A 144,179-nucleotide genomic window follows, 5' to 3' on the forward strand; every position below is an offset into this window, starting at 1 on the left:
ATGTAAGGGCTGGGCAAGGGAAGAGGAAACAAGGAAAGAGTTGGAGATAAAAGGTTATCAAAAATAATCTCAGTGGGCTGGGGAGATAGCTCAGTTGGTAGAGTGCCTGCCTTGGAAGCACAGGCCCTGGGTTCAATCCCCAGCACTGCAAAAAATAAATAAAAAATAATCTCAAATGCCATCCACAACAAAAGATGCTTGCCCAGGTTAAAATTATCCTTCTGGGTAACTCTAAAAGCAGAAAACAAATAAGGAGTGGTTCTAGGTCTACTCATTTCCAAGATTCACATTCTAAAATCTGCTATGCAGTCAATGCAGTCATAAAGGTACTGACTGCATAAGGAATGGCTATATACAATGCTGGGATCAAAACTTCTGGGTTCAGCTTATGGGTTCATATCAAGTTCCAACAATATAGATTTTTTTCATGTCAAATGTCCATAACACAAATCCCACAATATTTAGACTCTGCTCAAAAGCAATTACTTAGCTATTAACAAGAAACACAGACAAAACATTTCCTGATTTGTTTGAGCTTCCATTTTGAACACCAAGATCCCACATAACCCACAGAAACAATGCCCTAACTAGTCTACATAAGATTATGTAAGACTAACCATAACTGAGCAGTTTAGGTGTCTAGAGAACAATGCCAAAGAACCCTATATTGAAGAAAGAATTGGATTTTGTTAGTCAGCTGTTGCTCTAGTGAAATGCCTAAAATAATTAACTTACAAGGGAAGAGGTTTTTGGTGAACCTCCAGAGCCGGGCCCTGCTCTGCGCAGGATGCTGCCCGCCAAGCTGCAGCTCCCCATCTACTACCGGCTTTGTGACACCTCTGTCCCCATCTTGGATTATTCCTGATCTTTAGTTGGGGCAGCTTCCATTATGGGACACTGGCCAGAGACTAGAAGTTCATTATCAAGGTACCTACAGCTTAGCCATTGCTGCTGCCACCAACTAACATCCAGGGATATCAGCCAGGTCAGGAAAGATCATCACCAAGGGCCCTACAGGCTTGGTTGCTTCTGAGGTATCTCTGCTAGGTGTGCTAATAGCCACCAACTTGCTGCAAAGGGAGGAGAGAGACTTGCAAGGGTCAGTAGGTGGGAAAAAGGTGTGAGGGCATCTTTATCCCAGTTCATCCAGCCAACCAGCCCGGCACCCTCCAGGATCCCAGAGACAACTCGGGAACACTTGCTGGGACCCAACATCAGCCTGGTCCCACCAGTTTGGAGATCAACAAGGCCCTCCAGCTCCTCAATCCCTAGTCTCCCAACCACCTCTTGGCCAACAACCGGCCCAGTGCCTGCAGCTATGTGACTGACCCTCAGCTTTCAACGCCTGGTCCTGATTTGCCCAATACAGAACAATTTCCCCGGATAGGCACACAGGTCCTGGTGCTCAGTCCTCAGGACCTCCAGGGAGAGAGGCTCCCGATTGGGAAGGTGAAAAGCCAGGCACAGGAGAGATACAATTTAGAGACAAGGAATCATGGGAGGGGCTAAGACCAGGTTCCTATGTCACACGAGTGGACCCCAATGGGGAGTCCTGGGGTGCAGTCTTCCAGAGGGACTGGCAATTGCTACACCCTGCCCCCAGGACTCCTGCCTCCAAGTCTAATCCTCCCACCTTGGTAACTGTCACCGTCCTGAGGGTGGAGTCACCAGCCGACTCCAGACAACCCTGCCTATCAGAAGAGAAGGGAGGCAGAGAGGATATTGAACCCCAACAGAAACAGTTGTTAAAGTTTCCTTCCAGACTTTCTTTTTCTTTTCCCCACTTTTTTTTTCTCTTTCCTTCCTTCATTTCCCACTCTCCATTTCCATCATCTTTGAAATCAAGTACCTTTCATGCATCAGGTTACTGAAACCAGGAAGTTAGAATAGTATATTACAGTTTTGTTACAGATTTTTTTTTTTTATTTTTAAGTTTTATTTTTCCTTTTTAAAATTTTTCTCACTCTCTCTATTTTCCTCTTATTTATCTGCTTTCTTGGAGTCTCTTTCTCCCTTTTCTCATGCTAACAACCAACTTCCTTTGGTTCTGCTTTCACTCTGTCTATGATCTAGTACCTCTATATTCTCACTTCTTACCTCATTAGCATTACATCCTACACCCCTCCCCCATCCTCTCTGTCCACCACTTGAAATTGTAGACCTTATTGCAAACCTATTGTTCATGCTATAGATTAATAATCAAACTAATCATCTGTTTATTTTAACAATAAATTTAATGTATTAATAGGGGCTATTTGGTTTAAGGCTGCATATTGTTTGTATTGGGTAACCCCCTTAGAGGTGAGGCATCAGAAACCTGCAGGAACACTATAAACCTATAGGGGGAAACTGTAATAACTCAGATCTGCACTGCTATAAGGGAAGATACACAAACAACATGAAAAAAAAGGGGAAGAAAGTGCCCCAAACAAACCAAGATGCTATACTAATAGAATCCACTGACAGCATGATAGAAAAAAAGTCAGAAAAGGATTTCAGAATGAACATGATTAAAATGATCCACAAAGTAAAGGATGATATAAGAGAGCAACAAATGCAAGCAATGAATGATCACTCCAATAAACAGGTAAAAGAGCAACTGCAGGAAGCAAAAGATCATTTTAATAAAGAGATAGAGATTCTGAAAAAAACCAAACACAAATCTTTGAAATGAAGAAAACAATAAACCAAATAAAAAACTCAGTAGAAAGCATCACCAACAGACTAGATCACTTGGAAGACAGAACATCAGACAATGAAGATAAAATATTTAATCTCGAAAATATAGTTGACCAAACAGAGAAGATGGTAAGAAATCATGAAAAGAACCTCCAAGAATTATGGTATAATATGAAAAGACCAAATTGAAGAATTAATGGGATAGAGGAAGGCACAGAGTTACAAACCAAAGGGATGAAAATCTCTACAATGAAATAATTTCTCAAACCTGAAGAATGAAATGGAAAATCAAATATAAGAGACTTACAGGACACCAAATGTACAAAATTACAACAGATCCAGACCAAGGCACATTATAATGAAAATGCCCAGCATACAAAATAAAGATAGAATTTTAAAGACTTTAAGAGAAAAGGATCAGATTACACATAGGGGGAAACTAATATGGATATCAGCAGATTTCTCAACCCAGACCCTAAAAACTAGAAGGTCCTGGAACAATATATACCAAACTTTGAAAGAAAATGGATGCCAACCAAGAATCTTATATCCAGCAAAACTAACCTTCAGATTTGATGACAAAATAATATCCTTCCATGATAAAAAAAAAAAAAAAAAAAGTTAGAAGAACTTACAAATAGAAAGCCTAGGGCTGGGAAGATAACTCAATTGGTAGAGTGTTCACCTTACAATCACAGGCCCTGGGTTCAATCCCCAGCACCAGAAAAAAAAAAAAAAAAATTAAATAGAAAGCCTATACTATAGAACATTCTCAGCAAAATATTCCATGAGGAGGAAATAAAAAATGATAATGAAAGTCAGCAAAGGGAGGAACTAAAGGAAAATTCAATCAAAGGAAAAACCAAGTCAAGTTAAAGACCAAAAATAAGCCTAAATGACTGGGAATACAAATCATATCATGATAGTAACCCTGAACATTAATGGCCTAAACTTATTAATCAAAAAACATAGACAGATTAGATTTTAGAAAAAAGACCCAACAATATGCTGCCTACAAGAGATTCATCTCATAGGAAAAGACATCCATAGACTAAAAATGAAAAGATGTGAAAAAACATATCATGCACATAGACTCAGTAAAAAAGCAGGGGTTTCTATCCTGATATCAGATAAAGTGGACTTCAAGCCAAAGTTAGTCAGAAGGGATGAAGAGGGCCATTTCATATTGTTTGAGGGAATCATAAATCAATAAGACATAACAATCATAAATATTTATGCTACAAACAATGGAGAATCTATGTACGCCAAACAAACCCTTCTCAATTTCAGGAATCAAATGGACCACAACACAATAATATGGGGTGACTTTAACATACCTCTCTCACCATTGGATAGATCTTCCAAACAAAAACTGAACAAAGAAAACCAGAGAACTCAATAATACCATCAATAATTTAGATTTAACAGACACATATAGAATATTCCATCCATCAACAAGCAAATACACTGTTTCTCAGCAGCACATGGATCCTTCTCTAAAATAGACCATATGTTATGCCACAAAGCAGCCCTTAGCAAATACAAAAAAATAGAGATACTACCTTGTATTGTATCAGATCATAATGGAATGAAATTTGAAATCAATGATAATATAAAAAATAGAAACTACTCCAACACCTGGAGACTAAATAATACACTATTGAATGATAGACTAAATAATACACTATTGCATGGATAGCAGAAGACATCCAGGAGGAGATAAAAAAAATTCTTAGAGGTAAACAAGGACACTAACACAAAATATCAAAACCTCTGGTACACTATGAAAACAGTACTAAGAATAAAATTCATTACATTGAGCTCATTCAATAAAAGAATTTTAAAAATCAACAAATAAGTGACCTAACATTACATTTCAAAGCCCTAGGAAAAGAACAAATCAACACCAAAAGTAGTAGAAGACAGGAAATAACTAAAATCAGAGATGAAATCAATGAAATTGAAACAAAAGAAACAATTGAAAAATTTGACATAACAAAAAGTTGGTTCTTTGGAAAAATAAACAAAATTGATAAACCCTTAGACACACTAACAAAGAGGAGAGAGAAAACTCAAATCACTAAAATTTGTGATGAAAAAGGAAATATCATGACAGACACTATTGAAATACAAAACATAATTAGAAGCTATTTTGAAAATCTATACTCCAATACAATAGAAAATCTTGAAAAAATTGACAAATTTCTAGAAATATGATCCTCCCAAACAGAACCAGGACATACATTTAAACAGATCAGTTTCAAGCAATGAAATAGAAGAAGCCATCAAAAGCCTAACAACCAAGAAAAACCCAGGACCAGATGGATTCTCAGTCAAGTTCTGCAAGACCTTCAAAGAACTTATACCAATACTCCTCAAAGTATTCCATGAAATAGAAAAGGAGGGAACCCTTCCAAGTTCATTCTATGAAGCTAGCGTCACTCTGATACCAAAACCAGACAAAGACACATTAAGGAAAGAAATGTTCAGTCCAATATCCCTGATGAACAAAGATGCAAAAATTCTTAACAAAATTCTGCCAAATCCCATACAAAAACATATTTAAAAGATAGTGCAACATAATCAAATCGGAATGCAAAGTTGGTTCAACATCTGGAAGTCAATAAATGTAATTAATCACATAAATAAACTTAAAGTTAAGATCATATGATCATTTCAATAGACACAGAAAAAAAAAAGCATTTAATAAAATACAGCACCTCTTCGTGCTCAAAACACTAGAAAAATTAGGGATAGTAGGACCATACCTCAACATTATGAAGGCCATCTATGCTAAGCCCATGGCCAACATCTTTCTAAATGGAGAAAAACTAAAAGCATTCCCCCTAAAAACTGGAACAAGACAGGGACACCCTCTTTCACCACTTCTATTCAACATTGTCCTTGAAATTCTAGCCAGAGCAATCCAACAGACCAAAGAAATTAAAGGGATACAAATAGGAAAAGGAAAACTCAAACTATCACTATTTGCTAATGACATGATTCTATATTTAGAAGATCCAAATAATTCCACCAGAAAACTTCTAATATTAATAAATGAATTCAGTAAAGTAGCAGGATATAAAATCAACACTCATAAACCTAATGCATTTCTATTCATAACTGATGATTCCTCTGAAAGAGAAATTAGGAAAACTATGCCATTCACAATAGCCTCAAAAAAATAGAATAAAATAAAATACTTGGGAATCAATCTAACAAAAAGGTGAAAGACTTCTACAATGAAAACAGAACACTAAAGAAATAAATTAAAGAAAACTTAAGAAGATCAAAAGATCTCCCATGCTCTTGGGTAGGCAGAATTAATATTGTCAAAATGGCCATACTACCAAAAGTGCTATACAAATTTAATGCAATTCCTATTGAAATTCCAATGATGTAACTCATAGAAATACAGGAAGCAATCATGAACTTCATTTGGAAAAATAAGAGACTCAGAATAGTCAAAACAATCCTTAGCAAGAAGAGTGAGGTATTACAATAGCAGACCTTAAACTATACTACAGAGCAATAGTAACAAAAACAGCATGGTATTGGCACCAAAATAGACAGGTAGACCAATGGTACAGAATAGAAGACACAGAGATAAACCCACATAAATACATTATCTCATACTAGACAAAGGTGCTAAAAACATACAATGGAGAAAATGTAGTCTCTTCAACAAATGGTTCTGGGAAAACTGGAAATCCATATGCAGCAAAATGAAATTAATTAAACCCTTGTCTCTCACCCTGCACAAAACTCAGCTCAAAATGGATCAAGGACCTAGGAATTAGACCAGAGACCCTGTACCAAACAGAAGAAAAAGTAGGTCCAAATCCTCATCATGTCAGCTTAGGACCTGACTTAACAAGATTCCTAAAGCACAAGAAATAAAAGCAAGAATCAATAAATGGGATGGATTCAAACTTAAAAGCTTTTCCTCAGGAAAGGAAACAATCAGTAATATGAAGAGACCTTAACGGAATGGGAGAAAATCTTTACCACACACACTTCAGATAGAATGCTCTCTCCAAAATTTATAAAGAACGCAAAACACTGTACACCAAAAATACAAATAACCCAATTGATTAATGGGCTAAGGAACTGAGCAGACACTTTACGGAAGAAGATATGCAAGCAATCAACAAATATGTGAAAAAAATGTTCAACATGTCTAGTAATAAGAGAAATGCAAATCAAAACTACCCCAAGATTCCATCTCACTCCAATTAGAATGGCGATTATCAAGAATACAAGCAACAGTAGGTGTTGGCAAGGATGTGGGGAAAAAGGTATACTTCATGCATTGATGATGGGATTGCAAATTGGTTCAGCCACTCTGGAAAGTAGCATGGAGATTCCTCAAAAAACTTGGAATGGAACCACCATTTGACCCAACTATCCCACTTCTCGGTTTATACTCAAAGGACTTAAAATCAGCATACTACAGAGATACAGTCACATCAATGTTCATAGCTGCTCAATTGACAATAGATAGATTGTGGGACAAAACTAGATGCCCTTCAATAGATGAAAGGATAAAGAAACTGTGATATATATACACAATGGAATATTACTCAGCCATAAAGAATAAAATTATGGCTTTTGCAGGTAAATGAATGGAGTTAGAGAATATCATGCTAAGTGAAATAAGCCAATCCCAAAATATCAAAGGCCTATTGTTTTCTCTGATAAGTGGATACCGATACATAACCAAGGGGTTGGGGGCGGGTAAGAGAAGAATGGAGGAACGTTGGATTGTGTAGAGGGAAATGAGGGGAGGGGAGGGGGCAGGGGCAATGAAAGATTGTGAATGATACACATCATTATCCTATGCACATGTATGATTACATGAATGCTGTGACTCTACATCATGCACAACCAAAGAAATGAAAAGTTGTACTCCATTTATGTACAATGTATCAAACTGCATTCTGCGGTCATGTATAACTAAATAGAAGAAACAATTTAAAAAGGAGAGAGTGAAAGGTTGCTTTAGCTCACAGTCTTGGAGGTTTCAGTCAAGCCTGGACAGACCCAAAGAAGAGGAAGAAGGAGAAGAGTCCACAATCACTTTTAAAGAAAAGCCCTTCAGGGGATGGAACTATAGCTCGGTGTCAGAGCGCTTACTAGCACACTTGAGGCACTGGGTTCGATCCTTAGCACCACATAAAACTAAACACTTGAAGGCATTCTGTCCATCTGCAACTAAAAATAATTTTTTTTTTAAGAAAAACACCTTCAAAGATACAGAAATTGAAATTCCATACTGTCATTCTGTCTATCATCTTGCCATTTGCAGATTTCCTAAATGTGTTTGTGCACACACGTGTGCAAGTGTTCAGAGTGGAACTGGAGTCTCTAGCTTCTACACTCATTGGAGGTGCTTAAAATGCCTGATATGCTCACCAGTCACCTATTCTATTAGACTAGGGAATCAAAGTTCCTCCCAAAATATTAGCAATACATGGTTCCTTGGGGGGGGGGGGGGCCTGTGACTGAGATTGGGGGTCCCTGATTACTTCATGGCTGTGGCACACCCGCTGCCTGGGAATGTTCCTCTGTAAGGGTACAGGATGCCCAGATGCTATAGTGATAGCACGAGGCTCTGGGCAAGAGTCTTACCAGTCTGAACCTTGATCTCAGGCACCTAGCTCCCTGGAGAGAGGAATTTTGAGGCAATTGAATGTTTCACCCGCTCTGCTGCTTCTAACTCTTCCTGCTTAAAAGTAGCTTTAGACCATGGGTTTCCTGAAGTGCTTCAGGAAGCTCCAAGCATTGCAGCAGTGAAATAGCTACAAGTATGTTTCTTGCCTGTAACTTTCTAGTGTACAGTGTACAAAGATGTACAACCATAGAAATGAAAAGTTGTACCCATTTGTGTACAATGAATCAAAATGCAGTCTGTAAAAATAAAAATAAACAATTTCTTTAAAAAAGAACAAATGCCTCTATAGTCCTTTACTTCTTGATAAATAAACTTGTTGGACCAACGCTTTAAACACTGCTTCTCCAGCAGAGAGCAGCGCTCCACCTGATCCCAGCCTTTTATCTTAATGTGTGTGTGTGTGTGTGTGTGTGTGTGTGTTTCTTTTTTTTATTGTAAACAAATGGAATACATGTTGTTTCTCTGTTTGTACATGGATAAAGGCATACCATTTGTGTAATCACAAATTTACATAGGGTAATGTTGTTTGATTCATTCTGCTATTTTTTCCCTTCCCCCCACCCTTCCCACCCCTCTTTTCCCTCTATACAGTCCCTCCTTCCTCCATTCTTGCCCCCCTCCCACCCCCCATTATGTGTCATCATCCGCTTATCAGTGAGATCATTAGTCCTTTGGTTTTTTTGAGATTGGCTTATCTCACTTAGCATGATATTCTCTAATTTCATCCATTTGCCTTCAAATACTATAATTTTATTCTTCTTTATGGCTGAGTAATATTCCATTATATATATATATATATATATATATATATATATATATCACAGTTTCTTTATCCATTCATCAATTCAAGGACATCTAGGTTGGTTCCACAATCTGGCTATTGTGAATTGAGCAGCTATGAACATTGATGTGACTGTATCTCTATCGTATGCTGATTTTCAGTCCATTGGGTATAGGCCAAGGAGTGGGATAGCTGGTCAAATGGTAGTTCCATTCCAAGCTTTCTGAGGAATCTCCACACTGTTTTCCAGAGTGGCTGCACTAATTTGCAGCCCCACCAGCAATGTATGAGTATACCTTTCTCCCCACATCCTCGCCAACAACTATTGTTTCTTGTATTCTTGATAATTGCCATTCTAATTGGGGTGAGATGGAATCTTAGGGTAGTTTTGATTTGCATTTCTCTTATTACTAAAGATGGTGAACATTTTTTCATATATCTGTTGATTGCTTGTAGATCTTCTTCTGTGAAGTATCTGTTCATATCCTTAGCCCATTTGTTGATTGGGTTATTTGTATTATTGATATAGAGTTTTTTGAGTTCTTTATATATTTTGGAAATCAGTGCTCTATCTGAAGTATGAGTGGCAAAGATATTCTCCCACTCTGTAGGCTCTCTCTTCACATTGCTGATAGTTTTCTTTGCTGAGAGAAAGCTACTTAGTTTGAATCTATCCCAGTTATTGATTCTTGCTTTTATTTGGGAGTCCTGTTAAGGAAGTCTGATCCTAAGCCGACATGTTGAAGATTTGGACCTACTTTTCCTTCTCTAAGATGAAGGGTCTCTGGTCTGATTCTGAGGTCCTTGATCCATTTTGAGTTGATTTTTGTGCAGGGTGAGAGACAGGGGTTTAGTTTCATTTTGTTGCATATGGATTTCCAGTTTTCCCAGTGTGTGTGTGTTTCTTAATCCCTCATTGCCTTTTGCCGATTTCTGGGGTTCAACTATGTAGGTTGCTGCAGGTTCTCAGAGGCAAAATGAGGAATTTAATCTTGGTTACTGGATAGGGAGTTGGAGGATTGAATAAAAAACCTACATAGAGCAGCTAAAGGAGTCCAGAGAATGTAAAAACTGTGACGACTGGCTACTATTACATAATATAGTAGCACCAACACATGCTCATCTGGCAAACGTCAACTTTTTATGGACAACATTTATACAACACATTATTAATGAGCATCATTTATGGGCTTGTGTATGTGTTGGGGTGGGGACTGGGGATTTAACACAGGACACTCTACCACTGAAATGCATCCTCAGTCCTTTATAGGTTGGCCAGGCTGGCCTCCATCTTGCAATCCTATTGCCTCTGCCTCCTTAGTAGCTGATCTATAGGCATTTTTAGTATGGTCTACAAGGTCCAGCATGATCTGATAGCCTCCAGCATCTCTGGCCACATCCCGCCTGCAGCCCAGTTTTTTTTTTTTTTTTTTTTTTTTTTTTTTTTTTTTTCTTTTTTCCTACCTAATCCCTTGGCAGTTTGTACTGTGGTCACAACAACAACAGACATTCTACTCTGGGAGGAATGGACTGAACTCCTCCCTGGAGCACACATTCTTGCCTCTGCCTGGAACTAGATCACAAGTTCCTCTTCTTTGCCTCATATACACATTTTTTTTTTTTTTTTTTTTTTTTTTTTTTTTTTTTTTTTTTTTTTTTGGTACTGGGAATTGAACCACATCCTCAGGCCTTTTCATTCTTTATTTTAACACAGGGCCTCCTTAAGTTGTGGAAGCTGGACTTGACCTTGTGATCCTCCTGGAGTCTCTGGGATTACAGGTGTGCATCACTGTGCCCTTCTCCCATATATGAATCTTTAATGTTCTGCTTCATCATCCCTTCCAACCTTACACAGGGACCTTGACACCTCCATTTTAGCTCCAGTTAAGTAATAATTTTACATTTTTGAATGAATCTTGTATTCATGTTTGTTCTGTCTACTAGATTGAAAGCTCCACAAAAGAAAGGTCTCTTTTGGATTTTTGTCCATTTACTCCCAGGTCTATTTACGTTGTTTTGCATGTGGTAGGTTCTCACCACATATATTGATTCTGTAAATGAACTAACACATCCCAATATGAGGCTGTTGCTCCTGAGGAATGCGCATTTATTTTACTTTATTTCACAACTGTGGTTCCCCTCATCTCTGGCTTTACTCAACTATACTCTGAAGAAATATACATATTTCACAGGATAAAAATGGCTTGGGGAGGGAATGCAAATGTAATTGGCAGGGAGAGGGAGGAAAAGAGAAGTCAATCAAGTAAGCATAGTGAGAAATGGGGTAGTCCGTACTCTACAGAAACATGTATACAGAATTGTTAGAGTATTACTTTCATAGTTGGCAAGAGTTCCTGCACCTGCTTTCACCACCCTGTCATCACGTGTGCTTGGTGTTTAAAGACATATCTACAAAGACTGGTGAGCAGCCTGATCAATCCGGTTCTTTAGCCTGGGATGCTCGAAGTTCCAAGAAGGATTCTTGGTGCAAGGTGCACTACTTCTCCAGCTACCGAAGGGGCCAGAAGAATCCCAGCCGGCCGAGCCTTCCGCAGCCAAGGCCGGGTCCGTCCCGCGGGGCTGGAGACTTCCCGGGGATTGGTTGCTCGGGCCGCGGCCCCGCCCGCCGTGACACGCCCTCCCAGTCTTTCCGGGAATTGGCCGCTCGCACCACTCGCCCCGCCCCAGCCCCGCTTCCTGGCCACGCTCCACATTGCCTTCCTGGGCTCCGCGGCCTGAGTGGCTTGCGGGTCTCATTTTCACCTGCAGAACTGGCGGTGTCTCTGGCCTCCGGCTGGGAGTATGCCCTGTCGGTCCGCGGACCGGGTAGGGGCCGGGCTCGCCGCACGCCCCCTCGAGCTTTGCTCCGGCGGTCAGAATGGAGAGGAAGAGCATCTCTTGGCCCGGGGGGCGGGTGACCCTATCAGTCCCGGGACCGCGCGGGACACCGGCGCTGCGCCCAGCCACACGGAAGTTCCCCGGGAGGGCTGACACAGTAACGAGTTTGCGCTTTGCTTCCTCAAGAACCCTGACCCGGGATGACCCTGGACCCCTGGAGTTTGTGTCTAACATTTGGGGAGGTCAGCAACCTCAGTTCTAAGCGCAGCTATGTGCCTGTCCTTTGGTGAAATGAATTGACCCAGATTGCCAGCTCGTGGCCAAAGGCGGGGGAGAATTCCCTGGAGCTTGGTGCCGTGGCCCTAATCGGACATGCCCTTAAAAATTAGAAAACTCGCAAATCGCCTTTTCCTGTGTACTTTAAAGATTGAAGCAGACAGGTTAAAACCCAGAGAAGAGATTGCAGAACTCCTCTTTGGATTTCGACCGGTGTCACAGCTGAACCAGAAAAAAATTTCGTACAATTTAAGAAACTTTGTGATATTTTTACATAACTTAGAGCATAAGTGATAGATTCAAATTTATCCACTTTGTGGATCATAGTATCCACTCTGACCTTATCCATTAACAACTTTGGTATCTTTATGTTGCAATAAGGTACAAGAAGGGCTCCCACCAAATGGTCAGGGCAATGAGGACTTGGATAGCTGTTACTTTCCCAGAAGATATCCCACCTTCAATGCTAGCCAGGTTACAAATTTGGGATCCTTCGTGCATAAAGAAACACCACCATAGTTGCACCCAACAAGACATCATAAACAATCCACCCACTGATCACAAAGTCATTCAACAATATGGACACTTTTTCCAGGTTTGGAAACAATGATCCAGAGAAAATAATTGTAAACATTTACAAAGTAATGGAACGAGTGTTCCATGTCACTGTGCAAACTTTGGAAGTCTATCAATGTAAAGTTAACAGAGTAACCTCTGTATTCCAAAATTGTGACCTATATACACTAACCACATACACTAACACAGAAGAGCTTGTGCAATTATTGGCAAACGGTGACGCTTCTATGTAAATAAGGCAGAAGTAATGTCCATTCTACAGTGTATATTCTACATCAAACAAATGAGGCATATTTAGTTGGCTGTTTCAGGAACAGGAGACTGCTTCTGTGGAACACGGGTCTATGTGTTCCTGTTTGTTCTTTTCTGCTTATTCATCCTTGTTCTAATCTGTTCTTGTCTTTCATTGATGACTTAACTCTCAACCTTTAACCAGTCTTCTCTCCACAGCAATGGAACCAGCTCCTTCTCTATGAAACTTTGTGTCCATTTTCAGATGGGAGAGTAAAGGGCCTAACACTTGGGAATGGCCTAATGTCTACTTAGTCCATCGGAACAAACAGCAGCTGCAGGAAAAAAAAAAGAAGTTTTGTCTAAACTTCTCTTTGATGTGTATCTTAGCCTTTCTGAGAACTCAGCTGTTGTAGCCTCCTCAGAGGGAGCATCCTGTAAGGGAGGAAACTGAATGTGGGGACCTCTGGGGGAATTTAAATGTAAAAATAAGCCTTTTCTGACCCTTCCATACTTTCCCTCTGAAGCCTTAACACACATACCCCTCATTTCTGGCCATTCAGAAAAATACTCCATGTACAATGCTTTCACATGCATGTATACTAAATCTCTTTCTTATTAATCTGTTAATCTTTTTTTTATAACCCCAACCACTGGAACCTAAGTTAGTAGAAGTTTTCCTCCCAGCAACACTGTCTAGATTTTCTGGATAGACAAGAGTATGTTCAAATAGATAAGGTAATTTAGAATCCTCCATTTTGTTTGAAGGTGGGAAAATCCAATGCATACACACAAGGATTTCACCCTTTGGACATGTGTTGAAGAGTAAACTTTGGACAGTCATCCTATACATTTAAAAACTGATTGTAACTTTTTATTTCCCTTAGAGAGGAAGCTGCAAACCATTTAAAGCAGATGATCTGTGCTATCCTGACTTCCCATGAACAATGTAGTTTAGCCTTAACAGGGCATTTGATATGAGTGGAGCCAGCTTACCACCATGGGCAGCAGATGAGACTAGAATGGTAGGGACAATGTAGAGGAAGTATTTATTGTACCGAATACTTCATTCTATCTGGTTTTGTGGTAAGTTCATAAAAAAGGAGAAAGTAAGAAAAAATCTATATACATATCATTGGCATAGAAAACTGGAAGAGTAAGTTAGAAGCTAATGAATGTGATTATATAGAAGGAATGGCAGTGAGATGTCCACCTCCTTTTTAAAAGTTGAATATAAACAAACTAATAAACATTATAGCAAATTATAAATTTCATAACAATTATTTCAAGTTACATAAAAAATAGTATTCTGGGGACATTCTTAAAGGTAGGTTTATTCATTCTAATATTGATACTGTCAAAAAAATCCATTATGGGGAGAACCAAGACAATTATGCATGTATACACCATATATTTTTTATTTTATATATATATATGGTGTGTGTACATACATATATATATAATGTATATATATGCATGCAGACACACACATATTTGAGGCTTTAAAATGACATTTAAAAAATATTTTATTCTGAGCTTGGTACAATAGTACAAGCCTGTAATCCAAGGAAATCAAGAGATTGAAGCAGGAGGATCCCAAGTTTGAGACCCTAAGCAACTTAGTGAGATCTTCTCAAAACTAAAAATTAAAAAGGGCTGGGGATGTGGCTCAGTGGTAAAGTGCCCCTGAGTTCAAACCCCAAACCCAACCCCCCATGAAAAAAAAAAAAAAGAATTTTTATTCTGAATTAAGTTTCAAAGAAAGTTGCAAAAATCATAAATTCCACGTACTCTTCAGCCACATTCTCCCAGTGGAAGTGGAAAACTGACATTGAGATGTGCGGCAGTGTTCCATGGTTCTGTCATTTTGTCACATGTAGATTCATGTAAATACCACAATCCAGATATAGAAGGATAGAAGGTGGGTGGATTGATTTTTTTGTTATCTTGATTTTTAAAACTTCCAATTATCTTATGATGCTTTTGTTTTCCATTTTACAGATAATTAAAATTGCAGTTTTTTTTTTTTTTGTGTGTGTGTGTGTGTGCATATGTGTAATATTCAGATGTTCTGGTCTTTCTCTACTGAACTCTATAAAAGAAAGAAGTAGACTTTTCTTCCATTGCTATATCTTAAAAAATTCTTTCCTAATAGTTTCCTAATTAATTTAAGCTTTTATGTTTAATTTCTTATCTTTGGACTATTCTAATTTCTATCTGATTATTAAAATATATTTGTCAGTTTTCTTTATTCCTTTGATTTAAGAAACCTTGTACATTCATGTTTTCTGTTTTATTATTTTTAAAATTAGAGCCATGTTTCTGAATTCTTATTTATTGGAGTAAAAATTTTCAGTAGCACTATTTTTCTGTATTATGGCATAATAGACTATAAAAGCTAATAATAGCTCTTCTCTTTCCAGGTATTCTTTTATATTTAAATTCATTTATTTTTCCATGTGAATATTTATAAATATTTTCACTTAATATTACATTTACCATTCTTTATATTTAATCACAATTGTATTAATACAAAACTTTATATTCTTTCATGCAGTTATAAATTAAGTAGAGAAAAGAGTCATATAAAATATTTAGTCTCAAGCTTCAGAACTTACTTCTTATGCATTCAGCCATCCAAAGCTTGTTTCTTTTCTGTATTCCTTCATCCTTTAGGCCTTTACACTCACTCTATTCAAGAATATGCTATAGCTCTCTATATATTTAATTCCTTTCTCAAAAAACTCCCAGTAATAAACCTAAGAGCTAGCACTGAAATGTATTTGCTATGCACCAGAGACCGTTCTAAGCACTTTATACTTTTAACACATGTAAGCTTTCCAACACCATTAGGTAGGTACGATTACCTTCTTTAGCTTCCAGCTAAAGTAAAACAGACAGGTCAAGTAACTCTCTCAAGTTCTCACAGATGCCAAATGGTAGAAGTTGGCATGATTCCTGAAGCAGCCAGTTCTACAGGCCATTCTCTGAAGCACTGTCCAGTATGTTTTACAATTAAACAAATAAATGTAAGCAGCATTCTTTTTGTTCTTTCAAATAATTAAATTTTTGTGACTGTTATAAATTACAAGTGATTTTTTAGCTGGTCATATGAGGATTTTATTGACTTTTATCTGTTTTTTAACTTATTTTTGTACCTTCAGGAAAATGTTAGCTGATTTCTTTGGATTTTCTAAGTGTACCAATTATATCACTTTTCTTCTTTTTTGTATACAAGTACACTGGCATGAAATTTTCAAAGCAATATTAAATACTAATTGTGTTAGAATTAGTTATTAAAGAAAATACGATTACAGTTTCATGAGTTGAATAAAAACATCCCCCCCCCCCCCGCCCCCCGGTGGTGCTGGGATCAAACACAGGGCCTTGCACTTTCTAGGCAAGCACTCTGTCATTGAGCTACGCCTCCAGACTTACATGTACTCTCCCCTGACAGAAGCAAACTTTTCCTTAACAATGTAGGCAGACCTGAGATTTTTCTCCCTTATCTCAAATTATAAGTGTAAGTGCTTTAGCTGAAGATCTTGAAAATATGAAAATTAATTTGACTCAGGTCGGGTGTGGTGGCACACACCTGTAATTCCAGTGGCTGGGGAGGCTGAGGCAGGAGGATCGTAAGTTCAAAGCCAGCCTCAGCAACTTAGCAAGGCCCTAAGCAACTCAGTAAGACCCTGTCTCTAAGTAAAATACAAAATAGGGCTGGGAATGTGGCTCAGTGGTCGAGTGCCCCTGAGTTCAATCCCTGCTACCCTTAGTAATTCAGTAATTAAATTCAGTAATATGAATAAGTAATAAGATATGGGAAACTTAAGTGTGATTTAAAGAATATATGGAAAGGAAATGAGCCTTAGATGAAATGGTGTTTATCAGGCATTTATTTGGGGCACTAATTCTCAAACTTGACTGCACATTGGAAATTATCAGTAAGATTTACAAATGATACTGATGCTTGGGTCCCTCTCCCCGGTACTCTAACATAATTGGTCTGGGGTACAGCATGAATACAAGGAACTTTTTTTAAACCCCAGGTAATTCTAATGTTTGGCCAGATTTTATAACTACTATTTAGGAGAGACTTTAAACCTATTTTCCATATTGTGTAAATTCCGGTTTAGAGGTTTGTGTAGCCTACTAATAAAATATACCAGTGTGTATATTAATGTTCATTGCAGTATTATTCATTATAGGCAAAAGGAGGAAACCCAGATGTCCATCGACAAATGAATGGGTAAACAAAGTGTAATATATACATACAATAGACTATCATTTAACCTTAAAAAGGAGGGGGATTCTGACACATGCTATAACATGAATGAAAATGTTGTTGAAAAACATGTCGAGTAAAATAAGCGAGACACAAAAAAGACAATACTGTGTAATCCCCCTTATTTGAGTTAGCTAGAATAGTCAAATCCACAGAGACAAGAAGACAATGGAGGGCAGGGGACATAAGGAGTTTTGGTTCAGTGGGTACAGAGTTTCAGTTTGAGATGATGAAAAACTTCTAGAAATGAATCATGGTGGTAATTGCACAACATCATGTATGTATTTAGTTCCACAAAACTGTACTCTTAAAAATGGTTAAGACGATAAATTTTGTTATGTGTATTTTAACACAAAATATTTTTTAAAAGTATGCCAGTGGGCAGGCCCCAAGCCTCCTTTCCCAGCTAACTCTTAGAGCATTGATATAGGATGTTGTAGTAGTGACTATGGCAATGCCAGCAATTTGCGTAAGGGGCTGGAAGCGGGCAGTCCTCCTGCATTTTTGAGGAAGATAGCACTTGCACTTTGCTAACAACTGTTAGCTGCTATAAAACCCTTACACATGCAGACAAGTGGGCCTGGAGCAGGATAGGATCTACAGTGTGTTGCTCTGAAGGCCCTTGTGGTGGAGCCTTTGTTTGCTTGTTTGTTTTTCTGTGCTGGGAACTGAACTCAGGACCTTAAGCATTGTTGATAAGTGCCCTACCCCAGTCCCTGTGTGGGACCTTTTGAAGCAGATTAGAGGTGAGTCTTGTTCACCCTAGTATCTTTGGACCTCACATGTGCACACCAAACAAAGCTAGGACATTAGAGTCATTATTTCTTATTAATTGATGAATTTATCAAAGAAGTACGATTTACATTTGACTTGACAATGTTTTGGTGTTCCAAAGAATGAACTGAAATGAAACATCTCTTTTTGATTCCAGTTTTCATGAGAAAAATGATGCCATTTATTGGTCTCGACTGGTGAAAAGGGGTGCATTGTAGTGTCAAAGAATGGCCTTGCATTACTGTAGTCCTGAGGTTCTGTCTTAGCAGAAGATAGGTGAGCTCCCATGGCTTGTTATCCCATGCAAAACAGTTATATGACAAATTCAAGTTGGGTGAATGTAGCAAAATTTTTTTTCACAATGTCTAAATTCCTAAAGATGTAGAGTCCAAGAGATCTTGCCAAAGAACATATGGTGCTCTTTCAAGCAGAAGACTCTAGAACTGTACTGTCTGAAATTATATCCTTCAAATGCCGCTAGTGCTACTGAGTGCTTTAATTTCCTGTGGTACTACAGCAAATGAATACAAGGTGACTTAACCCATTATGTCCCATATTCCCAGATGTGGTCCACCTATAAAAACATAAATTGAATAAACAATGTACCACTTCCAGTAACTTTGAAATAATTCATTTTATTAAATTGATTAATTGAAAGCTTAGAACTTATCAAAGCAGTACATGTTTATTCTTTTCCAATTCTGGAGGCCAGAAATTCAAAACCAGTTTCACTGGGCCAACATCAGGTGTAAGCTGGGCCATTCTCCCTCTGGAGGCTAGGGGACATTCTGTTTCTTTGCCTTTCCCAGATACTAGAGCGGCATTCCATGCATTCCTGGGCTGGAGGTCCCTTCCTCCATCTTCAGAGCCAAGCAGCATGGCCACTGGCTTCAGTGATCACATTGCTGCCTTCCATTCTGCAGTCAAATCTCCTTCTGTCTCTTTTCTGTAAGGACACTATCAGTAACTTTTAAGGCCTACCCAAATAATCCAGGATAATCTCTCCATCTCAAGTCGCTTAGTTTAATTACATTTGCAAAGTCCTTTTTGCCACATAAGGTTCCAAGAATTAGGGTATGGACTTATTTAGAGACCACTATTTAGTCTACTGTTCCAAAAAGCTGAAAATTTAATTAGACCTATGACTGTTGGCTACTATATTACCTCAGGAATATTTTATTATTTTATTTTTTATTTTATTATTTTGGTACTGGGGAGTAAACCCAGAGGTGCTCTACACTGAGCTACATCCTCAGCCCTTTTTACTTTTTATTTTATTTTTATTTTTTATTTTAAGATAGGGTCTCACTAAACTGCTGAGACTGGTCTCAAACTCCTGCCTCAGCTTCCCAAGTCTGTGGAATTACAAGCATGTGCCACTAAGCCTGGCTTCCTCAGGAATCTTTTCCTATGATGTGGGGCTACATATTTCATCTTGTCTGATCAATAAAAAATGTTTTCCAAGTCACTACATTCTCCCACATGGGAAACAGTGTTTTCATTTCTAAGAGTTCAAGTTCAGTTCTAAAAGTTCAAGGTTGAAAGAACTGGGTGTCTTACCTATCTATGGGAAGCGTGTCCCAAATTCCTTTTAAAAAGAATTTACATAGATATTTTTGAAGAGCAGCCTAACATTAAACTCTGGTATTGGCTGCCACAGACCAATAGTTGTATTATCCAATAGAGCTTTCTATGAAAATGGAAATATTCTAAATCTATGCTGTCCAATCTGGTAGCTGATAGCCATATGGCTACTAAGATTTAAATTAAAAATTCAGTTCACTGATACACTATCAAGGCTTACAGTTAAGCCATAGAAATGGCGACAGTGTGGTATTGGTGTAAAGATATGCAAACCACCTGATGAAACAATTGAATTGAGAAATATGTCACATATTATCACTTGATTTATAACTATTGGCATCAGATCTACCATTTTGCTGCCACCATTATTCTGGCCCACCACCACACACACCATTTTACAATCCTGATCATCAGACTGCGAACATCCTAGCCAGCCATTGGTCTACTCGTCAACCTGCAAATATTCTCAGCAGCCATTGGTCCGATTGTTAATCCATGAACTTCCTCCTCAGCAATTGGCTCATGGTTGTTAGCCCGCAAAATTCCACTACTTAAGAGAAGCTTCTCTGCTATTTTCTCCCTCTCTCTCCCAGCCCTGAGAGCAGACGTTCTGGTCATCCACCTAATAAAAACTGGTGTGAGTTCCTGCATCCAGAGTGGTTTTCTGGATACATTCATTGGGGCCGGGACTCAGACTGGGCACTCCAGAGTGCTTGCTCCCCTGGATTCAAGGGTCTGAGCTGCCTTGGGACACAAACTGAGCTGCATTTTTCTTACAATAACAACAAGTGGGAAAGTGATCTTTTAAATTAAACTTGCTAGATCAATTGGCTATCTACATAGAAAAAAAAAAGTATCTGGACCCACCTCTATAAATAAGAAAGTTTTCCCTCAAAAGATAACATTAAAAGAATGAAGTGATACATTAGTATAATAATTTTACACACTAAAACTGACATGTCCATAATCATCATATTTATAACTTATCAAAATGTATCCTTGTATATTAGATTTGCTATCACTTTGACAAAATGTTTAGAATCTTCTAGAACTTGTATTCTTCTCTATGCTGATAAAAAGCTGTTAACCTAATAAAATATATTTTTGAATTAAAACGAAAGGATGAAATGGAACCCAGAGTAAGAGAGTATACACACATAAGAGAGTATATACTCATATGTGTGTACACATACATATGCACACATGGGGGCAGGAGGAAACTCTTGGAGATGATAGATATGTTTATGGCAGAGATTGTGCTGATAGTTTCAAGAGTGTATAATTATCTCCAAACTCATCAAGTTGTGTACATTGGGTATATACAATTTAGTGTAGTAATCATATCTCAATAAAGTGATTTTTTAAAAATGCACTTGTAGCAGATGGACAACCTGTGATATATGTCCAATGGAATACTCCTCAGAAATGAAAAGGAAGGCATTAATGACATATACAAAACGTGGATAAATCTCAACACAGTGTGCTGAGAGAAATGTTACGCAAAAGGATGTTCTGTATGACTCCAGTTGTATGAAATTTTGAAACAGGCAAAACTGACCTACAGTGGTGGAAAAGATCAGCATACAGTTGTCCTGAGAGAGCAGAAATAGGAGGCGGCATGAAAGACCTTCCAAGGTGATGGTATGGAATTTATTTAATAGAATTTGGGTTACACAAGTAAATACATTTGTTGAAACTCAGCAAATGTACGCTGAAGATTTGTATATTTATTTCATGTACATTTTACATGGAAAGAAACCTTAGCTACTGATTTCTAGTTAGTGTTAAAGATGCTGAAGTATTTAGAAAGCTAAATATATGTATATATATATATATATATACATATATATCACTATCTGCAATTTAATTTGAAACACAACATTAAGATGGATAGAGAAAAACAACTGTCATAAAGCAAGTTTTATAAAATATTAATGGTAGAATCTATGTGGTGTTTTTTGCTTTTGTTTTTTGTTTTGTTTTTGTACTGGGGATTGAATCCAAGGGTGCTTAACCACTGAGCTATATTCCCAGTCCCTTTTTATACTTTTGAGACAGGGTCTCACTAGGTTGCGTAGGGCCTTGCTAAATTGCTGAGGCTGACTTTGAATTCACGATCCTCCTTCCTCAGCCTCCTGAGTCACTGGGATTAGAGGTGTGCACCACCATGCCCAGTTATGTGATATGTTTTAGGGTGTTTACTGTGCAAAATTCTCTAAACTTCACTCAATATTTGAGTTTTTTTATAATCAAATGTTAGGAAAATACAAAAAAGACATTCTGAAAAATGGGCAAAGATTTTAACAGACACTTTATAAAGATTTTTCTAAATAGTCAACAAATAGATGAAAAGGTGCTCATCTTCATCAGTCATCAGGGAAAGACAAATTAAAATGACATGAGACTCAATTATCACCTACCAAAATGATCAAAATGGAAAGTCAACAGAAGTTCACTGGATTAGAAAAAGGGGAATGATGGGAAGAGAGGGAGGAGTGAAATAGGAAAGACAGTAGAATCAATCAGACATGACTTTCCTATGTTCATATATGAATGTGCAACCAGTGGTAACTCCACACCCTGTAGAACCACAAGAATGGGAAATTATACTCCATGTATGTATGATATGTCAAAATACATTCTACTCTCATGTATAACTAAAAAGAACAGATAAGAAAAATTTTTAAATGGAAAACCAAGTGGTGATGAAAAGAGTGAACAACTGAAACGTGCTGAAAGGAGCATAAATAGATATAAACACTTTGGAAAACTTTTAACATATCTACTAAATTTGAACATGGTATATAAACTCTGATCCAAGAATTCCATTTCTAGGTTTATACCCAACAGGAATACATCCATCATTCACCATGTTCATCAAAAGATATTCTAGTGTTTACTGCAATTTATTTGGTACTGGGGATTGCACCCAGGGGTACTTTTACAACTAAGCTACGTCCATAGCTCTTTTTATTTTCTTATTTTGAGATACAATCTTGCTAAGTTGTTTTAGGGACTCACTAAATTGCTGAGACTGGTCTTGAACTTGCCATCCTCCTGCCTTAGCCTGCCCAGTTGCTGGGATTATGGATGTGGACCACTGTGCCTGACAGCAATAGTTTTAATAGCTCCAAAATGTTGACTACTCCAAGGGAATCACTATCAAATTTGGCTAGATAAATAAATTGTATATTCACACAATGAAATCCAAGACAGCATTCACATGAACAGACTATACTCAAAAAAATGTAGGACAACCTCATGAACATAATAGTAAGTTAAAGAAACCAAGAACAAAAGAATATATGTTGAAATAGTTCCACTCACATAGTGTGCAAATGCAGGGATACTATCCTATGCTCTATGCTCTTAAAAAGTCCGGATAGTAGTCACCTTTTGGTGAAGGGGAGGGGCTAGTTCTGGAATGTAACTGTTTTCTGTTGCATGAGCTAGTTACTGGTTGCATACATGTGATCAGAGTATCAGCCGAGTGCATTCGTGATGGTGCACTTACCTGTAGGTGTGTTGTATTTTAATAAGAATTGGTCTCTGCCAGAATTTTTTTGGGGGGAGGTGGGGGGGGGAGGTGCTGGGGATCCAACCCAGGGCCTTGTGCTTATAAGGCAAGCACTCTACCAACTGAGCTATCTCCCCAGCCCCTCTGCCAGAATTTGTAAGCAAAAAGGGGCCACAGAAGGATTTCACATTTGAGAGACTTGAGAAGGATTTGAGAGATGGGATCAGATTTGCATTGGGAAGATTAATAGAGGATGGCCAGGAGAGGAGTAACCAAGCTGTTTATAGAAGTAATCCAAGCAAGCAATTATGAAGGCTTGAATTAAAGCAAGAGCGATAGGGATGAAAAGGACAGAGTACAGTGGATATTTACAGAACAAACAACAGGATTCGGATAGATAAATAAATTCCCCATCTCTGTTTTCTTGTTTGAGAAATGGGAATGATAGCAGTTCTATTTCATTGAGGTTATTTTGATGATTTATCGAGTTAAGGGAACTTAGTAGTGATCCTTGTCTCCCCAAATAATACTGTTTACTCTACATCGTAAAATATAAGGTATTGATAGAAAGCAAGAAGAGAACTACCTCGATTTGACAAAGTTCAGGCGATTCTGCCTTCCCCCCAAGCACAGGTAAAAACCACCTCCCTGATTAGGACTAGGTCAGCATAGAACACAGGATGGAAGGCAGGAGTTAGGAAGGAGACTGCACGTGTCAGAATCTGGGCGTGAATTAGGCTTAAGGCACCAGGAGTGAGGGACTCCACTAGGGGACTCCATTCCGGTGGCCAGGAGCATAAGGAACCAAAGGTACGTGTTGACACCTTCTACCCACCTTCTCCACTAACCGGTGGACTTGCCGAAAGGGCGGGGATTCAGGCCGAGGGGTGGAGTCGGAGCCGGAAAAGCGGCCAATGGAGCGCGAGCTTCCCCGTCCTTAACCAATTACGTGCACCGAGGACCGCTTCCGCCCGGTGATTGGTAGACGCGCTGCGCAGGATTCTCGCGACCTGCAGGGGGTGTGTCAAACTCTCGCGAGGGTGCACGTCTCAACCCGGGCCGCTTGGTCTTGTAGCCCCAGGTGTTTTCTGGTCTAAGGTGCCTCTAACACCTCTGCACTGGCTCCGGATCTTGAGCTGAGAGCCCTCGAGGGGAGGTAGGCGCGGCTAAGGACCGCGACGAGCCACCTCTCAAACCCTGGACCTGAGGCCAAGGTGAGGCGCGGCCCGAGCATGGTCTTTACCTGGCGCTCACCTGCCTTCTCCGCTGGGGCCATAGCGACTCTGCTGCCACTTGGCGGAAGGAACCTGTAGTGGTAGAGCAACCCGATTAGGCTGAGCCAGGTACTAAGCTCACTTCAGCTGTGAAAAGGAGCTGAAAGGGATATTTGGATGAAACGTTATGGTGAGCTTGCGGTCCTATTACTAGCACACTTTTTAGTACTTGAAGTACAGTATGTTACCATGCTAATGGGGATTCACTGCCTAAGTTATTTAATTGGTGGCCTTCTGTTTCCAACCTCTTTGTAGCTGTTGCTTTCTTTGCCAAAGTAAAGATGTTCAAGTGTGCTCCAATAACATGGTTTGAAGTGCTTTTCCAATGCAAAGTAGTCCTAATGCAGATTCCTCCAGTAAAGAAACTATGTAGTAAATTCATGCATTTGGCAAACAGCTCAAAATCATCTGTAAGTATCTTATAAGTAATACCCTAAGTATTAATGTAAGATTGTGAAGTTTCATAAGAAAATAACAGGTGCCATGAGGATGGAAAGAAATTGGAACCCTTGTGCATTGCTAGTGGAAAAGTAAAGAAGTGGAGGTGCTGTTAAAAAAAAAAAAAATGTTTGATGGTTCCCTGAAAAGTTAAAAGTAGAATTATGTAATCCAACAATTTCAATTCTTGGTACATACCCGAAGAATTGAAAGCAGAGATCCAAACAGATACTTGCACACTAATTACATAGTAACATTTACAGTAGCCAGGAGGAAATTATCCAAATGTCCATCAACAAATGAATGGATAAACAAAATATGGTATACACATACAATGGAACATTATTCGACTTTGAAAAGGAGGAAAATTCTGACATGTGACAACATGGGTGAACCTTACAACGTACTTAATAAAATAAACCAGACAAATACTATATGATTTCACTTACATGAGGTTCTTAGAGTAGTAAAATTTACAGAGACAGCAAAATAGTGGGGACTAGAGTTGGGGGAGGGAGAAATAAGGAGTTATTCCTTAATGATTAAAAATTTCTGTTCGGGATGATCAAAACTTCTAGAAATGAATCGTGGTAGTGGTTGCACAAAATTGTGTGTATACATAATACCAAAGAATCGTATCCTTAAATATGGTTAAAGGATACATTTTATGTTCTGTGTATTTCAACATGCACACCAAAAATAAAACAAAACAAAACCTTAGTAGATACAATCTAAAGTCACATCCAAACACTGGAAAACCTTGTTTTAACTAATTGTAGCATGTGTATTGTACAGTCTTAATTTCTGAAAATCTTTTCAAACTTTGAGAACTAAGTGAAATATCTATTTAAAATTTGAAAGATGCTATTTTTCAACATATGTGTGTTGTTTTCAACCCTACATACACTAAGCAGTATTTGCAGGATGAATTTGGGGAACAATATTTATGTTCCTAGGGACACAACCATACATATTATGTTATATTATACAGACCAGAGACATCAAGATCCATTTTCTTGTTATATATTTTGAAATAAATTATTTTGATATCTTTTCTTTGAGACTCCCTATCAACACCAATAGGAAAAAAAATCCTAATTTCATTCTAAATATATAGCCCAGACAAAGGAGAATTTATGTTTTTAGGATGTGTTTTTATCATCTTAGTTTCTCTTGGGGGTAGAGTATGTTGCCTACATATAATGAATGTGCTTCCTATTCATTTGATAAGTGAGAAAATGCCAATTTATCCTTTTGAAGGTGGGAAAACAGAAGACATTCAATCTGAAATAACATAGTGCTGAAGCCTTCATCAGCTCCAAAGATTAGTACTCTTTTGTTGAAGATTATTTGTGCTCTTCTGCTGAAACTTTTACTATTTTCATGTATACCTTGTGAAAATTTGTGGAGCAGCTGTTGCCAGGATAGATTATAACATTTCATCTGACCACAATAGTGCTTTGAAAGTTGCCAGCTAACTTTGTTAGTAGGTGTGAATAGAACTATCTTTTTTCACTATAAAAAATGAGCTCATAATTGAAAGCAAAAAATTCATATTAAATAGTGTAAAAGTTAAATAAATCTGCAATTGAGACACTTGAATTGTTAAATGTAGTCTGTGCTTACAAAAAGATGTCAAGAGCAGCCGGACATGGTGGCGCATGCCTGTAATCCTAGCAGCTCTGGAGGCTGAGGTAGGAGGATCATGAATTCAAAGTCAGTCTCAGCAAGACACTGTCTCTAATAAAATATAAAAAAAAAGGTCTGGGGATATGGCTCAGTGGTTAAGCACTCCTGGGTTCAATCCGTAATACCAAAAACAAACAAACAAACAAACAAACAAACAAAAAGACGTCAAGAACAAGTATTTTTGACTGGCACAAAAGGTTTAAAGAAGGTAAGGATAAGCCAGGCACAGTCCTAGGAGCTCAGGAGTCTTAAGGCAGGAAGATTACAAGTTCAAAGCCAGCCTGGGTGAGCTAGGGAGGACCTAGTCTCAAAATGAAAAATAAGAGTGCTGGCATCCTACTGTCATGAACAACTAATTAGAACAAATAAAATAATTTTTAAAAAATGATAAATATGTGAAGTGAAAAAAAAAAAAAAAAGAATGGCTGGGATATAACTTAGTGGCATAGAACCCCTGGGTTCAATCCCCATTTACACACACACACACACACACACACACACATACACACACACAAGGAGCAAGAATAATATCCATGATGACGCACAAAGTGGTCACCCAGTCACCCACAGAAACCATGAATACACAGGGTCATAAAATTTCCTGGGTCAGAAATTTGATTTGCTCAAATAGCCAACTAAATGAGAAAAATGACTGAAAAGTTAAACAAATAATTAAACTCATTCTAAAAGAAAACTTGCACATGAGTAATTTCTGGGAATATTATTTTTCATGCTGTTGTGGTTGATGATCTTGGGGAAGCTTAGCCAAAACAGCTTCACAGGAATCTGCCACTTGGGTATATGTTCAGGACACAGTCCAACTGTTGGTCTTGGAGCAGCAAGCTAGTGTCTTCAAATACTTTTCACTAGCTTTGTAGACATGTGATTTAAGCAACATGAAGCCTGTGGAACTGGTGTGACAAAGTGGAGCATGGGACTAGATGCTTATTTATTTACTGTGGCTCTAGGGATGCGAACCTAGGGCTTTGCACATGCCAGGTAAGCAAGCACTCTACCATTGCTACACCACAGCCCTCTCTGAGACAGGGTCTTCCTAAATTGTGCAGGTTTGTCTTGAACTTGAGACCCACCTGCCTTAGCCTCCTGCATAGCTGGGGTTACAGGGGTGTGCGAACATACCCCAGCTGGGCTAGATATCCTTTAGGAAGGGCCTAGCAAACTACCGCAGATATTGCTACTCTTTTTCAAGGTGAGCTCATGTGAATGACCCTAGGCTACCTGCAGACTGGGCACTTACACTATTTGGAAACATCTCAGGAGTACGAGTAGCCATGTTTAAGCAGAAATATTCAGATTTATAATGAAACTTCTTTTTGAGGTGGGAGGTAGTAGAAACAGGAATTCAATTCCATCAGCAACAACTAGACTGAACAGTAAGCAGTTTAAGTAAAAACATACTCTTCATTTGTACTCCCCACCCCTGAAAAAATCAGGACCTTATTTTAGTGAGTTTACAAAACTTTCTAATCTCTATATAATCTGAATATTTATTTTAATATATATTTTTTTAAATTCTTTCTCTAAATGGTACTGGGGATGGAAGTCATTGATGTTTTTGTTGTTGTTTCACAGGATCTCACCAAGTTGCTGAGGCTACCCTGGCATGTATAATCCTTCCTGAGCCTGGAGAGCAGCTGGGAATAAAGGCGTGCACCACTATGCCCAGCTCTAAATTTGTTTTAAGTAGATTTTTATATAAACTGTTCAGATATGAAATTTGGTATAAAAGGTAGGCAAATAAATAGAGGTCAGTGTATTGGATCCTACCTTCTTAAATTATGCAAATTTCATAGGTTGAGTTTTCATAAGGCGTTACTACAGTTCATATATAGTCTTCCACAAAAAGGGACTGCTTCAACCTTCACATTTTCTTTATTACTGAGTGTAGCTGGTCATACCCTAAGCTTCAGCTGTAAATGCACTCATTAAAGGGTAGCTTTCCTAAATAGGTGAAAAATGGTTTCAGATAGAAGGATTTCTGATAAGCGAAGAAAATAAGGCAAAAAGAATTTCAGAGGGCGGGGTTTGTATAGCTCAGCGGTAGAGTGCTTGCCTGGCACATGTGAGGCATTGAGTTCAGTCCTCAGCACCACATAAAAATAAAGGTACTGTGTCCATCTACAACTGAAAATCATTTTTTTAAAAGATAAAAAAAAAAATTCAGTACATTTGCCCCTTAATATTTAAGGAGCTCGTTCAATCATGGGCTGTTCCTTCCCATTAGAGTAAAATTTGAGTTCAACAAGTATGAACTTCTTTCAGAAATTTATATTCTTTGCCCCAATTTCCTTTTTGGTCTCTACTATCCTGGTGTTTAAGTGTGGTCTCCCATCATTAGTATTCTTGCAACCTACAGTATAAAGGAGTTAAGTCAGCCCTGTGATCAATGACCAGGTTAGTTTTATTAGTACACTACAAATTTGTTTTTAAACTTCCAAATCAGTTAGAGTTTATGAAAAAAATTTTAATGGTCTATGTCACCTTTGGGATACTGCTGACCAAACTATATGGCCCACAAAGAAAAAATTATATTGCCAATGTTTTTCCTATTATCTAGTTTCCATTACTAAAATCTTTAACTTAGTATTTTAAACTGTTTAAATTAGATTTATTAAAAGCATACATGAATGACATTCTAATAAACCAAGAATTGGTTTTTAATGTACTTCTTATTCTGCATTTTAGCCACGTTTATCTCATTAGTCTAAATTTTAAATTCTTCACTGCACATGGCTTTTCAAAAATTGGACAGTGAATAGATAAGCTCTATTTCCACCCTTTCACAAGGCACTACTACAAATAGTCTGGGAGGCACTCTGGTGTGGTTTTAATCCCAGCAATGTTTGCAATCTTAAGCTTTTGTTCTGTATTAAGTTATCTGTGGTTGCTATAACAAATTACCACAAACTTGGTGGCTTGAAACAGATTCCTTCACTCCCTTCTGAAGATCAAAACTGTGAAAGCAAGTGCATGCTGCCTCAGGAGGGTACAGTGGGGAATGGGGAATGTGTTCCTTGTATCTTCCAGCCTGATGGCTGCCTCACTCCAAGGCCAGCATCTTTATAAACCTCTGCTTTGTCTTCATGATTGCCCCCTATATGTATGATCTCCCTTATGAGGGACCCCCCCCCCACCAGCTCCTGTCATCCTGGAATATTCAGAGGTAAAATGAATAGATTGAGTTGGAACCTAATCAGTCCATCCTATTTGGAATGGGCTGACTGCGTATTATCCATAGGCAGGTATGGCATGGCTGGAGGTAGGTCACTGGGGGTATACCCTAGGAAGGTGCATTTTCCTTCCCTGCTTCCTGGCCATCACGACATTCTGCCTCACCCTGTGCCCATAGTGATGAAACTGGCTTATCATGAACTAAACTTCTGAAACCCCAAGTCCAAAGTAAACTCTTCTTCTTCTAAGCTGTAGGGTATTTTGGTCACAGTGATGAAAGCCAACACAGGCTTTGTGATTGCATTTAGGGCCCACTAGGATTATCCAGGATCATCTCCCCATCCAAAAACCTTTAATCTAATCCTGTCTACAAACCAGTTAACATTTTCAGGTTCCAGAGATTAGCATCTGGTATCTTTGGAAACTGTTAATTCAGCCTACCACACTTTCTAGGTTCTGATATTTTCTGAGAAGCAAGGTAGCTATGCTATGCAATCTCTACACTATATAATCTACCAGTTAAACTCTGCAGCAATGGAAATATACTTTATTGGTGTGTGTAGCCACATAGTTACAGGGAACTTGAAATGTAGGCAATGAGTTATATGGTCACAACCACTGTTACCTACTTTGTTTACTAATGTGCTCCTAAAACTCAGAACAGTACTTAGCTCCTAGCTAAACATTGATTTATTTGAAGACCAAAGCTATTCTAGTATTATATAAATACTAATACCAGCATTGTGACTTTCTCATTTAATGACCATACATTATAAAAATGATTACCAGTATAAAATTTACTGAGTACTTACTACTGACCAAGCAGTTATACACACTATGCATGATGACTCAATTTTCATACAAGGATTTACCAGGTTATACTGAGATCAAGAAATAACATACAAGATCACATGTAGGAATTTGAACCTAGGCTCTTAACACTGCTATTCCTATGAGCAGGTGGCTTTAAACCGCTCGCTTGAATGCCATATATAATTCAACACAGTGAATTAAGAATGTTGCTGCTCCTTGTATTTGTCACGATGGGCTCAGGAGCCAAGTTAAATTATTTGAATATGCCAGGCACTTAACTGGAACCTACACATATGGTAGGAATCTGGATAAACTTCACCTCTACTAGTCCAGGGCTATGAAGTAAGGGGCAGAGGCTAGTATAGATGTAACTATACCATATACAGTTCCAAATGCTGTAAGAGCATTATAGGCTGCTACAGAAATTCAGATCAGCAGCAATTATGTGGGAGGAGGAATGATTGGTCAGAGAAAGGTGAAAACATGACCTTCTCCCAATAAGGGCACTCCTCTACAGCTAAATTTTTCATACAAACTTTTAAACACATCCTTCCCCAGAGCCTTTGGACTTTCCCTCTAAATCTATATCCTGCTGGTACCTCCCTCATCCCTCCTCCTTCAGGTCTGCTACACAGCCCTTTACTGGCCAGCCCTATCTGAAATTATAAATGCCTTCCACTTGGTGCATGCATGTGTACTCACCACCCTTCCCAGCAATTATGTCCAGCAAACACGTTTGCTGAATAAATTCCTGAAGAACTTTTATGAGACCAGACTTTAGAGTATAATATGGAACGTAAAAATAAATCTTAGTAAAGCCCAGACGATGTTAGAAGCATTAATGACTCCAAAGTAAATATTAAATACCTTTATTTAAAGTTTCTGGAAAATGAGTTATTTGTAAACTGGCAAACAGGCTCATTAAAAAAAAAAAAAAAATCCATTGTTGGACAAGTAAACTGATTACTAGGAATGAGCTTGTTCTAGTGATAGAGTGGGCTCCATGCATCTTTGCAGATCATCACATGCGCTTCCCCATTGCCATCTAACATATATTTTAATCATCTAGGACCATCGTGTCCTTAAAACCCCCTTTTATATACCTCATCATGGTACATACATCAGAAACACCTAACAGGCTGACATATGCTCCCTTTGTGGGAAACTAGGTTTAATGTAATTAAATACTGTTAAAGAGTGTATATTTTTAACAGCTCTTTTGTGGCCCTCTCCTCCACAAACTGGCACGATCTCTTTAAATGTTTTTACTGTTATACAGGCACACCACATCTCAAGGGATCTCACTAGTTACACAGTCACAAGTTACAAATGTGAAGTTCTTTGTTCAGAGTTACTCAGGTGACAAGTCCCCACCTAACCCATTTTTTCATCTGTAAAATGGGAGAATAGTACCTACCTCAGTTGAGAAAATTAAGTGAAAGGGGTACATGAAGCACATGCCACATTGCCCTGTCACAGTCCTACTGCTCTTAACTCCTGTATCTGTGGCAGGGCACAGATACAGTTATCACATGTAAAAATATTTTACTTCCTTAGAGGCATTTTCCTAACTGTAGAGTAATCTGTGTTGCCAGTTACCAGCATTAGAGCATCCCAGCTTCAATGGCTTGACTTGTTTTTGACCTATAAAAAGAATGGAAACTTTTTAAATGACCTTTTAAACAAATGTCTTTTTTTTTTTTTTTTTCCACTTTTTTCCCAATGAATTTCTAGGACAAGCATTATGTATACTGTTCTACTCTTTTGGATTTTTTTTTCCACCTTCAAAGAAAATGTATCCAAATCACAATATCAATGGTCAGTCTTATTCAAACACAGGAACCACACCTGGAGATTAACCACTAGACACATTAATAACCACCATCAAGGCCTATTTCAGATGTAAAAGACCCTGAGACTCCTCAGTGGGAACACCTCCGGCCAATTCCTTTGTCCCAAAGGTGGAAAGGGGAAGGTGGGGGTGTTGTGTCCAGAGACCCCACAAAGACCACCAGAGACCTCGATCAATGCAAGCAACAAAGAGTCATTTATTAGCAAGCTGAGCCTGGTCCTCCTGGTCCTCCCCACACTTGGTAACCGGTGACGCTAAGAGGCCATGTTTAGCAGGGTTTTTACAATGAAAGGCAAGCAGTTTTACAGTACTCTTTTTGATTGGTTAATGTATAAAATTGCATACAAAGCATGTTATTTTAAGTTCTGGGTCACTCTGACCACCGAGAGGAGGGTGGTCGTTATTTTTAAGTTCACTTTCATATCAGCAAAGTTTGCTTTGGGGTCAGCCTGACCGCTAGGGGAAGGGTGGTCGGCCACCTGGCCTTTACAGACAAAATAAGGGACGAAAATACTTTGCGGCTTTTGAGGGGTTGAAGATGGTTTGGGGAAACCTCACACAAGTGCAGGCTTTTTCTATCTTTTCAGGGGTGAACCCAAATGGAAGTTACAGGAAGGAAGGTGGGGTAACCTGGATAGGAAGATACTTTGGTACTTTTTCAATGCCTATTTTACATACATTTTGCTCCAGGCTCTATCCAGAACCATAAACTCAAAAGCTGGCACACCAATTGGATTTTTCAGCTATCAGGCCACCTCCAGCATGGTGGCAGTTCTCTCTATGTTCTGTATGTTTAACAGTGATCCACTTTATGCTTTGAATATAACCCTTGCTGTTCTGCCACTGCAACTTACTTTTAGAATGGATATCTTTCTTTCTCTTCCTACCTACTCTCAGGGGAAACAGGATTACATTTCTTCCCCATTTTAGGTAGAGTTTTCTGTCCTTGAGCACACACCCACCATAGGAATGAAGTAATCCAGATTTTGGGGATGGTACCAGAAGATCTCAGAAATGACTATCTCCCAAATTAACAAGCGAATTATAACTCCATGCAGAGAGCTGGTGAAACATAGTCTTTCAATCACCTTTTTAAAAGCCCCCAGTTCCCACTGCTGGGCAGAATCACAGCTTCTGGGAGGGGAGTTGTTTCTCCTTTGCTAGCAATAAAATTTCTTTTCCTTTTTCTCAAAACCATGTCCTGGCTATTGGATTGGCATCCTGGACCAAGCTTTAGACAACAAATGTCTATGAATTTTATTCTTTAAAATTGGCCAAGTGAAGAATCTAGTCTCATCTCAAAACTGTGTCACCTCTACTTGACAATACTATCTAGTATCCCCAAGCATGCCTGAAGATATTAAAGTTTAGAAATATATTACTTGTTCTATTAATTGCACAAAGACATCATAAAGATATTTAAAACTGTAACGAAATTTCTTCTAGTTCATCTGTAACTCCAGACAGGATCCAAAGAAGAGTTTAGCAGTCTCTTCTCTGGGTTTTATGGAGCTTTCCTTTACCCTTCTGTGTTAGCCTCTTAAAGCACTTCATCAACCTTAAAAGGGCACAGGAAAGGGCGATTTGGGAGTTTTGTTTGTTTTGTTAGCTCTTCTCTGGGTACTGCCTCGTGGGTCTCAGTGGTTTAACGAGTCTGAATACCCAGTAGAGGCAGTTGTTGGACTGCGTGAGCACGTGAAAGAAAATTTCCTTTCTGTTAAGGGAATGCCAGTTTCCGGCCTCTGCACCAAAATCCAACGAGCCTGAGCACCCTGTTCGCCATTGGCCTCGTGCCTGTAGACTGGGTCTTTACATTTCACTCAAGCACACGGACGTACCTGCGCTTAAAACTGAGGTCGCTGCATCTTTGAGACGTCAGGGACAACGTCCCGGGGCCCAAGGTCAGCCCGGGTCGGGGTTCTTTCTGGAGCGGTAAAGGCCCTGCCCCGCGACCCGCTACAAAGTAGCGGCGGATCAGCCTGCGGAAGCAAAGCGCAAACTTGTTACGGTGTCGGGTCCTCCCGGGAACCTCCACGTGGCTGCGCGCGGCGCCTGTGTCTCGCGCGGCCCCGGGACGGACACGGCCGCCCGCCCCGCGGGCCGCCGAGAGCTGCTCTACCCCTGCATTGTGGCCGCCGGGAGCAGCGGAGCTCGGGGCGGGCAAAGCTTGAGGGGACGCGGGGCAAGCCCAGCCCCAACCCAGCCTGTGGACGGACAGAAGATTCTAGCAGCTGGAGGCCAGAGGCCACAGACACTCACCGACCAACTCCTTGGGACAGAAAGGCCGGGGCCCGCGCCAGGCGCAAAGACCAGGAGGGCGGCGGAGCAGGCAGCCAATCCCCAGGAAGGCTCTGGGCAGGGGCGGGCGGGGAGGAGGGCCGCGGGGTGGGCGGCCAATCCCCAGGAAGTCGCGGGCCGGGCGAGTCGGCGGGCCTGGCCATTGGCTGCCCAGAGCTTCAGCTGGCCGGGTCGGGGTGCTTTCTCTGGCTCTTGCAGAGGCTGTAGAAAGAGCAGACCTTGAGCTGAATAGCCTTCTTAGAGCCTCAGGCATCCCTGGGGAGGGGACCGTGCGCATCAGGTTCCCCACCAGTCCTGGGCAGTGGGGGCTCTGGTTCTCTCAGACCCACGTGTCTTCCCCGGATACTTGGCTGCGGAGGCCTCCGTTGTTACTTCAGTGCTGGGACACAGCCCTGCGCTCCCGCTCCTAGAACTACACCAGCCCAGAGTGTGTTCAGGGCTCAACTGTGTCTGGTTCAACAAGCTCACCCCTGACCTCTCCTAAACCCGGAGAGGCTTCGTGCTCCCTGCTCGTTCATTTACAATGCTCACCAAGTAGACTCATCAGCAGGGGGGTGAGGTGAGTAATACAAGCATTCTCAAGGTGGCAGACTCAAATTTGGCAAATAAAATTAGAGTATATGCTAAAATGAGAGCTACTGTCTACCATCTATTAAGAAATTTAATCTCCAAAATATCTTTTATCATCCCCAAATTGTATGGGCAGTAATGGATATATCAAGCAACTTACCCAAGTTCAGAGAGCAGCTAGCAATTGGTGTTTGTGGGATTTGAACCCAAGCAGTCTGAACACAGAGCTCTTCAAACACTATATTACACACACACACACACACACACACACACACACACACACACACGGGAGTTGGGGTAGGAAGGGAAACCAAAAACTGGCCGCCTTTTGATTGATCAAGATAGGCAGCTCTGGTGGGGTTGACTGTCTAATGGCAGAAAGAACAGCTTGCCCAGAGCTCTAAGGTAGAACAGAAAAATGCTTGATCTGTTTAAAAATTCCAAAATATTTAACTTAAGGAGAAGTGTGGACTGAGATAAGAGTGGCTAAAGCAATCCTTAGCAGGAAGAATGAAACAGGGGGTATCGCAATACCAGAACTTCAACTATACTACAAAGCAATAGTAACAAAACCCGCATGGTATTGGCACCAAAATAGACAGGTAGATCAATGGTACAGAATAGAGGACACGGACACAAACCCAAATAAATACAATTTTCTCATACTAGACAAAGGTACCAAAAATATGCAATGGAGAAAAGATAGGCTCTTCAACAAATGGTGCTGGGAAAACTGGAAATCCATATGCAACAGAATGAAACTAAACCCCTATCTCTCACCCTGCACAAAACTCAACTCACAATGGATCAAGGACCTGAGAATCAGACCAGAGACCCTGCATCTTAGAGAAGAAAAAGTAGGTCCAAATCTTCAACTTGTTGGCTTAGGATCAGACTTCCTTAACAGGACTCCCATAGCACAGGAAATAAAAGCAAGAATCAATAACTTGGACAGATTCAAAGTAAAAAGCTTTCTCTCAGCAAAGGAAACTATCAGTAATGTGAAGAGAGAGCCTACAGAGTGGGAGAATATCTTTGCCACTCAGACTTCAGATAGAGCGCTAATTTCCAGAATATATAAAGAACTCAAAATACTCTACACCAAGAATACAAATAATCCAATCAACAAGTGGGCTAAGGAAATGAACAGACACTTCACAGAAGAAGATGTACAAGCAATCAACAAACATATGAAAAAATGTTCACCATCTTTGGTAATAAGAGAAATGCAATCAAAACTACCCTAAGATTCCATCTCACCCCAATTAGAATGGCGATTATCAAGAATACAAGCAACAATAGATGTTGGAGAGGATGTGGGGAAAAAGGTACACTCATACATTGCTGGTGGGGCTGCAAATTAGTGCAGCCACTCTGGAAAGCAGTGTGGAGATTCCTTAGAAAACTTGGAATGGACCCACCATTTGACCAGCTATCCCACTCCTTGGCCTATCCCAAAGGACTTAAAATCAGCATACTATAGAGATACAACTAAATCAATGTTCATAGCTGCTCAGTTCACAATAGCCAGACTGTGGAACCAACCTAGATGTCCTTCAATTGATGAATGGATAAAGAAACTGTGATATATATACACACACACACACATACACACACACACAGTGGAATATTACTCAGCCATAAAGAATAAAATAATCATGGCATTTGAAGGCAAATGGATGAAATTGGAGAATATCATGCTAAGTGAGATAAGCCAATCTCAAAAAACCAAAGGATGAATGATCTCGCTGATAAGTGGATGATGACACATAATGGGGGGTGGGAGGGGGGCAAGAATGGAGGAAGGAAGGACTGTATAGAGGGAAAAGAGGGGTGGGAGAGGTGGGGGAAGGAAAAATTAACAGAATGAATCAAACAACATCACCCTATGTAAATGTATGATTATGCAAATGATATGCCGTTTTCCATGTACAAACAGAAACAACATGTATCCCATTTGTTTACAATAAAAATAAATTAAAAAAAAAAAAAAAAAAAAAAAAGAGTAGCTTGGGGCCAGACCTGCAAGAGGCCCTGGTAGTTTGTTAATTGTACCGAGAATGATGGCGCAAAATCCATGTAAGTGGCTTTTGAGTCAAGTTCAGGATAATCTGTATTTGGTATTAAAAGTGCTCATAGTACAGTTTAAAGGGAACCGATCAATTCAGTGTATGATTGGGCCTGATTATTCAAGAGAATTTAGTCTGTCCAAATTTAACCTGTCAGAAGTGAAACAAAGACCTAGAGGACTAGGATTCCAGACAGGGAAGCACGGGTAGAAAGGCACTGGCAGTCCTGCTGGGGATGCACCGACTTCATAGTCCCCCAAAGTCTTAGCTCAAAAACTAGGTACATTTCCCCTTGATGACTGTTATTCCCTACCCCTGAGCTCTGGGCTCCATCCCTGTCAACCCCCTCAGACTCCCCCGTGTTACTCATATTTGTCTCCTCTCTCACTTCTCTCTGGCTTCTAGCTCATCTGCGTGTATACATTCTGTCTTTGAAGCTGAATACCCCTTAGCACCATCACATGTCCCCAGTTGCCAGGTACCATACATGCTCTTCCTCTTCCTAACCAACCTTCAGAAAATACAGTGTCTACATGTTTCCATTACCTCAGCCCTGCTCACTCCTCAACCTTGCATAGTTCAACTTTCTTCCTGTCTCCCTGAAACTGTTAAGTTTACCTCCTAGTGACCAAATCCAATGGTCCTTTACTTACCCAGCTTTTCCCATATATGACCCAATAGTCCACTTCCTCTTTGACTTCTCTTGCCTCTGAGTTGTGGAGTCCATGTTCCCTGGTGTTCCTCTAACATCTATCTGTAGCCATCCTTTGTATTTTCTGTTCTTCCTCAGTTTCCTTCTTTTCACTCTGTATATTCTGACTGATCAACTTCCCAGGTGTGACAGTAATAAAAGTCATGTATTGAGTGCCAGACATTTTAGACACGTTATCTCTAATTCTTAAAGCAATTATGCAAGAGAGATAAGAATGGTAGCAATAAGGAATGAGCACTTAGGAGTTATTCATGGAATTTAGCTCTTTACATAAAAATACCATTATCATCATTTTAAGAGGACTTGAGTGATTTTCCCATGCCATACAATGGCAGTTCTGGAATTCCAATCCTGGGTCTCAGTCTACCTGCCTCCCGCCACCCCACACCAGCGTCCCATATACTCAGAAGCCCTTCAGGCATTGTCATCTGGATGTCTCAGAGACTCCACAAAGTAAGCTTGCCTCAAATGGAGTTCACTGCCTTCATTCAACCCTACATGTCCCTTTTGTGTCCTCTGTCTTCATAAATAACTTTGTTCCTTGAGACAAAAGGATCATTTGCTCCTGAAGGTTGAAGCCAGTCTGGGTGACAGAATGAGATGCTGTTTATAAATAAATAAATAAATAAATAAATAAATAAATAAATAAATAAATAAATAAATAAATCTGACAACAAAAATTCTTAGTCCCACACTCAGGCTCTTCCTCATCTCTTGGCCTCCTTTTTACTCATCCTCTTACAGTCAGTCAATTCTTTCTATTGCCCATTCATGGATCTTCCTCTTCTCTCCAAGCCCTGCCTGTTTTTTAGTTCTAACTCCATGATCTTTGTTCTGGCCACTGGAGTTAGTCTTCCCTCTCCTGGTAATTCTTCCACATTGTCATCATCTCCATTAGCAATTCTGACTGGTTCTTCACTGTCATCAGGAACAGGACCAACTCCCATGTCTTTCTGTCATCTCCCCCTTCCCACACACCTCTTTATGATGCAGCCACGCTGAGCTAATCGCAGCTTCCTGACTGCTCACCAGCGCTGTCCAGAACAACTGTCTGCGATGATGGGAATGTTCTGTCTGTGCTGTCCAATATGGTAGCCACAAGTGACAGTTGAGTACTTGAAATGTAACTAGCACAAGATAAGAACTGAATTTTTAATTTCATTTACACTTAACTAAATTTAAATAGTAGTATGTGACTGGTTGGTACTATATTGAACAGCACAGTAATTTACAATTTATATCCTTGCTTCACAAAGTGTAGTCCATCAGCATGGGTTTCACCTGGAGGCTTGCTGGAAATGCTGAATCATTGGCCTCATTCCCAGATCTGCAAATTCAGAATTTGCATTTCAACAAAATCCCTGGGTGGTCTGTAAACTCAAAAAAGTTTCAAGAAGCCCTGCTCTGAAGTTCTCATGCTTCCTTGCCTTCGCCAGTGCTGTTCTCTTTGAGCTGCCCTTCATCTCTCCTTTCCTCCTTAACTCCAGCATCTAATCATGTTTGTTTTTTTTGGTGTTGTTTTGTTTTGTTTTGTTTTTGGTATCAGGGATTGAATTCAGGGCACTTAACCACTGAGTCATCCCCAGCCCTTTTTTGTATTTTACCTAGAGACAGAATCTCATTGAGTTTCTTAGGTCCTTGCTGAGTTGCTGAGGCTGGCTTTGAACTCATGATCTTCCTGCCTCAGCCTCCCCAGCCGCTGGGATTACAGGTGTGCACCACCGTGCGTAGCAGCCCCAGGCCATGTTCTTTCTGTAGTTATCTAGAGGACAAGGAATGAAGCATGTTCAGGAAGGAGTGAGGCTGAGAAAACATCTATTATAAAACCACATGTATCTTGTAATTGTAATACATATATGTATTGATGTGTATCCATACATATGTACACTCACACACACTATGTAAATGTAATATACTAAATGCTGTGTAATATAAAAATATGTAATATACATACGTGTGTGTGTGTGTGTGAATAGGTGGTTGCTACAATGTCACTGGTAGTTTTTTTAAGGTGGTTTGATTTCATGTCTACTTTTCTTTATATCTTTGACACTGCACATATATTATTTATATAGCCACTTACATTACAGAAAACAAAATAAAGGCTATTTTAGCCTTTTGTAAGTACAGATGGTCCCCAACTTACAATGGTTAGACTTTGGATTTTCAATTTATGATGGTGAAGTAACATGCACACAGTACAAACCATTGCTTGGAGGACCCATGCATCCATTCAGTTTTTTCCTTTCAGCACAGTATTCAGTATATTTCATGAGCTCTTCAATACTTTAATATAAAATCAGCTTTGCATTAGATGATTTTGACTAATTGTAAGTTCATGCGAGTGTTCTGAGCATATTTACGACAGGCTAGGCTAAGGTAGAATGTTAGGCATACTAAATGCATTTTCGGCTTGAAGTATTTTCAGCTTAAGATGGGCTGATTGGGGACAGAACCCCATCGTAAGTCCGGGAGCATTTGTCATTGCAAGAATATGATATGAGGATAAAATACAGTATTTTTCAAGAAAGTAGAGCCCGTACCTCCCACAGTCAGAGATACAACCTTGTTCGTAACACTCATCTCATCAAGAGCCAGTGGCAGCTGTAGCATTGGCAATCACTGACCCTTTAAGAGCAGAAGGAAGCAGGATGATCAGCCTTGTGATGTTTTCACTGTTCTATAGTGTGTCCTCCCCATCACCCCCCACACAGGATCCTAACAGAATGACAATAACCTCCTCTTCATCCCCTGCCTGAGTTCCTAGCTATGGAACTGAAAGGGGACTGAAAGGGGGCATTAGGTGTACTGAGAAGGTTACCTGGAATCATTAGAGACACCAGCAGAGTTATCTGGATATGTTAGTGACTTGAGTGCATCTTATTTGGCCCTAAGTATCATGAAGTTGTTCCATTAATTACTCTACCGAGACCAATGTTTTTGTATATTGGATATTATAATTCTTCTTTTTCTAAGTTTTGGCAATTTTTTCTTCACTGGAAAAAAAAAAAAAAATACAATCACCTAGAGAGGTAACTTTAAATTCATGTCAAAATGTGTTTTGCTGATTTGTGGGATGGAAATTCCCCAGACCTTAGTAGGCTCAGTTGTGGAAACAGTAGGTTCTGATCATAGAATCAGGTCACAAAAAGCCACCAGCCAGTATGAACACAGAAGGCAACATAGCCAGGGGCCAAAACATGGTTTGTATCCTGCATAGCAACTAATCTACAAAATTGATAGGGTATTGTAAAATTTCATTGAGTAGCAAGGTAAAGGAAGCATTTTTTGTTCATTGTGCAAGCATTAATTCAATTCTAAAGGCAGACCAGAAGAAAATTGACATTCTTTATTTTAGAACAAAGGTGGCTCATCAGTGTTATAAGTGGGCCTTTTGTACAGGCAGAACCACATTTACAAGTTTGTGTCCATTTATCAATCTAATACTATTAGCTCACCATGCATTGGTCGCTCCAGAGATACAATGCGATTTGGATGACGGAGTGCACCCAGACCTGATAAGGCCAATTTGGTTGGTTCTTCTTAAGAACAACAATGCAAAACATCATACTTTTTTGTCTTTTACCAACATACACAATGATGTAGACATATTGGGGGATCCCCTTTCAGTCCCTCAGTAGGGCCCATGCAAATAAAGAAAGTGAAATTCAAATTTCACATCTGCTTAGATGCTTTAGAGGGAGAAAGTACTGGTTAGCCTGGACAACTTAATGAGACTCCATCTCAAAAATAAAAATAAAATAAAAAGGTGAGAAAGTTGAAGTGCAGGGAAAATAAGATGGAGCCCAGGGTCAGTACACACAATAAAACCCATGAGGTACGCTTGCTGGAAGAAGGCCACACATTTTCTCTGACCTGCCTGGCAGTCAATGCAAAATCAGAAACAAATCAGACACTCAAGAGAAACATATTCCTGAAAGACATTTCCTCCACGGATCTCATAAAGAGGGCATTGTAAAAATCAACCGCTTCAATATAAATAATCTAAAAAGGAATATTTTTGATCTCTCAAACTTCCACGTATCCAAGATTTTTGGTGCCTCATCAAGGTGATAGCTAGCAACATGCTTAAACTCAAATGAAACAAAATTTCTTTCCAAGTCCTAATTATCATGTGGCAAAAGGGTTCTCTGTCAGGTCAGGTAACATTTGGAAAGAGAATTAGATTCTGATTATGAAGCAGATAGGCCACACTCTACTGTGATCCTGAAATGAGTGACTGAAAACAAATGAGAAGATATTAGTATAAGGAAGATATTAGTATAGGGCCAGGGGTATAGTATAGGACCAGGGGTATAGCTCAGTGGTAAAGCCTAGCATGCATGAGGCCCAGAGCTCAATACAAAGCATTAAAAGAAAAAAAAAAAAGTGTAATTCAGATTAACTCCCTGGCCAAACATTCAGCATTGAATTATAGATGTATATAGACATACATGCAATATATTTTTAAGGCAGATTAATCAACCAAGAGTTAAGAGTAGGTTCTAGAAACAACATATCACCATAGAAAGCCCTCCATGGATAGAAGATTAAATCCAACACATCAAAATACAAACTTATTTTGATGATGAGAAAACAACTGGTTGCTCAGAGTATTAACTAACTATTTGGTTAACATAATTTCATGCTCATAGAATTTCAAGTGGCTTTCGAGGAGGGAATTCGAATAATCTTTCTCTTTTTAAAAGAAAACCAAGAGGGCTGGGGAGATAACTCAGCTGGTAGAGGGCTTGCCTTGCAAGCCCAAGGCTCTGCGTTCGATCCCCAGTACTGCAAAAGAAAAAAAAAAAAAGACCAAGTTCAGTGCCTTTCCAGTTTTGTCCATTAATTTTCCCCAGTTAATGGAGGAATTCAAAATTCTCTACTTGAGCTTTTTCCTACTGAAAACTCAAAACTAAAGATCTGCTTCTAATATTTGCCCTTCAACCTCATTGTTAGGCTACTGATGTTCAATGGTACAATTGAAATTCTTTGAATCAAAACAAATTAAGGTGGTCAGAAAACCCTGAGTTCCTTTATTCCTAACTTTTTATTGTGAAAATTTCTAAGCCTATACAAAAATAGAGTTCGACAAGTCCCTGCGTATTTATCTTCCAGCCAATAGTCATCAACCATGATTTATTTTTTATATTTGTTCATCTAACACTCTTTTTCATCAAAGTATTTTAAAACAAATCTCAAATGTCACGTCACTTCACCCTTAAATATTTTGATATCCATCTCAAAAGAAAAGACACAATTATACCTGGCAACAATGCCAGCATAATTACTAAGAAAATAAACAATAATTCCAAGTTTACATTCAGATTCTTCCATTGTCTTAAAATGTCATTTTTCAGTTTGTTTCAATTGGGATTCAAATAAGGACTACTCATAGACTTAACTATGTTGCTTAAGTTTCTTTTAAGCCTCTTTTAGTCCAGTAAAATGACCTTCTTTTCTTTTTTGGTACCAGGATTTGAAGCCAAGGGTACTTAACCACTGAGCCACATCCTCAGCCCTATTTTGTATTTTTCTTAGAGACAGGGTCTCACTGAGTTGCTTAGCGCCCCCCCATTGCTGAGGCTCACTTTGATCTCGGGATTCTCCTTCCTCAGCCTCCCAAGCCACTGGGATTACAAGTGTGCGCCACCGCACCTGACAAATGACTTTTTCTTTTTTTTGGTACTGGGTATTGAACCCAGGAGTGCTTTACCACTGACGACATCCACAGTCCTTTTTCTATTTTATTTTGAGACAGTGTCTTGCCAAGTTGCTGAGGTTGGCCTTGAACTTGGAACTCTCTTGTTTCAGCCCCTTGAGTCACTGGGACTACAGGCCTGCACTACCACACTTGGCCCTTTACTTTTTTTTAATAGCAATTTTTGAGATAAAATTCAGGTACTATATATTTTTGTTTGTTTTACAGTTTCTTTTATAAGCCAGGTACTGTAAAAGTCACCCTTTTAAGTGCACCCTTTTAATTGGCGGTTTTTATTAGTCATCAAGTTTTGCATAATCATCACCATTATCTAATTCCAAAATATTTTCACATTCAACATTTTACTCCAAAAAGAGACCCTAGCTTTTGGTATCCACATTTTCTGTCTCTATGAATTTGCCTATTCTGGGCTTTTCATGTCAATGGAATCACACAAGATACGGCATTTTGTATTTGACTTTTTTTCACTTGAGACTAATGTTTTTATGGGTTAACATTAGTGTAGTGTCATGCACTATACTCCAGTCCATTTTAAGATTGCATAACGCTGTATAGATATGCAGCATTTTGTTTAACCATTCATCAGTTGATGGACAAGACTTTCAGTCTTTGAAAAACCAGGTAAGTTATCCTAGAGTACACATGGAAGATTTGTCTGACTGCTCGTTCCTGATGCTGTTCTTATTTTCCTCTTCCCTATTTTTCTCATAGACTTGGGAGAAACTTCAAGGGTTTTTTTGCTGTTGTTGTTTTGTTTTGTTATTGTTTGTTTATGATTTTTTTTTTTTTTTTTTTTAATACAGGGTCTCCCTAAGTTGCTTAGGACCTCGCCGAAATGCTAAACTGCCTTAATGTGTGATCCTCCTGCCTCAGCTCCCAAGATGCTGGAATTACAGGTGTGCACCACCATGCCCAGCTGAAAATTCATGTTCTTGAAGACTTGATTGTCAAACTTCATTTTGCGCAATAAATCCTCTGGCATGCTTGCCAAAGGTGCAGAGTTTCAGGCCACATCACCAGAGCCTGATTTCATAGGCTTGAGAGCAGGCCCAGGAATCTGCATGTTTAACACACACCAGTGGATTCTGAACAGTTTAGAGAAACACACCAGAACACAATTTCAGAAACACTGCCTAGGTATCCTTAAATCTTTTTTTTTTTTTTTTTAGCTGTCAATGGACCTTTATTTTTCTTAGTTATATGTGGTGCTGCGAATCGAACCCAGTGCCTCACACATGTTCGGCAAGCGCTCTACCACTAAGCTACAACTTCAGCCCCTTACATCTTGATTTTAATGACACTTGGCATTTCATAGGAAATGTCATAAGAGCAACTGGTAGGTCACTGACGAAGACTTTTAAAAATAGGGTTTGGGATACTACTTTTAGAGATACTAAAAAGGGCCTAAGTTACTCCCCTGACTAGTATCTTGTGGGATGAAGATAGACATTTGAAGAAATGATGGCCAAGAAAATTTTTGTGTGTGGATGAATATCAGTCACCCTGCAGTGAGTGAGTAGCCAGATTTAGCTTTAAAGGAAATGAAAGTGGAATGGCCTCTAAGAATAGATTATGGCATATACAGCTTTAAGATATTGACCTCTAAATTTACACATGGACTAGATTAATGAGAATGCTTTTTGATAGGGAAATATGAATTCTGAACCTGAAGCCATTTTCTTTAAGGTAAGCAAGAACAAGGTGTAAGACAGCTTTTTCTTCTAAAAATACGTCATAACAAAGTACAATCATTCTTGCTTCAACACATTTTCATCATTTAAATAATGCATTTTGTCACCTGCTTTTCCCTAATTTCATGAAAAGCATCTGTGTTCACTTATTAGATGAGCAGTGCTTTCTAGGGTCTTTAAAAGTCTCCCAAAGCTGCAATTGGAGTTCCATTTACCAGATCCATGCACCTTATTAAGCAATTATAGAAAAAGGTAATGTGGCATAGGGAAAACTATTAATACTTTTTTGGACTTCAAGGGGAAAAAAATGGGTTTCAGAAAAAGAAAAGTGAATTTTGACTTTTCTGGAAGGGATTTACTTGGGAATCAATGAAAGGAAGTCATAACAGATTCCTAAGTCATAACAGATTCAGTCCTCTTGGAGCCCTGGAATCTGATTTTTTGTTTTGTTTGTTTGTTTGTTCCCAGGGATTGAACCCAGAGGCACTTAACAACTGAGCCACATCCCCAGCCCATTTTATTTTTGATTTTGAGACAGGGTCTCCCTAAGTTGCTTAGGATCTCACTAAGCTGCTGAGACTGGCTTTGAATTTAGGATCCTCCTGCCTCAGCCTCCTTGAGCTGTTGTGATTACAGGCATGGGCTATTACACCTGGCTGGAATCTGAATTTTTGACACTGCCTGGGATTTCTAAAATGGCTGTGGAATGGACAGCTTATGGGGCAACCTTATCAGAATTCAGGAATAAATGACTGAGAGGATGCACATTGAGTAGTTATTTCAAAATGACCTCAAAGATCAACCACTGATGATTCAGAGAAGGCAGGGTGGACAGTTTAGGTCCTGTAAGAAGGACCCAACAGATGAGAGTAATACCGTGCAGTGCTGGACTCCCTGAAGTGCTGCATGGTGATGGAGATGATTGGGTTCCGACTACCCACTGGACCTTGACCTCTCAGAAGCTTTTACCTGTAAATCCTGTACAATATGGGGATAAACTAATTTCCCCTGTGAGTTGCCAGAGAAAGTGTTGCTTATATCCACAGCCTCAGATTCTACACAGCTGCTGTCTGCCTGGCCCCTGAGACCTACCCTGCATGATCTGTATCATGTCATCAGGTAACACAGCTCCTCTACCATCGGGACATGAAGTGCCATCAGTATTTGAAATATCAATTATCGATGTTGTCATCCATTCTGTTTTTGCATTGCTCATCTTCCCTAGGGAACACACTTTCCATATTTTATTCCAGTTTCCTAATGCTTGACATTCAAACAAAACATTAGTTTAGTTGGTTTTCCATAAAGTGATGATTCATTTTTATAATTTCATTTGTCTTTAGTTATTGAATTTTAAATAACATTGTTGAATGCACTGACTCACAGGGGAAAAAATATAGATGTTTTTTAAAAAAGGATTCAAACTTGCAGATCTTGTCAATTGAATTTCTTGCAGATTAGAGAAAGCTAAACTACATCTCTCAGCATTTTTCTGCTGAGAAAACGTACTTGGGAAGGGGGGATGGGAATCAGGTTCATGGTACATAACAGAAGACACTGATCTCTCTGGATGAATGCAGCCCTGTTATATGCCAGTCAACTTTGTCTTATGCCAACATCCAGCTCATAGAAAGGGCATGGCAAAGGACAGCATTGGGCAATCCAGCAGGGCCTTGCAGGGGAGACAATTATATGCAGCTTCTTGTGAGATTCTTCAAGTTGTTGCCTCTGTCTTGGCTTTGTTGTCTCCAGTCAGAACCCTGACTTGAGACTATTGGATTAGGGCAGAGGTCGTAAACTGAAATGCCTATGGTGGCCAGAGAGGTAGCATAAAGGAATAAAGAGGCTGGTGAACTAGGGAGACACGTCCCCACTAAAGGAGGTCATTTCCCACTCAGATACTCCTGGTCATACCAGGAAGGTGGAACTTGAGTGGCTAAAGTTTTTGATGGTTAAGAGAATATGACAAATCTGAATTTTTATGTGACCTTTCTGGACATCAAATGTTGGCATTATTTCAAACATATTTTATAAACAGTGACAGTTAAATTAAACATGTCTGTGGGCCACTACTTTGGAGCTTTTGATGGCGGGGATGATATAGTACCTTAAATTAATACCACCATAAAATAGAAGAGGACTTACACTTGCCAAATCAAGATGAGAGATGAAAGTCAGAGTCATGGCTGGTTTGCAGAAGCTGTTAGTGGAGATTCAAACCATGAACGTTAGAGGGACAAATCAGCCTTATTCTGGTTAGTAGCCAGAGGCCAGGCTTCTGCAGTTGTGAGCCATTTGTCACCAGCAGCTCTGGGCAGATGTATATGGATCAGTGCAGAGCCATAGCTCAAATTCCATGCTATATTGATTATGGGCCAGTGGTGACATCTTCCTACAAGAAAATGATCGCATTACTGAGTGGTCCCCCCTCTTGAATCCTCAAGGGAAAGAGACCTGAGTATTTACACAGATCGCTCTATGAAACTCCAAGCCTTGACTTGCTGGCAAAGAAAGCAGAGGGGATTTAGTCAGATCACTCTGGTCTTTCTGAGGAGCAGTTGTCAGATAGCATGTCATGTTAGGATTGGGTTTCAGGGTCGAGTTGCCTCCTGATTAGTCAGGGAAAGGGAGCTGGGCTATATGACTACAACATATGGAGAGAATGGTCTTTTGTATGGTTAGCTAAGGGCATTTACAAAATTAATCTGAACTTTGCAAAGTTAAATTGAGTTTAAAGAGAAATTTTAGACTTCAGAAAAGTATGTGGAATAAAATTCTGGGATGCTATAAAAGGCTCTGGGTATTTAGACCAGACTTCGAGTTCTGGCTCTGTCTGTAACTGGTTAGGATCTTAATTAGTTGATTTCTTTGGGCTCTAAGTTGATTGAATTAGATAAATCTGACCAAACATTCAAACATTATAGTTTATATTTAATTTTTTAAAAGCTGGCTGTTTCTGTTATTGCTTGTAATTTCTAACTATTTCTTTGCCCATTATTATTTTTTCTTTCTTTTTTTTTTTTTTTTTTTTAACAGTGCTGAGGATCAAACCCAGAACCTCCAGCATGCTAAGCAAGCACTCTATCATTGAATCATACCCTGGGGCCCAGAACTGTAGCTTTTCTAAATAACCTGGCTGAATCTCAAAAACACGATCTTGAGAAACAGAAGACACACACAAGAGCACACACTGCAAGATTTCATTTATATAAAACCCCAGAGAGAGAGAGAGAGAAAAAAAAAAAAAGGACTATGAACTGGACATGGTGGCACTTGCCTATAATCCCAGGAATTTGGGAAACTGAGGCACAAGGATCGTAAGTTTGAGGTCAGATTCAGCAATGTAGCAAGACCCTGTTTCAAAATGAAAATTAAAAAGGGCTGAGGATGTAGCTCAGTGGTAAATTGTCCCTGGGTTAAATTCCCAGTACCAAAAACAAAACAAAACAAAACAAAACAAAACCAAACCTGGACCAGAGTGTTAGAAGTCAGGGTAGGGCTGCCCCTGGTGAAAGGGAGAGTGACTGAGAGAGCGTGTGGGGGCGAGGGGTTCCAGTGATGCTGGGCGTGTTCTGTGCCTTCACCAGGGTGGTGATTACACAGGTCTGTCTGCTTTAACATAATTCAATTAAGTTTTATGTATTTTTCAGTACTTACGTTTTAATTAAAAACGTTAAAACAGAAAAATTGAGATTTTCATACTTAGCCATAAGATAGCTTTAAAAGTCGTAGACCAAAGAGAATGACAGGTGCTGCTCCTCTGAGGGCAGAAGTTTCACAGCAGGTGCCACTTGAGGCCTTGCTCTCCCAGGTGGTCCTGGGTTATCCTTTTTTGGGGGGAGGGGGTCCTGGGGATTGAACTCAGGGGCACTCAACCACTGATCCACGGTCCTCAGCCCTATTTTCTATTTTATTTAGAGACAGGGTCTCACTGAGCTGCTCAGTGCCTTGCCTTTGCTGAGGCTGGCTTTGAACTCATGATCCTTCTGTCTCAGCCTCCTGAGTCTCTGGGATTACAGGTGTGCACCAGCAGGCCTGGCCCTAGGTTATCCTTAAAGCTTACACAAGGGCAGGGTAAAATCTGGCGAGAAGAAAGAAATTTTTTTTTTTTTTTTTAATTTTAAATAATGTTTGTGGACATGGAAGGAATGTAAATGCCCCCAAAGAAAGCCTGTTCTAAATCTGTCTAGAACAATTATTCCCCTTAACTATCCTATGGTCTATGCTTAGCCTTCTTCTGGTCGTACCCTCTTTTAATCATAGTCTCATTCAACAAACACCTCTTGAGCTCCTTCTATGTGCCTGCAGTTCCGAGGGCTCTAGCAGTGAACAGAAGAGTCAAATCCTTTGGGGGCTAATGGAGGAAATATATTCTCACCTGCTCTACTAAGAAGATGGAAGACCTCTCCTGTCAATTTCCACAACCTAACAGAAGAACCTTTACTCTTCTAAGTTCCTGAGCCCTTGCTCTGCCTGCCCCACTACCCACATCTAATAAGTGCCCCCATCGAGCTTCACTGCTACTTGCCCCTCACTTTTTAATGACAAACGCAGGGCCTCCCTACCTAATCATTTTGATAAAAGGAACATATAAATGGACAAACTCACTGATTTTCTCACCTCCTTCAAGCTTCTTTCTGGGATCTGTCCTTATTTTATGGCCAAACTTCTCTAGGAAATCTCATTGCTAGGGAAGCTCACTTGTTTCAATTTCCTCACTTGGTCTTACTTACGGAGCTCCACCCTGTCACACCCCTGAGGGCGCCAGTTCTATTTAATTCAGACCAGAACCTGGAGAGAGAAAACCACCAGGAAAGCAAGATGGTGAGTACGAGGGTTTTTATCAAGTGTTTCAGGTACAGTAATGACTTGCTGAGTATCTGGGACCATTCCAAGCAGGTGCCTTGCACTGTGCCAGGTTTTCAAGGTTTCTAAAGAATTATTAAAAAAAAAAAAAAAAAAACCACCTTTGACTAGAACTTGACTGGAGAAGATGAGGCTAGGAAGCCTTCCTGTGGAAGGGGGCTCTGAGGAATGAGTGGACTGAAGCAGAAGGGAGAGGTGGGGGCATTGTGAGCCTGCAGGCCTGGGGGTGCGAAGGAGAGTCAGGTTTAACTTCAAAGGTGAAGAGGTGGGCAGAAAGCCCTCACTGGAGGTTCTTTTGAGCTCTTCTATTGTCTACTCTCTCCCACTCCTTTCCTTCGGAGGCAAGCATCTTTGGGTCATCCTATCTCGTTTTCATTTACTCCCACAGCCATTCTATCGTAACACTTCCACCTAGACTGCCCGTAATGGGATTCAAAGTTCTCTTCAGAGATGATGTGCACATGACTCTGGGCAATTTACTTGAACTTTGAGTCTCCACTTTCTCTCCTTTCAAATGGGGAATTTAATATAACCTCTTTCATAGAACCGTCAAAAGGATTAAATGCATCTTAAAACTTTGTTCAAGAACTGACCATTGTTACTATTCTTATTTACCATCCTCAATTTTGTAGCTGCAAACATTTGACCACTTATTGTATCTTCAAATACTCTTTGGCTTTTACGATGCTATGTGTGTGGGGTTTTTTTGTTTGTTTGTTTGTTTTTTTTTTTTTTTGGTATGCTTGGGGTGGGGTTCGACTACTTTGGAAGCACTCTTAGTTTTTACTGGCTCTTCTTCCTGATCCTTGCATGGGGAGCCCTCCATGACCACTCCCTTGTCTATTCTCACTCTGTACACTCTCCCTGGGCAACTTCATCCACAATTGCCTGTCCTCCATTATCTTCTGTATACTAATTATGCTTAGATTCATTTGTTCAGTTCAGACTTTTCTTCGGAGCCTTAGATTTGTATGGTCAAGGGTTTAATCAATATAACTATTTCATGGTTATCTCAAAGTCAGCAACTTTAAAGCCAATCTCACTTCTCCCTAATCACATATGCCTGAGCCTCCTCTAGAAGCATTCCCTATTATACGAACAAAAAACAAAACAAACAGGCAAAAAAGACATTGTCTACATTCCAGTCAGAAACCTTGGACTTGTCCTTGTCCCTCATTCCAGTCAACAACAAATTCAACTGACTGTCTTCAAAAACCTGTGTTCAGTCTGTCCACTTGTCTTTTTTCCCACAGCCACCCCTGTAAATCCGGGCTGCCAACAGTTCTGGGAGTCTTAGATTTCTCAATGACCTAGAGGACTTCTGCTGTCCTTCAACCTTCTTTCCTATAGCGTGGCCAAGTAGAGTAAACTGTTCTTTCAGCTAATCGACATGTATTACCAAATAAAAATCTCATCATGTCCCAACCTAGTTTAAAAATGCTTCCGTGGCCTTTTCAATTAGTTCTTCAAAATAAACCAATTATTTCAAAGGCTTAGGGAATCTGGACTACCTACAAATACAACCATGCATCTACACCATGATTTCAGATTTAATTTCTCCATGGGAGAGATTCTAATGTGACAATCTACTCCAAAGTTATCCTTATTTAATACTAAGAGCATATAAAAATTAGCAAAAATGTTCATAAACAATGTGGAAGAAAACTGCATCAAAAACCCAGCAGTGTGGTGTTGGGAGTGCCTTGTTTTATCTGGGGATCTCCAATGCCTTTTGCAGGTTCTAGCTCAGAGCGTGTCTTTAATATCTATTGGATACCTGATGATTAAGGAAAAAGGCCGTCCGTTCTGTATAGAATTGAAATACAATTCACAGAAATCAGTTTGGTAACTAAGCTCAAGTCTACAGCCAGCAAAACCTTGTTTCCCTGTCAGAGAGCCACCATTTACTAACATTTGCATATCAAATGAGCTGCAATAGCCTATTTGGCAGTAAGGAGAAAGGAAAGAGCTTACTGTGCCAGGCATGGTGTTTGAGACTGCATGAGGTTTTAAAAAAATTAATAAGACCAGGTTCCGCCCCTCCAGGAGCTTCCAGACAACTAGGAAAGAGATGCTTGCCCAAATATTTAATATTCAGTTTATTGGCTGCTCCTATGGACAATGCCCTGGTTCTTTAGGTGTAGTATAGGGAGCAAAACCAGACCGGTTTCTTACTTCATGTCTGATGAGGAGTTGGAAACGAGCATTCATCAAATAACCCCATGCACGATATTAATGGCTCTCAGATAGTAGTTGTTAGTATATGCCATGCAAGTTCTTTGTACTTTGCAGAAAACAGTGAAATGAGACTCTGAGGGGTACTCTTAATTGTCTTCACTCTATAGAGAAGGAGACTGAGGCATAGAGCGGTTAAGAAACTTATCCAGTCACACAGGTGATCCTGACAGCCTGACACCATCGTCTCCTGCTTAGCCACCCTTGCCTCTCCATTCTGTGCTATGTGGCATAAGCATATTTACAAATGAGTTCCATTTGGGGAGGATGGACAGTACTATAAGAACATAACACAAAGGCATTTCATGCATCTTAGGGGACACCTGAAGACTGAGTGGGTGAGAGCAAAAAGGAAGGAGGCAGATGCAAAACTGTTGACAACAGGGAAGTATAACACCAGTGGCCATCCGGATGGACAGGTTCATTGGCAGGGCTAGGGAAAGCATGAGTGTTAGGGGCGCTCTGGGAAGGCCTAATGGAGGAGGCAAAACTTGAAAGTTTGGTTTAGAGGGTACAGAAGAGAGGAATGGGACCATCATGAGTTCAGAATGAATATCAGGGACAGGGAGGCACTGGTGAGTTAGGATTCTTTAAGTGGTGAGTAGCAGATGCCCAGTTGGAACTGGCCAAAGAAAACAAAGACTTTACTGGCTTGAGTTACTGAAAAGTCCAGGAGTTATATCTGGCAGCAACTGGGTAAATGATATTAGGATCTCTCTTCTGTCCCTTGGCTCCTTTTTCCTGTGCTGGCTTTATTTTCGGGCAATGGAAAGACATCAGCTCTAGATTTACATACGATCAGTTCAGTGAACTCAGGAAGGGGAGCAATTCTTTCCTCAAAAGTCCCAGGACTGACTCTCACTGGTTCAGCTTATTATTACATCCTCTTTACCAAACCAATCAGTACTGAGTCAAGGAGTACTCTCAATGGCTGAGCCTGGTCATGTGCCTTCCTCTGGAGCCAGGGACCAGGTCAGACACACCTAAACCCTAAGGTCCGAGAGCCAGGGAGGGAACATTCCCCAGAGTAGAATCCCAGAGCAGTTACTGGAAGAAGGATAATGATTGTTGGGCCTGCAGAAACAGAATTCCACCACAGATGCTTGGCTGAAGCAATACTCCTCACACTTTTTTTTTTTTTTTTTTTTTAAATATATATTTTTTTAGTAGTAGAGGGACATAATATCTTTATTTATTTTTATGTGGTGCTGAGGATCCAACCCAGTGCTTCACACGTGCTAGGCGAGCACCCTACCACTGAGCCACAACCCCAGCCTGCTCCTCACGCTTTTAAGCAGAAACTGGTGATTTAGGTCTGGGATGGGAACAGAGTCTGTGCATCGAAGAGCATTCCAGCTGATGCCAGGGTTGCTGGTTCAAGGACCACACTTTGTGTACTCAGGGGCACACCACCTGGAGAGAATGCCTCCCTCAAATTCAGGCTACTTAGTTTCAGCCCATAACCTGTCCTTCCATTTGCCTTCCTTTCCCAGTCCTTAATTCTATACCTTCATACAAGCTGCTCTCTGTATGTGGGACAGTTTTCCTCAAAGTTCTCTCATCAACTTGTCAACATTTTCAAGATGTTACCTCTCATCCCCTCTGAATAATGTTTCCTCACTGAGCCAAGCTAAGATTATAATTCTTCAACTTAAGCCCTTCTCTAGTTAAGACCCGTGAATACCAGCCCCGAGCAAGTGTAAAATGTATTTAATCATTCATGAGTTGGACAAGCTCAGCCATGTTCAATTGATTTGTTGTGTATGTAACTTACTACCCCAGTTTTAATCTGGTTGTGTATATCGAACACTTCGGTTTAGGCTGTAGGCTGTGAAAGGCATGCAGAAGGTCCCTTTAACTTGCTGAGGTAGCACTCAGTAATCAGATGCTATTCAATTTTCATTGTGTCAATGGTCTTTTCAATCCAGTGGACTTTGCAATCCATGTACGAATGTTGGGAGAAAACTGAAAATCTTATCCTGGTGTAAAATTTCCATTTCATTTAAAGCTTTGAATTAATGCCTTTACGGAGGACCTTCTGTGAAACTGAATCCAGAGGCCTGAGTGTTAGCCTTGAGGTTGCTCCTGAACTTATCATGTGACATTTATCAAATCTTCATATTTTTCTGGACCTCAGTACCCTGATTGATCATAGTTTGGGTGTTTTGCCATCTCCTCCTCAATCAATGGTGCCCAACCTAGGTTAGCACACTAACTTCATCTGTAATATTTGGGTAACACAGAAGTAGGCAGGATGCTTCATTCTTTAAACCTCTGTTAGAGATCTGCAACAGGAGGTAATAGTGTCTACCGCCTGATAGACTCATGGTGGCAAGTGAAGGAGATCATGAATGTAAAGCACAGCAAGACTGATGATGGTTAGAAATGAAAGATGGCTATTATTATCATCAGGATTTATTTAGAAATTACATTTAGGTTGGATGACTTAAGCAGGAATATTAATGCTTAATGATATTAATATCAATGCTATATCCATTGAAAAGAACTGTGCTGACATGGCCCCCCAAATCTCCAGTCTGCAGTGTTGTCTTCTATTTCCACTACAGGTCCTAGGGGTATTAGCAATTAACAACTCTTAAATCTTAAGTGTGTAACACCACTTCCCACCCAAAACATTACCCTTGGCTATACAGAAGCTGTCTTCAATTATATTAATTTCTCTTCTAACTCAATTTGTCATTAAATATATTGATTTGGGAATTTATCATTATCGCTCTTACAAACTTCCTTCATTGATAGCACTGAACTGCAACCTTGGGTGTAGCGTTGTTTCCCACGACTGGAAATGGTTTCTTTCAATTCACATAGACTTAGCTGCTAAGTGGTGTACAAATTTGCACTTGGAGCCTGCAGGCATGACTTTCTATGAGAGAAATGCGAATAATGGGAAACATCACCCATCTCAAAAACTAGAGATTATGTTTTCCTGGAGGATGCGTTCAAGTTTTGTTCTTCTTTCCGCTCGTCTTTGTACTTGGCCAGAACCACGACTTTTCCTTTATACCTACTAATGTCACAAACTGCCTGAATGCAGTGCTGCCTCTGCCCAGACTGGTCTCTGCCCAGGCTGGATTGCTTTCCTTTCTGGGCACCCTTTACCAGGCAGCTGCTGGCCGGCTGCTGGCCAGGGCTTTCTGGCCACTCCTATGTCCTGACCCCATTTTACTTCTTGGATTCTCGCGGGTGCCATCTGGCTGGAACCCTGAGGGAAAACTAAAAGTTGGACGTAATCACCCCTACTTCTCATGTTCACCCCGCACCCCAAAAAACAAAAACAAAACCAAAAAACAATACCCAGGGGATACTGGGCAAGGGTGGGGGATGCACAGAGATAAGGCAGAGAGACAGGGTTCAGGTTGAGAGCGGTGGGTGTCCCTGCTGGCCCTCTCCGTGGCGCGCGTGCCCTAGGCTGGGGTCCCCGTTTCCTCAGCCCGGGTCGATCAGTGGCCAACGTCTAGAGCGGTCACTGGCCTCCCGAGGACGCCACGGGAGGAAGGCAGAGGGCCACCGCTGTGTTGCGGCTGGGGGCCGCGGGGTGCGGCTGCGCGACCACTGGCCAGGCCCCGCGTTCCAGCCAGAGCGGAGCTGGGCATCCAAAGGAAAAGCTGAAGGCGGAGGCCGGGCGGGAGCGAGGCGCGGGCCGGCGGGGCGCGCGGCGGAGCGCTCGGAGCGGCCGGCGGACTCCCGCGGCGCTGCCGCCCCTCCTCCCGCGCGCCGGCCGCGGCCCAGGCTCCCTCGCTCCGCCACTCCCCGCCCCTCGGCCTGCCTCCCCGCCCTCCCCGCCCTCCCGCCGCCGCCTCCTCCCTCCCGGCCTCCCTCTCCCAGCCAAACTGAAAGCCGGACCCCAGGCCGCCTCGCCGCCGCCCGGCCTCCTGCGCGCTCCACCATGGACAGTCCTGTTTTCACCTTGTAAAGATGGCGGTGCGGGATCGCTGCAACCTTTAGACTAATGACTGTCCGAAACATCGCCTCCATCTGTAATATGGTGAGTGGCCGCCGCCTCGGGGGTCGCGCCCGAGGCGCGGCGAGGCAAAGAAAGGGAAAGCCGAGCCGCACACACGCCTGGCAGCGGCAGGGTGGGGACGAGGGGGCGGTGGGTCCGGTCGGCGCGGTCAGAAGTTCCCGGCCCCCGGGCTGGGCGGGCCGGCGGCGACACGAGCAGCGGGGGAGGCGCCCGAGCCCCCCGCCCCGTCACCAAGGGCCCGCCCGCGGAACCCAGGGCCCTCCGCTCTGCCCCCGCCCTCCCGTTGCGGTGGAAGCCGCTGGCGGGGAGGTGGCCGCGCTCGAGGTCCCCGGGGAGGGGAGTGGGGCTGAGCTGGGAGTAGGGGTCCCCCATCCTTTGCAGTAAATTAGCCCGTGTTGGACTCCCTGACTGCCCTCATCTCATTTTGAGTTTAGTCCTTCGATTGTATTCACAATTCATTTTGTAAGGACAGTTGGTGTATCTGGAGAAATTTGAAATGTAATAAGCTGTAAAAAAAAAAAAAAAAAAAAGTGCAAAATTGTGGTTAGAGAGCTGAACTTCAGCCTGGTTTAGGAAAGCATGGTCATTTGTTCTGGATACCTCAGTTTCCCTACCTGTGAACGAGGGGCAAAGTTCTTTGGCAGTAGCATTTGTGGGCCCCAAAGGTGGGGACGGTGGGTGTGGAGGAGGTCTCCATGGTGTCCCATTCACTGTAGATCCAGAGGAGGCTGGTGGGCATGGACACTGCGAAGGGATATCACTGGGCTCTAATGGGGTCTGGGTCTTTGATCTAGTGGTCACTTTAATTTGGGAATCTCCCATTGCTTTCCCTTCCGTTTCAGTTTCTGTAGGAACAACCTCCAGTTTAGGTACCCAGGGAGTACCCTGCTGGCACCCTATCTTGTCAGAACCTTGGGAAGCTCAGCTTGGGGTAAGGTCCCCGCCCCGCCCCCCTTGTGCAGGGTGTGAAGATTTTATTGGTTGGATTTTTTTTTTTTTTTTTTTTTTGGTGCTGAGAATGAAATCCAAGGCCTCCTGAACTCTAGGCAGACACACTGCCACTGAGCCAATCTCCAGCTCAGGGTGTGTGCTTTACTTGCACTCTCCAAAATTCTTCCCAGCCCTCTCCAAGTGGGAACACATGGTCTTTTAGTGCAGTTTGGGGGAAACCTCTCTTGAAACTAGTAATGTTGACCTCTGAAAGCATCCGAAGGAGGCTTGATTGAGAAGCCTTGGGGTAAGATGTCCTTCTTCCATCACGTATTTCAATCTTCTGCCCCAAATTCTGTTATACAAGATCGACACATGGCAGAGGATCATTAAGGAACCCTGTGTTAGCTCAGGGGTGCAACTGAGACCCCGCCGTTCTGGCTTCAGCTTTCAGCGCCATTGGGCAAGGCTATTGCCACAGCCAGCAGAGCAAAGGCTGGGGCTTCCCAAAGTGATAGCTGCCTTGGGTTGATGCAGGGCGAGTTAGATAATGTGGGTGGCTCCTGGAGGCTTTTTCCATTTCCTCTTTTTCCTTCCTTTCTCCACAAGGAGACAGGTTTCCTGCTTCTTCCTGTCGAGTGGCATTAACGTTGCTTGGTGCAGTGAGAAGGGATGCTTTTCTTCTCAGTGTCTCTCTGCTGCAACCAGCACCTGAGGAGACTGTGAAACCACAGCAGCTTGAATGCTGTCCTTTGTGCCTGCTGGGGTGGCCTCAGGCCTACAGGGTCCCTGCTCTTGGTAGTGTTCCTGTCCTGCTTGTTTGTGGTGACACCTTTCCATATTGAAGCAGGCTGGAAACTTTGAGAGCCAGCATGTCCCAAGAGGAAGCCAGCCTCCGTATTGTTTCCCTCCCTCAGTGCATCAGGGGCTCCTTGGCACACCTGGGCAGAATGTCACAACCTGTTTTCCTTGGAACTCAGCCAGTGAGACAAGCTGCCTGGGAGAACATGAGAGAAGCAGGCCAGTACTGTGGTCAGTGTTGACACCTCCTGTGGTCACTTAAAAAGCTACCAAGTTTAGGATCACTGGGTGAAGCTAGTGCCTGGTAATTCATAAACAGAACATTTTATCCTTCTGTTTGGATACTACATCTTGAGCAAGTGATGAAGAGTTTGGGCTCCAAAGTCAGACTTCTGGGTGCAAGTCCTGCTTCTAACCTGTGAAAGCTTTGTGTTCTTGAACAGGTTGCCCTCTGTCTTGTCCTTGAGCAGGTTGCTGCCGTCTTTTGTCCTTGAGCCAGTTGCTGCCTGTCTTGTCCTTGAGCTCGTTACTCCCTGTCTTTCCCTTGAGCAGGTTGCCCTCTGTTTTGCCTTCTTAATCTATACAAAAAAGTGTGGTGATGGTTATCTCACTGGACAGGTGCTTTAAGTTTGTTGCTGGGGTTCATGAGTGAGTACATAGCAAGTACTCAGAGGACTAGCTGTTATTGTCCAAATCTTTTGCATTGTGTTTTACCTTCAGTTGTGAAAGGGACTGTGGAGATTATGCTTCCTCCTACTGGATGGAAGCAACCACTAATATAAACAACCCACACATTCTCTTATGCAAGCTCTGTGGCAGTACACAAAGGCCCAGGTGGGAATTATTAGTCCCGCCCCTTACAAAAGGCTGCTCAGGTCACATCAGCCCCTCCCAGACTCATTTCCAGAGGAGAAGGCTTGGTGATGAGACTGCTGTCTTTTCACCCAAGCAGACATAAATGTTCACTGGACCTCTCTTTAGACTCTTCACTCAGAGATGAATTGTTTCCAGGTAGGTCTTTTCTGGGCCTTGCCTTACTGTTGGGCTGCTCACTGGGTGCTCTTCCTGATCCTTCCATGCCTAATGGTATTTAGTCCCTGCCAGTTTGAGTAGTTGTAGTAAGAACCAGTGGGGACTGCATTTTTTTTTTTTCTTTTTAAAGCAGGCCATTTGGCATATTTTAAACAGGTGGATGTGTGTCCCAAAAGGGTGTTGAGATACCATCCTTCTGGGTGAGACAAACAGACCAAGACGAAGCACTGAAAAGTGGACTTGTTTCTTCCACCAGAGAAGAGAGGACCCGCAGAGCAGAAACAAAACAAAGCAAATCCTCCTGTGACTGAGCTGAATACCACCTCTTCTCCCTATACTCTTGTGCCAGTTTAAGATATAGAGAACATGGAAAATATCCTCATTTCTGCTCTTGCCTCCCAGCCCATTGAAGCCTTATTGTCCTTTGGGAATTTAATGGTGGTTCCCTTTACTTCTTCCATATGAATTCCCACCATAGTAATTCTTGATCAACTTGCTTAGGGCAAGTCAGCATGGCCAAACAGCAGTGTCTGGTTTGGAGATAGTAAAGCTTGTTTGACTGGTGTGTTGTAATTTTGAAAATGTTCTAGCTGCTACCAAGCATGAGGAAATGTCCCCTGTTGATTATCCTCTGATTTTTTTGTCCAGACCAATGGATTTAACTTCCTATATATTTTTATGGCCCTAAATGGAAGTTTTGTTTTTTTTTTTTTTTTTTTTTTTTTTTGCTTTGTTTTGTTTTTATTTGAGTATTTGAGTGTTCTGTTTGAGGAATTTTCTAAAGAGAAAGCATTTGTTAGGAGAAATGAAATGTGACTTGTTCCAATGCAAATTGGCTTAATCGTCTCATCCTTATGTCATTCGTTATAGTGCTGTATGGTATGCTATGGAGGAAATGCCATGTATCAAATAGATTACAAGTTTTGTACCTATAAATGGCCATCTCTTGAGTACCTGCTGTGTTAATGTTGGCACATACTACATGAAAGAGCTTAATAATTGAATGAGAGGAGTCCCTGTCTCCAAGGAGCTCGGCTGATCCTTATCTCGTGGGGAGTCCCTTTCTCTAAGGGGCCCAGCTGATCCTTATCTCGTGGGCATAATATTGGTAAAGATAAAACAGTTCTAATACAGTGTGATATTCATACAGATAAAGCTGAACAAAATTCCCAAAGCAGGACAATAGAAAGACCAATTTATATAATGGGGCGTTTCTTTAATATTGATACACTTTCTACTTGTGGCTTTTGTAGGAAAACACTTTTATAGTCACTGTGAGTTAGAACTGGAAGCTGTACTGTTGAGTATCTTTCCAGTTAAACAAGAATCGAATACTGACATTGGGTAAATTGTATTTCTAGGGACCTTTTTTCTCATCTTGTAAAGCTGACACATACACTACACACACACGTACACGTTTTGGTCACAAAAATCTTAGTAGTATTTTTTCAAAAAGTCTTTATAAAAATTCACCTCTTAATTGGTTAGCAACATCATGAGTACCTACCATAATTAAAACCTGTTGAACTTATCAGCATTTTAGCATCCATGGAACAACCCCAGGATAATATTTGACACCAGTTTGAGTATTAGGTTTTTTTTTTTTTTTTTTTAAATAAAGTGACCTTAAAATTAGGAAAATTTTGAGCCAGGGGGGTGGTGCAAACCTGTCATCCCAGTGACTCCTGAGGCTGAGGCAGGAGTATGCCAAGTTCAAGGCCAGCTTCAGCAACCTAGCGAGACCCTGTCTCAAAATTAAAAATAAAAAAATGGCCAGGAACCCAGCTCAGTGATAAATTCAATCTGAATTCAATCCCTAGTAAAATAAAAATAAAAAAGTTAATAAGTAGCAAAAATTGAAACAAAAGTAGAGGATTTTTATAAATATAGTTTTTATCCTTATAAGTCAACTACTTACCTCAGGCAGGCATTCTGCATTTTTAGAGTGCCTTTAAAAGGCTTTTTTTTTTTTTTTTAATTAACCAAATAAAAAGTTGCATGATTTATTTCATGCCTGGTGTCATGTAAAGGCTCAAAGCTTGTTTTGTAATCAAATTACATTTCTCCCAAATACAGACATTCCTGATTTGGTTTAAATGTTATCCCCTATTCATTTGATACAAATTTCCTGGAAAAGTCTAATAAAATATGTGTCAATCTCATAGTTTGGAGAAAGGATAGCTTGCCTTTTGTTATTCATTTCCATTCTCAAGGGTAATTGGCAACCATGAATTTAGTCTAATGTATCAACTAGGAATCATTATATTGTTGAGTTTTTCAAAATGCAGCTTGAGGTGAGGTATGTTAATGTTTAAAGAAAAAAAATTCCGCTCTTCTGGCCCCACAGGACTAATCTGCTGGAGTTTGTTAGGTCAAGACCTGACAGTTAAGTCTGCACATTTTTCTTTGTTTTTCTTGGAATCCTAGGGAAAAAACAAAGTTGAATGCCTGCATTTAGGGAGAATTAAAGATTGTAATGCCTTTTGTGGATATTAACTTTGTGTTTCAGTTTACCCACACCATAAAACCTATTTATTTATTTTTCACCAATTTGGCATTTGGGTATGTTTGTGTTGTATTATTTTTCTCCCTTCCCAGCCTAGTCTTTCTAGTTATTAAAGCTGGTTGAGGTTTTGTGTTGGTATTAAGTTTGGTAGTATCGTCAGAAAGGTACTTCTTGGTGGTTTTATCTGTAGCCTACCCACAAAGCCAGCTCAAAGCAAACTGAATGAAAAGTTGTAAAAGTTGGTGAAGTTTAGTCTAGTTAACTTTTCTGATCTACATATTTTAATGCAACTTCTTGTAATAAACCTTCAGTTGTGGTGAAACCAAATGCTAGTCTATGAGTTTGAGAGGCCTTATTTGTCTTTTTGAAAGAAAGGGCCATCCAACAGTGAACCAGCAAAAACTTTGAAATAAAAAAAATTCTCTATCAACCTCCAGCGCTGGCACTAAAGGCTTTCTGGAATGTCTCTGTTGTGGGATTGTGGGTTAGAGTTTTGGGAATATATAACTCCTCTCATGGAATTTTACCACAGCTCAGAGAATGATTATTTGCTGTGGATAATCTTAAGATCATGAGGTGGGGTGGGGGGCATACCCTGTTGGTTCCGAAAGCTTACCTTCCCACATTGGTCCAATATAGTTCCTACCCATGGAGTCCTGATGCCACTTTCAGAACCTCTGAATGTTTTAAGGTAGCTCAGATGTGAGATTCCTTTTCTGGGTGGAGGTGAATTTTAGGCATCCAGAAAAGTATGTAGATTAACAGGGTGAACACATGTATATTCCCCACCCAGTGAAGGAATGAAATATTACAAATATAATTAAAACCTCCTGCCCTTCCCCATTTCATTGACTTTCTTCCAGAGTGACCACTATTATGAATTTGGTGTTTATCATGTGTTTTTACATTTTACTATTCAGGAGAATCACTGAACTAATCTTTTTTTATTGTTTATGATTTTGAGATTTATCCATTAAGATACACACGGTTATGGTTTATTTAACGGCTGTATAATGTTTCTTCATATGAATGTGCTACTGTATGTTCATTATATTGTTGATAGTCACTTAGGCATGTATGTTTTCATTTGTGCTGTTTTAGGGTCATGAATGGTTGTGAATTTATTCTCCCTGTCTGGATGTTTAAAATTTCTGTGTTGTATTCCTTGGAGGGAGTTACTGGGTCAAAGGAAGTGGACATCTTTCACTTTAATAGGTTACAAGATTGCTCTCCAAAGCAGTTGCACCAATTTGCACTCTAGCCAGCAGCGTTTGTAGGGTTCCAGTTGTTCCAGGTGCTCGCAGACACTTGATATTGTTAGACGTGGCATTTGGGTGTAAAATTGCATCTTTGGGGCTTAAACTTGCACTTTCCTGTTTTCTGGTGAGGTGGAACGTCTCTTCATGTGTTTGTTGTGCTGGGTTGTTTTTAGCCCAGGGGCTCGGAGCAGTCTTCAGGGCTAGGGAGTCAAGATTGCAGCGTTGTTTCTGTCTGAACACAGGTAATGGGACAATGACAAGGAAGAACATGGGACCAAAGCAAGAGTCAGGAAAGGAAGGGAGGAATAAGAAGGTAGAGTTTGAAGGAATAATGGATAACAGAAGGTCACCCTGGAGGGTTGAAAACTTGTAGCAGAAAGATGGCAGATGATGTCCTGAGTGTTGAGAGAGAACTTGGGATACATTTTTGCATTCAAGTCCCTTTGCTTTGATTGAAATTGGCTGTGGTGAAAATTGTGTCAGGGGCCTTTTCCGTTGAGCACAGCATCAAGGCTGGACTTGTGGAATCTTCCTGTTTACCCGGTTGCTTTTTGAAGTTCTTTTAGAAAGTCTACATATGCTCTTCTTCCCAAAATACAATTCGTGGCCCTTTAGGTTAAGTATACTATACAGGAAACCAGTTTTTATCAGGATTTGCTTGACTGTCCTGTTGGAATTACTGTCTTGAATATTTGGAAAATATTGTACTTTATTGTAATTGTCAGAGTATGGTGAATGTTACCTTATTGAATATAGAACTACATGGTTTTATTTTATTTATTTATTTATGTGCAATACTGAGGATCGAACCCAGGGCCTCACACATGCCAGGCAACCCTGGAACTACAGCCCTAGCACACATGGATTTAAAAGTATGGTTTACAGCAGCTTTAAAAATACTTTGTATTGACTGGGGATATAGCTCAGTTGGTAGAGTGCTTGCCTCGCATGCAAAAGGACCTGGGTTGGATCCCCACCCCTACACTGCCACAAAAAAAAAAAAAAAAAAAAAAAAAAAAGTAAAAGTTTAGTGGGCCTTGGATGTATCAAAGAATGATGTGCATTCTCTTATTAAAAATTCAGACTCTGGATTTCTCTCCCTAGAGATTTTGATTAAGTGGGTCTAAGGTAGAATCCTGGAATCAGGATTTTAAATAACTCTTCCTTCCTGCTTCGCATTCCTTCTTCCACACACTCTGTTACAGGAGACATGAGGACCACACTTTGAGAAATATTATTTTCCTTGCTTGCCTTGGCCTCTTAAAAAGCATTGCTTATCGAAACTACCTGCCATGCAAAAGTTTTCTTTATGTCAGTGTAAAATTACTTAAGGTAGTAATTTAACTTCCAAGAGCTATAGATTGAGGCCATTCTGTAGATTTTTTTCCAAATATTAAATAGCACAGTTTTAATTTATGCTTGTAGAACAGAGTCTGAGCTCTGGCTGTAGATCACATCACCTGTGAAGCTTCTAAAAGAAACTTAAAAAAGTAATTATATCATAAAACATCAACACTCAAAAAAGTATGGAAAAAATTATGTAATATATATTATATAGCCAAATACCCACCCTTCAGATTTAACAGATATTGAAATTTAGCCATAGCTTGTTGCTTTTTTAAAAACCTTTTAGATATCATACCTTGGAAAAGCCCCCCACTGCCCTGTTTCCTCACTGCTTCTCCCAGAACAGACCATTTTCATGAGGTTGGTATGGTGTCCACCATACATGTCTTAGGCTTTGTGAATCCATAAGCAGTGTATCAAAGCTTGTGAGTGTATGTGAAAATAAGTGATCTTGTGGCTTTTTCTTTTTCCCACAACTATGTTTGAGATTATATTGACACAGAGATCTAGTGTATTCATTCTAACTGCTTTATGACCATGGTTTACTTATTCCCTTGTTTAGGGATAATTTGTTAGCTACTTAAACATTCTCTTCTGGAAACAGTACTGCAGTGAGTGTTCTTGTTCCTGACATCTTTGCACATATGCCTTCCTTTCTCCAGGATATAGCTCTGGAAGTAGAAGTGCTGCTCTTAGGCTATACGCATCTACCGCTTTACTGGGCATTGTGGCCTTCGCCAGAGTCTGTGCCATGCTCTTTGGACTTTCATCTTCTACAACTGTGAGCTAAACAAACCTTTTTTCTATGTAAGTTACCCAACCCTGGGCGTTTTGTTATATCAATGGGAAGTGAACTAATACATTAGATATTTTCAAATTACTCTGCAAAGTGTTTCTATCAGTGGGGACTTATTTGATATACAGTATCTAAAGGGCCCCAGTCTCATAGTTTCTGACTATATGTAGGTGTAGGTAATTTGGAGTAGGTGTTAGAGACCTGAGTGCGTGTGTCTGTGTTTGTATGTTTTAGTGTCACAGTTGATTCTGATGAGCACATGAAGCTGAGAAGCCACCATATGTGACTGGCAACTCCATGAGGGCAGGAGCTATATTCGTCTTATTTGTTGTTGATTTTCCAGAGGGCAGCAGGGTGCCTAGCACATATGTGGTAGATGTTCATTCAATAAATCATTGCCGATAGGTGAATAAAGAGATGTGGTCTTGTATAATGAAAATATTGCCTTGTAGTCAAGTGGTGCTCCTCCAGCTGTGTTGTTCATAGAATTACTTAAAGATCTCATGAAATTGTGTATTCTGATCCAGGAGCTTTGGGATGGGGCTGAGATCGACCATTTCTAACCACCTCTCAGGTGATGGGCATGCTGCTGGTTTGGGGAGCTCATTTGAGCAGCAAGATGCCAGGGGTGGGGACGAAATGAAATAATTATTTTCTTCTGGATAGTTGTGGAGTGGAGGAGTTTGGAATTTGGAATCCTGCTTGGTAAATCTCAGAGTGCACCTCTTCATCACTTTATAGCAAAAGCAAACAATGAAGTACCTTCCTCACCTCATAACTGTTTTTTGAGCATCAAGGGAGCTCTTGTTCATGGAAGCACTCTGAGCTGTGAGACCATCATGCATGCTACTTCTCATAATAATTCTCATTTTTGTAGTGGTTTAATATTTTCCTTCAATTTGCTGAAAGCACAAAGCTGTTGGCATTGCCGGATCCAAGGAAATCTCATTTTGACCTGCTGTCTGCATTGAGTGGGGCACTTTATCTGCCTTCAGGGAAGCAGAAGCAAAACTCTACCACTTGCTTTGGTTCTGACTGTAGGTGCTACAGAGCTGAAGAGGGGGGTTCCTTCTTACTGTTTTAGGGGTATTAGAGAAATAGGGCTAGAGAGGCCCCTGGCTCTCTCCTAATCACTTCTACACTGTAGCAGGATCATAGGGAGAGACTAATTTATTCCCCAAGTCAGGCACATCTTAAAGTGAAAAGGGGAATGCTCAAAATAACAAGATACTAGGTGTAATCAAAACTATTCAGGGCAAACTAGACCTACGAGTCGCCATAATAAACCACCATAGGACATTGTCATATAAACGCAAGTTTTGGGGATGCTTTGGTAACTGGGGATACTGACTCGTTGATCTGAAAGAGGCAATGTGGTGTGGAGAAGAGAGAGCAAATTTATACAGCCAGGTGAGGTGTTGTGTGCTGTGTAGTCCAAGCTACTTGGGAGGATGAGTCAGGATTGCTTGAGCCCCGGAGTTCAAGGCCAGCCTGGGCAACATAGTGTGATCCTTTTTATTAAAAACAAATAAAATGACATTCAGAACTAGTTGCATTGTATGCTGGGGGTGGAACCTGTTAGTCTAGGCTTCTTTTTCTCTTTTTCTCTAGAGAGAGAATATGGGATGGATCCAATTCCTTAGGTCATTGCCTCTCAAATGCCAGTTTTGTGCTTCAAGGTTTCCACTCTGTTTTTCACCTGAACTTATTTACTTAATAGTTGTCCTTAATAGTGTCTGTTCACTTTGTTTTAATTTGACCTCCTTCTTTGCTAAAATTATAATATGATGGGTTCAGTGAGCTAGATTTGCACTCTTCTGGTACAGATCGAAAACATAAGTGCTAAAGTTAAAAATGTTCATCCCTGTGCCACCTAAGGTTGTCTTCCTCTCCCTGGGATTCAGGGCCCATAGTTGGTGAGACGTTCACTTGGACAGAGGTTCTTTATGGTGGTTCAGGTAACTGCCTGTTAAGCTGCATTGCAGACCGCCGGTCTGGTTGGAGAACTTCTCAGGAGACAGGCCAGCAGTTGGTTGGGGTCTAGTTAGGGTTTCCACATGCTGTGGCAGGGTGTGAGAGACTGATGTTGTCTCTCAAAGACACCCTTGTCATCCACACCAGTGGGTGATGAGAGAACTTTCTTCCCTGGATTATTGTGGGCTTCAGTGGAATCGGTTAGTGCTCAGTTTGAGGCCTAGAAACAGTGTAGTGGTCAGAGCCCTGAGCTAGGAACTCCCTGGTTCCAGTGGCTTTCTGGTTCCGTGACATTGAGCAGGTCACCTAGGCCTTTCTGGACCTGTGAAATAAGAACCGTTCCTGCTAGGAGTAGTGGTGAGACATGAGGGCTCTAATCAAGGAAGACCCAACAGGGCTGGAGGGAGGGCACAGAAGGAAGAAGCTGTGATTTCTGGCCTACGTATCGCTGGAGGGCACAGTGTGATGGTGCGTGACTGAGCTTTTGTAATATGATGTTTTTCTTTACCTAATCTGTGAGGGCTCGCGGTGTGGTGAAAGGTATATTGAATCATTCCTCTTGGTGTTATTTGGTGAACACAGGCGTTTCTAACTGAGAAATACATGGAGTGCTAACCTCACTTTCTTTTTAATTTATAAAAAAATATTTTTAGTTGTAGGTGGACATAATTATTTTATTATGTGCTGCTGAGGAGGATTGAACCCAGTGCCTCATGCGTGCTAGGCGAGCCCTCTACCACTGAGCCACAACCCCAGCCCCTCTTATAAGTTTTTAAGTAAATTTTTTTGAATAGGTAATATGCCTTCACATGGCAGGAATTTCACAATGTGCAGAAAGATTTGTGTTGAAAATAGACCCATCATCTAATTCATGTCTCTGGCATCTACCAATATTTACAGTGTGTTATGTTTCTCCATTTAGAGAGATCTTATGCATATACAAGCAAATATGTTTATATTTTTCTACTAGTTTTTGAAAACACAAGTAGAATGTATAATACATCTGAGTCTGTCCTCATGTGACCGTGTTTTTGTATCTTAGAGGTGAGCCTGTGGCAAGCACCTCATTCTTTTTTAATAGCTGTGGGATATTCAGGTTGAATGTATTGAATTCACTTAACCAGGCCCCACAGACTGGGCATGTAGTTAGTTTTCCAGTCTGGTTTTTACAAACAAGGCTTCAAGGAGTGACTTTGTGCATCATGGTGCATTTGTGGGGGTGTATCTGTCAACTGACTTTCTAGAGCTAGGCTGGCGGGTGTGACTTTGAGGGGTTGTTCCACTTTGCCGGCCACTGGGAGCGTGTGCAATGTGTTACACATAGCCTTGCCGGTTGGGGGAAAGATGGTGTCTTGGTGTATTTTCAGTTTGTATGTCTCTTATTAGAAGTGAACTTGAGCATCTATCACAGGTTTAAGAAATAAACTCAATATCATTTAAATGTTTTGCTGTTGGCAGCTATTTTCAGTCTACAGGGAAGGACCTTTATTTTTATTTTCCACCTACAAGCAATATTTTTGTAAAATGCAATAAAAAAGGATCCAGGAGCAAAGTGGAATTAAAAAATCCAAAGATAAATAAAACACAAACCTCAATTTTTTTGTTACTAAACTTGACAGATACAAAATTGCTCTGTCCACTCATTATCTAGACGTTGTGGACCTACGCTGCAGGCGGAGTGTTAATGCTTTGGGTAGCATTCCTGCTCCTGAGAAGGTCTCTGCTCACTTCCTGTCTCTTCGCAACCCCATGTGGGTAGGGGGAGAAAATACAGAAGTTTATATTTCTGTTTCACAATTAGTACATTCCAGGACGTTTTTGTTATATCTCCGAGGGTGTGATACTGATCCAGATTGGCATGGCTCCCAAGGGCAGGGGTGCCATCAAACACATTCAGACACGGTGAGTCTGTTAGTTCTCCCTGTGCTGTGGGGGAGGGGGAGCTGTGTGAGTGGGAGCTGGGGTTGAGTTGCTTTTTTTTTTATTATTCGTTGTCAATGAACCTTTATTTATTTATTTGCATGCGGTGCTGAGAATCGAACCCAGTGCCTCACACATGCTAGGCAAGCACTCTACCACAGAGCCACAACTCCAGCCCTGGAGTTGTGGTTTTTATTGATGCGGCCTTGAGCTTGGATGGGGGGACTGGGTGATGGGAAGGTAGGAGGGCAAAATCGCTCTAGGAAAATGCGCAGTTCTGGCTTCTTTGACCTGGGCTTGTCAGGATCCCATGCCCACCGCATGGCCTTTCCAGAAAGTGAAGGGAAGAGAACCTCTAGGTAAGCAGGGGCTTAAGAGAAGAGCTTATGGAGAAGATGTCTTGGTGTCTCTGAAACACTGGGCAAAGAATGAGGTTCTTGTCTCTAGCTCACTATGTTCTATGTCAGGGGTGACCCTTTCCTCCTCCTCTACCCTCAGCTAGAAAACAGACCTGGGACTGGGGGCCATGGCACATCCCAGCAACTCCCGTGAGGCTGAGGCAGGAGGATCGCAAGGTCAGCACCAGCCTTAGCAAGTATCCAGGCCCTGTCTCAAAATAAAAAGGACTGGTCATGTGGCTCAGTGGCTAAGTGACCCTGGGTTCAATCCCTGGTGCAAAAAAAAAAAAAAAAAAAAAAAAACTACCAACAAAACAAAGAAAGAACCCAGGGGAGTGAGTCTTTGTTCCGTTCTTAAGTTGAAGTTGACCTCTGTGAAGACTTCAGGGTACTGTCTCTAAATGCGTAGAGAGTGGTCTCAGCCGACAGAGCCTGTAGCAGTCCATACTGTTCTTTCCTTCTTTCCTTTAATAATGTCGGGCCATTATGCTGTCAGTATCCCTGGCTCAACCTTCTTCAATAGCAGACATTTTAGCTTCCATGTTACAATTATTAAGTCAAGTCATGTGGACGTTTTTTCCTGAGTCGTTTTTCCCCGTTCAGTATCATAAAGGGTAGAAATGCATGTTGTCACAGTGCAGAATGAAATGCCCTTTACCATCTTGTGACAACTGGCCCCCTGTTAAAGCCTAGAGAAGAACTGTCATTCAGCCAGGGATTGGGGCTGTAGAGTAACAGTGGCCAGTGACCCCTGCCTCATGCTAACACTTAACCTTGGCAAGGTACTAAACTCCATTGACCCCCTTTCCCTCACTTGTGAAGTGGGGACGGTGAGTCCACATCAGTGACCTGTCAGGAAGGGTGGGTTATGTTCAGGGCTGCTCCGTGGGACGGGAGCTCTGGAGTGACCTGTCTGCTAACTCAGCAGGACGGGCATCTGTAACCGCGCTGGGATGTGCTGGTGGTTAGGTAATGTGTGGTAGCTAGCAGCCAAAGGGTAAGTTCTCAGAACCAGGCCTGGCTCTCTGCCCGGGCCCTGCACCTGCAGCTAAGGAATGACTAAAATTGTGAATGAAAGCATCCTCTCTCCTGGCGCATGGTGGAGGGCTCAGATTCTGGATCTGAGCCACCTAGGTTTGAATCTTGGCTCAGCCTTAAGTGGATGAGTGGGCTTCACAGCTTCCATCCATTTTCCATGTGTGGAACGGGGAGATGAAGAGTAATCTGCTTTGGGTTAATGGGCTTAAATGAATATATGGATGTGAAGTTCTCTGAATGATGAGTGGCATCTGCTGCTTATCCTTCCCCTTTCTGGAGTTTATTCAGTCAGCAACTTTATCAAGTTCTTTCTACACACAAGGCACTTATGAGGTGCTGGCACCTGAGTCAGACATAATGGCCCTATAAGGATTATAGACTCTATGGGCTAGTGTGGGGCTGGCCAGCTTGTCTACAAAAGGCTGGACAGTAAACGTTTTAGGATTTGTGGGCCATAACATATCCATCACAGCCATGCCACTCTTCTGCTGTATTGTGAAAGCAGTTGCAATGGTAGATGAATGATCAGGGCTGTGTTCCAGCGAACCTTGATGTCCAAGAACAGCGGGTCACATCTGACCCGTGGGCTGTAATTTGCAGATCTGTGGTTGACTGAGAAGACAGATGTTAAATAATCACAAACAATTATGGTGTTACCCATTGTGATAAGTGCTCTGAAGGAGCAGGCAGCATTCCGTGAGAGGGGAGGGCCGGGGATGAAGTGACATTGAAGCCACATGGTGAGGAGGACCAGCCGGAGAGGGAGTGTGCCCCAGACAGGGGACCGCTCTGAGGGGCAGGAGCCCTGGCCTGGACAGTTCGAACCTAGAGACTCAGCATTACAGTCTGCATTTGTGTCTTTTAAAGGCATGTCAGATACTTTGCAGCTTTCTTTGGATTAAAAAAAAAAACAAAAAAAAAAAACAACCGTACTTTTTCCCTCTTATAACTTACTCCAATTCTCTCAGCTTCCCTCTGTCCCCCAGCAGTGATCCCAGTGACAGAGATGAACTGTATTGAAATGGCAATATATTTTGTTCTGCATATGAGAGTAATTTCTCCCTCTCTGTGTCCTATTGTTTTTATTATTGTCCGTTTCTATACAAGAATTTAGACATTAGGGAATCAAGTTTTCTCTGTATTCCATTATTAGTTGTAGACTGGTTCACTCCTTAGAATTTAGCTTTGCTTTTTAGCAGAAAACTCTTAAAAGGTAACATTATTTTCTTTTCTTGTTTGGCTAGATAAAAACTCACAGCCTTTGAAACAATTATGGAAAACAGAACAAAACAAAACAAAACCTCCTCTCGACATGTCCTCACTCCCCTACTCCCAGCCTGTTGTGTGTTCCCTTTAGGTTGTAGCCTTCTGTACAGAGGTTCTGGAAGAGGATGTGTGTGTTCTCATCTAAAATGTTTTAGGGGGTGCCCCTGCACAACACTGCAACCCCTTCTTTGTTTTGTGGCCCCCGCTTTAGTTTAGTTTAGTCTTTGTGGTCGCAAGGAGAGGCTTAATGCATGAGAGGCTGTGTTCCAGTGAAACACAGCCAAGAGTGGCTGGGGACCCACTCTGACCGGATTGTGTGAGTCTGAGCACGGGTCCACTACTAATTAGCTGCGTGAGCTAGAATAAGTTGCCTACCCTCCCTGTGCCTCTGTGTCCCTATCTTTAAAATAGGGACATAATGGCACATCCCTCGGGAATGGTATGAGGATTAAAATGAGTAAAATATGCAGAAATTCCTTAGAAAAGGGTTGGGATGCAGTACCTGCTGTTTATGAGCCATCTGTTGTTATTAATTACATCTGAGGCCCCAGGGCCTCTTCCCCCTTTCCATCCTTGAGCCCTGCAGGTGGTTCCTGACCCATCCCCCTACCTTGGGCTGCATCAGTTCCTTTGTGCTTCACTTTCTCCATGAGGCTAGGGAGAGACCTTTGCCATGGCAAGGCCAGGAACACCAGCGCTTTCGGACACTAGTCCTTTATGCATCATTGTACTCTGAAAATGTGGTTGATAAGTAGTTTTTGAACATAGATTTAAAGATGTGGTGTTAGCAGCAGAGTTCACCACTCCTGCCATCTTTTTTTTTTTTGGTACCAGATATTGAACCCAGGGTGTTTAACCACTGAGCCACATCCCCAACCCTTTTTATAATTTATTTAGAGACAGAGTCTCACTGAGTTGCTTAGTGCCTTGCTTTTGCTGAGGCTGGCTTTGGACTCATGATCCTCCTGCCTCAGCCTTCCGAGCCACTGGGATTACAGGCATGTGCCACTGTGCCTGGCTTCTGTCATTTTTGTTTGATTTCTGTTTATAACTAATGACCTGTTCTTTTTGTGTGTAGATATCATCTTTACATGTTCTTTGTGGCCTCTCTTGGTATAAATGTGACCGAGAGGCTTAGTGCCCTGAGAAGCAGATGCAGGAACTACCTTGGGAGGTGTTGGGTGGGTGTCTGATCTCCGAGGATCTTCCTGGCTCCTGTGTTTTGTCTCCCCTCCGTGTGTTGTGGCTGTGCTCTCTATGGTTTTTACAGACCTTGTCACATCATTGTTCCCGTTATTTTCCTCTCCTGGGCAAGACTCTTTCTCCACTTTGCCCCCTAAGGAAGAAATTCTAACTTGTTTTCCTTATAAGTTGCTTTTAAAAATTGTTTTATGAAGAAATTGCTCTGGGTCCCCACTGTGTGCATTGTGACTCATCCTTCCTGGGTCTTTGTTGTTGTTTCTTTTGTGTGTTGGTAGCACCCTCGGCACACAGAATCGCTTTCAGAGGTGCTTTGAAAAGCTGACATTATAGTCTTGTTGGAACTTGTCCCAGCTCAGATTCTATTTTTAATAAAGTTGGCTGCAATTGTTTTTCAAAGGTTACCACTTTTTTTTTTTTTTAACTGATGGAAATAAGAACTTTGCTTCTTGTAATCCCAGACCCTGTGATTTACCCGCACGGGTCTGTTCTTTGTTCAGCATCTGATCATATAACAGTGCCTTCCAGGGCCACTGTGCTAGGTGTGGCAGTAGGAGTGCAGCTCCGGGCTCCCGGTGCACCGTGCAGTTTATGTGGTGGGATGGTGTTTCCCGTTCCGCCTCATCCCCTCTGCTGCACTTTGGAACAGGCAGGCCGGATATCAGCGACTCAGCTGTCAGCCAGGAAAACTAAGTCCCAAGCTCGGCAAGGTGGCTGAAGTCAAAGGCAAATAAATACTGGCAAGAAACAAAAGGGCAGAGGCAACCCTAGAAGCGGGCTGTGAGCCTTAGGTGACGGTCTACAGGCATTAGTTTAACCAAATTAAAAAAAAAAAATCATTATAAAAATAATACATGTTCAGTAAAAAGTTTAAAGAGTTGAGATGATAAGAAGGAAAGCCCCTCATGACCTGCTCACCTCCCAGCCCCACTCCCTGACCCTGACCTCTCTTGGTAATCCTTTCTCAAGCGTTAGCTGGACATGGTGGTGCACACCTGTAGTCCCACTTCTCAGGAGACTAAGGCAAGAGGATCACTTGAGATCAGGAGTTTTAGGGCAGCCTGGGCAATAACAAGACCCTGTCTCCAAAAAACAAAAACAAAAGCCTCACAAAGAAAAATCACACACAAAAAGAATCAACAATTTCTCAAGTGTTCCTTGGGGAATTGTCACTAGATATAGGTGTTCAATCCAGTGGTCTGGTCTGTTGTTTCACCTGTGTTCCTCGCATATGGAACAGTACTGGGCACAAAGTAGGCACAAAGCACTGTTGATGGAATGAATGACATTTTCAGGATTGTCCTGTGCACATCGTCGTTGCTCTACACCATGGTTATCACTGCATCCTGGGCAGATTTTCATAGCAGTGCCTATAGAGCAACTTAACTTTTCAAAATACCTCTCTGGGATTCCATCACATGAATTACTGTAATCATTTAACCAGTGTGAGATACTTCTCATTTTTCCTGTTACAGACCTTGCTGCAAGGACTGTCTGACATGTTGACTGCTGATTGTCCCCTCAACATCCATTTTTCACTTCTAGTGTAACAGACATTTTAACTGGTCATAGGTGCTCAGGTAAAGACCACCTCTGCCAGGATCCATTGCCCTAAGTGGCCACGTGACTAGAATAGATTCTGGCCAGCGAGGTGTGAGCAAAGGTAATGTGTGCAGCAGCCAGGAGTATCCTCAAAAGGGAAGGAGTAGTCTGCTCCCTCCTGGCAGGGGTTTTCTGGTGGTGGGAGCTGGAGCAGCCTTCTTGGTTCCAAAGCTAGAAGCTGATTCTAGAAGATGACAGAACAACAAGATAAGAGAAGCCTGAGTCCCTGGCACCACATTCTCTTAAACACTTGAATGAAAGAGACACTTGTCTCGCCGAAGCCAGCTTACATTATTTGGGCCTTTGCAACAGCCTCTGTATCTCTTTCCACCTCTCTGAGTATATATATAGTATAAATTAAAGAATTGGAGAGTTGAAGGATATGGTCATTTAAAATTGATTGACACTGCCTAATTAATCTTTAAGCACTCACCATCATCATCATCTCTTTAGACATTCCCCATCCTGCCATTTTATCATGCAGACATTTACATTTAATTTCTGTTAAAATGTAAAAAGATTTATTTTACCAAAGGAAAATACTTGCATGTGAGGTAAGAGTTTGGTTCCAAATGTCAGTATCAGTCATGTTCCGTATCCTGGAAACCAGTTCCTGGAATTCGTCTGCAAGAGGGAAGGGAGAAGGGAAAATGCTGGAGGATACCACTGACGCCTCTTGGAATGTCCGGAGGGAGAACACACACAGCCATGTCCACACTGTCACGCTCGCAGCTGCTCAGCCTAACCATCCGCACCTGTGCATTCATCCAGCAGCGCATCCAGTCTGCACCTATTGTGGGCCTACTGTGTGCTTACCACTGGGGATGCAGTATTGGGCAGGTCAGAGGCGATCTTTGCTTCTTTGAGGTATACAGCTTAGGGGACAGGGCAGATGTTAACAATTATGGAATTGTGCATTGGAATCATCATTATTAATTAACATTATTATTAATTATTATTGAAATAACAATTTTTGATTCTATAGCAAGTGAAATAATTGTTATTGTTAATAATAATTGGAATATGTAAGGGAGACACACAGAATACTGTGAAGAGTGAGTAGAAGATGGGGAAGGAGGTGAACTAATTTCCTATTCTGCTGTGAAAGGATGACATAAACTTAGTAGCTTAAAAAGACATAACTTGGTTATCTTATAGTTCTGGAGGTCAGAAGTCCCCTACAATCAGGCATGACTGAGTTAGGCACCTTCCCGAGGCTCCAGGGAGAGCCTGCTTCCTTCCCTTTTCCAGTTTCCTCAGGCTGCCCGCATTCCTTGGCTCACGGCCTCTTCTTCCATCTCCAGGGCCAGCAGTATAGCGTCTTCAGTCTCCGTCTGACCTCTGATTTCACTGTTACCTCTCCTCACTGACTCCTCTCCTCCTGCCTCCTTCCTATAAGGGTACTTGGGTTCATGCTTGGTCCCAACCGGAAAATCCAGGATAAGATTGTATCTCAAGATCCTTACTCATACCTGCATAAGCCCCTCTTGCCATGTAAAGCAGCGTTGTCGTAGGTTCTGGGATGGGATGTGGATGTCTGAGGAGAGCAGCGTTGTTTCTTGCTTGTGCCATTTTCTCTTGTGCTTGGTTGACTCTCATGGTGTTTGGTTCATCATGGCCCTAGGAGTAATAGGCTGTTCCATGTGTATATATCACACAGCCCAGTTTTGCCTTAGGCGGTACCATCTATTTGCTACCATCTGTCTAGGCTTGTGTGAGTGCACTCTGGTTCACACAAGAAACTTGAAATGCTGTGTTGCTCAGAACGTGTCTCCATGTTTAAGTGATGCATGGCTCTACTGTAAAAGTATCAGTGGTAGAGTGGTGACCTCCTCAGACCCATCGCTCAATTCCAGCAACGCAACTTTACCCCTACCCCCCATCTCCCCACCTCACAAATCTTCGCGACCCTCTGGTTCATCTGCATGTGCTTCAGAAGGGACAGTTGATGGGGTGCTGTAGCGGAGGTGGGAACGAGGTGGTCCCAGGGTGGGGGAAAGCGGTTGATGTGGGAGGTGCTGAAGGGCGTTTAAATTCTGAAGAGATGGACCCTAACTAAGAGGAGAGATCCTGGGGCGAGAGAGACATCACTAATGTTACGAGAAGCACGTGGTTTGTGAGTCGCAGGTTAAGGGAGTCCCTGCCCTGTCTGCTGGTTAAAAAATTCTTTTTTTTTTCTCTGTTGAGAGGGGTCAAGGGGAGGCTGAAGTTCTGAGGAGCATGGGGAACATTGGAAGTTGTCATTGCGGAGCGGTGGGGGAATGCGTGAGAGCAGTCCGGCCTGGGGAGCATCGGGATCCTGGGATCTGGAGCCCCAGTGTGTCCGATCAGCGTTATTTGATTTTTTTCCCCTCTCCTATTGCACATTTGCCTGGTGTATAGAGCAGGCGGTTGATTGACTCAGACTGGGTTGGTTTTCTGCTGGGTGGTGTGGTCAAAGGGTAGGTAGGGTACGGGGGATTTAGAAGGGCAGTTGAAATCCTCAGCCATAGATGAAGCTAAATAAGAAAGTAGAGGAGTGAAAGAAAGTTCTGTGAGGTGTAAATGTGGCCGTGATGGGACTTGAAGTCAGTGTGCAGAGCTGTGCTTGGGTGGACAGAGGCAGCTGGAGAGAGACGAGGATTTCAGGATGGTGGCCAGGTCCAAGGTATGTCTTTAGGAGACCCATCCAGAGCATGTCTCCATGAGTTGGGGGTGGTCTTCCATGGTCAAGACAAGGACAAGGAAGGAGTTGGTAGGAGGCATGGACCTCAAGAAGGGGGACATTTTGACAAGAACGGGGAGGGTGTAGTGGTCTGGGGCAGACCAAGGATCAGGCCCTGCCAGCTTCTCCTCACCTTTCCAGACCCTTGTACGTTAGACGAGAGAATGGATGAGCTCCTGTGGGATGGAGAGGAAGGGTTGCCCTCCGGGAAGAGCCAGGCTTCACTGGACACTGCCACTCACTGTCTTCCTGGGCTGGGCTGTGTTGTGCTGTGCTGTGGGTGGTACTCTAGCATACTGCCCCGCCCCCAGGAGCTGTCCCCCGGGACTCTCCCCTCAGGAGGAGTCCCCATCCTGGCACATGGGAAAATACCAAGATAGGTAGAAAAGAGCAGACACGGCCTAAGACTTAACAACTAGCAAAAATCATGCAATAACTTAAATATATTGCTTTTTTTTCATAAAGATTTAATGAGATTTATCTCCATGTGCTATATTTCTATATTTTTGTATCTGATGTTTCTCCTGGGCTCTAAGCCACATATTCTAATTTTTCTTGAAAAAAATGGCTGTGGGTATATTTAATGCATATTATTTACATTGGATTATGATTGAAAGGTACCTTAACTGAAACTTTTTAGTGATTTTTGTCTGTATCATAAAATCCTGCCATAATTTGATATGTTATTTCAAAAATTTAGCCTTGTAAGTGGCATTACATTAGTCAGTCTCTCTCTCTCTCTCTCTCTCTCTCTCTCACTCACACACACACACACACACACACACACACACACGAAGAAAACATTGAAACTACCTTACCACAAATGAATGTTAAACTTAAAGTCACGTCACTCAGTCTCAGGTGATGGGTGAAGGAACTTAGATTGGTGGGACGGTATTAAGGACCTAGAAACCAAGTGGAAACAGGATATTGGTGCGGAGCAGGTTGCTGTTCCTTTTGCTTAGTTTTCTTTTTTTTCTTTTGCATTTAATGTTTTCTTGGTGACTAGTGGCCATTTTCACTATTTCTCAGCCTACTTTTTGACCATTTCTTCCTGTGAGAGATGCTAATTATGAGTTAAGAATAAGTAGTAGTAGCAGATTTTAAATTGTTTTTATAATAAAATATGTCTTTTTAGCTGGGCACAGTAGTGCAGATCTAGTAATCCCAGTGGCTCGGGAGACCAAGACAGGCAGATCACAAGTTCAAAGCCAGCCTCAGCAGCTTAGTGAGGCCCTAAGCAACTTAGAGAGACCCTATCTCAAAATAATAAAGAAAAAGGACTGGGGATGTGGCTCAGTGGTTAAGGACCCCTGAGTTCAATCCCTAGTACCAAACAACAACAACAACAACAACAACAACAAAAGTGTTATCTTTTTATCTGTCTATATTTCAGCTCTTTGAGTTTCTGTGAGCAGAGTCTTAAATGATAGCCTGAGAATGTAAGGAGGCTACAGAGTTAAGGAAGAACACATGGAGTTTGATCCAAATCATTCCTCAAACTTCAACTGGTCCTTCACATCCATGAGCTCTACTTCCATGGATTCAGTTAAGAACAGGTCAACAATTGCAAAACAAAACTTTCATCTGTACTGAACACGTACAATCCCTTTTCTTTGCTTGTTTGTTATTCTCTAGACAATACAGTGCAGTGACTGTTTATGTAGTATTTATGTTGTGGTAGGTATTATAAATAATCTAGAGATGATTTAAAGTATACAGGAGGGTGTGTGTAGATTGTATGATAATACTACATTATTTTATAGGAGGGATGCAAGCATCGGTGTAGGAGTCCTGGAACCAGTCCTCACAGATAATGAGGGGCCACTACACTTACGGTATTGGAGTGAACTCAGTCACTTCCTAATCCCAGCAGACTCATTCAGGCCTTGGAGAATAATGATAATCCATTGCCAGTGACTGTCTCTTAGTGGAGCTTGGTCAGTGTTTTGCCAGGCAGGATCACCCTGTGTAGCATTTGTTTAAGGTCAGGGGCTTCTGAGTGTGACTCCTGATTTTACCCCGTGGCTCTACCACTTCCTCCCTGGACTCGTGACGGATTCTTCAGCCCTTCTGAGTTTTAAGTTCTTTGTCTGTTAAGTGTGGTCATATTAGTGCCTCATCTGTCAGATAGCTGTAAGGATGAACAGCAGTGTCCCTGGTACACACTGGAGTAACCAGTAGCTGTTATTATTCCCATACTGGAGGGTCTCCTGGCTTACCAATTTGATGCGTCTGAGGACTGTTAGATTTCAAATTGTATTTCTCCAGTATTCATGATATTCTTTGGGGGCATTGCCCTCTAGGGGTCTTCCCTGATATCTCTTCTTAAAGGTGCAGCTCTCCATCCTCTGCTGCCATATGCCTCTCCTCCCCCTCCCCGCCCTCCCATCCCTGCTTCCTGCTTGTTCTCCATTACACTTGCTGGTGTTCTCCTCCAGTGCACCGCACTTCTAATGAACTCTCCAGAGCTTGCTTTGTGTCTCAGGCCGTCTTCATCTACCAAAGTGGGTCCTCTATGAAATCAGGCACTGCATATGTTTTGTTCTCCCCTCTCTTATCAATGCTAGACCAATGCTGGCTCAGTGGGCGCACAGTAAATCCTTATCAAAACGAAGAACTTGACTTTGAAAGTGGTAATATATTCCTCCGTGCCATGTTTTTAAAAGCCTCGGCAAGCCGTCTAGAATGATGATGTTTTATTCAGAACTTCTTAGCAATAGTCTGCTCATTGGCCTGTCTCACACCTCCTTTCCTGGTGGAGGATGACGGGAGCCACATAGAACAGGGCTGAGCGGATGAAGAAGAATAGAGGCGACATCACTACCGAACCTGCTATCTTCTTCTGACACCTTTTCTTTTAGCACAAACATCCCCAGCCTGTTGACCAGGGGAGGAGAGCCTTGTCTCTGTAGCAGACAGCTTAAGTTTCATCTTGTTTTCTTGTGTATTTCACATGCAACAGAGCTTTTGTTATTTTTTCTTTTAGGGCACCAATGCCTCTGCTCTGGAAAAAGACATTGGTCCAGAGCAGTTTCCAATCAATGAACACTACTTCGGATTGGTCAATGTAAGTATTTAAAGTGTACTATTTTTATCAATTGTTTTAGAGTACCTGATGCAACTCTGCTGCCATCTTTCTCATTACCAATTTTTAAATAATTGTCAATGTGCTTTAGTTAATAGAAGTGGCACATGTTGGAGAGGGGGCATTTTAATCTATTTTTGGAAGTTTTAAATTAATTGTCCCAGAAAAAAGGATTTAATTATGACATTATTGGGTCAGATTCGAATGCCCTCTGCCTTGTACTTTGAGGGATTTCCTTTGCACACATAATCTCCTGGTGATTTCGTTAGCCTTTGTAGCCAAATCTTCTTTTGCATGTCCTCCTTTATCGTGAGGCGAGCTCTCCAGGTGGACTTTGTTTCTGTGTGTATCAATATAACCGGAGTTCTGACACTGTCACCATCTCATCAGCAGTGACCAGCCCATAATATAACCTGTAGAGTGCCAGGAACAGCAGCAGCTGTGAGGGAGAACCAGCATGTGTTGCTCAGAATTGCTTGGCCTTACTTCCCTTGCACTCTGCAGAAGCTCCTTGTGTCTGGCTGGACTTCCAGGCTCTGCTTCCTCAGTAGCTTGATGACAAGCAAGGAGCAAGGCAATGTTACCCACCCTCGTGAGCTTCCTTCCTCGCCTGATCCTTACTCTGTGGGATGGAGGTTTGAAGTGACGTCAAGTGTTAACTAATAAACACACGGTCTTCTGGAACAACTGCTCTGCACATAGGCTGTCAGTGCCCAGGTCTGGTCGGTGTTAGGGTAGGCTGGAAATATTCTCTGCAAGTAAAGGCAGCCTGCGATATAGCAGAAAGAACAGTTGTTCCAGTGCAATACGGACCTGAGTTGGAATTCTGCCTCTGCTGGTCTCTAGCGGTATGATGTGAACCTGCATTTCCCCATTTTGTAAAGTGGGGATCATAATGGTTTCTACCCAGTTGGGAAAAGGATGAATCAGTTTCTATGTCAGACCCTGAGATGAGACTGAGGCATGTTGTGGACACTTGGTAAATTTTAGCCCCTTTTCTTTCCCAGGAGTTGTTCACTGGATCAGGGCCAAGCATTGAAGAATGTCTGGGTAAAAGTGAAACACTGAGTAGAGAGGAAAGAATAGAAGGCAGAAGGATAAATAAAGCACTGGAATATAGGGCATTGTGTGGATGAAATACTGACTTCTAATTTTACTACAATTTTTTTAGCCTTTGTGCCCAGGGCCTCTGCTTAGCTCTGTGAAGATGGTTATTCCAGTCATGGGAACTCTACCCTGGCTAAGGAAAATACAAATGCAGACTGTGGAAGAAAAAAGAATTAAGGCCCCTTCCTAGTTTGTGGAAGAGCTATATCCTCTGTACTTATTATTTGCTTCATTTATGATCCCTCATGTGGTAATTTATGGTGGTTCCAACGTCTCTGTAAAAGGTTCGTCTTCTGTTATATAATTGTGTCAAAGCAGATTAAAATATATAAAAGTAGGAAACGTTCTACCTCAGCTCTCTTGGAGATGTCATGAAGGGTGGCAGAGCCTCCGTCCCACTCTCGGGTGGAGGACCCGAGCCAACAGCCAGTTCCGAGAAGGTGTCTGTGCCCCACTGAGTCTTCCACTGCACTTTGCACTCTGGGCTGTTAATCTTGTTATTTCCTCAGGGTCTTTTTTCCTGCTTATTTCACTTTGTAGGAGCAATTCTGAAGTGTTGGTCTCAGCCGTGTTCTCCCACGGAGTTGGACTTAGTCACTGGGAACCCAGTGAGTTGATGATTGTCCCCTCTGTAATCATAAGCTCAGTGTGATTTCCAGAGGTATAAAATATCACTGTGTGGGCCCTAATCTGATTATAGGAGACTGGGACTTGGGCGATACTGTACTGGGACAACTGCCACCTGGGAAGAAACAAGAGGGAGGGTAATTTAGAAGGTAAGAGGTGGAAGCTGGGAGGTTGGCTTAAGGAGCCACCTCTTTGCCTCCGCTGCTCTGAAGTGAGGCATTGTGGTCTGAGGCAGTGGGCACGGGCACTGGACTCTCGAAGGAGGAAAACAAGCCCCCATTCAGTTAAGGCTGATTCAGCTGGGCAGGTGGTTCCTAGTGCCTCCATTTCTTTTTGATTTGGGTTTTCAGATTCCCTGTCATGAGAGTTTTGATGTGTTGCAATGTGACATCTTTTATCTGGCCAGCTGCTTTTCTTGGTCTGCATATTATGTAGATTTTTTTTTCCTTCTCTTTTTCTAAGCACCAGAAGGTCTCATTAGACTCTTTATATAGACAGAGTGCTTATTATCATTTTAGAGGTTTTTTTGGGTTAGAGAAGCACCAGAATTGTGTATAGTAGTCTCCCCTTATCTGTGGGAGATCTGTTCCAGGCCCCCCTGTTGGTGCCTGAAACCATGGATAGTACCAGACATGTACTATGTTGTTTTCTACACATATATACCTGTGATAAAGTTTAATTTATAATGATAATGTTCCATTATTATATTAACTGTTCTATTAGAACAGTTAAAACAGTGTACTGTAATAAAACTATGCGCATCACTGCTTGTTTCTTAGAAATGGGTTTGGACGCATTATTAAGTAAAATGAGGGTTCCTGGAACACAAACTCTGTGGTACAGTTGGGCTGGTAACTGAGATGGCTACTAAGTGACGTTTGGGCTGGTAGCATATACAGCGTGGACACGCTGGGCAGAAGGATGGCCCATGATCTGGGCAGGATGGCACAGGACCTGTCAGGTTCCATGACATGACTCAGAATGGTTCATGATTGAAAACTGACAAGTCATTTATTTCTGTCATATCCCATTTAATATTTATGGCCTGTGGTTGACTCCAGGTACGTGAAACCATGGCTAGCAAACCACAGATAAGGGTACACTTTCATTCCTTTCCCTATTGGTCAGGTGGGCTCTGATACAGGGAAATCTGGGTGGGTTCATGGGTTCTGGTCTTCTCCTTCTCTCCTCCTGTTCCAGAGCTGGCTTTCCTCACACAATGACTTGAGCCACCCCTCTTGTCCTTTGGCAGTTTGGAAACACATGCTACTGTAACTCCGTGCTTCAGGCCTTGTATTTCTGCCGGCCGTTCCGTGAGAATGTGTTGGCATACAAGGCCCAGCAAAAAAAGAAGGAAAACCTGCTGACGTGCCTGGCAGACCTCTTCCACAGCATCGCCACGCAGAAGAAGAAGGTCGGCGTCATCCCACCAAAGAAGTTCATTTCAAGGTTGAGGAAGGAGAACGGTGAGTTGGCGTGGCGAGTGCAGGATTTAAGGCTCTAGAATAAGGGACGCTGACAGTTCTGTGCATCTTAATGATGAAGAGCTGACTTTGTTTTTAAAGGGAAAATAAGTACTGTCAACTATTCAAATATTATTTTTGAAGAAAAGTTATTTCTTCTCTTAACACAAAACTTGATTGAAAATATGCTTAAACATTTAGACCCATCCCATGTTAGAATTTTTTTTTTTTTTTTATATTTAATTTACTCCATTCTGGGTGGGATCTTTGTAAGAGGAAGATGGTCTGTGGCAGCCTTCTAAGTGGGACACTCATCAGATGAAACAGGCTGATGCAATAATTGAATAAAATAGTACTATTTTCAAAACTCGTCATAAGTGATAAAGTTACGAGCATATTACCTAATCAGAGGCTCTGCTGTTTTGAAGATAATCCCTTTCATTGTAATTTGCCTAGGATAATTAAAGGATATCCAGTCGATATCTATATGATAAAAATGTGCTGCTGTCCCCTGATTTTTCTATCTTCTCTTTTTTGTTGGATGTTTTGCACTAATAATATTTTTGACTAGGGAATTATTTGTCTGGGCAACTTGTGTTTGTCCTAGATTCTGCTTTCCTCCAACAGACTTGCATGGTTAATCCGATGTTTATTTTACAAAGCCTTGTTCACTTTGATTGCTGTCTTTTGAAGCTGTTGTTTATATGTACTAGAATAAAAGTGATTCAGGGAGAGAAGGAAGCCAGCTCCTGCAGTCCAGTCGTGAACATGATTGACAGTGGAGTTTCACAGCTGCATTCATCTCTTGATGAATTGTCCTGATAGCAGGGAACGGCAGGAGTCTTCTGGAGTCATTTGTAATTTGGTTTTGGAAGACTGTCAGATAATGCGCTCACACATATTCCTCATCTCCCTTATGTGTTACATTTAAGCTGCTTCCTGGCTAGCCTATGGCTTAATATGCTTTTGGGGAAGAGATTACAGGGTCCTGAAGAAATTACCCAATGAATAATTGACCATTACAATCATATCATGTTGATAATTGGTATTTTATCAGACATATTGTCAGGTAATGTCTGTTTTTCTACAGAACAAATGATAAATTTTGCTTACTTTTTACATACGTGACTGTAGGGAGACAGGGGAAATTGGTTCTTGGTGGCAGCAGAAAATGGAAATGAACAAAACTTTTGTAACTTACCCATGGAAGCCACATGACAGAGATGAGTATATTTGTATTCCTTACCTGCCCACCCTTTCAATATAAAAATGAAAGTATGACATGTAAAACTGGTATATCTCTGTTTGCTTTTTAAGAACCAGAGATGGAAATAATGACCTTCTCTTTTACAGATCTCTTTGATAACTACATGCAGCAGGATGCTCACGAATTTTTAAATTATTTGCTGAACACTATTGCGGACATCCTGCAGGAAGAAAAGAAACAGGAAAAACAAAATGGGAAATTAAAAAATGGCAACATGAATGAACCTGCGGAGAATAATAAACCGGAACTCACCTGGGTCCACGAGATTTTTCAGGGAACGCTCACCAATGAAACCCGATGCTTGAACTGTGAAACTGTAAGTATTAGGGTGCTCTCATGAAACTTGCTTATGCACATGGATGGTTGGTGCTGTGCGTGAGTGCAGCATGCTGCTGTAGAACTAGCAGTTCCCTTTCGCATATTTGGACAAACTTACTCATGAATATGAAACTGAAGTGTAAACTTTTAGAAGCATGAATCCATCCAAGATGTCTCGGCTAGCTAATGCAGTGATGAGGCAGATCTTTTGCAATGCTGGATTGCTTTGTGCCATGGATAAATTTGAGGGTCTAAAAATCACACTAGTGAATTGGACCACATTTATCTTAAAAAGATTTTGGTCATGTGTGATTTGGATCAGCCCATTGCCCCAATTTAAAGTGAATCAGCTGTGGTTCAGTGGGCTTGAAGTCAGAAGATGGACTCCTATTTTTCCAGAATAGAAAATTTCTGCAACAGTAAACTGGGTAGATGAGGTGAGTCACTCACAGAACTGTTTCAAGGATTGGGTGAGCTTATGTGTTTGGAAAGGTCTGGCACATGATAGGTACTTAATGCTAATTGGATTTGAAAACATGTTCTTCAGAGCATGATACAGAATGGCATATTTGCTTGTTATATTTAAGCTTTGTGAGTGGCCTCATGTATTGACATTTAAGAGTCCAGTTCTGGATCCAGGCTGCCTGAGTTTAAATACTGGCTCTGACATTCTGTAGCCATGAAACCCTGTGCAAATTATTCCTCTTCTGTCTCCTTATCTCTAAATTGGGGATTATGAGTGAGTCAGAGAGAGAGAGAGAGAGAGAGAGAGAGAGAGAGAGAGAGACTGTCTTACAGGCTGCTGGGAGAATTAAATGAATCAGTACTTATAAAGCACTTAGAATTTTGCTTGGCACATAATATCCATACACAACATAGAGTCTATGGATTCATTAGGGGTCTCAGAGTTTCTTGATATTTTCTAAAAAAAAAAAAAGTGTATGATTGTGCATTTCGTGGGGAAGAAAGACAGGTGCTTTCAACGATTCTATAAGTACCTGTTAGTCTGGTCAGGCTGCTATGACACAATGCTGTAATGGGTGACTTAAGCCATGAAAATTAGTTTCTCACAGTTGTGGAGTCTGAAAGTCTGAGACCAGGGCACCAGCATGGTCTGGTTCTGGTGAGGGCTGTCTTCCTAGGTTGGAGATGGCTGCCTTCTTGTCATGTCCTCGCTTGGTAGAGTGAGGAAGCAAGTTCTCCTGTCTCTTCTTTATAATGACGCCAATCCCATCACAAGGGTGCCACCTTACAACCAAAGACCCCACTTCCAGATGCCAGCACTTTAGGGATCAGGGTCTCAACATCAATCTTGGGAGGATTGAACATGTAGTCCTTTACAAGTTGTGACCCCAGAATGGTTAAGGAATGTGGATTCAGACATCAACATCTGTGTAAGGAGTGAAGACTTTTGTTTTTGGCAATCTTTCTAATGCTCTTCTCAACAGTGCTTGAATCAAGATTCTGATGTCATTGTGGAAACAATTAGAAACCATAGCTGAACAAATGGAGATTAAAAATTACTAGTAATCTTCCCATGCAGAGATGATGAATTTGTAACATTTTCTAAAAAGTGTGATTACATTAGCTCAAAGATAACCACTTGAACATTTAAAAATATATCCTGCTCAAATATTCTTCACATATTAATCTAGAGATCTTTCCATCCCCTTCTTTCCTCTTCTCTCTCTCCCATTCCTCCCTCTGACCCTTTATACTTTCTATTCTAGTAAAATTCAAATGAATATAAAAGAATAGCGTAATAAACCCCATGTGTTCAGGATCAGTGATTGCTAACTTTGGCCCATGTTGGTCTTCTCTCTTTTCAACACCTCTCCCTGATCAAATGGGTTTATTTTTAAGCAAAGTTCAATTAACGTTTCATTTGTAATTTCTTTGTTATTTGCATATATCTATGAAGGAAAGAAGTGTTTTTATTTAAAAAAAAATGTACAATACCGTTATCATACCTAAAAAGAATTTCTTTATATCATTATTCACTCAGCACTCAAGTTTCTTTGATTATGATTTTTTTTTTTATCAGTTGATTAATTCAAATCACAATTCAAACATGGTCCGTACTTTGCATTTGGTCAGTAAGCATCCTAATCTACAACTTGCCTTCACCTTCCTCTTTTTCTCCCCTTGCAATTAATTTGTTGAAGAAATCAGGTTGGTTGTCCTGTAGAATATTCCACACTATAGAAACATCCTTGTGGTGTTATTTAACGTGTAGTAAATTGGCAGTGTGTTTCTGCCACATCTACCTAGAAATCCATTCCCAAGGGGATATCCCAGCGAGACTTTTAACAGTGTGCACAAGAAGACTTGTATGGGAAGGTTGTAGCATCATTTTAAAGAATAAAGAAATACCCACATACCTGACATCTGGAGTAAGAAATGGAACATTATCAATAACTCTAAAGTCTTCCAAGTGCTTCTTTGCAATTTAATTTTTTTCTCAACCCACTATTTTCAATTTTGTATTAGTATTTGTTTTTTTCTTGATGGTTTTATCCACATATGCATGTTTATTGCTAGAAATATAACTGTGCATGTTTATGACTTTTTTATAGATTGAGTCCTATTCTTCTGAACTTGCTTTTGTCATGGGAAGATCCAGTCATTTCCTGTGTGCAGTGTAGTTCATTCATTTTCATCATTGTGTAGTATACTGTTGTAGGAACATACCACAGTTTATTTTTCCAGGCTTTTATGTTGTGTATGGTATTTGACTTACTGACAGTGCTGCTACCTTCTTATACAAGTCTCCTGGTGCACACGGGCAAAGTGCTTCTGGGGTAGCCCTGTCTGTCATGGAGTTGCTGAGTCATAGAGCTTCCGGTTTAACTAGGTAGTGCCAAATTGTTTCTAAAGTGGTGGTAAGTTACTTTAAGAGATTATCTGGTGTTGGCACCGCCTTATATTTTTATAATAAACCAAACTTGGTTTTTATCTTTTATGTACATTGTTAGATTTTGAAAGCTAATTTATTTTTTATTTTTTTAGGATTTTCGTAATTGTGTTTTATTAGTGAAATTGATTTGAATCTTTCCTTTCTCATAGTGTACTGTTTTTGGAATCAACATCCTTATGAAATAAGTTCTTTATTTGCTTTGGAAGAGTTTGTACGCAGTTTGATGTGTCAGATGTTTGCTAGAACGCATTACCTACCTTACATCCTTTAAATATATGTATGGCTTGTTTTATTGTGTCTATGAATGGCCATGGAGCCTCCCCACCTTTGTTTGGGGGGGTGCTGGTGACTGAACCCCACAGGGCCTCATACCTGCTAGGCAAGTGCTCTCCCACTGAGCTACATCCTCAGCCTCCCCCTCCCCCCCCCCAGCCTTTGTCTCTTGGTTTGTTTTGTTCAATATCCCTCATGAGATTCATTTGCATTTTGTATGATCCTTTTATTCATTCATTGTCTTTGCATGTGGTATTCTACTGAATGAATGTACCACCGTGTACCAATCCACTTTAGTGTTGATGGGTATTTGGTTCTTTCCAGTTTGAGTCAATTATCAACAATGCTGTTATGAACTTTGTAATATATAAGCCCTGGGGCACTCACTTTCTTTAGGATGTATACATGGAAGTAGACTTACGCGTTTATATCATATGCGTATTATTGGTATCATTAGAAAGTGTCAGATTCTTAAAGCAGCTATACCAGTTTACACACCCAGCATGTGAGCACTCTCATTTTTCCACATCTTCGTCAGTCCCAATATTTTCACATGTCCTCACTTTTGCTAATCTAGTAACTGTATCTTATTTAGTAAAAAAAAAAAAAAAAAAAAAAAAAAGAAAAAAAATTTTTTTTTTCCTATATCTTCTGTGTAAAGGTAAAAGACACTGAGGATACAGTGAGAGCCTTGCCTTTCTGGAAGTCCCACTATGCAGACATGTTAATGACAAAATGGATAATTGGTTATGTAATTACAATCACAAAATGCTGCGAAGGAGAAGTACAGTCTACTCTGAGCTCATGATACAGATACCAGAACAGTGAGGCATCAAGTGTACATTTGTAACCAGGAAATCTGCACCACACTGGTCGAATCCTTTTTGTTTGTCTTTTTTTTTTTTTTTTTTTTTGGCATGGGGGCTGTCTTTGGTTGTCTCGGCAGTTCTAATTTGGCAGTATTCCATGTAGATTTTCAAGAAGACCCTGATGATTGGCTTAGTTTCTCTTTTGTCTATGAACAAGTCAGCAGCCAATCCCAACAAATGAACTGTTGCATCTTCAAATGTTTGTTCTGCAAAGCTATTACCTGGCTTGCTATTTCCTGGAGGGTTACCATGGACAGGAAGCCTGGGCCAGAGGATTCCTCCAAAAACGGTGAATGGTTCCATAATATTTGTTAAAATGGAATTCTAACTGTTTGCAGTTGGTCTGTGAAAGTAGATGAGGGTGTGTGGCTGTGTTTTTCTGGAGAATGGGACAGTCTTAAAATATTATATTTATATTTTTTCCACCCTGAAATGATTAGATGATTAGAGGCGAGAGTACTTTTTTCCTCCCTGAAGTTACTTGTATCATTCCCTCCATTTTCTTAGGTCCTTCACCTGGCTGGGATCCTGGGAGTCATCTAATCCTTCTTCTGCCAGTGTCCCAGTCCCTTCTGTGAGGTCCCAGCCAGTTGGTCATCAGCATCCGATGGACCCCATCCAGAGGCTGGGAACTCAATCTCCCAAGGATGCATTCCGTTTTTAGAAAGCTCTAGTTGTTAGAAAGCCTTCTGCTTTCTAAGAAAGCACATTGCCTGAGGGCTGTTCCTGTTGTACAATGCAGAGGACTTGGTGTTAAGGAAAAGCCACTGTGACAAGTTTTCCATCAGAGGTGAGGGACCTAGAGCCCTCTTTGAGGGAGGTCCCTTTGAGGATGGTCCTTGCCTGTGGCAGGCAGCAGCAGACAGAGCTTCAGTCAGAATTGACCAGAAACACAGCTGTGAAATATCTCTGTGGGACTAAACTGCTCTAGATCCTGAGCAGCAAATTAGCCCCTGGGGAAGCTGTGCTGTGTCCCTCCTCAGCCTCTTTTTCCTCCATTTGTGGGAAACCCTGTGCCAGTCTGCAGGTTTTCAGAAAGCAGTGATTTTGCCCCCAGGGTCTCACCCTTTGTGAACACTGCTCATGATTGCAGTGCAAATGTCAGCCGAGGGATTTATGGAGACAAACGGTTTCTTTCTGCAATAGATTTGGAGAAACTATTTTAAGGGGGTAATTCCGTGCTGACTTTTCCAGAAAACCTTGATAAAGGCACTTAAGAATTGGGGCTTGGGGATTTTCCACCGTAGCTAAGTGCTCCCTGATCTATCCTTTGTTTGCTTCCTAAGATGTATTAGGCTAGTTGGAATTTAATTTTGTTGTTAATTTTTTCCTCTTTTATTTAAGCCAAGTTTTTGCTCTGTACATCTGTGGTTCCTCAGTGCTTCTCTGTGACTTTCAGACCCATTTACGTTTGTTGCTGAAGCCAAAATGTTATTGAAGGAACTGCCATTCCAAGCACCAATTTGCAGCTCCTTATTGCTTTGTTTGCAGAGGTTCAAACTGATCTGATAGAGCATCTGAGGCCTTCACAGGCACAAGAGTGGAGCGGGGTGATGCATGGAGGTGCCATCTCTCGTCCAGGGGAGAGTCCCCGGCCCAGGGTTTCAGATAGGAGATAGTGGCCTCCTTTTTCAGCCAACCCTTTGGTACCACCTCCAGCCAGTACGCTGTTAGTTCACAGCTGAGCAGAGTGGAACCTTGTCACCAACTCAGGAAAGGAATCTGGAGATTGAGAAGCACATTTGAATATAACTTAAAATCATTCAAGAATTTGGCAAAACTTATGATTTATGTGTATGTTCTGTACATTCATTTGTTCTATTAACTGATTTCTAATTAATTATTTTAAAATGAAGAGCAAGTAGGGTCTCTTCTGTCCCTTTTAAACTGGAGTGTTTGGGTGGGAGGGGGACTCCATGCCCAGAATGGGGGGAAGAAGGAGAATAAGATGTGGCCTGTTCTTGCTGAGAGTATTAGTCTCCTAGTGATATATGTTTCCTTGGAGACAAGCTGTATCTTCCCCGAGATCAAATCTCTGCATGTAGGAAGAACATTTTTTTTTTTTTTTCCTGGCAGTTTTCTTAGGAGAGAGAAAGACAACCCCCCCCACTACCAAAAAAATTGCTTGATCAACTCATTGCTTCTGATTGACACTCTGGAGCAGGGAAAGGGAAAAGTCCAGAGAGGAAGGCTGTTCCCGCCGGGTAGATTCACCTGAGTAGCACTTTCTCACATCTCTAAATCTAGAAGTAGTTTGCATTTGCAATTGAGAAAGGTACAATAACTCTCTTCAGCTAGTGAATGAGATTTTTACCTTTTCTCTCTCTTCCTGAAACCATTATTAGAGAAAAAGATTTACACCTAGTAGGACAATTTTTTTTTTTAATTTTCATGATTTTTTCATTACAAAGCCATGCTAGCTAACTTCTATATGATTCCAGTTGGCTATAATCCTTGTGTTTTCTCCCAGAGAAGGTCCATTTAGGTAAAAATAAACAAACAAATAAATTACTAATTAAAAAATAGAATAACTCGTGGTTTATTTAAAACAAGAATGTAAAAAAATCATATTTCTGCCACTCAGATGCCTCTGCTCATATTTAGACTTCTTTTGTTCAGTTACTTTTTCATGTAATAAATATTTATTGGGCATCTACTAAAGACTGGAAGTTATTTAGATACTAGAGATAGAGCCGTTGAAATAGAAAAGATGGTCCTTGCTCTTTCATTTATTAACATACCTATATAAAACTCTAAATTTCCCTTTACTGCTTTAACTGCATATCACACATTTTGATGTTATATTTTCTTTGCCATCAGTTCCAATAGTTTCTAATTTCTCTTGTGATTTTTTTCCCTTTACCAACACAGTAATTAAAAGTATGCTCTTTAGTTTCCAAATATTGTGGATTTTCCTAGATGTCCTGATGGCATTGATTTCTAATTCTGTTGTGGTTAGAGAATGAATATATTTAGTATCATTTCAGTTATTTAAAATTTACTGAGATATCTTTTGTGTTCTACACATGGTCTTTCCTGGTAGATTACCATACGCACTTGAAAACAGGGTCTTCCACCCTCAGAACTGTTGACATTTTGGCTCAGATAATTCTTTGTTGTTGGGGAGGGGGTTGTCCTAAGCATTATAGGATATTTAGCAACATCTCTGTCTTCTGCCCACTAGATGCCAGTGGCATCTGCCAAGATGTGACAATGGAATATGTTTCCAGACATTGCTAAGTGTTCCCATAAAGCAAAATTAGTTCCCCTTCCCACTTGCCTCTGCCCCCACCTTTGCTAAGAAGCCCACCCAGGGGCACTTGACCACTGAGTTACATCCCCAGTCCTTTTTTTTTTTTAATTTTTATTTTCAGACAAGTTCTTGCTGAGTTGCTGAGGGTCTCACTAATTTGTTAAGACTGGCCTTGAACTTGAGATCCTCCTGCCTCAGCCTCCCCAGGTGCTAGGATTATGGGCATGGTTCACTGTAAAATTACCCCTATCAAAAATCCCTGCATTGAATAAAATGTGTATTATGTAGTTGTTGGGTGTAATATCCTTTGTCAGTCAGATATGGCGGTCGATAAAGTTATTCAGATCTTTGATGTCTTTGGCTACCCCCCCCCAACCCAACTTTTTTGTCAGCTGCTGAGAAAAGGCTGTTAAAATACCTAACTGTGTGGGATCGTCTTATTTCTTCTAATTCTGTCAGTTTTTGCTTCGTGAATTTTTAAAGTTTTAAAAAGTGACTTTGTTGAGGGACAACTTACACATCGTGAGATTCATCTCTTCGGCGATCTTTTAGTGACTTGCTGTGCTGCGCAACCATCACCATCTCCTGGGTTTGCACGTCTCCATCACAGCAGTTGAGACAGAGCTCTTGGATCTGGCAGTCGATCCCTACCCCCTGCACCAGCCCTCCAGGAATCTGCTCTCTGCCTCAGGGGTCTGCCTTTTCTGCATTTTGATGTGATGGAATCAGAGAACGTGTGGTCTTTTGGGTCTTGACTTTGTTCATCTGCATGACTTTTTGGAGGATCCTGTGTCAGTAGTTCTTTCCTTTTTATTGTTGGATACTGTGGAGCCTCGTGTAGTTTTTACACTCTGTTGTGAGGAGCCTTCCTGTTATATTCTGCTAATAAATTGACCCTTTTATCATTAGAAAATGTTTTCTTTTATTCTTATAACTTTGTCTTAAAAATCTATTTTATGTGATAACAATATAACCCTTTACGTACTTATTCTAATTCTTTGCATGTCTTCGTATGTTTTTTTTCCAACCACTTATTTTCAACCTGTATTTTTATATTTAAAGTTTAGCTCTTTTGGACAGCATGTAATCAGTCTAGGCTTTTAAAAAAACAAGTCCATTCATCAATTTATATCTTTATTTGGAATTATCAATTCCTTAATATTTGCTATAATTATTGACATATTTGGGCATGGGGCTACTACCATTTATTACTTGTTTTCTCAGATTTTTTTTCTCTTTTTATGCTTTTTCTTTCTGGATTATTGGAATATATATATATTTACAATTCCTTATGACTTTTTCTCTTTGCCTCTGTTCTCAGCATTTCCTGTGTGTGTGCACATCGTAAGTTTCGTGATTGTGTTAGAGATCACAATCCACAGTCTTCACTTTTCACAGTCCGCCATTGATAATGCTGCTTTTCCACATCAAGTATAGAAGGCCTGTCAATGTGTAGGAGCACATCCCCTCTGCCCTCACCTTCCCTGTTCTTTACGTTGTACTAGTTATACGTATCACGTTTATGGGTGGTGTGAACCCCACAGGACAATCATCTTTTCTTTAAAGAGGCATAAGTATTATAAAAAAGTTAAATAAGAGGATAAAAGCCCCCAACCCCCCTCCAAACAAACAAACAAAAACTGGAAACTCACATCTTTTGTGTTCACACATGTATTTACCATTTGGATGCTCCTCATCCTCCTCCCCTGCCCCAGCCTTGTTGCTAGCTAGAGATTGAACCCAGGGTGCTGAACCACCGAGCCACATCCCCAGCCCTATTTGGCATTTTACTTAGAGACAGGGTCTCACTGAGTTGCTTAAAGCCTCACTTGCTGAGGCTGGCTTTGAACTCATGATCCTCCTGCCTCAGCCTCCTGAGGCACTGGGATTTCAGGTGTGCGCCATCATACCCAGCTTTCTTCGTTCTTGTTTGAGGATCTCAGTTTCTTTGGCTGAAGGAACTTCCCTTAGTTTTTCTTATAGTGCAGAAATTTTCAGTAATGAGTTTCTTCTTTGTGCCTTTATTCTTGAAGAATTTGTTATTGGGATATAGAAGGTCTGTTCAAGGTGTTGTTCAGACTTTTCTGGCTGCCGTGGTTCTAAGAGGTCAGCTGCCGATGGAATCGCTCTATGAAGTCACTCTTTTTTTTTTTTTTTTTTTTTTTCCCTCACGTGGTGCTGGGAATTGAACCCAGCACCTTGTGCTTGCAAGGGTAGCACTCTACCAACTGAGCTATATCCCCAGACCCCCTTTTTTCTTGGTTAAGATTTGCCTTTTATCTTTGGATTTCAGCAATGTGCCTCTGATGTTCCTTGGCTGCCTTCTTTGTATTTATCTTGTATTTATTTTTGGATTTATCTTGAGTACCTTGAATCTAGTAATATATGTATTTCATCAAATTTGGGAACTGTTTAGCCATTAGTTTTTCAAATAGTTATCCTATTCTATTCTCTCTTCTTCTAGAACTCTGTATGTACAATATTATTTTTAAAAAAGGCCCCTGAGTATTTGCTAATTTTTACTGCGATGTTTTTTCTTTATTATCTTAGTAGATAATTTCTGTTGATCTGTCTTCTAGTTCACTTGCTCTTTCCTGTCACTTCCATTTTGCTGCTGTTAAGTTTCCATTGTGTTTTGTTTTCCAGTTCTGGAATTTCCATTTGATTCTTTTTTTTTTTTAATTGTTTCTTTTTTTCTTCCAGGATGTTATAGTTTTTGATTTATGATGAGTGTATTTTCTTTCACTTTACCAAAGATAGTTATAATAGCTTCTTGAAAACTCCCCATCTACTAATCTCAACATCTGGGTTATCCTAGGATTGGCCTCACTTGATTTTCTTTTAAGAATTTCTTCCATTTTCTTGGTTCTTTGCATATTGTACGTTTGGATCTTGTTCAGGACGTGGAGACTGTTAAGTTACAGAGACTCTGGATTCTATTATTTTTCTTCAATGAGTATTGAGTGCCTTTAGTTTTAGCAGGAAGCTATCTTGATTCAAACCACAAGTTCTGCTTATTGGGTAGCTCAAGCCTTGGGTCACATGTCCCCCAGCTGACTTGCTTTGTACTCGTGCTGAGCCAGGGGTGTGGTCAACCAGATGTGGGCAAAGTTGGTGATACCATCTTGGACTCTTCCCCTTCGTACCATCTTGGACTCTATCCCTTCGTACCATCTTGGACTCGATCCCTTCTTACCATCTTAGACTCTTCCCCTTCGTACCATCTTGGACTCGATCCCTTCTTACCATTTTGGACTCTTCCCCTTCATACCATCTTGGACTCGATCCCTTCTTACCATCTTGGACTCTATCCCTTCGTACCATCTTGGACTCTTCCCCTTCGTACCATCTTGGACTCTTCCCCTTCGTACCATCTTGGACTCTTCCCCTTCGTACCATCTTGGACTCTATCCCTTCGTACCATCTTGGACTCGATCCCTTCTTACCATTTTGGACTCTTCCCCTTCATACCATCTTGGACTCGATCCCTTCTTACCATCTTGGACTCTATCCCTTCATACCATCTTGGACTCTTCCCCTTCGTACCATCTTGGACTCTTCCCCTTCGTACCATCTTGGACTCTTCCCCTTCGTACCATCTTGGACTCTATCCCTTCCTACCATCTTGGACTCGATACCTTCTTACCATCTTGGACTCTTCCCCTTTGTACCATTTTGGACTCGATCCCTTCTTGCCATCTTGGATTCGATCCCTTTGTACCATCTTGGACTCGATCCCTTCTTTCCAGTGGATGTCATTGCTCAGATTTAGACTTCTGGCTCCCAGATCAGAAAGACTGCATTTCCCCCCACGGGCCCTATGTCCCTGCCTGGGGTGGAACCGTGAACTCAGGCCATCATTCTTCCTCAGAACGTGTCACCATCTGCTGCTTGTGCTCATTCTCCAGCGCTTTCGGCTGGCTGCCTTGAGTCTGTGGTTATCTGAGTGTGTCGTATCTGGGGGCGTGTTGGTATGCCAAGATCTTGGTTATTACGGAAGCCAGTCTTCGGAATTTCTCATTTAAGTAAGGGAGAGACAGTTCAATAAGAACGAGATTCAGAACTGGTGCGGCATGACCTGTGGAGGCTGAGAAGCAGCTGGGGCCGGTGTGCTGGCTCAGCCCCTGCAGGGCTCAGCAGGGCGTGCTGCGTGGGCCGGAGCTCAGGCCAGCTCCAGGGCTGACCCTTGCCACAGACAGCACAGGGCTCTGCGGACGACAAGGACAGCTCCACAGGCATGTGGTTGGCATGGCTCTCCACAGCCTGAAAGGCGAGGCACAGGAGGCAGGGTGTGAGTTCAGGAGACTGGTAGAAGGTGAAGCAACTTAAAGAAGGGGCGACTGATTGACCAGAGAAAAGATGGCCTGTTCAACAGATGGTGCTGGGAAAACCGGAAATTCACATGTGACAAAATGAAATGAAACCTCTATCTCTCACCCTGCACAAAACTCAACTCAGAGTGGATCAAAGACTTAGGCACTAGAACAGAGACCCTGCGCCTAATAGGAAAAGAAGTAGACCCAAATCTTCACAAGGCTTAGAAACTGGCTTCCTTAACAAGACTCCTAAAGCACAAGAAGTAAGGTCAAGAATCAATAAATGGAATGGAAGCAAATCAAACACTTCTCAGTAAACAATCAATAGCATGAAGAGAGAGCCTACAGAGTGGGAGAAAATCTTAACCACTTGCACCTCAGATACAGTCTCCAGGAAATATAAAGAACTCAAAAAACTCAACACTAAAAAACCAATAACCCAATCAATAAATTGGCAAAGGAACTGAACAGATACTTCACAGAAGACATACAATCAATCAACAAATGTGAAAAAATGTTCAACATCTCTAGCAATTAGAGAAATGCAAATCCATCTCACTCCAGTGAGAATGGCAATCAAGAATACAAGCAACAATTAGTGTTGTTGGCAAGGATGTGGGGGAAAAGGTATACTCATACATTGCTAGTGGGAATGCAAATTGGAGCAACCATTATAGAAAGCAATATGGAGATTCCTCAGAAAACTTGAAATGGAACCACCATTTGACCTAGCTATCTGATCCCTCAGTTTATACCCAAAGAACTTAAAATCGGCATATTACAGTGATGCAGCCACATCAATGTTTATAGCAGCTGAACTCACAGTAGCTAAACTATTGGACCAATCTAGGTGCCCTTCAATAGATGAATGGATAGAAAAATGTGGTATATATGTATATATATAAACACACACACACACACACACACACACACACACACACACACTGGAATATTACTCAGCCTTGAAGAAGAATGAAATGATGGCATTTGCCGGTAAATGAATGGAGCTGGAGAATGTCATGCTAAGCGAAATAAGCAATCCCTCAAAAACCAAAAGCCAAAAATTTTCTGATATGCAGATACTAATTCACAATGGGAAGGTGCGAGGGAAGAATAGAGTTACTTTAGATTAGGGGCAGATGAGTGAAGGGCAGGGAAAGGATATGAGGATGGGAAGGACAGCAGAATGAATCCGACAATACTACCCTATGTATATGTATAACTATATGACTGGTGGGATTCTATATCATGTAGAAAAAATGAGCAGTTATACTGTATTATATATGATGTATCAAAGTGCATTCTACTGTCATGTATAACTAAAACAAATTTAAAAATTAAAAAAAAAAAAAAGGAGGGGCGATTGCCTGGGTAGGAAGTTTTCCAGGTCTCCTCCTTTATCCATTTGCGTCATTCTCCGAGCAGGCTCTTCGGATGTTTGTCTGGTACTTCCTGTGTTGAAACAATGGGGCAGATGTCTGGGGAGGAAGAGAGATCTGGTTGAGTTTTAATTATTAAAGATTAATTGTGGTAGGGATGGGGTTGACCTGAGAATCGGGTTTTCTCTAGATCAGGTGGCTTGGAGGTGACTGCTGGCAGTGAGTGTGTGTCACCACCTGTGGCTTACTGCAGTGATGGCGTCAGATCATCTGTATGTGGTCACAGTTTTGACTACAGTGTCTGCTATGTATTTTGTGCCTAATACATTTTTCTTTGTCTTCCTTTCCTTTAGGTTAGTAGCAAAGATGAAGATTTTCTTGACCTTTCTGTTGATGTGGAGCAGAACACTTCCATTACCCACTGTCTGAGGTAACCTCATGAATTCTGCCTGTGTTTTGAGGCTAGTAAATAAATGGAGAAATATGATCCTGTATTTTCAGGACTTAATCTTCCTTGCTCTTAAACCAGTGTAATCCTATTATTTTCTATTTCTTCTTTCCAAAGAGAGATTCAAAATAAGTAAATGTGTTCTGAGAAGAGTCTCACGAGCAGAGAGAGGATCAGGTAGAAGTCATCAGTTATTAAATTTAAAAAGTAAAATTGTGGTCTTTAATAGAGGAACACTTTTGGCTTTCTTCAGTCTCTTTCTCATACACTCACTTATGTAAATAAGTTAATAAATGTTACGGATGCCTATCGTTACTTTTGCTTTTTCTAAGATACTCTCTTCTGTTATTTAAAAAATCATGCCCCTTGAGAACCAGCGAAGAAATCGCCTTCTCCCCCATCTTTTTAGTATTCTCTGGAGGTCGTTCATGGAGTCCTCCCTCCTTAGCACTGAGAGAGGCAAGGAGCCCAGGGTGTGGGCGTGCTCGTCCAGGAGAACTGTCCGGATGCGTACTGACTCGTATATTGAAATGTGTTCAGAGTTGCTATGCAGACAAGATTCTCACTCCCCACACCCTTTGCACAAGAGGACGTGGGTGCTTGCAGTTTGCCCGGCCCTGTTGTGGACATGGGGACAGAGGGGTGACTGTCACCGCAGGCTCCTGCTCCCACGGCCCTTATATTCTTCTAGTGGGCACACAGGTGCTGGTCGGTGCATGGAAGCAAATGCATTGCGTAGGGAGTGGCTGAGGCCAAGGTGCCCTGTAGACTGAGTGTCCAGGGTGGGCCTCCCGGGCAGAGTGCCACAGCCTTTTCAGTGTCGTCAGAAGGCACTGTCGATCTGTGTCAGAAGGCTCAGGTGACAGGACTGTTCTTTCAGAAACTTGGGTTCCCTGGAACCTTTTAGAATAGATTCAAGGGACTTGCTGTGCTGGTTGCCTGGTAGAAAGCCATCTTCCAGGACAGAGTCGCCACCCCCAGCTGAGAAGAGCGGCGGGATGGGAGCTGGGACTGGTCACTTCCTGTTACCAGGGCGCAGAGGGTCCTCACCCCCAGCGGACAGCTCCGGGCGGGGTGGTGTCCAGCCCCTGACTCTGCAGGCCCAGGGGTCCGGGGAGTGTGTTGTCTCTGCTGCGTGGTGCTTCGGGGGCCTCTCTTTCTTCTGCCTGGTCGTGTTCAGGCACGTGCTCCCAGCCTTCCTGTGGGGAAGAAGGCACTTTGATATCCCGCGGTTTCATGACCAGAGGCTGAACAGACATTGGCGGATGAGGGGCTGGGGGAGGCGTTATCTGCCCATTCTCCCTCTTGGAGGCAGTTTGGGAATGGGCACATTGACTGTTCCCTTCCCTTCTGGGAAATCTTGGGCTCTTCCAAAGGGCAGGAGGCAGTGTCTGTCTCTTTGAGATAAGCTGGGTAAAGGACGAGGTGGTTAGTCCTATTTTGACCTTTGGGGAGCTGTGTTTTAAAGAAATTATCCCAGACTTGTGTCCATGCTTTCTTTTCCTGGAAATGAATGTGTTGGTCCTGCGTGCCTGATGAAGGCAGGGTAGAGGCACTCGGAAGGGTTACAGCTGGGATGGGTGAATGTGCAGTAGCCACCAAATGCCTTTTAAACATTGCCAGATCCACGTCTGAGTGGGCCGTTCAGGCTCGTGTCCTGACAGAGAGCACCCTTGACCTTGACCATCTCATTTTGTCTACCCATACATGTACACCTTGAGAGAAGCTGCCTGCTGCTGCCATTCACCATTAAGAATTCTGGGGCCTCTTCCAGCCTGTCCACCAGAGAAATTCCCACCAGCACATTTGTAATTCAAGCTGGCTCTTTAACTTTTTCCATATTTGAGACTAACAAGAAGAAATGATGTTGATCTTTCTTGGTCTCTCTAATGATTTTATTTGGTTTATATTTTTCCCCATTAGTCTTTAAAAAGTTGGCCTTATAAATTTTCTTGAGATGTCTACATATCTCTTATGATGTGTTATTTTTGTCTTTCAAGTTATTTGAATAACTTTTTAAAATAAACTAAAAATTGTGGGATTTGCTGAGCATGGTGGGGCACACCTGTAACCCCAGCAACTTGGGAAGCTGAGGTATGAGAATCTCGAGTCCAAGGCCAGCCTCAGCAATTTAGACCCTGTGTCAAAGAAAAGAAAAAGAAATAAAGAAAAATTAAAAAAAAAGAGAGAGAGAAAGAAAAGGGTTGGGGATATAACTCAGTGGGAAAGTGTTCCTGGGTTCAATCTCCAGTGCCAAAAATATAAATAAATAAATAAATAGATAAATAAATAAATAAATAAAAGTATGGCATCCGAATGAAAGATCCCTGCTACCTCCTTTCAGAAGGGGTTTAGGTGACAGATGACAGTGTGTTTTCACTGAACTTTAGCCGCAGAGAAATGTGTAAACAGTGGTTAAATTCAGGATACAGATCTAAAGAAGCTTTAAATCCAGCTCTGGCAGAGCTATAATTCTGATATTTTGAATCTCAGTTCTGTGTTTTAGACAAGGTAAGCCCTCTGCATGTGTGCGGTTCATCTTCATGATCCTTGCAGGCCTTCTGGTAGTTTTTGTCTTCCTATTGAATGCCTTCTTCCTTCCCCGTGGCTCCATCACAGAAACGCACTTTTCTCTTTAAAATGTTCAGTGCCCAAAAATCACCTTCCACTTCCTCTGTTTCCTTCCCTTAAAAATTCTCAGCGTCAGGACATGAGCCCTGTGTTAGAGGAAAGCAGCCTTGTAATTGTCCCGAAGCCCTTTCTATTTGAAAAATTAATATTCATTGAAAGAAATTCCTTTTCCACTTATTTTGAGAAACTTCTCTGATATATAATGCATTCCCATTGCTTATCTATTGGTTTCTCGCTTCTGTTTCCATTTTGGTTATTATTGATACATAGTATTTCTTGGTATCTGACACATAGCCCTTCTTACAGATTTCTTTCTTAAAAATTGTTCTAACCCTTGAATTAGTACTTCTCAAAGGTTAGCGTGTCTCAGAATCACCTGGGAAAGCTGGTAAAACTAGAGGCCCAGACCATGTTCAAGAACTTCAGGTTGTCTGGACCTCTGTCTTTAAAAACATATTCTGGTGATTCAGATACCGCCAAGTCAGAAACTCTGCTCTGGTTCCTTGCTACTCAGAGGTCCACAGACTAGCACCCTGGATACCACCTGGGATCTCATTAGAAATGCAGAATCTCAGGTCCCCACCAAGACTCAATCAAAATCTGAGTCTTGACAAGATTCCCCAGGGTGTTTAGATGCCTACTGACATCTGGGCCGCGTGGGAACAGCTGTTCTCAGTCAGGGCAGCACACTGGAGGTTGGGGGAGTTTGAACAGCAATGCCTGTCTAGGTTTTACCTGGAGAAATTCTCATGTATTTGATCGGGGTGCGAGTGTGAAAAGGCACAGGAGTGGGGGCTTTGAGTATTGAGATTTGTGAACAATCCCCACATGCTCTAGAGTTTAGAGCGAAGCTTCCTAGTGGCAGGGAACAGGGTTGCAGGGGTGTGATGTTCCCTCAGCTCCAGGGAGGTGTGCAGAGCTCGGCACCGGCAGAGTCCCCGGCCCACGGTCAGAGCGTCCACATAGATTTACCTCAGTGTGCTTCCCACGCTTATGCAGTTCCTCGTGGGTCCCGAAGTGAAAATGATCAGAAAGCACTGATGGAGAATTTCTTTTATCCAAATGAGTTTTCGAACTATCGTGTTGAATTAGTTAAGGATTTAATGGAGACTGTATCAAATATAGACCTGTGAAGTTGGACATGGTAGCTGTCTGTGCGATAGAGGAGAGCCTTCCCATGTGGGAACGTGGTCTTTCTCCATTTAATCAATTCTTGTGTGTGTTTCCGTAAGGTTTTATAGTTTCCTTCATTAAGGTGTGCATTTCTTAATAGATTTGTTCCTAAAGTCTATCTTTAAATAATATTTGCTACTATAACTCTGTTGGAAGAAATGTGAAGAGCTTCGTGCCCCACCGCCTTCTCTGTGCTCTGGTCGTGTATCAAAGAGCGCTCTACTGTCTGCCTCCCCTTTACTTTCTCCTGGAGACACCTCCATCTCTGTTGCTCACTTTGCTTCTGGCACCCATCGGCCTAGACCAATAGACCTCTTCTGCCCTGGTTTACTGCTAGTCAGCCCCTTTTCCTGAATGATCCTCATGTTCCACTTCTCAACTCAAATACCATGAGAGCATCACCGTGTCTTTGGTGGCAGTGGGCTTCCAGCCAGCTGGCAGTGGGCACGATGGAGATAGTTTGTAAATTGGGTCTTTAAATTAGTACAGGTCGAGCCTCCCTTATCAGAAACGCTTGGGCCCAGAAGTGTCAAGGATGTGGGGATCAGGGAGGTTTATCCTGCACTAACCTCTACCTATCTGGGCCTACAAAGAACATTTTTGGAGACATGAGATAGAAAGTGTTTATTTCCTTATCTTTGCTGAGCTTCCTTGGCTGTTCTGATACAGAGGCTTGTCTGTGGGAGGTGTTCCGTGGACAGGAACCTCACTGAGGCCTGGCCTCGCCTCCTGCTGCCCTCTCCAGCCCGCCCTGTGCAGCCAAGCCACAGTTTCACAGCAGTGACTCAACTGAAGTCTTCATTCAGCTAATTTAGAGTCTGTTTATGAACTAAGTGCTTGAAATCTGGAAGTTGACTCTAATTGCCTTCTGAACGGTTTCCCTGCCTTTCAACCCCCTCTAGTCCTTCTGCCCAAAGTGGCATTTCTCCAAGGTGCTGTCTAATTATGTCTTTTCCTTTCTGAGAACGGTTGATGGGCTGCAGAGCCACAGGGTCCACGCCAGCCTCGTGGTAGTGTCCTGGTGACTGCTACCACGGCAGAGGCCATTCTCGCCACACCCCACCCGTGTCCACGCGTTGCCTCTGTGCCCTGCACCCCTTCCTCTGCGCTGCGGTGTTCCTTCACTCTTGAGCCCTGGCACACACACGTTCCCTCTGCGGGAACCTGACTTGGCCTTTGCCCGTTGGGGAGATGGCCTGCATCGCTCCAGACCGTGTTCATTACTCTTTTTTCTGTGCTTTCCCCTGAACTTTATTTCTGTGTCTATCATTGTTGTTCATTATTTGGCCACTAACTATTATCAAGTGCCATTATGGGTCAGGCCGGGGATATGACAGTGAGTAAGACAAAGCCATTGCCTGCTTACAGGAGAGGCAAGAGACCAGATGAACAGTAGGACAGTTTCAGATGGGCTGAAGAAAACCAGACAGCCACATGGCAGGGGCTGGGTGGTCAGAGAGGTCCTCTCCAAAGGGGGATATGAAGCTGAGCTCTGGACAGCCAGCCATGTAGGCCTCAGAGGAGAGCTCTGGGTGCTGAGGAAACAGCAAGGCTAAACGAGCGCAGCCCGAGGCTCCGGTGGCTGAGGCAAAGAGGTCAGAAGAGCAGTTTGCTCTGATGACCACAGCGTGTAGCCGTGGCAGGGAGTTGACTTCCTCCTCAGTGGTGCAGGCAGAGGAACTGTGTGTGTTGCTTGTTGTGATTCTTTTTTGGGGGGAGGGTACTAGGAATTGAACCCCAGAGGTGCCTTACCACTGAGCCATATCCCCAACCCTTTTATTTTGAAACAGGGTCTCATTGCTGCTTAGGGCCTTGCTAAGTTGCTGAGGCTGGCCTTGAACTTGTGATCCTCCTGCCTCAGCCTCCTGCATCACTGGGATCTCAGGTGTGCGCCACCAGGTCCAGCCCATGTGCACTGCTTTGTGTCTCAGCCACATCAAGCATTTCATGTGGTCAATGGCTCATTTGCACATGGCTGTCTTAGACTGTGAGTTATGAGGGCAGTTATTCTCTGTGAATCCCCAGGACCTAGTCTGGAGGACTATTATTTAATCTGGGACTAGAAGGATGAGCAATCTGTGTTTTCCTTTGATTTATTCTGTGTAGAGTCATTAACACCCTTTTAAATGCCATTTTCTGTTTAATAAAATCTGATCATTCTGGAGGTAGGACACTCTGAATAAGGAAATGTCACAAGCATTTTCAAAACCATAGAGTATTATTATATTCTGGATGTTCTTTTTTAGTCTTTTGAAACAGACCACAAAAATGTTAAGTAGAATCTCGACCAGAAAAGAATGAAAGGCTGTGACATTTAAAAAATGAAAACTCTTAAGTAGCAGAGTAAAACCTTGTGATAAGATGAATACACAGAGAGCAGACACAGTGACTTTTGTTCTCAAAAGTAGGCAGGCTGGAGATTTTCTCCCCTTGGGTGTAGGGGAGCGGTGGGGAGCAGGGGTGGGTGGAAGGCAGTCACTTCCTGATAACTGGGGCTTTCCTTAGTTCAGCGTAAGGGAAGTTACATGTGGTTTAAATTCCACTGTCTTTACTCTCGTGGTCTTTGAAAGTGTTGACCCTCTGGGGAGTCTTTATTCACTGCTCTTCACTGCATCTTTTATTTTATGTGATTGCCTTTTTCAGACCTGATGAGTGGTAGGGTCGGCTTTTACTATGGGTAGTAGTTTTCCATTACAATTTTCAATTTCCAGCTTACAAGGTATTCTCTGTTAAGTCCTGAGGGTTTTTTTTTTTTGCCTTTTTTCCTGAACCTGTTGACAACCCTAGTTTATATCTGTGTTCAATTAAATAAAGTTGTATTTTAAATTCTCATGGTGAAGTCATCCACACAGCCCAGTAGACATGCTGTAATGGCACAGTAGCCTCTGCTGTTATGAGGGATCTTCTCTGATTACTGTTTTCCCTGCTTTCACCTAAAAGTCACTCTGCAGGTGATAGAGGGGTGTAAAATGTAGAATGCCAAGTATATTGGACTTTTTCTTTTCCGGTGTCAGGGATGGAACCCAGGCCTTCACGCATGCTAGGCGAGCGCTCTGCCACTGAGCTACATCCCCAACTTGTTTGGACTTTTTAAAAGATGAACATATTTTTCTCTCCAGAGACTTCAGCAACACAGAAACGCTGTGCAGTGAACAAAAATATTATTGTGAAACGTGTTGCAGCAAACAGGAGGCCCAGAAAAGGTATGTCAAGGCTTCAGCTCCGAGGTGGCTTTCTGACGCGGGAGGAACCGGCTGGGGGCACTCGGCTCAGGTTTTGAGTCTCGGCTTCATGGAGCTATTCAGCTGCCTTCCTCACCAGGGAACGCGGACAGGAGGGCTGGCTTGGAGAGCTGTCTATCTGATTGCTCTTTCATCCAGTCATACGTTCCACCAGTATTGAGCGCTACCATGTGCCAGATAGTATGCTGGGTACACAGGTGGGGATCAGGTATAATCCCTGTCCTTTTAGGATTAAAGAGAAACGATACAATGTGTTTAGCACACAGTACATAGCGTAGTAGACACCCGATATTATTGTTGTTAGTATTACTTAGACATTGGGACTTCTTATTTATAGGGATTTTTTTTAAAAACCCGTCATTTAATAAGAAGTTATGAGGGAATCGAGAACACATCAGTTACAGAGATAGGCAGTGAGAATTGTTGCTTTCCTAAGTAATATAGAACCCACAGTTCCCATCTTTTTGCCAGCACCTGCCAGTTATGGTTTCTGGACACTCTGTGATAACCAGTTCCCCATTATCTGTCCCCCGAGGCCAAGATGTTCAATGTTTCAGTCATCCCATGAAGCTTTACTACAAGTTAAATTTATTATTATTTTTATTATTGTTGTTGTTGTCATTGTTGTTATTAGTGTGCTGGGGATCAATCCCAGTCTGGCACATGCTAGGCAGGTGCTCTATCACTGAGCTACACCCCGGCCTGTGAGTTAATGTGTTTCTTCCTGGTGGTTTTGGAGTTTCCAAGGTAGCTCACAGGTGCCCAATACTTCTGTTTAAAACTGTTGGGGGTCTGGGTCAAGACTGAAATAATTTCTCTGCCAGTCTCCCCAGCTCTCTACCCCAGACATGAACATCTTTGCTCATTGCATTAAAACTTACAAAAGGTCCCTCAGTGTCATGGGCAGTAGTGGAGGTGATAGGTAGATCTCTGGTAGTGGACAGGGAACTTGTCTCTGCTTCCCATCTTCTCAGTCTTCTAAGGCAAAAGGCATGAAGGAGATTGCTGTTCAGCCCTGCAGGTTTTTTTTTCCCCCTATACCAGTAATTGGGGCACTTTACCACTGAGCTACATCTCTTGCTCTTTTTATTTAATTTTTTTATTTTGAGACTGGGTCTCACTAAGTTGCTTAGGACCTCACTAAGTTGCTGAGGCTGGCCTGAAACTTGCAGTCCTGCCTCTGTTTCCAGAGTTCTGGAGATCACAGGCATGTGCCACCATGCCCGGCGGCCCTTGATATATTAAAATGTCATATGTTCCTATAAAGGAAGGGTTCCCCATAGTTCTTCTTTTCTTTTTCTACTGATGTTTTTATTTTGCTTATTTTTACGAACAGGTTTTACCTTAACTGATTCCTCAAATAGACTCAATTTCTTCTTTTCAAACAATATGCATTGAAGTGTGCAAAGCTGAACAACACTGACCCTGATTCAGCACACTCATGACATGGGGGACCTGGAAGGTAACCAAGCCCATCCCTTCCAGCAGTGCTATCTGTTAAGCTGTCACTGCTGTGACCGTTGGGGAACGCTAATGATCAAAAAAGGCTTTCTATATTTATGTGAGTGGGGGACATGCTGCTTCAAACAAACCAGAACAGTTACTTTAATGCAGGATTTCTCAAAACTTCAGTGTGCTAACGCACATGGAGGACTTAAATAGGAACTAGCCTTGTCCAAACGTGGCCATAGGAAACCCACTTCTGCCGAAGTCTCCAGTGTTCTCTTGAGCCCCGTTTAATGTACCCTTGAGGCTACCCCTCCATTATAAGTGAGGAAACTGAGATCCACAGAAGAGGACAGACTTACCCAAGATGACAAGCATAAGCCTGGCCCCCCTTATACCCGACACCCAGAAGCATCCTCTTAGAACCTGGAGTTGATCTGCGTCCTCCCTTCTTGTCCTCTTCCCAACTTCCTTTTCTCAAGAGCTCTCAGCCCCTCTGTCTATATCTCAGGTGGGGGGCAGGATTGTCCAAATACATTACACTCTGGGAGGCAGGGGACAGTGACAGAATAATTGCACATGGTGTTTTTATTAGTGCCTAAATTCAGAAGCATCTACTTCCACCAAATAGAGATACACTGTTGAGACATTGTTCCATGAGCCAAGGATTAGCATACGTCAGTCTCCATCAGCTGGATACTTTTCTTCCTGTTAACTGTTTGGTTTTTGCCAGTTTGAAGTGTGCTGGAAACCCCCTTAGGTTTGTACAGGCCACAGCCTGCTCTCATTCCCTAGCAGTTATTGGGTACAACTGATTTTCTCTTTTGTAGGATGAGGGTAAAAAAGCTGCCCATGATTTTGGCTCTGCACCTAAAGCGGTTCAAGTACATGGAGCAGCTCCACAGGTACACCAAGCTGTCTTACCGGGTGGTCTTCCCCCTGGAACTCCGGCTCTTCAACACCTCCAGCGATGCCGTGAACCTGGACCGCATGTATGACCTGGTGGCCGTGGTTGTTCACTGTGGCAGGTAAAGGCGGGCTGGGAAGCAGGTGCCCGTGATAAACAGAGGGGCTCTTTGTCATCTCGTGCTGGGCCATAGTGCTCAGCACTTTTGGGGATGTCATCCATACTCTTATTGCTCACCTAAAAAAAAAAAAAAAAAAAAAAAAAAGACTACTGTCATTTAAACAGTGGGATGTGTTCTGAGAAACGGTTCATTGTTGTGTGGACACTTAAGAGTGTACTCCTACACATTGGTACAGGCAATGGTCTTAAGGGACCGTTGTTGTATGTGTGGCCTGTCACCGACTGACGTATCACATGGTGCCTGACTATGTAAACATACCTACAGATACACATAAATAGCATCACAATAATGACAATCCAATTGTTCTGTAATAAAGGACATGATTTAATAAGTCTTCATTGGATAGCAGTGATGCTTATGATAAATTTAAAATAACATGGAAAAATAAAGTTTATGCTATGATTGTAATTTTTTAAAAAGCCAGATTATATCTATTACATGCACTCAAAAGTACTTTAAGATATAAGAATCTATCTTATATATAATAAAGACTAGAAGCAAGAGATCAGATTTAATAATTTTGTGGCATTTGGAGTGATTAAAAATCTATTCTTAACTGGGTGTACTGGCATAGGCCTGTAATCCCAGTGGCTCTAGAGGCTGAGGCAGGAGGATCATGAGTTCAAAGCCAGCCTCAGCAAAAGCGAGACACTCAGTGAGACCATCTCTAAATAAAACACAAAAAAGGACTGAGGATGTGACTCAGTAGTTTAGTGCCCCTGAGTTCAATTCCCAGTACCAAAAAAAAAAAAAAAACAAAAAACCTTAAAAATGTTCTTTAGACAATTTAAAGTCTTTCCCCCACATTCTCCAATAAGCATATAATCAGAAAAGAGAAGGCTTCTAGAAATGGAGAAGTAAAGTGTTTTGATGAAGGTCTTTTAGACAAATAGTTTTTATTCTATAATTTGGTATAAGCAGGGAAAAGTATTTTGAGAATCCACCAGTTTGCCATCCCTTTAGTTTGGGGCATGTCACAGAGCCAGTCTCTCTCCGCCCGCCTCGATGGTACGTCTTGAGCAAACCATTTCCCGGAGGAGACTGTCACTGTGCGGGGAGTCTTCCACTCTGCTAGGGTGAGCGGGCTCAGAGTGCAGCTTCACATCTGAGGCGCCCTGTGTTTCTGAGCATGTTAACTTCATACGTTCTTACCTCTCTGTGATTTAGATCTAGTGACAGTTATGAGCCAGCTTTGTGTTCTTCTGGAGAATAGTTCTAGCAGCTATTCTTTTGAAGAACAGAGGGTTTCAGTCACTGATCGCTGGGGAGAGTCTGCATTGTGGGGAGCTGGGGGAGGTCTTGGGCGGGATGGAGCCTGGTGGGGGGTGGGGGGAGCATTGTGGTGGGGACAGTGTGGACCTGCAAGTTGTGCCGGGGAGGCTGGAGAAATAAGCACTCAGATGTGCAGGGTATGTGGACACCTTCAGTTGGGGTCTCTGTGGGTGCCCAGTGTTGATCCCTGGGAGCACTGGTCAAAGCAAGGCAGAGGCCCATTTGAGGGCTTGGGGGACTTGTGGGAGCTTGGGTTCTGGAGTCATCCCTGTCTGCAACGGAGATACAAAGGACCAAGCAGCTGTGGCAGCAAGGGGAGTGGGTGCCGAGTCACACATGCTTCCACTAGGACGCTTTAAACTCCTCCCCTGTTGGTAGGCGCCTTCCTAGGGCTGGCCCTGGCCTGGGTTCCCTGCCAGGACCTGAGGAGCCTGCCTTCATGAAGCATAGGGTCCCGGGGGAAAGACAGATCATGAGAAGTGAGCCCACACCACCAAAAAGCAAACCTCTGCTGGATCATTTATGGTTTTGATGAGTGCTGTGAGAAATAAGTAGGGAGATGGGGGCAAGTAATGCCAGACGCCTCTTCAGGTACAGTGGCGGGTGACATCCATCATAGGACGCAGCATTCAAGCAGAGCCAAGGACAGAGCAGACCAAGAATACAAATGGGAGAGAGTCACTTAAGGCAGAGGTCAGCAAGCGCGAAGGCCTCACTGGGGGGACAGAGGTCCAGTGGGTGGGAGCTCCGAGGGAGAGGGAAGGCATGTCTTGATGAGGCTGAGAGACGGGACAGAACTGTTGGCAGCATTTTTGTGGTTAAAGGAGTGGAGGGATTCAGCTTTTCAACTTCAGGGGTGCATTGGGAAACACCTCTAGATTTAGAATGAAAATCCCCTCATGATGCAAATCTCATGTAGCGGTTGTTCTTTCTACTCCCGCTGTAGCGCACACCATCGACCTTTCTATCTTAGCACTTGTTACCATGTGTTACCGCTCGTCAGCATCTTTCTAAGGCTTAACTCAGATCATCCTGCTCCTCAGAAGTGCCGGTTGTCTTCCTGACTCACGCAGCCCTGAGTCGGAACTCTTAGCCATGATGCCCCATGCGTTCTGCCCCGCTGCCCCTGTGCCCCTCACTGGTTGTCTCCCCTCTGTCCTCCCGGGCCTCACTTGGCTCCAGCTGCTGTGGTCTCCAAGGCTCTCCCCGCCCCAGGCCTTTGTGCTTGGTATCTCCCAGTCTTGAAACTGCCATCATGCAGCCACATGACCCCACCCCTGTTTCCTTCAAGGAAATTTGCTTCTGCTCAAATCTCACATTGTCAGCGAGACCTCCGTTCACTGCTTGTTAGCCAGTAACACCTGCCCTCAGTCCTCACTGGCCAGTCACCCCTGACTCCTCCTCAGTGTGCTGATCACCGCCTGATATGCATTAACTGCTGGCTGTTTGCTGCCTGTCCCCCCAATACCCAGCGCCTCAGTCCCTTCAGGGCTGCTCTAGCAGAGCATCACAGTTTGTGTGCAGTAGAAGTTTATTTGGCTCATGGCTCTGGAGGCTGGGAAGTCCAAGCCCAGGGGCTGCATCCGGTGAGGGCCTTCATGCCACACTGTCATGGCGGAAGGCATCACATAGATAGGTGTGCAGCGGGGGAGAAGGGGCTGATCTTGTTTTCATAACATACTGCTGTCGAAATAGCAGAGTTACCTTTAAAGGTCCCTCCTCTCAACTCTTGTAGCATTGGGGGTTAAGTTTCTTTCTTTTTTTTTTTTCCGGTAGTGCTGGGGATTGAACCCAGGGCCTTGTGCATGTGAGGCAAGCACTCTACCCACTGAGCTACATCCCCAGCCTGGGGATTAAGTTTCTAACATGAACTTTCGGAGACACATTTAAACCATAGCACCCAGTCCCAAGAAAGTGGGACTTGGTTTTGCTCACTGTTTTTCTCCCTGACAGCCAGAACAGGACCTGGAACACAGCAGGTAGACAGGAACTCTTTGTTAATACTTGTGGATCTGAAAGCCTGTCTATCCCCCACCCCCACCCCCAGAATCCAAGTCCTTAGAGCATATTCCCTTTGTATATTTTTGGGTTGTCCTACCAGGTGCTCCTCCATGAATTGTGGATATAGACAAAGCAATACTTTTTTCTTTATTATTTATTACCATTATTATTTAAGATAGAGTCTTGGTTACCCAGGCTGACCTCAACTTATGGGCTCAAGCAGTCCTCTTGCCTCAGCCTCCTGCATAGCTGGGCCTGTAGGTGCCTGCCCCTGAACCTGCCTTACCAAGTTCTTTATCCTGATGACCTTAGTTTTTTCCTAGTGAGACTCTGCTCATAAAGAGCAAAGCAGAGTTGTATGAAGAAGTAAACGTTTATCTGGTGACTTTCTTTTGTTTGTTCTTTTCCAGTGGTCCTAACCGTGGGCATTATATTACTATTGTGAAAAGTCATGGCTTCTGGCTTTTGTTTGATGACGACATTGTAGAGGTTGGTATGCGGATTGTTCTCCAGTAGGCAAAGGGAACAGATGGGACCTGGGGGGATGCACGTGTATGGGTATTTTCTAAAATAGGCCTGCTTTTCCATAATCCGTTTTGAAAACTTAAATTTCTTTCAAAACTAAGTTATACTGATCCCCATTCTTCATGGAAAGGGAGGAGGATATGGATAGTGGACTTGTTGCTATTATGTTCTTATTACCTGATGCCACAGATGTAGCCTCTCTATATCTGTGTCACCATAAGTTACAAGGACATATGCTTCTTGTTTCCTACCATGTCTAAATTGCTCTCAGGTATAGGGCAAGTAATAGACTTCAGAGTCCTATTGAAATTCTTTTTTAATAAAAATTTCTTCTTGTTTTGATTATTGTTTAAAATGTGTATGATTTTTTTTCAGTCTGTTGGATCTAGAAATCTGTATTACAGCAAAGCATTTCATATATTGGTTTTGTTGTAAAGAAATACTAGCTGGAGTGAACTCTACACTTAATGACATGGTCTGTTTTAATCCATTAAACTAAAAGAAATTAACTCTGGTGGTCTGAATGAATTAAAGTTATTCCCAGACCCTCCAGTTTACCATCTGAAAGACAGAATTGCTGACTTCTTCAAAGGGTGTTCATGTATATTTGTTGATGAATGAATACGTGACACTCTTCCCTGGTGACTTGCAATTTATGAATATATCCTTTCTGACAAGTCTGTGGAATGATCCATTGGCTATCAGAAGTTCCAGATTATTTCAGAAATTCAGCAACTTAGTAGGGCCCTAAGCAACTTAGCGAGACCCTGTCTCAAAACCAAAAAAAGGAAATCCCTGGTACAAAAAAAAACAAACAAAAAAAACAACAACAAAAAAAAAAACAAATTGTGATTTCATAACAACTAGTGTTTCTTATATTTAACTATATGTTCCATTAGTGTTTTCTTTCCCCAGAAATCATGGTAAATAATTGCTTTGTTTTATTTTTCCTTTATTGCAGAAAATAGATGCTCAAGCTATTGAAGAATTCTATGGCCTGACGTCAGATATATCAAAAAATTCAGAATCTGGATATATTTTATTCTATCAGTCAAGAGAATAAACTTAAGGAACTGTGGGACTAATTCAAGCAGGGGAAACTGTTCAAAGCACTATTACCCATTTCCCCTGCAGACCTCCTCCTTCCCCGGCGGCCCACTAACGTTACCACTCAGTGATCTGGCTGTGTTAAACTTTCTCCCGTTGGTTTTTTACATGCAGCACTACTCTTGGTTTTATTTTGGTCTGAGGTAGAGTTAACTGCAATCAGATTGTAGTAAGATTTATATGAATAACAGTTGCTAATTTTAGGATTCGGGTGAGTACTATGCCACTCAGCTTTGTCTGCTGAGTTACAGTGGCATTTCCCATGAATGCCATAGTCTATTTTCAGTGTTTGCTAAACTTCCTAAACGGCTTCTGGGGTCTCCTTCCAATGCATTCCTTTAACTTTCCCTGGAAGCATTGCTACCCCTTTCTAGCTTATCTGCCTCTTTTCTGACAGAAGGACAGAAGAATTGGGTAGATGTTCACCTTTTAGGGCTGCAACTATAGCTTTAAGTTTGTACAAGTGGAATTGTTTAAATGTTTAAAAGTGAGTAACCTCGATACTAAACATCATCCTCCAGGTGGCACAGGGTGACAAGGAGCTGTTTGTGGTGGCTAGTGTCTGCACCGGGCTGTGCTTACCTAGCTGTCAGAATTCCAGGGGCTAAGCAGTTACGGAGCTCAGGGCAGGCAAAGCCAAGAGGAAGGAGTTTCTATGGACAGTGAAAAGTTGCTTTTCTTATCTTTCTACCAAAACCAAGTTTCAGGAAAATAACTCGATGCTGTTAATTTTTGGTGACACATTTCTTTTCTAAGGTCCTGAGTCGTATTTATCCTGTATCTGGCACTGCTGTTTTTCAAGCTATCTTTCCAGCCCTGCTGGCGTTTCAGCCTGTGGTCTCAAGGCTGAGACACCGTGTTGACGGCCTCTGGCACATCTCTCCTTAGCCAGCCAGCCAGCCAGCCAGCCAGCCAGCCAGCCAGCACCGCCGTCCTTCCGTATCTGGAGTCACAAAAGCACTGCGCCTTTGCAACCATCAGCCGCTCTGTACAGCCACATTTTTTAGAAACATGTTCTGTCTGTTTACCGAGGCACTGGCAAGTTAGGGCAGAAACAGAGAACCCTCCCTGGAGGGGCGCTGCAGTTAGCTAGGGTGCGAGGGGGTCCATGGACGTGTTAGTGGGCAGGTGGAGGAGTGGACAAGAGGGCGGCTGTTTCTCTGGCTCAGACTCCTAGAATGCTTGACAAGACAGAGATTTTTTTTGGAAGAACCTCATCTCACAATAGTTACTTTTACTTTTTTTTTCACTTGTTATGTATTTATTAGAGCATTTGAGTATGGGTACCTTATATTAAAAGGGTCAATTTGGTGTTTTGCTGTTTAACTGGTTTCTGGTTTCCTACAAATACGAGTCAGACATCATGGCTTCCTTTGGGAAGTCGGTTGACTTCCATACACTTTAATTATACTGTGAACATGTTATTTTTTGTTACCCAATCCATCGGAGAACAAACATGCAAACTCTTGGCATAATGTGAACTAAAACTGAAATTGAAAATGTTAGTGGCCATTTTGCAACAATGAAAAGGATAGCACTTTATCTAGATGAAAACTGGATTTCTTATTTTTGAAATATCTTGAACTGTTTATTGCTCAGAACTGAAGCATGCCAACACTTCATTTGTTCATGCTTGAAGTGAAATGTTTTACTCTTCACTGGAGAAGACAAAACAGGGTGATCTTCATGTTATTGTTTTATACAAGTGATGAAAATGTACCTTGCCTTGATTAGAGGCAAATTCATGTTTATGAATATTTTGTCTTTTCTTTTCCTCCATGAAACATATGCAGTGATCACTTACCTGGGAGGTGAGTCTTGATTCTTTAAGAAGAGGCTCTTTCCAATTGAAGGTGGTTGACATAGGGAAAAGTTTGTACTATAGAGAGTCCATATACTTGACTGCAAGTTACAAAGTTTAAGAAAATGATGGTTGATCTCTAATATATTTGGAAGTGATTCATAAAAAAAAAAAACTATTAAAATTACCTTTGAAACAACTCTTGAAGCCAATTTATTAGACAAAATGTTTCAATTGGAATTCTATAGGAGTAATAAATAGTAAGTCATAGGTTCAATACATTTTTCACTTTTTAAAAAAAATGTGTAAAGAGTTTTTCCCAGTGATTTAATTGGAATGATTGCTTTGAATAGACAAAGTCAGTTACAATTCAGTGTTCATGAGTACGTTTGGGGAATTAAAATATGGAAACTGTTGCACAGACATTCAGATGGTTGTGTGATGCAGAAAAGATCGGAAGGAGACAAAACACACTTCTCTCTCAACACTCCATCAGTTTCTTAATATTTAGAGCTCTCTGGTAATTTCTTACCTCTTCCTCTTCAATAAGCAAAACAAAAACCTAGGCAGCTACGTCCCCCCCACCCAGTCATTTCTCTCTGCGTAAAGACCATAGCTTGCAAACACTTATTATTTTTTTATCCCCTCCTTCCAGGCGTAATGCAGAGAATGGTGTGGGATGCGTGAGACCATTCCAGGGTCCCAGTGATAGTGCAAAGGCTCAGCAATGTTCTCTCCATGGCCAGGGTTTCCGTGTGTCCTCTTGCAGCAGGTGTGAGGAGGCCTGCTGCGCTTCCCTAGCTGCTGGGTGTCTAAACAGAAGTTACAGTGTTTTACACTTTAAAAAAAATAGAAAGACCTATTTGCTGTATCGGTCACTTACTAGTTTAGTGCGCAGATTATGGTACAGTATGCAAAAGTCTTTTTTTTTTTTTTTAAAAGCAAATTTTGGTAAAATGCTGACATCCAGTCCTGTTCTGTCGCTGCATCTTCTATTCCAGGGCATTGCGAAGGGTACTGCGTGAAGCGCAAGGAACAACGTGATCAGGGTGTTGGCTGAATAGGAAGCCAGCCATTTGGTTTTATGGCCTGGTATATTTTGCATTTAAACTGAAGTGGAAAAAAATGACAGAAATGGTCCTATGCATTTATTTTCATGAATACCCTTAGTTTCATGAACAGCCTAACAGAGAACTGTGTTCTAACTGGCGCTTAGGATTTATTTTCGATATTGGAGAGTAGCTTTATTACAGATGGATTTTATCTTTGAACATTGCATTTTGATCAACTTTGTATATTCACGTGTATTAAAATACTGTGCACTAAATGTTTTGCCCTCTTTTGCTATTATATGGTCAAGGCATTTATCAGCACTGTTGCAATTAACTCATGTAAATGGCATGGGTCAGAGAAAACTATTTCCTATTTTTCTGCCTAATTAAATTTGTTTTCTAGTATTACGTTAATTTATTTTTGGCTTCCATTTCTGTATAACCAAAATAGTTATTGTATTTGTGTGGCATTCACTTGATTTTGTTGCTTAAAAAGAAAAGGAAGACTTGTAGTTTTTGTTTAAAATAATCTTAACCTTTTATTTTTAGTGTAACCAATTTAAGCACTTTAAGCAATAATGTCAATCTCGTGAAATTTCAATCATTTTACACCCTGCCTCTAAAACTGTTTGCAAAAGAATAAATAAATAAATAAAATAGGAAATTCTCTTCCTAGAGAATTACATTTGGGTACTGTTACACATGTGGGCCTGAAGTCCCTTTTACCAGATGTGAGTCAGTGGCAGGCCTTGAGTCCAGGGAATCATTGCAAACTTAATTTTCAGACAGTGAAAATGTAAAGAAGATTCTGGTCTCTGTAATATATAAAGGCAGTGCTACTGTCAAGGTTGAAAAAAATCAATGTTCTAGAAATAATGTACCATATTTTGAGTGAGAAAGATCAGAATTAATCTAGAAGCTGACAACTGGGGAACATCACATTGAGAAAAATCAGTGAATAGAATTTAGGGGTAGCTAATTAGACATCACAGTGGATTCTTTGGGATTTTCCATTATGAAATGAAAGATCCATTCCTGAAATAAGGAAGTAGCTTCAGCTCTGGGGTTCTGTCAGCCTCTGGCTTCTAGGTGGCAGTAAGGTCTGGCCCTGGGCTGCTTGCCTGTGAGCCGAGAACCCCCAGCTGGATGCACACCACTGCCCACCAGAAGGCAGCACATGCAGGTCCCTGCCAGGCGGCTGCAGAGGGAAGCTACGGTCAGCACACAGAGGGCTTCTTTTCCCAGCGGGGCATGAGTGGACTGGAGGTTGTCATCTGGATACCTTCCTGGGCCCATTTATGGAAGTACAATGCCAGGGACTATGGTGTTCAGTGGTGGGTTTCTTGGTTCCTGTCCATCCTATTTTGATGTGGACACAGTTGAACATGGCTGACCAGGAACAAACGCTTTGGAGAAAGTCTGCCAGGAAGGCCAAAAGAAAAGACCCTGGGATTGTGCTTTGTTAGACCTCATTTTCTCCACCTGTCAAGTGGCATTTATAGAATAGACCTGTCACCCTCAGGACACCAAGGTAAAAGTGGTGCACAGAGCGGGCCTCTTCCTTTCTTCCTTAGGACCCCCACTTTGTCCCCCGCCTGCTTTTCGTGCTGTGCTAGCCTGCCTTCTAACTCCTTCTATGGATAACACAATTTTTAAAACGACAATAAATCCATTAGGTTGTAGCAAGGGGCTTGAGTGCTTTGCTGTTTAATTCACATGAGAAAGGAACCAGTGTGTTGACGATCCTAACCGTGGATTTTATGAATCAAATATGTCATTTCTAACAAATTGTTTACTACTGAATAGAACCTATCCAGACTCCCAAAATAAATCAGGGCCCGAGCGGCTCGAAGCCACGTGACTGGTGATTTTACCGGCTTAACCACCTGTGTTTGCATTTTTACGTGCCCGTCTGATTTAAGGTGCTTTGAACCAAACATGAAGACCTTACAAATAAATGAATTCTTTGTGGTTGTGAGAGACCAGAGACAGAAATGACATTGGATTTTGTAAAAAAAAAAAAAAAAAAAGGGATCTCTAATTTTGTGTCCATTTCCCATGTGATTATAATAAAGTATTTAATGCCAACTTTGGAATGTCATTCACATTCAAGGAATAAATTACACAGCGACATCTTGCACCGTCTTCTCTCTCGACAGTGAGCATGTAGGCTGTATGGAAGGTGGCATAGGATTCCATAGAAGCTCTGCTTGAGGAGGGAGGTTGGCAAACGTAGCTTGCAGTCCTGTTTTGTCCCCACCTCTTCATGATGGGGCTTGTGGATGAAAACTAAGACTTGAATCTGACTTGGCTGGAAGCAAAATACCATCATGGTTGAAGTCACCATTTCAGTATCTGTAACCAAGTCCTCCCGTGAGCCAACTCAACTGCCATCATATTTCAGAGTCTTTGTTAAGGGGTCTTGCCAGAGAGAACTTTGTGCCAAGACAACTAAAAATCAACAAGAAAAATTTCAGAGTGAGCCTCACTACCTCACAGCAGACGAGGTCTCTGCACTTCAGAGATCATCTCCAGGTTGAGAATCGCTGTCTTTCCAATCTGAGGAGATTAGAAAGATTTTATTGTTTTGTTTTTCGTGAGTTAGGAAACCTGCGTGAAAAAAAAAAAAAAAAAAAGAAAAAAGGCTCTCTTGGCCTTTCCCTCTTTCATAGAATAAATTGTTTGCAATGCCTTTAAAAGAAATTGCTTCTGCATATTTTTTGTCTGCTGCCCCGAAACCCAGAGAACAGCACAGCTGTAATTGGCAGCCTGGGTATGTCTTCTGTGCCACCTTGTACATAGGAGGCTACGTGGAAGTAGAGGCCAACGCTGTAATTTCCAGGACATTCATTAGTTGACCTGGACTTTAAGTCATATGCCATCTGAAGAACCTAATGGTTTATGAAGTCTGAATTCACTGTGAAACTTGTTCTCAGATGGGAACCTGGACAGAATGTAGAAGAAAAGGGGAGTGTGAATCTCAGAGGGGCAAGCGGAGGAGAATGTGTTCAAGCCTCCCTGCTTAGCTTCTAACCTTGGGTCTCCTTGCAACACCTGGTCCAGTCTGTGCATTTGACATTGGTGGCTAGATGGAGCCCAGGTCAACCTCATAAGTGCCCCCAGCTGATAAGCAGCCTACAGATTCTTTTAAAACTTTTAATTTATTTTTTATTTTTTCTAGTTATAAGTGGCAGTAGAATGCATTCTGACACATCATACATAAGTGGAGCATAACTTCTCATTTGTCTGATTGTACATGATGTAGAATCATACTGGTCATATAACCATATGTGTACATAGGGTTGTGATACCCAATTCCTTCTACTGTCTTTCCTACCCCCATTCCCCCTCTCCTCATTTTACTCCCCTCTGTCTAGTCCAAAATATCTATTCTCCCCACTCATTGTGAATTAGCATACACATCAGCGAAAACATTCAGTCTTTGGTTCTTTGGGATTGGTTTATTTCATCTAGCATAATATTCTCCAGTTTTATCCATTTACCAGCAAATGCCATACTTTCATTCTTCTTCAAGGCTGAGTAATATACCACTCTCTCTCTCTCTCTCTCTCTCTCTCTCTCTCTCTCTCTCTCTCTCTCTCTCTATATATATATATATATATATATATATATATATATATATACACACACACACACACCACAGTTTCCTTATCCATTCGCCTGTTGAAGGGCACCTAGGTTGGTTGCATAGTTTAGCTATTGTGAAGTAAGCTGCTATAAACAATCACTGCAGCACTGTAATATGCTGATTTTAAGTCCTTTGGGTATAAACCTAGGAGTGGGATGACTGGATCAAATGGTGGTTCCATTCCAAGATTTCTGAGGAATCTCCATGCTGCTTTCCAGAGTAGTTGCACCAATGTGCAGTCCCACCAGCAATGTATATGTGAACCTTTTCCCCCACATCCTCACCAACATTTGTTGTTTGTATTCTTGATGATTGTCACAGACCGGAGTGAGATGGAATCTCAGTGTGGTTTTGATTTGTATTTTTCTAATTGCTAGAGATATTGAACATTTTTTCGTATATCTGTTGATCGATTTTATACCCTCTTCTATGAAGTGTCTGTTCAGTTCCTTTGCCCATTTATTGGTTGGGTTATTTGGTTTTTTTTGGTGTTAAGCTTTTTGAGTTCTTATATATCCTGGACATTAGTGCTCTATCTGAGGTGCATGTGGTGAAGATTTCCTCCCATTCTGTAGACTCTCTATTCACACTATTGATTGTTTCTTTGGCACGTTGGGAGTCTTGTTAAGGTGTCAGTTCCTAAGCTGACATGGTGGAGATTTAGGCACAGGGTCTCTGTTCTAGTCCAGGGTCTCTGTTCTTGATCCACTTTCAGTTGATTTTTGTACAGTGTAAGAGGGGTTTAATTTCATTTTTCTATGTATGGATTTCCAGTTTTCCCAGCACCATTTGTTGAAGAGGCTATCTTTTCTACAAGGTATGTTTTTGGCTCCTTTGTCTAGTATGAGATAAAGTATTTATGTGGGTTTGTCTCTGTGTCTTCTCTTCTGTGTTGTTGGTCTATGTATTCTGTTTTGGTGACAATACTATGCCGTTTGTGTTACTATTGCTCTGTAATATAATTTAAGGCCTGGTATTGTGATACCTCCCACTTCACTCTTCTTGCCGAGGACTGCTTTAGCTATTCTGGATCTCTTATTTTTTCCAAATGAATTTCATGATTGCGCCTCCTATTTCTGTGAAGAATGTCATTGGGGTTTTAATAGGAATTGCATTGGTGTATAACACTTTTGATAGAATGACCATTTTGACAATGTTAATTCTGCCTATCCAGGAGCATGGGAGATCTTTCCATCTTCTAAGGTCTTCTACAGTTTCTTTCTTTAGTGTTCTGTACTATTCATTGTAGAAGTCTCTCACTTCTTTTGTTAGACTGATTCCCAAGTATTTTTTTGTTTTTAAGGCTATTGAGAATGGGGTGGTTTTCCTAATTTCTCTTTCAGTGGATTTGTCACTGGTATATAGGAATGTGTTTGATTAATGGATGTTGATTTTATATCCTGCTACTTGGCTGAATTCATTGATTAGTTCTAGAAGTTTTCTGGTGGAACTTTTTGGATCTTCTAAAGGTGGAATCATGTCATTGACAAATAGTGATAGTTTGAGTTCTTCTTTTCCTATTCATATCCCTTTAATTTCTTTCTTCTGTCTAATTGCTCTGGCTAGAGTTTCAAGGATGATGTTGAATAAAAGTGGTGAAAGGGGCCTCCTTGTCTTGATCCAGTTCTTACAGGGAAGGTTTTCAGTTTCTCCATTTAGAATGATGTTGGCCTTGGGTTAGCACGGACAGCCTTTGTGATGACGAGGTGTGTTCCTGCTATCCCTAGTTTTTCTAGTGTTTTGAACAGGAAGAGGTGCTGTATTTTGTCCAGTGCTTTTTCTGAGTCTATTGAGATAATCATGTGATGATCGTCTTTAATCTGTTGATGTGATGAATTAACGTTTATTGATTTCCAGATGCTGAACTAGCCTTGCAACCCTGGGATGAACCCCACTTGATTATGGTGCACTATCTTTTTAATATGTTTTGTATGTGATTTGTCAGAATTTTATTGAGAATTTTTGCATCTATCATCAGGGATATTGGTCTGAGGGTTTCTTTCCTTGATGTGTCTTTGTTAAAGCTTTTTACATTGGTGCGTTATGATTATCCGCATTAGTGGGAATTCATTGTTATACACACCTGTGTGCATGCAGTATAATTTGGTCAGTTTCAGTCCCGATCTCTACCACCTTTCCTTCCCTCCTCCTTCCTGGATTTCCTTCTTCTGTTCCACTCGTCTCCCTACCATTTTGCAACCTCCTGCTGTTACCCCACTTGATCTCTGATAGAATTTCAGACACGTTCGGCACAGGTGCTGGGGTGGGATGCTAACAGGTGGCCTTTGCTGAAGGGCCCTTCTCCCCAGGACTTCAAGGGAGAGTCAGACACAACTGCAAAACAGTGCTAAGCATGCGATCTCTACTTACTCAAATCACCCAGAACCACTGGGGTGCCACCCTGCACTGCCTTAGCTGCTTCCATGACATCACAGGCATGAGGACAGGCTCAAGAGAGGCGGGAAAAGCCTGAGCCGGCAGCACCTCGAATGTTGTCCGGAACTGCCTGGCGCTTGGAGCTGGGCGGTGGGTTTTCTTTCTCAACACAATCTCACAAACACACCGGCCTCAGACAAGGTCATGTTGTGACCATGATGAAGTGAGACCAAAAACATGCCCACTTCATCATCTTATCGACTCATAAGTTCTGCGCGGTGTGAACGTAAGATGCCAAACTCGCCCTCCTGCCTGTCCATGGTCCGAGTGACCGCTGCTGTTTGACCAGTTGCCACCTTAACTTCACTCTCATCTGGCCTCGATGAACTCAGGGATTGTCCCACCGCCTGACATTCCAATCCTGAGCAAGCCCTGCACCCCGACCCCTCCCTGCACCCAGCCAAGGCCCTGTCCTCCACCTTGCGGTGGGTGGCGTGTGGCCCCTGTTGCAGTGAACATCACACAGTCTTTTCGTTGGTGGTCTGCTATGGACAGGAGTGTGCTGGACAGCAAACCTCTTCCTGGGTAGAAGGGAAGGTGCCTTACGCAAAAACAAAGGTTTTGTAATTAGTGTCCCGGAACCTAACATTGATCTACAGCAACTCCTGCCCAAGGGGTTGGCAGTGTTGGTCTGGAAGCCAAGAGAGGCTTCCAACTTTGGGGAAGTTCTTCCTCAGGTCTGTCTGCAGAGCCGCGTCCCTCGAGGTGTCAGGACCTCCTTCCAGGCAGGTCTGAGCTCTGCTAATATTTCTATTTCAGGAATTCTGGTTTGCTCCAACGGAAGACATCCAAGTTCTGCTGGATCTTGTTTTGTGTGCCAGAGAACTTTCCAGAAACTCGGGGCTGGGGGTGGAGAGGGAGATAGTGAGGGGTGGAGAAGGCAGGTGGCGGCAGAGGTGACAAGACACTAGCACAGGGTCTGGTGCCCTCTAGTGGGAATGCCCTGGAACACCCTGCTTTTTCTCGGAAGAGCTGCCTTGCACAGCTTTGCCACCTGCACCAGGGTATATGAAGAGCTCAAAAAACATCAAACCCACAAAGAACACAATCAATAAATGGACGAAGGAACTGAAGAGACTCTTCTCAAGAGAAAAATGAATGGTCAACAAATACATGACAGTGTTCAACTGCTCTAGCAATTAGAGAAATGCAAATTAAAACTACACTGAGATTCCATCTCACTCTAGTAAGAATGGCAATTATCAAGAATACAAGCAACAATAAATGTTGGTGAGGATGAGGGGAAAAGGTACTCATCCATTGCTGGTGGGACTGCAAATTGGTGCAACCACTCTGGAAAGCAGTATGGAGAGTCCTCAGAAAACTTGGAATGGAACCACCATTTGACCCAGCTATCCCACTCCTTGGTTTATACTCAAAGGACTTAAAATCAACATACTACAGTGATTCAGCTACATCAATGTTTATAACAGCTCAACTCACAATAACTAAGCTATGGAACCAAGCGGGGTGTCATTCAACAGATGAATGGATAACGAAACTGTGTATGTATACACAATGGAATATTACTCAGCCATAAAAAACAATGACTTTATGACTTTTTCTAGTAAATGGATGGATCTGGAGAATATCATGCTAGGTGACATAAGCCAATCCCCTAAAACCAAAAGTCATGTGTTCTCTCTGGTATTCAGATAACACACAAAAAATGTGGGGGGAAGACTGGAAGTTCATTGGATTAGACAAAAGGGAATGAAGGGAAGGGAGGGAGGATGGGAATAGGAAAGACAATAGAATGAATTGGCCATAACTTTCCTATGTCCATATATGACTACACTACCAGTACATCATCATGTACAACCACAAGAATGGGATTCTAATTAGAATAATTTGTACTCCATGTATGTATAATATGTCAAAATACACTCTACTATCATGTATCTAAAAAGAACAAATTTTTTTAAATGGGAAAAAAGTTGCTGTGTAAGTCTTTTATTTTATTTATATACATTATTCATGTTTTTCTAAAGGAGTGTGGGCAGAAGGAAAGTAAACTGCATTTTTAAACTTTCTTTTATTAGAGCATCATAGTTACACACAGTAGTTGGGCTCATCTCAACAAATTCGTACATGCATGGAATTCAGTTTCACTTCCTGTTCTCCCCCCACCCCCCATTCTCCCTCCTCTACTCTACTGATCTTCCTTTCCCTCACCTATTTATTCATTTTTGTTTGGTTCTTTCCACTTACACATAAAGGTGAATTTCCCTGTGGTATGTTTATATGTGCACATAGCATAATTTTTAAAATCCATTCTGCATTTCCTCCCCTTCCCCATCCCTCCTCTCTTCCTCTCAATCTCCTCCTACTCTACTGATCTTCCCTATAGCTTTATGATATCCCATCCTGCCCTCCTTCTTTCCTTTATTTTGCTCTAACTTCTACATGTGACAGAACACTTTTGATCCTTGAGTCTCTGAGTCTGGCTTATTTCACTTAGCACATTATTCTCCATTTCCATCCATTTACCAGCAAATGCCATAGTTTCATTCTTATTTATGACTGAATAAAACTCCACTGTGTATACACCACGATTTCTTAATCCATTCACCTGTTAAGAGGCATCCGTGTTGATTCCATGTGTCCATGGGTTTTTGTAAAGATAAAACGAAAACCAAAACTTGCCAATGATTATCTTGAATTCGAGCCAAGGCTGAAGTCACATGGGTCCTCATCTTTCTATAAAATGGGTCAGTGGAACAAGGGATCTTCAAAGGGGGTGAAGGAACTGAGCTCTATGAAGAGCGACCTGTTCACCTCTGAAGCTCTGTACCCAGAAGGCGGCCAGGGAAACCGATACACGATTGGGGCACAGGCAGTGGTGCCGGAACCCGCGGCAGGAGACCAGAAGACAGTTGTCCAGCTTCTGTTTAGCTCCTTAATGTCACACAGTTGGCAGGAAGAAAGAAGGAGGAGGAAGGGAAGAAAATGACATTTTTGGGAAGTTGATGGAAGGGTCTACGTGGAAGGTCTGAGAGCCTCTTTCCTATTTGGGGAGGTATGAAGAGAGGGTCCCCGGCAAGGCAGCTAAGATGACAGAGCATGGTCTTAGTCCTCATTGTCCTACCCAAGAGCAAATATCGGGTTTCATTTCTGCTTTTCAAGTGTTGGTTACAAATCTTGGAATAGCTTTTGATTTTTGTCAACAAAAACTCTAAGACCTTCCCAAAAGTAATACAGAAATATGGGCTTATTTACTGCTTTAAATTTTCTGGAAAATTATTTTGCATTTTGGAGCACTCCCTCGTCATGTTGGCTAAAGACATTTATTTCTAGTCGTTTCTGCTAACTCCACACTGCGGGCTATGTAGTAGGACTGTATATGAAGCTCAGAATTTTTCTCTTCCTATTTGCTTTGGTGGGGGAGTTAAGTATTGGACCCAAAGTCTGCAGTGACATTCTGAGGACAGGAGCTGTGAGGAAGTGACTCATGGAAGTGTGAGAATGTCCAGCAAAGAAAACGTGCAGAGCAGAGCTCGAGAGAAGTGGGAGAAAGGCTGGGTTTGGGCAGGACTTGTTAGTGAGCAACTTATGTCACATTCAGATCAAGATGAGGCTGCCTGATGGGATTTATTTTAAAAATAGATCTCAGGAAAGGCAGATATCTTTTGTTTTTTTTAAAAAAAAAAAACTCTTTGTGACAGGGAATTTTAAATATGTGCAAGAGTAGAGAGAGGACCGAGGAATGACTCGTCTTGGCGCCCACAACGGCCCACCTCCTTTCAGACTGATCTTCAGATGGGACAGGAAAGCCACACACAGCGCCAGCCTTCCTTCAGCGGTGCAGGATCCCTGACTTCAAGGATGAAGTATGAGGTGCTAATTCAGTCCAGATTGACAACCAGCTGTAGGGGATTAGCCACTTACTCTGTCACCCCTCTCCCTTGAAGTGATATGCCATCCATAAATGCGAAAGCGCTTCGTGACTCAGAGATGGTACTTTTGAAATGGCTTTTCCTTGTCTGATGGCCAAGTAGTCTGAAATGCTATGGCAGTGAGTCTACAGTGTCGGGAGCCACCACATTTATTTTGAAAATTATAATGAAGATAAAGGCTCCCGGTGACTAATATCGATTATAGGATGTGGCCTTAGGTACATGTAAGCAAAACTGAAAACTTCTCCAGCTGTCTGGCTTTCTCTTCTAAGTTTTTACCTTTCCATCTCCCCCCTTCCTTTTCTGGAATTTTCCCCAAGAGATGGGGCCAGCTCTGTTCTGGCTGTCTGCAGCCTTGCCAGGGTGTTTTCCCTCACGGCTTGTCATCAGCAGGCTTCACTGACCCATGGACTAGAGTAAAGAATGGCAGAGTGTGTCGGGAGTTCCTGGGTACAGCCTGAACTCTGCATGCTGGGAGGAGGGGAAGAAGCCCTGCCTCCTTAGCCGGACTGGCTTGCGTGGCCTTCTGAGCTGGTCCTGTCTGGAGGGCTGGTGATGAGTGTCCTGGCACTGAAGCAGGGTCACTGTGTGGTCACCCTGGCAGCAGGAAGGGGACGAGAGCTCCGTTTTAGCTCTTCGAATCATCCCGTCTCCTGGGAGTCTGCAGACAGCATCTCAGAGAAGCAGAGGAGGCTGGGTGGGAAAGAGGAAGGTGGTCTCAGCAGGCAGCGGGGGGACAGAAGTAGGTCTCATATATAGACTTTCACCCTGCCCACCCCAGTGTCCAAGGGATCGGGGCAACCTTTTTTTTATAGGACTTATGGAACATATGTATGGTGTTTATTTTATTTTAGGTGATGCTATTTTATATGGCATTTTATTAGTGCACATTCCTTTTATATGGGATTTTATAAAGTTACTTAATGAGAACATTGAGGCCGTTCAATGAACATGAAACTTTGAAATTGAGGGTCATGGGTCATAGTAACAGGCTCAGCATCCAGTTTACATCTGAATTTTGTTTTCATAATGTGAGATTCAGAAAGTTCAAGCATACACAAGAGCCTGGTTTCAAATAGTGTTTTCTGCTCTCTCTCTCTCTCTCTCTCTCTCTCTCTCTCTCTCTCTCTCTCTCTCTCTCTCTCTCTCTCTCTCTCTCTCTCTCTCTCTCCCTCTTGTTACACAGCTGCTTTGCCATATCCAGAATTCTTTTCAAAAAGCCAAAATGCGGGGGGGTTCATTTTTGAGATCTTCATATAGATAAGTCAACCTTCCAGGTCACCTCCGTTGGGGTTTTCGGTCGGTTAAAGTTTGGTTCATAACACACTGAGCACGCAGGGTGACGATTCAACCGAGTGTGTTTCAACGGTGAGATTCTGATGGAACGATCGCGGGACGCAGCCCGACAGTGGCCCAGCGGCTTTCGGCCCCCGGTGCGGCCCTTGCATGGCCTGTTTTTTCTCTCGGGAGCTGGCGTGGAGCTCATCTGAACTTCGTTTCACTAAGGAAGCTCTGTGGGTGGGAGGGAGGGACCGAGGCCCTGCCGCCGCCCTCCTCCGCTTCCCTCCCCGGCACGTGGAGGGTTTGGGGCTTTGAGCTGATACCAAGCGAGACCGCCACCTGGCAGGACTCTGTACCTGCGGCTCCTCCAGCCTGGGCGGGGCTGTCTCTGCCATCTCGTCCTTTCAGGAGCCCCTGGCAGGGAGCCGCCCTCACCTGCCCGGGCTGTGTCCCTGTTCACCCCTGGCTCACTCTGCGCTCCCAAGGGGCCAGGACCCTCTTCTGTCTTGTCTTCCATCAAGACTGCCCCATTCAGAGTCCCTGCTGGGTGTTTTCGATCTGTATGGGGCTTATGGGTTAGATATGAGTGTCCCCCAAAAGCTCACGTGTGGACAATGCAAGTACATTCAGAGGTGAAGTGATTAGATTGCGAGAGTTTCGACCTAACTGGTGGATTAATCCAGGAACAGGGATGAACTGGGTGGTCAGTATAGGCAGGTGGGTGTGGCTGGAGGACAGTGCCTGGGGTTCATATTTTGTCCCTGGTGAGTGGAACTCTCTACCTCCTTATTGCCCTCTTCTGAGCGGCTTTCCTCTGCAGCGTAATTCTGCCAGGATGTTCTGCTGCACCTTGGGCCCAGAGCAACGGAGTTGGCCTTCTATGGACTGAGACCTCTGAACCGGTGAGCACCAAGTAAGATTCTCGTCAGGTCTTTCGGTCAGTGGCAAAAAAGCTGAGAAAACAGCTGGTAAACTAATCTAGCCGATATGTTGCCGGGTACTGTTTTGCTGATATTAGCTACTCTTACTACACATATGCTGAGCCATTATTGTATGCCAGATGGTGAGCTAAGCACTTTTATGAATGATCTTCTTGGGTTCCTGCAACAATTTGGTGAGATAGGTTCTTTCATGACCTCTCCCATCTAGAAATTGGAAAACTGAATGATGGGCTTTTCTGTGAATCCTTTTGGGGAGCTTTGTTCTGGTGACCACCCAGGCACCCTGATGCAAAATGTAAACACAAAGTGTTCAACATCTCTAGTAATTAGAGAAATGCAAATTAAAGCAACTCTAAGATTTCATCTTACTCCAATTAGAATGGCTATTATCAAGAACACAAACAAACAATAATAGATGTTGGCGTGGATATGGGGAAAAAGGCAACTCCACACTTGGTGGAGTTGCAAATTGGTGCAGCCACTCTGGAAAACAGTGTGGAGATTCCTCAGAAAACTTGGAATGGACCCACCTTTTCACCCAGTTATCCCACTCCTTGGTTTATACCCAAAAAAATTAAAATTAGCATACTACAGTAAGGTAGCCACATCGATGTTTATAGCAGCTCAAGTCACAATAGCTAGATTGTGGAACCAGACTAGATGCCCTTCAACAGATGAATGAATAAAGAAACTGTGGTAAATATATACAATGGAATATTATTCAGTCATAAAGAAGAATAATATTAGGGCATTTGCAGATAAATGTATGGAATTGGAGAATATCATGCTAAGTGAAATAAACCAATCCCAAAAAACCAAAGGCTGAATGTTTTCCCTGATAAGTGGATGATGATACCTAAGGCGGGTGGGGGAGAAGAATGAAGGAACTTTAGATTATGTAGAAGGAAATGAGAGGGAGGGGGGAATAAAAAATGGTGGAATGAGACAGACATCATTACCCTATGCACATGTATATTACACGAATGGTATGAATCTACATTGTGCACAACCATAGAAACGAAATGATGTACGCCATTTGTGTACAATGAATCAAAATGCAGTCTGTAAACAATAAAAATTTTTAAAAAATAAGCACAAACCAAGCTTTGTTCACCTGAAAGAATAGATCTTTTCCCCCAAATAACACACAATTTAAGAACACAGGGTTTGAAATAAAAATAACAAATTTAAATGTTGCCTCTGCCATTTATCAGCCGTGTGTACCTGGTCATTCTCAGCTTCCTCCTCTGCAAAAATGGGGATAACAGCACCTATGTCTAAGTGCTGTGAGAATAAAATGAGACAAGTATGTCATATAGGATGAGGCCTGTCACTGAACACAGTGACGGTGACTACATTCAGTGCTAGAATGTAAGTGGTCAGAAAGTATCAGCTGTTATTTGTCAGTATTAACTGGTTACTAGTAGGACTGGGCTAGCTGAACACAGCACTGCCAGTCGACCCTCCACTAACTCACAAATTCAAAATAGGAAAGGGTGAAGCTGCCTGGATTATTTAAAGAAAAATTTTTTAAAAAGAGACTGTGGCTCGCTCGGGCTCGGCGCGGCCCGCCGGGCGCGCTCCTCCTGCGGGCTCCCGGCCGGTGATCCCGGCCGCCCCGCAGCGTCCAGCGCATCCAGCCCAGAGGCTCGCCAGCCGAGGTCGCGCGAAGTCTGGACCGCCAAGCTGTGTGCCTCGCCACTCGGCAGGCATTCCTCTCATACAGTGGGTAATGGCTCCGCTCTTCTGCCTGAAAGTGGTTCAAAATTGTTGCTTTGAAAAATCCGGATCTAACACACAGGAGGTGAATGGATCCTTCTTTACATAGCACTTAGGGCAGCCGCGGCAGATTGATTGAACTTGGCATCTGAGATCCAATCAACCCCCAGCAAGAGTCCTGTAATTGATTATTAATGTCTGCCAAGGGCAGGGGAAAGAGGAGGGTGGGCTCAAGTGCCATGCACCTACCATCTTCCTTCTTCAGTCTTCTCCAAATCTTCCCTTCCATACCCCACCCCCAGAAGATTTTTATTAAAGTAAAAGAGGGAAAGCCTAGTTGGTCCTACTGTGATCGTAGTGAACCAGCCTGGCCATTCGTTTCACTGTTCCTTCACTCATTCCCAAAGTTATTGCTTGTGACTGTGCAGAGGCACTTGGCAGAGTATATTGGAGAATACTGAAAAGATTCACTGTCTGCTTCAAATATCTTCCCATCAAACTCATCAGATAGAAAGTGAAATACGGTTAGTTGCAATACAAGGCAATCTAAGATAAAATAAGCAGGAGATTGAGTCTCCAAATGTGGCTATTTGTTCAGTACCTCATGAGCACTTTTTAAATGTTTGTGCTGTTTTGTTTTGTAAAATTTTGAAAGCAGCTAGACTTTTCCCCTCCAAAGGCAAAAAATAAAAAAAATAAAATAAAAAATAAAAAGTAATGTTCCTGGTAAAGAAACAGGTAGAGAAAATTCCCCAGTCAAAACAATTAAGTTAAATATGTAAACTGGCTCATGTTGCTGATGGGAATGCAAATTGGTACAACCACTATGGAAAGCAGCATGGAGATTCCTCAGAGTACTTGGAATGGAACCACCATTTGACCCAGCTATCCCACTCCTCAGATTATACCCAAAGGACTTAAAATTGTCATTCTACAGTGACACAACCACATCAATGTTTATAGCAGCTCAATTCACAATAGCTAAACTATGGAACCAACCTAGATGCCCTTCAACAGATGAATGGATAAAGAAAATGTGGTATATATACACAATGGAATATTACTCAGTCTTAAAGAAGAAGGAAATTATAGCATTTGCTGGTAAACGGAAGGAGTTGGAGAATATCATGCTAAAGGAAATAGCCAATCTCCCCAAAAAACAAAGGCCAAATGTTTTGTTTGATATGCGATGCTAATTCACAATAATGGGGGGTGGGGGCGTTAGGGAAGAATACTCTAGGTAGGAGGGAGTGAAGGGAGGGGAAAAGGTTTGGGGGAAGGAAGGATAGTAGAGTGAAACAGACATTACCTCATGTATATGTATGACTGCATGACTGATGTGACCCTACAATATGTACAATCAGAAAAATGAGAAATTATACTCCATTTATATATGATCTATCAAAATGTATACATGCATCATACTGTCATGTACAACTAATTAGAATAAAAAAATTTAAAAATAAATATGTAAACAAACAAAAAAGAGACTGTGTTAACATCCCATAGCTTAATTCTACTCTTGGGTGGTAAGATTGCCTCTTTGGATCAGGAGAAGTCTGTTCTACAGACTGATTTTAAAGGTAACTATTCGGTATCTTTTTTCTTTTAGGGAAATAAAATCTACAGAGTGGGTGTTGGACACAGATGGATGCTGTCGTGTCCAAACGAGGAAAGAGCAGAAAGAGCTGCTTCCTCAAGCCCTCCTTTGCTGCACTTTGGGCCTTGAGAGAAGGGTTGCCCAGGACTGATCATGCTGCTGGTGTGTAAGCCGGTCAGCATTTTCTCCACAAGTGCTGCTTCTGCACTCTGCAAAGACAGAGGGTCTCTCGTGACACAAGACTCGTTAGCAAGCAGGTGTGGGGCTCAGCCAGGGGCATCCATGCTTACAGAGGCCCACATGGTGGGCACTAGGCTCTCTTCAGGGCCTGGAGGGCACTCAGCAGGGCCCCAAGGGAAGGCAGCCTTCTGGGCTCCTGTCTATCCCCAGAAGGTGCCCCAGCTGCACAGGCTGCTCCAAATTTGTAGTAATTTGGTGGCCCCTTCCCTGGGCCATTTGGTGTTCTCCTCCTGGCCTCTTTTATATGGAAATACCCTTGGTTTCCCCGGTTCCAATCAAAAACATGTTTATCTTTTTGTTTTAAAATGTTTTGTAATAATTTATTTTATTTTTCCTGAGATGACACCTTGCCATGTTGTCCAGGCTGTCTTTGAACTCCTAGGTTCAAGCCATCTCCTGCCTCAGCCTCCTGAGTAGCTGGGACTACAGGAGCATGCCACTGCACCCAGATAAAACACTTTGGTGTTGTTATTTTGGTACCAAGTGTTGAACCCAGGGGAGCTTAACCACTGAGCCCCATTCCCAACCCTTTGAGACAGGGTCTTGCTAAGTTGCTTAGGGTCTCACTGAGTTGCTGAGGCTGCCTTTGAACTTGCAATCCTCCGGCCTTAGCCTTGGGAGTCACTGAGATTACAGACAGGTGTCACCACACCTGGTACTTTTGTATTATTAATTTTTTTTTAAGTAAGAAATGCTCATTATCCACAGTTAAGAAAACAATACAAAAACATCCAGCACAATACCTTTTTTTGCCAATTTTCATACATTTGATTTTCATACACATTAAAAAAATTTGCAGAACTTACATGAAAATCATGATTATAGTTACAATTTCAAAATATAGGTAGAGTGTAAAATCAAAAATTCCTCTTTACCACAATTTCCTCTCCCCAAAGTAACGACTAACGAAAGTTTGTAGAACTCCTTACCAAATTTTCTTGCATGAATGTATGTGTTTATATTCAAAGATATATAAATATATAGATATGTATTTAGTTTTGATTTTGTAATAAACATTAATTTTATTCTGCAACTTGCTGTTTTTTTCAAAATCTTGAAAATTTTTTCACACTAGGGCTTACCCCATTAAGAAAGTCACTGCGTGGACCTCGGGTGTGGCTTGGTGTTTGCTTAGCATGCTCTGGGAGAGACTCTGGGTTCAGCTCCCAGTACTGCCAACAATCAAACAAACAAACAAAAAACCACACACAAAAAACAAACAAAAAAAACCCAAGCAAACAAAACCTGCATATTATTCCATAAGAAGAATGTATGGCATAATTTATTTAAGGGACATAAAAACATTTAGTTTTTTGTTTGTTTTGCTATTATAAATGACCTTACAGTGAGTGTCTTATTATGCATATCTTCATGCATCTACATTTTTAAACTTAAAACTCTGCTCATAGGGCAGGATTTACACTGTTGGCGCAGAAGGCTTAGCTACATGCAGGTGTGGTGTTAATCCAGGGAAAGCACTTGGGGAAATTGTAGGACTTTTTAAATCTTTTGGATCAAGAGCTAACACTGAAACCCAGCACTTCTTGGTTTTAGGAATGCCAAAAGGTTTTTTTTTTTTGTTTTGTTTTGTTTTTTAAGTTTCACATTTGTTTAATGTGCACAGACCTGGATCCACCATCTAAGAATAATAATCTGAGACATAATTCTAAGATTGCCAGAAGACTGTATCATGGGTTTAATATCTGTCATTAGCTGGCATGTGGGCCTTTCCTCTCATGCATCCTGGACCCAAGAGAGGCTTGAAAGCTGATAATTTGTGTTTTTCCACTGTTGCTCTTTCAGCAGGCTCTAGAATTTCCATGTTGTGAAACTTGTCTTCTCAAATGTTTTCCTCGGTGTGCAGTTGTTTTGCAATTGTTGCCAAAGTCACATGACATAAACTGTAAGTGTCACGGCAGTTATTTTCCCATCCTTGAGAGAAAAGATGGAAATCTGAAAGTTGACGGGTGAGACTTGGAAAGAGAACTGAAGAAGCAACTGTTTCAAAGCCCTGGATGAAAGGGAGGCCATCACCCACTGCTTTTTGTAGGGTCCCTTGAATGATCTTATCTGTCTGTCAGACAGTTCCTGTGTCCATGATTTATAGACTCTATTCTCAGGGTGGGTTTGCTCTGAAACACCAAGGGAAGGAGAAAACATTAAGGCCAGAGTCCAGGATCCAAGTGCAGACTGCCCAAAGCAGTGGTTCCTAGTCTGACTGCACTTCAGAACCAGCAGGAAGCTCCTGCCCCACAACCTGGACAATGGCCACACAGTCTCCCCAGAATCCAATCCTGGACATTTAGTTGTCTTGTATCTTCAACCTTTTTAAATCTCAGGTTTTATCCCTTGTGACATTAGGAGTTTTGAAGAGTTTGGGCCAGTGATATACAGAAGTCTCTGGCCTTTGGTTTTGTCCGGGGTCTCCTCAGGAGTAGGTCCAAGTGATGGCTTTTTGATAGGGTCCTTCTGAGGGCGTCACAGCAGGCTGAGGGACCCTTGAACCCTGGGAGGCAGATTGTTCTGCTGGGAGTCTTATCCTCCAGTGGCATCTCATTGAATTAGCTGTCCCTACTTTGTCAGTCAGGGTCCTGCACACACTGGCCCTGCTCTATCCTGCCCCCTTTCCTCTCCCTGGGCTCGGGCTGCACTGGGCTTCCCGTTGTGTGAGCAGGTCAAATACCCCCCCCCCCCCCCCCCGGAAACCTCCTCCCCCTCCATTCTGATTCCAGTTGGTTGGTCCACACATTCTAGGAGGTTAGCCCTGGAAAAGAGATAGGGGAAGGAATTGCCATTGCCTTGAAATGGAAGTAACAGCAAGGGGAATAGCTATACCTATTATACAGGTGCATTTTTTAACTACCTCGATTTTGAATAAAAGGAAGAATGCTTGTACTTGGCACACTCAGAACGATCCTTCTCTCGTGTGATGGGCTTAGTTGGTGTGTGTGTGTGTGTGTGTGTGCGTGTGTTTATAACTCATGCAATAAGAGAATCTAAAAAGTAACTTAAAAAAACTTTTTAGAAAGACATTTTAGGCTTTTGTCTGAAGTATTTTTGGCACCTTAGGCATAAATAGTAAGTCTGCTAGTGTTAATCAAACTAGAAGATCTGGGTAAATAATTCCATTTAGAATTCTTGGTGAAATCATAAGCAAATATTCCTAACATTACTCTAAAATTCTACTCCAAAACATGACTCTGCTTGACAGAAGAGCCGTGTGTTATGTTGCGTTAAGCAATGTGGGGGTGTCATGGGGTGAAGATGTTTATAAACATGGGCTTCTGGAGGCTGGGATGTCCGTGTTCAAGGTACAAACAGATCTGGTGTCCTCAAAAGTGGCCCCTTTGTATGTCCTCACATAGTAGGAAGGGAATAATAAAATTTTAATTTTAGAATAACTTAGATTTTTGGAAAATTTGCAATGATATTCAGAGAGTTCCTGTATTTTCTTCACCCAGTTTTTCCTAATGTCAACATCTTCCATTATGTTGGTATATTTGTCAAAACTGAGAAACCAGCATTACTAACTGAAATTAACTGAAACCGATATTATTGACTGAACTCCGGAATTCCTTCAGATTGTTCCAGTTTTTCCACCCATGATCTTTTTCTGTCTAAAGATCCAACCCGGGGAATGACAGTGCATTTAGTGATCATCCCTCTATACTTTTTTCTGATCTGAGCGGTTTCGTATTCCTGTATCTCATGACCTTGATAGCTTTGTGGAATATTTGTGGACAGGCTTTTTGTAGACTGTCCTTAAGTTTGGGTCTGTCCGTTTTTCTCATGGTGAGACTGGGGTCATGAAGTTTGGGAAAGAATTCACGAGGTGAGGGGTCCTTCCCATTGCATCAAGCCAGGGGCCTGCAATGTCAGTGTGGCTTACACGGGTGAGAGTGGCGTTGGGCTCTTGGTTAAGGTGGTGTCTGCAGGTTTTGCCACTATAGTCACTGATTTCTCATCCCATAGTTTATTCTATAAGCAAGTAAGTTCGGCCCATACTTAGGATGTGAAAAAACAACTTTATAAGTTTTAGTAAACATGTTAGTGCTATGATTAGAGGGTTGTGAGGGAGAGTTTATTACAGTGTTCCATTTGATTAGTTCTGGGACAAAGAACTGTGTCCTTCTGAAATACCTCATCACCCCCTGACTGAATATCTCCTTAACACTAATTGCAACCATGCTAGTAGGGTGGTATTTCCTACAGCTGGTTCATAGGTAGAACAACAAGAATTTGGTAGGGAGTTTTTTATGTTGAAAAAATCAATTTGCTGAAGGTTCCCCTATATTCACCTACTGATTTATTAAATAGATATTCACTGAGTGCATACTATAGTCTAGGCAGTGCTAGGGGCCTGTGGACATATTTCTCCACCTCATGATTTGATGTGAAACAATAAATAAAATCACTAACACTTACTGAGGACTTACTACAAGCTGGACACAGGGCCGCACACTCCGTATTCATCATTAAATCCTTTTGAAATGAAACTTTACTGGCCCTAGTTTATTTTATTTAAAAAATCAATTAATTTTTTTAATCAACATAGTACTCCTATCTCATTGAAAACTCAAATAGCACCAACAGATTTACGAATGCAGTACAGGAGTTCAGTATTCCTAATCAGTGCAATCACCCAGAAGTAACCAACCTTTCCTGTTCCGGCTCTCTCTTCTGGTGTTTACCTCTGAATTTGTAAATGATACAAATTATCTAATTTGTACTAAATTACTTGAAAATTAAATTACTATTCAAAAAAGTTTAAGGCAAAATAAAATACACATACTAGAGCACCACATGAAATCAGAGAATGATTTTGTGAGTTGAATACTTGTAACCACCGCCCAAGGCAAAATCAGCACGACGGGCCCCCTGGAAGCCTTTCTGCATCCCTGCCTCAACCAGGACCCTCCACTCTCCTGACCTCTACAGCTTCACTTTCTTGTTTTTAAAAGTAGTTCTTTTATCCGCTGTGCATTGTAGAACACTAGGGTTCATTTAGTTCATTTAGTATCTTTTAATCCATAGGTTTCTCCTCCATCCCTTTTTCTTATATCGATCTTTCTTTCTTATATATATTTTTCTTTTACAAAATCCGTAGTCTGGACTTCTATAGTCCTAGTCTTGGAGGACATTCTTTTTTAAAAATATTTTTGGTTGTAGATGGTACAATGCTTTTATTTTATTCATTTATTTTTATGTGGTGCTGAGGATCAAACCAAGTGCCTCTCATGTGCTAAGCCAAGTGCTCTACCACTGAGCTACAGCCCCAGCCCTGGGAGGACATTCATCATGTGTACCTGTCCCCTTCTGTGCCATTATATATGTAGGTACAATTATATATGTAGTTTTTAAATAAAAAAAAGACTAAAAGTGGCACACTGATTCAAAGTTGGTGCTCTGGGGCTGGGGGTGTGTCTCATTGGTAGAGTCCTTGCCTAGCATTGGAGAGGCCCTGGGTTTAATCCCCAGCAGCACCACCACCACCAAAAAATTTTTTAAAAAAGTTGGTGCTCTGGTGTCTGCCTGAATGCAAGTCCTGGCTTCTCTACTTCCCAGTGGCTTTGTCACTTTGGGCAAATTATTTAACCTCTTGTTGCCTTGGTGTTCTCTTCTGTAATATGGGGTGATAATTGCCATGGGGGTGTTGTGAGGAGCAGTGAGATAATACGTGTAATGTGCTTTGAACAGTAGTTGGCAAGCACCAAGCAAATGCTCAATACTTTAAGCCACTATTACTCTTTTTCTTTGCAACGTGACATGCAGTAGATCAGCTTAAGCCTCCTGTACATGCCTAGGATTTTCAGCTCCTTCACTTGCCTTTACTCCTGGTACATTTCCAGCTCTTATTCATGCGAAGGGGATAAAATTAATTCATCCACAGCTGTTCTTTAATCTCTGGCTATTCTCTGACTCTTTGGCAAATAAATTATCAGTCTTTAAACTAAACAATTAGTTCTAGCTTGAAAGAATGTGTATACATCTTCAAGGCCACGCACCAAGGAACAAATCCTTTGTTTCCTCTGTTTATGTATAAACTTCAGGATATAACTACTGAAACGTCTGCTCTCTTCTGGGACATTTTGGGAAGGGGAAAAAAATAAAGAATATAGTAATTAATGTTTGGTAACAGAGGGGGCAGATATATTTCTATGTGTGTTCTTTAAACTCAGACATCTCTGTTTCCTGTGATTTTATTTTCTAATATATAGTGGTTATACCCTTGTAATGGGTTGGATTATGTTCCCCAAAGCAATATGCCCGAATCCAAACCCCTGATATCTGTGAATGTGAACTTTTTTGGAAATAGGCTCATAGCAGATATAGTTAAGGATCTTAAATAAGATTATCCTGAACTTAGGTTAGGTCCCAAATCCAATAGAGTCTTCTTATAAGAGACAGAAAAGGAGAAATGGACACAGACGCAGGGAAAGTCAGTGAGGATGAGCTACAGACTGGAGTGACATCTGTAAGCCCAGACTTGGGACCAGGATGGCTGGTGACCACCAGGGCAGAGAGAGATGTTTTCTCAGGCACTCTGAACCCACCCTGCCAACGCCTTGATTTCTCTTTTCTGACTTTCAGAACTGTGAGAGAATAGATTTCTATTGTTTTAAACTGCTAGACTTGCGGTAATTTGTTACTGCAGCCCTAGGATACTGATCTAACTCCCATGATAATAAAGGGCATTCTGAACACTTTTTAAAATTCAAAACCAAAGAATTAGACCTTGACATTCTACTTCTGCCAATAAAAGCAACACCCCCTCCTCACACACACATCACTTATTTATCCTAAACTAAACTAGTTGAGAAAAGGGAAAGTTCCAGTTCACCAGTCTATCACACTCTGGTGTCCTTGCTTTTAAGGAATCCAAATACATAAACTCTGTTGCACATAAGCTAATCATTCTTAGATAAGTCAGAGGTACTTCATATCTTCAGAGACCTTATTCTGCTCGTACTGTTCTAACAAAATACAGGACTGGCTAATTTATAAGTGTAAGAATTCATTTTCTCTTAGTTCTGAGTCTGAAGTCCAAGATCAAGGCACCAGCAGGTTTGTTTATCTGGTGAGGGCTGCTCTCTGCTTCCAAAATGGCGCCCAGTGAGGCATTAGCTGGAGGAGAGAAACACTGTCCTCCTGTGGTGGAGGGTGGGAAGCAAGTAAGCTGAAAGTTACATGAAACCTCTCTTATAAAGAGCCTAATCCCACTCACGATGAAGGATCCCTACGGTTTCATCACCTCTTAAAGACCCCAGTTCTTCATACAGTCATGTTGGTAACACCTGAATTTTGGAGGGGACACGTCCTTCAAACTACAGCTCCTCTGATGCCTCATCACCCTCACCTGACGTCCAACCTGTCGCCAGGTTCCATACACATTGCCTTCTAAATGTCTCTTGAGATCCATCTTCCCTGTCCCCACTGTCATTTTCTAGTCCAAACCACCATCCTCTCTCATCCTGACAACTTCGGGAGCACCACTCCGCCCAAAGGTCTCCCTACACTCTCACAGTGCTGCGGGCAGTACAATCTTTTAACAATGCAAGTCTGATTATATTATCTCCTTTCATGAGTCTCCCTGGGCTATTTTTTTTTTTTTTTGGGGGGGGGGTGCCAGGAATTGAACTCTGGGGCACTCAACCACTGAGCCACATCCCCAGCCCTATTTTGCATTTTTTTTTTTTAAGACAGGGTCTCACTGAGTTGCTTAGGGCCTGGCTAAATTGCTGAGGTTGGCTTTGAACTAATGATCCTCCTGCCTCAGCCTCCCAAGTTGCTGGGATTACAGGCATGAGCCACCATGCCCAGCTTTCCCTGGGCTCTTTAGACAAAGATTAAATTCCTAGAGAGGAGACTTTGTTTTTTTCACTCCTTTAAGTTAGGCACATAAAACACATAAAACATGGCACATAGCAGGTGCTCAATAAGTACTGGAATGAATGACTTACATGTACAATGCATAGCCTACCTCAGGATCTAGTCCAGTCCCCAGTGTCCTGTGAGACTTTGGGAATATAATTTACATTCTTGGGCTTCATCCAGAGTCTGTCTCCTCCTAGCTCACTAGGTTTTGGGGTTCTCAGGTCCTTCTAATGTTCAGTCCCTTCTTCCCTCAAGAGTTTTTACCAGGGTTTCCTCCTCCTTCCCCTTAGGTCTCATCTACACACCCAAATGCTACTTTCTCAATGGTATGATCTGAATGTTTGCATCCTCCAGAAATTCATAGGTTGAAATCAAACTTCCAATGAGATGGTATTAGGAAGTGGGGTCCTTGGGAGGTGAATGGGTCATAAGGGTGAAGTCACCCGAGACCAGGTTAGCGTTCTTATGAAAGAGGCTCCCTGAGAGCTGGCTCTCCCTGTCCACCATGTGAGGACGGCAGTAAGACAGTCTGTCAACTTCCTGGGCCCCTCCCAGACACTGAATTTGCGGCCATCTTGATTTTGGACTTCTCAGTCTCCAGGACTGTGAGGAATAAACTTCCGTTGTTTCTAAGACTAAGATGATGCTCAGTGAAACTTCCCAGTTGAGTTGACATCTCCCTGTTACAGGCTTTCATAGAACTTTGTCCATTTCCTTCACGTCACATATAACTATGTATATTTATTTGGTGAATATCAGTTTATACTCCACCTTGCCCACTTGGCTTTGGGTTCCATGAGAGGAGAGGCAGTCTCTGCCTTATTCACCACCATATTTCCAGAACTTGTATACAGTGGTTGTTTAATAAAAGTTTGTGGAGTAAATTTCCCTTGGTGTCTCACATTGCCATGACTTGTGTGTGTGTGTGTGTGTGTGTGTGTGTGTGTGTGTGTGTGTGTGTGTTTGCTGGGGATGTAACCCAGGGCCTCATGCATGTGAAGCATTTGCTGTGTCACTAAGCCATATACTTCAGTCCCACTGTGCCTATTTATGTGCACAGCATGTTTAAAAAAATTGAGTTTTGGCCATAGGATTCATGGTTTAGGGGTTTAGACTTTCACAGTCACATTCACAGAGACCCAAGATGGGTAGGAGAGTCTACTGATGCATGTTCTCCCAAGGGCACAGCTGGGAGGCAGAGGTGGTGCATGGCAGGCAAGATGCTAAGGGGACAGGTGCAGAAGGCAGCAAGTCATGTGGAGCTTTTGGCCTGACCCTGCACTTTACACTTGGCAGGTAAGCTGCCAGTCGCAGTGGGAGAGGAACCAGCAGGACAGGGGCGGGGAGGGGAGAAGGCAAGTCAGCACAGCGTGTCACAGGCTGCAAGCTGGAGACCTGAAGCCTCTTCTGGGGGACACACTTTTCCAACTCAGCACTTCTTGGCTCCCCTGGGAAATGAAACTGTACTTAGCAGTTCTTAGAGGTTCCATTTTCTCCCTGATTCAGCTGTTATGACTTTGTACTTCATCACCAGGCCAAGAAAGGCCCAGAAGGCAGATGAGAACCGTCAGTTTCTGAGAGCCTTCCCTGGAGCCGACTGTGCCAGCAGGCTCACACTTCCGTGACCCGGAAGTCTATCCTCTCCCTTCTCTCTGTCCCTCCCTGCCGTCCTGCTTTCTACTCACTCATTCATATGTCCCCAAACACTGTGAGGAATGCTCGAAATAAATGGAGGACGAAGATGTTGGGAGAAATCCTAGTTCTTGGCTGGCAGAAGTGACCATCTCAAGTGTGTGAGGAAAACTTGCAGGGAGGGGCATTCCACTTCGGCTTCCTAGGAAAGTAAACAACTGCCCCAAATTGACTCAGTGTGACCAAAGGAACCCATATAGGAACCTGGGGGTCTGGTTCCCGTGGCACATTGTGATTGGGCAAGAAACCTATAAAATGTATAGCTGTTCCCGCAATAAATGAGTTTGTAGGCTGCTGGCCACAAGCCTGCTTCCACCCACCCCAACACGAAGACCTGTATTTCATGGAGTTTGCACTTCAGTTTTTCTATTTTCAATCCTCCCAACAACCCTCTGTGATATCTGTTATCCCTATCTGTTCCCTGGAGTAGGTAAATAGGTTCTAATTGCTTTAGGTGATTTACCCTAGGAAATGGTGGAGCTGGATTTAATATGTAATCTATCCCCTTGTTAAGTATTACAAATTCCTTTCCACTCAGGAAACCGGTGTGGCCCTTGGGAAAGTAGCAACCTCTGCCAATGGCCTCACAGTAAAGAACTGCGAGAAGCCGGGAGAGAGAGGGAGGGACACTGGCAGGAGGAGCCTGTCTCTGGTCCAACAGGAGCCCCAAGGTGGCCATATCCCCTCGTCCTCATCGTTGGGACACATGACAGAAGAATTGCCTTGTAAACTCCAGGAACTCCACACCAAGCTAGCTGCCAACCTGGATCAAGTAGGCCAAGTGAACCAGGGTGTTGGTGCTCCTGGAAGCAGCTGCCAGCCTGAGCTTGGGGGCTGGAGGATGAGGCACCGTCTCCCAGAGTCCCCAGCAGATAAGCCTCAGTTGCCAGGGCAAACTATCCAACTGGGCCTGTTTGCCTGACTCCCTTCCCTCTCGCCTCTCATTTCATCACTTCCTGGGACCTCCTCCAAGACTAGGACTGTCTCCAGTATTCGTCTCAGGGTCTGTTTCTGGGAGACCCCTGCCTAAGACAGGAAGTTACCCTCCACACTCTAGTTTGTTCTAGGACTGACCTCGCCATGGCAGAGCGGGACGACCTTGGAAGGATCGTGTAATTGAAGACCGTTTCCAGAGCTTTAGAAATAGAAAATAATAATAACTTTCATGCCTCCTTTCTGGGATGAAAGTAGAGCAAGTGTCAAATGAGAAAATGTCTTCATAACTTTGGAGTTTGCAAAAAGTTGGCAGGGTGTCGTGTAATCAGAAACCCCCCAGGCCGGGTCCCTGGGAATGGGCCTTCTCAAGGTCGCTGGGTTTTGCTGTCAACTGGCGGCAGCGCTAGGATTTCATCCCATGCGATCCGTGACAGAGCTGGGTCCTTTGACCACCTCACCCACTGTCTCTCTGGAGAGTAGAGCAGTTGGAGTCCCAAGGCATGGGTTCAAAACCCAGCTCTGCCCTCCATTGACTCTTGCATTAGTCTGCTTAATTTGAAGTAGGGATTAATGATTACCGTCTCTCGGAGTGCTTGGGAGGATTAATTAAAATGATGGACATGCATGGGTTTTATGAACCATAAAAATTTTATGCAAATGCTGTGATTTTGATAAGGATCACATACAAGACAGAAAACAGAGAAAAGCCTATGTGCTGACTTCAAATGATAATCACAGTTGAGGTGACAGGGAACTGCAGGAGGCTCACCAAACCCTGTCCTCCTCTTTCTGGGAACAGAGTGGATGGCATTTTCCAGCCTCCCTTGCAGTTAGTAGGGACTCCAGATGGGGTTCTGGAGTGATGTCCACTGCTTGCCGCCTGCCCCTATGTCTGCTCCTGTTCACTCTCTCTCCTTCCCTGTCTGCTGGCAGGTACAGAGCTTCCAGGAACCACGAGCCAAGACACAGCTAGAAGACTGTGGACCCGGTTGGCTGCCTCCCCAACCACCAGCTGGGCTTCCCACTGACAAAAAAAAAAAGAAAATCAGTTGTCTTAGGTTAAGCCTTAAAGATAAGGTTTATTTGCTACAATTGTGTTTCCTAGTAGAACAGAGAACAGTATTTACCTAGTTTTGTTCTATTTATTTTACTTTTTCATTTAGACTAGATAAAGATCAGGCCTGGATCAGCTGGGTAGAAGCTTTTTTTTTTTTTTTTTTTAAAAAAAAAGCTGACCAGAGATGGAATTCTTGCTCCATATTGTTTTAATGAACAAACAAGCCAACAATTTGCTGTCCCTTTAATTTCATTCTTTAGCAAAATGAAAAACAGGATTTAAAGAATAATAATTCTTTGAAACTTTGGGGATACATACTCTGGTATTAATCCCATTCCCAAATCTCATTACCCCATGGAGAATCCCTGATAAAATTCATGGGGGCTTGAGCTCTATTTGAAAAACAAAAAGTGCAATCATCTATTTAGGATGGAGGTTTTTCCTGGGGGTGCATGATTCGTGGAATGTGGTTTAAGTTAAGCTTTCGCAGCAGGGGTCTTTCATATGAATGAGGATTACTCTCTCGACTAAACCCTTTAGAAGGTCACTGTGCTCAGCGGCAAAGGGCAGCGTATCCATTTTAGAAACTGGGCTCAAATTTGCAATTGAAGACAAACACAAAATGAGACCCGCGTACTCCATGAGAACAGGGCACATGGGTTTTGGAGTCAGGCCAACACTTAGGGGTCAGAAATCTCAGCTTTCAAAATTGCCACAGCAGCCTCAAAAGACTAGAAGGGGTTTGTAATAGCATGAAATTTAAATAGCTGCAATATGTCACGAGTCTTCTGAATCTCTGC

The 144,179-nt window shown here is 42.0% G+C and overlaps 2 protein-coding genes and 1 long non-coding RNA gene across 5 annotated transcripts; 1 reads left to right on the plus strand and 2 right to left on the minus strand.

Moving 5' to 3' along the window:
* Window positions 1-31,677: 31,677 nt before the first annotated feature.
* LOC306669897 (uncharacterized protein) lies at window positions 31,678-38,688 on the minus strand. The gene is made up of 5 exons (XM_079154078.1): window positions 38,064-38,688; window positions 35,660-35,741; window positions 34,733-34,972; window positions 34,312-34,452; window positions 31,678-32,265 (listed from the first exon to the last, which is right to left on the minus strand). The coding sequence occupies exons 3-5, from the start codon at window positions 34,912-34,914 to the stop codon at window positions 32,226-32,228; spliced, it is 363 nt and encodes a 120-aa protein (XP_079010204.1). The 5' UTR covers window positions 34,915-34,972; window positions 35,660-35,741; window positions 38,064-38,688; the 3' UTR covers window positions 31,678-32,225.
* A 17,760-nt stretch (window positions 38,689-56,448) lies between these two features.
* On the plus strand, window positions 56,449-114,112 carry USP46 (ubiquitin specific peptidase 46). 3 transcript variants are annotated; one of them, XM_079154074.1, is made up of 9 exons: window positions 56,450-56,642; window positions 80,384-80,464; window positions 83,469-83,682; window positions 85,033-85,262; window positions 98,625-98,701; window positions 105,643-105,726; window positions 108,042-108,239; window positions 111,983-112,061; window positions 113,059-114,112. In XM_079154074.1, the coding sequence occupies exons 1-9, from the start codon at window positions 56,607-56,609 to the stop codon at window positions 113,158-113,160; spliced, it is 1,101 nt and encodes a 366-aa protein (XP_079010200.1). In that variant the 5' UTR covers window positions 56,450-56,606; the 3' UTR covers window positions 113,161-114,112. The 3 variants fall into 3 exon arrangements, with proteins under 3 accessions (XP_079010202.1, XP_079010200.1, XP_079010201.1); XM_079154075.1 differs by lacking the exon at window positions 56,450-56,642 and adding an exon at window positions 57,631-59,363; XM_079154076.1 differs by lacking the exon at window positions 80,384-80,464 and having other exon boundaries at window positions 56,449-56,642.
* On the minus strand, window positions 66,064-73,616 carry LOC306669900. Its single transcript, XR_013766237.1, has 2 exons — window positions 71,909-73,616; window positions 66,064-71,873 (listed from the first exon to the last, which is right to left on the minus strand). It is a non-coding gene; the product is annotated as an uncharacterized lncRNA (long non-coding RNA).
* Window positions 114,113-144,179: the final 30,067 nt, after the last annotated feature.

Source organism: Sciurus vulgaris, assembly GCF_902686455.1.
Source record: "Sciurus vulgaris genome assembly, chromosome: 9".
Classification (NCBI taxonomy): Eukaryota; Metazoa; Chordata; class Mammalia; order Rodentia; family Sciuridae; genus Sciurus; species Sciurus vulgaris.

Coding starts and splice junctions, on each gene's coding strand:
- LOC306669897 (XM_079154078.1), bottom strand. CDS start 34,914: ATGGCCAGGCCCGCCGACTCGCCCGGCCCGCGACTTCCTGGGGATTGG. Junction 34,453..34,732: donor CTGTCCCAAGGAGTTGGTCG/GTGAGTGTCTGT, acceptor TTGCTTCCGCAG/GCTGATCCGCCGCTACTTTG. Junction 32,266..34,311: donor GACCTCAGTTTTAAGCGCAG/GTACGTCCGTGT, acceptor TTCTTTTTATAG/GTCAAAAACAAGTCAAGCCA.
- USP46 (XM_079154074.1), top strand. CDS start 56,607: ATGACTGTCCGAAACATCGCCTCCATCTGTAATATG. Junction 56,643..80,383: donor TCGCCTCCATCTGTAATATG/GTGAGTGGCCGC, acceptor TTTTTCTTTTAG/GGCACCAATGCCTCTGCTCT. Junction 83,683..85,032: donor AAGGTTGAGGAAGGAGAACG/GTGAGTTGGCGT, acceptor TCTCTTTTACAG/ATCTCTTTGATAACTACATG.